General features: G+C 42.4%; 1 protein-coding gene across 4 annotated transcripts; it reads left to right on the forward strand.

The window, feature by feature from the left end:
- The first annotated feature begins 32,906 nt into the window (after nt 1–32,906).
- EXTL3 (exostosin like glycosyltransferase 3) lies at nt 32,907–121,182 on the forward strand. 4 transcript variants are annotated; one of them, XM_010995335.3, is made up of 6 exons: nt 32,907–33,019; nt 85,558–88,183; nt 98,649–98,776; nt 106,183–106,327; nt 111,323–111,451; nt 118,070–121,182. In XM_010995335.3, the coding sequence occupies exons 2-6, from the start codon at nt 86,036–86,038 to the stop codon at nt 118,277–118,279; spliced, it is 2,760 nt and encodes a 919-aa protein (XP_010993637.2). In that variant the 5' UTR covers nt 32,907–33,019; nt 85,558–86,035; the 3' UTR covers nt 118,280–121,182. The 4 variants fall into 4 exon arrangements, with proteins under 4 accessions (XP_010993637.2, XP_031298011.1, XP_031298009.1 ...); XM_031442151.2 differs by lacking the exon at nt 32,907–33,019 and adding an exon at nt 73,943–74,095; XM_031442149.2 differs by lacking the exon at nt 32,907–33,019 and adding an exon at nt 73,945–74,173.
- The last annotated feature ends 6,053 nt before the right edge of the window (nt 121,183–127,235 follow it).

The following is a 127,235-nucleotide window of genomic DNA, read 5'->3' on the forward strand; positions in this document are numbered from 1 at the left end:
TGTTATATCCTCAGTACATACCACCACCAGGCACATAAGAGGCACTCAACAAATATCTGTAATTGGAAAAAGTGAATATGGTAAAGTATCTGTATCAGTTTCCCAATACGAAATCCTATCCACGTAAACAAATCAGTTGATTTTTTTTTTCACACACAGGAGGGCAGATCAGGATTTAAACTACTGTTAGAGGTTTTGTTTTTTTTTTTTTGCCTGGGCCATACAGTCTTTAGTAGGAAGAGACCTTAGAAATCATAAGGTCTAACTTCCAACCCAGTACATAAACCCTTCAAAACCATTTTTTATAAGCCTCTGCTTGAATGATTTCAGTAACAGGAAGCTTACTACTCTATAAGGTTTTCCATTCTATTTTGAAACAGCTCTACTTATTATAAAAGAATTTATATATATTGAATCGAAAATGTATTTCTTTGTTACCTTCACACACTGGTGCTTGTCTACAGATAAATAATAATTCTTTCACAGGACTATTTTCTAGATATTTGAAAAAAGGTATGCTGTTTCCTCCAGATCTTCTATAGCACACGTGTCCTTCTGTCCAGTTCTCCCACTCATGTTCTGTTCTTCAATTCCCCTGTGACTTCTATCAGACCCTAGGTGTTCCCCTCCAGAAGATTACATTTGTGAGTATTCCTCTTAAATTTTTCACGGAACTGAACACATATCTTCAAGTCCTATAAATTGAGTGGAGAGTCCAGAGTATGGTACATTCTGTACACTAAAGTTTAACACAGAAGAATGGGGCACTTTTTAAATAACCATCTCCCTTCTATATTTAAAAGGACATGAAGACAAATATATATCTGTGTGTGTGTTTATCCATTGTTCAAACTCTAATTTTGCTAACTGAAGTCAAATATTTCTCTGAAGCACTGATTACTATGTGCCAGGCAGTGAACTAAATAAAGTTCATGATCTCCTGACCACTTATTTCTAAGGTAAACCAAATATTTGAGATGAAAAAATATCCTAAATTATCGTTTCATGGTTGTTAAAGTTAGAGTGTTGATGTTTGAAGGGAAGGGAGGGTTTTTTTGAGTGTTTTATGTTGCTTATTAGCTAACTTTGTAGATAATTGTTGGTCATTTAGCAGACTGAGTACTAATCATGTACGTACCAGAGCACCAGCATAGTTTCTTCCTCTGTAAGATAAAAGCTTCTAGCTAAGGGATCCTTTTGCCAAATAAAATGTGTATGTAGTCTGAGTACATAAAACAGATCAAAGCAGACTGTTTTGTTTAAAGAGAAAGTATCTGAAATCCCATTTAACTTGGCCTAGACCTTCTGTCTCCAGCATCCCTGGAAGCACCTAGATGGAACTCTGAGAGCTCAAAGAACCTACTTTAAAAATTGCTAAAACCATTCTTTGACTTGACTGGTGGTGATCACACAAATCTACACATGTGATAAAATTGCATAGAACTGTACATGACACACAAAAAAATGAGTGCATGTAAAACTGGTGAAATCTGAATAGAATAGATGGATCGTATCTATGCCAATTTCTTGGTTTTGATATCGTACTATAGTTAACAAAAAGTGTTATAATTGGAGGAAACTGGGTATGGGATTAATTATAAAAACTATGCTTTAATTAAAACAAGAAGTCTGCACAGGCAACTATAATATCTTGTAGTAACTTCTATGAAAAAGAATATGAAAAGAAATATATGTATGTATATATGTGACTGAAACATGCTGTCCACCAGAAATTGACACATTGTAAACTGACTGTACTTCAACTGCAAATAAATAAATAAATAACTCTGAAATTTAAAAAAAAAAGAGTTCTAAGAAGAAAACCACATTGAGAAGTCTGCTTTCATCTGTTTTATGTACTCAAGAATACGTACACATTTTAAAATCTTATTTACTTTTTATTTATTTATTTAGGGAGGGGAGGTAATGAGGTTTACTTATTTATTTACTTGTTTTTTAGAGGAGGTACTGGGAATTGAACCCAGGACCTCATGCATGCTAAGGGAGGAACTACACCCTCCCTCACGTGTACATTTTATTTGATGAAAGGATCCCATAGCAAAAAACTTACTTTACAGATGAAGAAACTGTATGCTCATGCTCCAGCACATACAAAACAATTAGTACTCAATCTGAGAATGACCAATATGCATCTATAAGGTTAGCTAATGATCAACATTAAACACTCAAAAAATATAATTATCTCAAAAAGTTTAATGAAATTTTAAAAATTGTAAATTAAGATAATCTCTAGATTCCTTCTATAATTCTATATTAATGCCCCATTTGTTTTCTAGCTGTCTTTTTCCTTCTGCTAATTTTAAAGGACCTATTAGAATTTTTCCCAGCTGAGGTCAGAGAGAGGCTGTGACAATGGATGGAGAGTGAGAGATGCAACACGTGAAGGACCTAACCTGCTGCTGCGGGCTTTAAAGATGGAGGAAGGAGGCCGTAAACTAAGGGATGGCTCAGAACTGGGAATGGCTTTCAGCTGACAGTGATCAAGAAAACATGGATCTCTGTCCTACAACTGCCGGGAACTGAAGTCGGCCAACAACCAGAATGAGCAAGGAGATAACACGACCCTAAAGTGTGCAGAAGGGAACTGCTGAATGACATCTTCATTTCAGCCCCATGAGACCCATGTCAGACTTCTGACCCACAGAAGGTAGTAAATTTGTGTTGCTTAAGCCCCTAAATTTAGGGTACTTTGTTGGAGCAGCAACAGAAAACTAATAGACTCGGCCTCACACACATCTGCAAAGTGTAGGCAATGAACAAATGAGTAATGGAAAACGGTCCAAGGAGTCCATTATCAACCAGAAACTTTTCAGAGAGCTGGCCAGTTGCCATAAAAGAGACTGTTGTGGTGGGTGGAACAGGTTGGAGGTACTGAGATTAGTAAGAGCAGTCAGTCCCTGGTGCCCTTCTTCCAATTTTATTCTTTTTTTTTCACCGTTATTTTTCAGTTTTCTTTTTATTTCCATCTCCCCTTTTATCCTCTCTTCCATCCTACTTTGCTCCTCTTTTAAACACCCCTCTTTATTTCTCTCCGCTAATCAAATGTGTGTTTTTATCAAGCCCACACTCCCACCAGCATACCCACCCACTTGCCAGAAGGAGATAAGGAGCAGAACATGACATAAGGAGCCTTGGGGAAAATGTTGAGATTTTCCAGTGTGCGAAGAATTAAAAAGGTAAGGAACAAAGCTTTACCACCTGGTCTCTGGGTACTCCACAACAACACACACACTCACGAAAGAGGGTTATATACAAATCCATTTATTTAAAAAACAAAAATAAAAAAGCAGAACTCAAAAGTATTCTGAAAATAACAATAACAAAACGTTTTGCTAACAAGTCATTCTATTCTGCTTCGGAAGAATTATCTCTGTAGACAGCTCAAAACTAAAGGCCCTAAGGGGCTAGTGGAAAGTCTCTGTCAACTTCAAATAATATTAGATGAGCTACTGTACAGTCATAAGTGCAACAGAAGCGTTGAAACGCTTCACATGGAGTGCATCAGCAAAACGTGTGTTTTTAATTTAAGAGTTTTTTGGCATCAGATTTGCTAGAAAAGTGTTTGCTGATTATGGGGAATTAAGCCATGCACTGAGATCTGTATGCAAGCGTCTGATTTCCCACATGTCCTAGCGGCTGCAGAGGCAGCAGAAGGGACATTGTTCTCTGGCAATAGATTGGGCTTGGGCTGAGCCAGTCTAAAGGAGCTGTTGGTAATAATCCCGAGGGCAGAGGTAACACCTCTGTCCTCAGCCATCGATATAGTAGATTCCAAATGAACCTTCACCATAAAGACAAGGAGAGAAGCCCCTTGCCTTCCCAGTGCAATGATAAGCATTTCTGAAAATTCCAAGGATTGAGTGGGCCCTGTGGCTGCCAGAAGTTGGCTTGTTTCTGGAGCCGTTGCTACAGAGCTACAATTGGTTGGCAAATCCAGAGAACAAATGAAATCTTCATCTAAAAATCCTTTTTTCCTCTCTTTTTGTCCTATCCATTGTTAGGAGTTTTTTTTGTAGGAATATGGCATATTTAGTTCACTGTAAGCTTGTTTTAGCTGTTAGTTTTAGTTGTTTTTCCAGAGCCAAAGTTGTATTTAGATTGTTTTTCTTGTCTGTTGATGAAAGTAATTTTAGAAAATGATTTTTCAGCTCTCTGGTACCATTCATTAGCGTGAATTAATTCAGTAAACACTCATCTGTTTACCTTCTCCTCACCAGGTAGTGAGTAAGACCCTAGGAATTCAAAGAAGAAAATGTTGTGATTTATACTCTTGCAAAATTCACACTAGTGAGAAGACAAGCTTTTAAACACCTGAGTACCATAATCCTGCTGTGTTCAAAGTGTTATTCGAGCACAAATGTGGAATAAGTTATTTCTGCCATGAAGACTGAGCATTCAGAGAACTTTATAGAATATGAAAGATTCGATCGATAGGTTTTTATTAATCCCTACCTAAGGTTATGGTAGGAAACAAAACAGGCAGCTGTTCTGTAATCAGAATTTTGAGTCTAGAGGGAAAAAGCAGACAATAAATAAGTGAAGACATTAACAGGTTAATTTCAGATAGAAGTAAAATGTGATAAGACTATCCTGTACGGAAAGGCTTAAAGGTCTTGGTAAAGAATATGGAGTTTGTGCAAAGTGCAAAAGGGCGCCATTGAAGTATTTTAATTAAGAGATTGACATGACCTAATTTTCCTTTTTAAAAAAAATTATTCTGGTAGCTCTATGAAAATGGATTATGAGGACTGAGAACACACACAGGGAAACCAATAAAAAGCAACTTCACTAGTACAGGTTAGAGATAATAATGGCTCGGATTCAGATGGTAGTTATAGAGATGGACAAAAAAGGGAAGATTCAGGATGTCTTTTGAGGGTAGAGTCAATAAGGCTGATATACTGGATGTGATAGATGAGGGAAAGGGATGAATAAAAGATGACTCTTACTCAAAAGGCACAAACTTTTGTTATAAAACAAGCCATGGGGGTGTAATGTACAGAATGGTGGCTATAGTTAATACTGTATTGTACATTCAAAAGTTGTTAAGAGTAGATCTTAAAAGTTCTCATCACAAGAAAAAAATTCTGTGGTTGCATATGGTGATGGACGTAGGCTAGATGTGTTGTGATGATCATCTTGCAACATGTACAAATCATTATGTTGTACACCTGAAACTAACAATGTTGTATGTCAATTATACCTCAATTAAACCCCCCTGCCCCAAAAAAAAGATGACTCTTACTTCCTTGGCTAGGGCAGCAAGGTGAATTAGGTTGCCACTTACTGAAGTGGGGACTGGAGGAAGTACCTGATGTTACAGGGGAAAATCAAGTGTTACGTTTGGACAGGTTAGGTTTAATGAATGATTAGTTATCAGTGAAGATGCCAAGTAAGCAGTTGGATATGAATCTAGAACTCAGGTTAGGGGTTTGGCCTGAGATAGAAATGCGAGAATCATCAAGATGTAGGTAGGATTTAAAGCCATCAGGTTATGTGACACCACCTTGGAGAAGACTGGATGGAGAGGAAAAGTTGTGTAGAAGACAGATGGTCAAGAAGGAGAGGCCAGTGAGATAAGAATACCCAGGGAATGTGTCAGAGAAGCCAGGAGAGAAAAGTGTCTTATAAAGGAGGGAATGGTCAATCCAGTCAAATGGTGCCTAACGATCAAACAAGATGATGACTGAGGAAGACCGCTGGACTTGGCAACGTGGAGGTTACGGAAAAGAACAACTTCAGTGGAGTGGGAGGGGAGCCAGCCTGGAGTGGATTGGAGAGTGACTGGGGAACTTGCATTTCCAGCAGCTGGAAAATTAGATACTTTCAATGACCCTCCCAACATAAGCAGTCAAAATACTGGATTATAAAAATCATCTTTGTAATTGTATTGCTGAACTGGCGTGATTTTACCAACAAAGATCAAAAACAAAGAGAAAGTAAGAAGTATTGGCGATAAAGAAGCACCAACACCAGCTTCTGCTCTTAGAGTTTTTTGCTGAACCCTGAAGACAGCACAGTATTTGGGGCACAAGAGATTAAGCTAAGGTCAACATCAATTGGAGAATGTATTAGATCTCTACATAAAGCTGGGACTTCAATGTAAAGGAGAAGGAAGAAAAAGTCACACAGAACAGAACATCAAAGAAACTTGAATCTAAGTTTAGCCTTAGTTGGCAGGAGTATGGTGGGATTTCCCATGAGAATGTGTAATGGCCCTCATGCACATTTTTGGTCTAAATATACACCATCTATGTGTGATCTGATCTTAAGCGAAGAATATTAACTCAAAGGGTTCTGGATTGCTCATTACTTCAGGCAGTTGTCAGAAGCAAATGCACATCTTCTTTGTAAGGAAGTAATTTTATTTAATTCAGGTGCCAAGGAATTTCCACAGAGAAATTTCCAGTCAAAAGGATCCAATCATAGTCAAAACTAGCAAAACACACAACAAAAGAACAAGCTGTCACGAGTGAGAGCCTACTCTCCACGGATTTAAGATTACAGAGTCAACACACAGCATAAAATAACTAACATCTTTAAAGAAGTTAAGGTATTAGATGTATAACTAAGGAACACGATACTTTGAAAAATGAGTAGGCAGGTTTTGAAGAAAAAAGATCCAATTGAATTTCCAGGTATGAACAATTTAAGAACTGAAACTGAAAACAACAGTTTGAACACAGCTGTGAGAGACTACTGACCGGAAACATACGTGATTTTTAAATCTCCAGAATTTGATCTTCGCTTCCAGAGGTGGAGCTTAATTCTCCTTTCCTTAAGTATAGATCCAACTTAGTGATTTGTTTCTATCAAATAGAATAAAGCAGAAGTGAAGATGTGTGATTTGGGGGACTGGCTCATAAAAGACACTGTGTGTGCCTTCATGTTGCTGCTTTCGCTCTCTCCGACCCCTGGCTTGGGGAAGCCAGCTGCTCCGTCGTGAGGACACTCGGGCAGCCCTGTGGGGAGGAACTGAGCCCTCCTGACTGAGCTGCCCTGGAAGCAGCTCTGCAGCCCTGGTCTTGCCCTTATCTGACTACAGCCCCCGGGGGCAGCCTGACTGCCACCTTGTGAAGGACACTGAGCCAAAACCACTCAGCTAAGTCACTCCTGGATTCCTGACCCTCAGAAACTGTGTGAAGTAATAAATGTTTCTTGCTTTAAGCTGCTAAGTTTTTTTGGGGGGGGTAACTTGTTATGCAGTAAATGACTAATACAAGATTAATTTGAAGAAATTACCCTAAATGCAGCACAGAGAGAAAAAGAGATAGAAAACAAGAAATGAGATTAAATCAGCATTCCAGAAGGAATAATGGGAACAGAAATATTTGAAATGTTAATTAGTAGGAAATTTCCAGAACTGTCGAAAGACAATAGTCATTAGGTCTTTGGAGCCTAGTGAATCCTAAGATGAATAATTTATTTTACAGCACTTAGACATCTTATAGGAAAACTGATGAATACCAGCGGGGAGAAAAATCTTAAAGCAGCCAGAGAGGAGACAGATCAATCTCAAAGGAATGGCAATTACACTGAAAGCTGACTTCTCCATAGCAATAATGGAAGTCAGAAGACAGGGATAGATCTTAATTTACTGAAAGGAAAATAACTGTAAATCAAGAATTATAAACCAAAAAAAAAAAAAAACCCCAACTGTCTCCTGGGTTGGTGAACAGTGAACACATTGAGATCTGGGGAGAGTGATGTGCTTGGAGGGCCATGGAAGCTCCGTGCTGTCTCCTCATGCTTTGCCCCGTGCATCTCTTCCATCTGGCTGCTCCTGAGTTATATCCTTTTGTAATAAACCAGTAATCCAGAAGCCACATGTGAAGATGGTGGCATCAAATAATGCTTGGAGGAGAGCTGCAGAGAGAGTCATCCAACCTGCATCAGACTATAGCATGAACAATAAATAAGCCTTAATTGTTTTAAGCTTCTAGGGGTCAGGGGGAAGAAACAGGTTAAAATAAACATCTGGGTAACTAAGGTGACTGTGGCCACCCACCCCAAATCTTTCCACATGTACCTCTTCTTACTATTCAAGAGGAGGAATTAAATGATACAAATCACACACCTTCAACATAACAAGAAGAGAGAAATATTACAAACTTCCAAATGCCTAAAGCAGAAAAATACATGCTATAATACAGCAGTGACTTCTTTGTGCTCCCAAAGCAAAACTTGGCAGAGAGCCAGAGGGTCCAGAAAAACTGCAGAAGAGAGAAAAGGAGATTGAGTGAAAATCAAAGTCCACTCCTAAGTGAAAAATACTGGAAAAGGATCCTGTCGAGATTAGAGGTTAAAGGGGCTTAAAATGCGTGCAAGATTTAAGGAGGCAGTTTTCTTCTGGGACTGAAGAGAATAAAAAACATGAGAAAGGAGAGACAAGTGCCTTTGGAAACTGAGTAGCAGAGGAGAAAAAAAAAATCAAGAAGGGGATTTTGGCAATCTGCAAGATGAAAGAAAACCAAAAAGTCAAAGGACACACGACCCCTCCTCTTACTCCTTCCCAAAAGCACCCAAAGAAGAAATGCAGTTCACTACGGGATCAGAGGAGGGTCCTCCTGAACTAATCCCCTACAACTACGGAAGGCATAGACGTAGGTCATCTTCATTTATATAAACCTGCTGCAAGAAGAAAACAGGAAATGAGAATCAAAACATTTCAGCTGGTAACACTTCCACCCCCTCTCCCCCAAAATAACCACAAAACTGAGACAAGCTGCAACAGAACACTATCCGGAAATAACAGAAGATTGAGCCTACAGACTGAAAGACATTAAGAAAACTGATCAGGAGTGACCAACTGAGACCTGTCCTAGGAGGAAAACTGACGGTGGCTGCACGTCCTGGTGCTCACACCCCGTGTAACACCCTCCCACAGTGGCTCTGGGTTCGGCCATGTGCGTTGCTTTGGCCAAAAGGACATTAGTAAGCATGATGCGAGCAGATGCTTGATAACTGTGTATTAGGGGTTGTCCTCTTGGAATGCTCCTACTTGGAGCCGTAGCCCTTATGTAAGGAGGTCCAGCTGTCCTGTGGAGAGAGAGCTAGCCACCACCACCCACCTCCGCCTCCGCTGTCTTAGCCACCCTAGCTAAGGCGATAAACATCTAAGTGTCCCCACAGAGACCGTGTGTAGCAGAAGAACTGCTACCGAATCCAAACTCGTTCTGCTTGCTGGCAGGACAGGCCGATAAATAGGGAGACGAGGCGTTGGGGCAAGGGGTTAACAACTTTATTCAGAAAGCCAGTAGACCGAGAAGATGGCAGACTAATGTCCTGGGGAACTGTCTTACCCAAGTCAGAGTTCAGGCTCCCTTTATACTGAAAAGGGGGAGGGGGTGTGGTTAGTTTTCTCAGATTTCCTGGTATTGGAATCCTGTTCTTGTAGCTGTCCACACGCAGGTCATGTCATGATGTTCCTGTAAACCTCAATAAGACAAATGTTATTCTCTGTTCTGCAGCTTTTTATCTCTATACGAATGGAAAAGTGTTAACACCGTTAAAGGTCAGAGCCTTGACAATGGGCTGTCCTATATATTTCACGCTCTAGGCAACATTCTTTCACAAAAGGTGCAGAACCAACATGACTAAGCAGAGGAAACAGAGCACAGGGTTAGAACTAAAGGAACAGATCAATATGGAGTCAGATTTGTTCTTCCCTGTTACAGAACTGCCCTGGTAAGCCCTTCTCAAATTGCAGAATCATAAGAAATAAGTTGTTGTTTTAAGCCACTAAGTTTTGGCATGGTTGGTTAAATGAAGGACCTGGTAAAACTATTAACTTTTTTTTCAACTATATAGAGGTGTAACTGACAATTCAAATTGTAAGATGTTTAAAGTGCAACATGATGATTCAATATACATATATATTGTGAAAGGATTCCCCTTGTCAAGTTAATGGACACATTCATTACTTCACTTATTTACCTTTTTATTTTTCAGTGAGAACATTTGTGCCCTGCTCTCAGCAAATTTCAGTTATCCAGCATTGTTATCAACTACAGTCATCATGCTGTACATTAGATCCTCAGACCTTATTCATCTTATAACTGAAACTGCATACCTTTTTACCAACCTCTCCCTATTATAGACTTTAAAGATACAGAAAAAATCCCCAAAGACTTGAGAATAAGAAAAAAGTTCAAATAACTTAAAAAGGCAAGGAAATCAGCCTAGCATTAAACTTTCAAAAGCAACATACAAAGCAAGGCAAACATAGAGCATCATTTTTAAGAAACTCAAGAAGAGAAAGGATTTTATATCCAGCCAAGATGATCTTCAAGTATCAAGACTATTTAAAAAAAAAAAAAAAGCTTTAAACATGCAAGAACTAAAGGAATATTGTCCTCAAGAGACCTTATTGATACGTCTATGAAGTTAAGCTTTATTCAGCCAAGAAATGACCGAAGAAACTTTGGCAAAAAGGCTATTGGTAAACATTTAATAGATTTAATTTAGGTCTAAGATTAAAACAAAAATGGGTATCAAGAATAATCTATAAATGTTATATGTCCTCATGGATTAGAAATAATGCAGTTTTAAAATAGGAAGGGATTACTGATCATTACAAAAGTGTAATTCAAAGCCACAATGAGATACCACCTCATACCCATTAGGATGGCTACTATCAAGGAAACAGAAAATAATGTAATTGAAGAGAACAGATCTCCCCGATTACAATTCCATGTGATGATCATGGTGCACTGGCTACGTTTCTTAGGGAAGACATACAGGAAGCCTAAAGTGAAGACTTGAGTTTGCAGGAACAAAGCCAGAGATCTTTGTTCTTGTCACCAAGATGACCTTTTATCATGGACGGTGACAGGGGAAATACTGAATGGTAGGCTTTGCATGGGACCTCTCAGTCTAAGGCTTTGCACCCTGGCTCATTACCCAAGGGGACTGGCAGCTTCACTCAGGGACCAAATGCTACCAGGACCTTCCCAGTGGCCTCAAGAACCACATGTGAGCCATTGTGACCAGAATTGCTCAACAGCCGCCCAGCCTCCGCTCAGGCCCCAAGCTTCCTGCAGTCTCCCTGCAGTATTACCATTGCTGCCCAGGACCCCCAGCCTGAGAGAAGAAACTCTGATAAACTCACCTGCACTGAGAGGGAGAAGTTAGCCCCAAATGCCTCAGGGTTCATAGGGTTTCGTTGTTATGAATTTTGTTTATTTTTTAAACAAATAGGTTTTATAGGTTATTTTTCATAGCATTCAACTCCCACTTCTCTTGTTTAATACAAATATATAATTATATAATAGAGGGGTTTTTTGAAACCAAGAGTTGACTAGCTAATTCATTCAGCAAATATTGTTTGCTTACCTACTATGAAAAGCACACTGATAATACAGTGATAAATCAGTGAAATTATGTGTGGCGTTCTTTTTTTTTTCCCCTTTTAATATTTTGATATTTTGACCCCCTTCATTCCTTTGGCCCACACCAATCCCCACCCCTGCAACCACCAATCTCTTCTCTAACTATGAACTTGGGTATACATAGACATATATATACACACATCATTTTAGATTCCACTTACTATGTATTAAAAATAAATAGATGGAAATTCTGGGGACATAATGTACAGCCTGGTGACTATAGTTAATAATACTGTGTTGTAGAGGGGGAGGGTAAAGCTCAGTGGTAGAGCATGAGCTTAGCATGCATGAGGTCCTATGTTCAACCCCCAGTAACTCCATTAAAAAACTAAATAAACTAATTACCTCCCCCCTCCAAAAAACAAAAAATAATAATACTGTATTGCATATTTAAAAGTTACTAAGAGAGTATATCTATATATCTATCTATATATATATGTATCTATCTATATATACATATACATATACATATACATATATATATACACATACACCACCAATTCTAATCCAACACCATACAGTTCATTCTAGACCCTACCCTCCCAATAGTTATCATTCCTTTTTTCTGACAGTGAGAAACTGGCTCCTCTTAGCCTCAATCTCTTTACTCATCTACTCATTCCTCTGTATGTAATTGATCTCCCAAATTGTCGGTCACCTCCTTGCTTCTGACTGTGCCCTCAGCCACAGCACTGGAGGCCCTGCCAACTTCACCTGCTTCGTTAGGTCCAGCTAACTTACCTTTTCACTGGCCCACTCTGGATGCTGTTATGAGAACAGACCACAGCAGAGACAAGGCAAAAGCAAGGAGACCAATTAGAACTGCACTGACATCATCCAGGCAGGAGGTGATGGTACTGGGGATGGTGAGAAGTGATCTAATTTCAGATACATTTTGAAGGTAGCAACTGAAAGAATTTGCTGACAGATTGGATGTGGAGTGTGAAGAAAAAGGATTCTAGGATGCTCAACATTTTGGGCCTGGAAAACTAGAAGAGTGGAATTGCCCTTAACTGAGATGGAGAAGATTTCAGGGAAAGCTGGTTTTAGGGAGAATATCAGGAGATCAGTTTGGGGATGTGCTGAGGATGAGATGCCTGTCATAGGTCTAAGCGGAGATCTTAGGAAGACAGTTGGATGTGGGTCTGAAGTTCAGGGGAGAGGACTGAGCTAGAGATAGCCATTTGGAACACAATTGCATATAGATATTTAAATCCACGAGACTGGATGAGACCACCTGGAGAGTGAGTACAGGTAAATAAGAGGTCCAGGGACCTGGATACTCCACATTTAGAAGTCAGGAAGATGAGAGGAAACCAGCAAGAAGGATGGAGGAATGGCCGCTGTCCTGGGAGGCACGGGAAGAAAGTTTTCCAAGGGGGACTATATGGTGAGTGAACTCTCCCTGTGGTCAACCGCAGCAAAGCCCAACAAGAGGAGGACTGAGAAATGGCCATTGACTTAGCATCTGGAGTCGATGTCAAACAAACACTTTTGGTGGAGGGGTGAGGCAGAAGACCTGCCTAGGTGGGACTGAGATAGAGTGGAGATAGGAAGTCCAGGGTATGTGTAGGGGAGTAGAGTATCTGAGTGCCTGCGATGGGTACTGGAGATGAGATAACTGAGCTGTTAATAGGTTAGAGGAACAATTAGATAACCGAGAGATGCAGTTAAAATGTCCTTTTTCCACCTGAGAGTGGGCTTATTTCCTTAAGTTCCTTAGCTTATCAGAGTCGGTTCATTTGTAGATTAACATCTTTATTTCTGAGTGAGAGAAAGATAGGAAATGTTGTAAGGCAGAAGGACATATATCGGTTTAGCCTGGGGAGGTAGGCTCTGAATGAGGGTAGGCACCAAAACCAAGTTCACCTACTTCACAGTTTTAAACCAGAACACCTTCCTCCAGTTTAAAACGAACTCTTAGCAAGGAACCCTGCCTTCTCTGGAACTCCCCTTTTCTTTTTCTGTGATACTAATTGCCTAGTTCTCAGTCTTGAAGGCTATCTTCTACCTCTTCCATCTCTGGCTTCCCTCACTTTTCATAGCAACATCTAAAATAAAAGAAATTGTTGACACAGAAAAGACATACATGTGTCTATGAAGGGGTAATTAATCCTCTTAAAGACTCTCAGGATTGGAAAAATCCTTAGAAATCATCTAAACCAGGGGCAGGCAAACTTTTTTCTGTAAAGGGCCAGACTACTTTAGGTTCTCTGAATGCAAAGACCTCCATCACAACTACTCAGCTCAACCGTGGTAGCAGCCAGAGACAACACATAAACAAATGGGTGGGGCGAGAATTTACAAAAAACCAGATTCTTAGGTCCCCTCCTCAGAGACTGAAATTCAGTAGGTCTGAGGTGGGACCAGGAGTCTGAATCTGGAAGCACACAATTCTGATTCTGACGCCTCTTGGGCCGAGGACCGCACTTTGAAAAACACTCCCCCACGTCGTGGATTCTTAGATCCTTTAGGCGACAATTAAATCCTGTGTATCATAAAAGGACAAATAAGCAGTGGATGATGAGTTGTTTTGAATACTTGAGAGATTTTTTCCCTTCCCCTTTGCCCCAGCTTGCCTGAGCTGTGGGGTGGGTGTGTGGGAAGCACGCGGACACCTGCCAGCCAGCCTAGTGGGCACAGTGCAGCTCCAGGGAGTGACAGGGCAGTTCTGAGTCAGCTTTCCTAATGAGCATCACTTGTTGACTGACTCAGGGGTGGAGCTCATTATTCCCATCTGGCCCACAGCCTTCTCCCCTAGGACTGCAAATGAATGGAGGCGGTACGGCTTCCACCACATTCACCTCTGTGGAAAAAAGTGGAAAGATCATCAAAGCAACAATTTAGTTCACCCTTCTCATTGAAAAGGGTCAGATGAGCCGGCAGGAAGCTTGTGAGGCTGTTTGGCACAGAATTTTCACACTTGATCTATTCCTTTCTTCCTCCATCCATTACTCCTGCCTAGCCCACCTTGATGCCTTGAATAGGGACATTGTCTGCTCCAAGTCACCCAAAACAAAGCCTCTGTTTTTTTTGAGCAATTCCTGCCCCCGGACCCCAGATGCTTTGGAAACATAACCCCTAAGAAAGCAACATGAGATTAAGAATGTTATATCGGTATCCCTATTCCTGTAAAGGGCTGGCCTAATCCAGAAACTTCATTTCTTACATTACCCCTCCTTCAAACCCCCAAACTAGTTCTTTCTCTTGTAGCCTTTTATGTCTTGGTAAGAACTCGGGAATAAAAACTTTAGAGCCAAACCTATCTATTTGGAATTAAAAATTAAGTTGGAAGATAAGGTGAAGTTTGTGGAGCTCGACTCCAAAGAGCTTTCCTGGGCCATCCCCACTGCCACTCCAAGGAAAGCGGAGAAGCCTCGGGCAGAGGTCAAAGGTAGACACTTCAGGTTGGTGGTTTCAATATAGATAGCCACCTTCCTTAGTCTGGAGACCACCCTATGCAGAAGTGCAACAAGGAGGTTTCTCCCTCCCCAGAAGAGAGAGGTTCCCTCCACCCCTGCCCCCACTTCTGTAGCCCGGGTGCTGGGAGAGAGGGATCCTTGGCTGGTCTTCCTGCAGCCTTTGCTTCCTCTGAGCCCTGGACAGCTTCTGAGCTGACATTGTATTGATTCAAGAATGTCTGTTTTCACTTGTGTGAGTCTTTTCATTGTACAAATGAGACACGGGCCTTGAGAGGTGAATAGTTTGCTAAGATAACACGACTCAGGAGGGTGACTCTCCTTTGATGCTACTCTAGAATGGCTCCTGTCAATCATTTCTAAGGCCATGGTGCTCCCTTTTAATGTGGGTAAGAGAGAAGATGGGACGGGGAGGGGATGCCCATCTTCCCAGTAGAGCCCAGGGTGAGTCTAGACGTGTGAGAGGAGGTAGCCCTTCTCTCTGCTGCTTCCTTTCTTCCCTTGGGGCTCTTTCTATCCATCTCTCCATCTTTCTGCCTTTCTGCATCTTTCTCTTTGCTTTTGCTTCTCTATAGCCCCATTTAAGCCAGGAGTTCTTAACCTGTGGTTCATGATCCCTTGAATATATAAGAATATGTCTATTGCATGGGGAAAGGCCCAGAGTTTCTCATATTCTCAAAGTGGACTGTGATGAGAAAAAAGTTAAGAATGATTATTCTAGCCCTCTCCTTTTTCCTTTTTCTGACCCTCTCCCTGCCCGCTTAGGTTTCTGACTATGGTACTGTTAACACCCTTCCTCTCTGCACGATGTCTCTCCCGTCTCTCCTCTCATGCCTCCTCACTTTCTCCTTCTATCTTTGGTTTATTCCCCTGTGACATCTGTCTGCTTTCATTCTGAAAACTGACTGTAAGACAAAACTGAATACTAATATTTGTCATGGGTTTGAACAATGTTCAGTAAATAAAGGTTTCATTTTCCTACTGATGTTCCTAACTAGGGTTAGATGTTTTATATTTTTTGCTGAAAAAATTCCACGAGGGGTAGTTGTTGTCTACTTTTAAACTTACCTGTGACAATTCATTTTACCCCCATGAGCCCTCAGCGGTGAATGAAAACATAGCTTCCTGACCTTGGTCTAGTCAGACGTCAGGAGCACCATGGCTCCCTCTAGTGTCCCGTTTTTAGATTGCATGCTGCGTTAGAGGAGGAAGGTTTTAAGTCAAAAGGCAAGAAACCTATTGGAATTTGCATTTCTTTTCTTTTCTTTTTTAATTGAAGTACCATCACTTACAATTGTCAACTGGAATTTGAATCCACGAATGGGAGTCGTTTTCACCAGCTTGCTGGTCTATTCCAACAGGTGGCTCAGAAAAAGAGGCAGAGAAAACAAGGAAGGGACCAACACTTAGTCATCTGAGCAATATGAACTTCCCTTGATTTACCTCCGTCATTAGGTAGAACAGATCTTCGGCCTTCAAGAGTACAAACTGCAATCCCACCTTCTAGTATTTCAACTTTTTGATATATTAATATTCCAGTATTTTGTTGGCATATGCTGCCATCATGGTAATTTAAAAATCTGAAACACTTACATCTTGAGATGTATTTAGACAGTTAGATACTGATTAGTTTTCAGATGAGGTTCTTTTATGCCTTTATATAATTCAAGAAGGGAAAAAAAAAAGAATCTCCTGTAAGAATGAGTCTTAATTTTCAAAGAATTTAGAAACTTCATTTCTTATATTATCCCTGCTTCAGACCCCCTACAATAGCTCTTTCTCTTAGTGGCCCTTTATCTCTTGGTAAGAACTCCAGAATAAAAACCTTAGAGCCAAGCCTATCTATTTGGAGTTAAAAATTAAGTTGGAAGATAAGGTGGAATTTGTGGAGCTCAACTCCAAACAGCTTTCCTGGGCCATCCCCACTGCAACTTCATGGAAAGGGGAGAAGCCTCAGGCGAAGGTCAGATGTAGACACTTTAGGTTGGTGGTTCCAATACAGCCACCTTCCTTAGTCTGGAGACCACCCTATGCAGAAGTGCAACGGGGAGGTTCCTCCCTCCCCAGAAGAGAGAGGTTCCCTCCACCTCTACCCCCACTTCTGTAGCCCAGGTGCTGGGAGGGAGGGATCCTTGGCTAGTCTTCCAGCCGCCTTTGCTCCTACTGAGCCCTGGACAGCTTCTGAGCTGACATTGTATTGATTCAAGAATGTCCGTTTTCACCTGTGTGTCTTTTCATTGTACAAATAAGACACAGGGGCCTTGAGAGGTGAATGGTTTCCTAAGGTTACACGGCTCAGGAGGGTGGCTCCCTTTTGAGATTGGTCTCTTGTAAAGCATTTTCTCTATTTTACCGGTAGCGACTGGCAGCATGCTGCCTTGACATTCAGAGACTGAGCGAGAGCCCAGGTGGGGGCGCCTCTTGTGTGTTTGCCTGAGAACCATCTTTCTGGGTAGATAGGTCTTCCCGGTGTTATCACACGTTTTCTCCTTCAATTCTTTGGCCCAAACACTCTCCCTTCCAGCCTCCTTAGGTTTCTCTGAACTTTCCCATCGCCCCTACCTCGCTCCAGCTGTTTGACTTAGGTGCTTTGTGACATAATTGTTTCATTCAGCAGTGTACAAAAGTGAAATTATTGTTGCTTGCTTGGCTTTTCGTTGTAAGCAATGTGCAAAATTGACATTCACAGGGGGGTGGGAGATGGAAGCTGTCAATGGGGGGCTCAGGGATGAGGGGGAGAATGGCTCTTTCTCACATTATTTGGTCATGTTTCTGAAGGTTAAAAACAATGATGGCATTTTAGGCCATATCAAAATGCTTATACGCCAAAGCAGCTGCACCAAACTGTCAGAAACCTAGTAAAATTCGCAGTTACTGAGAGACTGGGAGGCTGGAACCAAGTTGGCCCTGCCCACATGGGGACAGTTTATCTTGACTGCAGGCCAAGTAGTCAGAGGCAATGAACTTACCAGCTCATCTTTTTCATGGGACATGGGGTGGGATGAAGTGGGACCCAACATTTACTGAGCACCTACTGTATGCCGGGCACTGCATCTCATTTAACCCTCAAAACAGGTCTGGCTGGTAGGTATTATCAGCCCTAATTCTTAAGATTTGGGAACTGAGAATCAGGTTAAATGGCATGGTTTTTCCATGTTCCTACTGTGGATTCTTTTAAGGGTCAGACAATCCCTCCCTGCAGAGCTGACTCAAAGGTGAGGCCAGTTGTAGCTGCCCTGACATCAGTCTCTAAAGAGCGCCCATACCTTGCTGGAAACGTAGGGAGTTGGAGAATGTTTTATTTCCAGCATTTTTCCTTGGGGAGAGTAGAGTAAAAAGCTGTAAGAATAGAGAGGCTGCTGGAGGTCGGGTAGAGTGATCATGTATGGTTCCTAGCCAGCCTTCTGGAGTGCGAGGAAGGGTCTGGTTAATTCAGGGTTCTGGTGGCCGAGTTGGTGCGCAAGGTTGGAGAGCCTAGTGCTGTGGGACAGCAGAGGAAAGGCAGAACGGCTGCCACCAGAGGGCGCCCTTCCCCCTCCCCGCAGCCCTCCACCGTGCAGCTCCAGCCTCCCTTTCCAACACTGAACAGGCAGTTAAAACCCTCCTGCTGGAAGGCGAGTCTAATGGGTCCAGCCCTGACTCCATCTGTCCCTCGTCTGCATCCCATTCATTTCTCTAGTCTTTTCCTGTCTCCCCGCCCCCGTCTCCCTAAGGGAGCTTCCCGCCTTCCTCTGCTCGCACCCCTCCTCTCCTCTCAGTGGGCAATAAAATATCAATGAAACAAATCTCCCAGAACTGCTTTTCCACTGCTAGGCACTTTGTCAGTTATTGTGTCTATAAATGGAGGTCATTTAGAAATTTTACGTGACTTTCACTTTAAGTCTTTTAAGCCCTTAATCACAATATGGCTGGATATTGTTTTCCTGAGGGGAAAACAGCTAAGCCCACCTACTATGATTCCAACAGGCTTTGTTTGTTTAACTTTTAGAGTGACGGCTAGTTCAAAAATCAAATTTCCATGTGATCATGTACACGTGAGTCTAAATTAACCGGGAGGATGTTTCATTAAACAAAATCTAGCCTCCTCCAAATTCCTTTTTTAAATGAAATAATCTGGAATGCTGGAGAAAATAGTTCAGATCTTTCTTCTACGTTGTAGAGGAAAGACGTGAGTGGGAAGATTGGGAAGAGACGGAATCACAGAGGGATGGGGTTAGAAAAAAAGCAGGAAGATAACGAAGGTATCGCGGGAGGAGGGCGCGGAGAGCGATGTGAGGAAAAGAGGATGGAACAGGTGATGAAGAGGGAAAGGGAGAGAGGCGTGATGGGCACTGTACCACGTGCCCAGAGTGAATTCAATCGGTGGAAATTAAAGCGTGGCCGAGGGTGGCGGAGGGTATAGCTCAAGTGCTAGAGCGCATGCTTAGCATGCACTAGGTCCTGGGTTCAGTTCCAAGCATCTCCTCTAAAAATAAGTAAATGAATAAACCTAATTACCTCCCCCACTCAAAAAAAAAAAAAAAAAAGCGTGGGTATTGGCACTTTCTCTTGACTTTGAGGTAGAGCGTGCGGCGGAAATCCAGGGAAAAGCAAGAGGGAAACAGTCTTCGAGAAACGGCGAATTCCACCATCTTTCTCAGGCATACGCTCATCTTCTCCACCCACAGCTGAGGAAACTGCAGAAAGTCCAGATCGGTTCCCCCACAAGGTGAGATGCTTCCATCTGCCAGGCGGTCTGCTTGCTTCGCGTGTCTCCCCCACATCATATGCTGACAGCACCCCTCCGCCGCCGCCCTGGCACAGACGCAAAAGGAGGCAGCTAAATTAGAATGTGGGGGCCAGGGAGTTCTGGAATTTGTAGTAATTCGCGGGCTACTTTATTATTTTTTAATTTTTAATATATTGTCTTGCTTTTAAATTGAGATATAACTTACGTGGTGTAAATTGCATTCATCGGGACAACTTTTTACATGTATATTAGGATCATGTAACCTCAAGCCAGATTAAGATATAGGATGTTTCTAGACTCCAGTAGGATTCCCTGTGCCCCCTCCCAGTTAGTATCCCCTCAAAGGAGAGCAATTATCCAGTCTCTACCACTATGTTAGTTTTGCCTGTTTGATTTGTACCTATGGAGAGATAGGTATTTGTATATTTGGCATCTTTTTTCATCATTGTCTTTGAGATTTATCCAGGTATATTATTGTATATAGCGATGATTCATTCTTTTTCTTTGCTGTGTATCATTCCACTGTGTGAATATGTCACAATTTATCCATTTTGTTGTTGATGAGCATTTGGTTATTTCTGGCTTTTGGTAGGTGTGAAGAAAGCTGCTGTGGATATCCTTGTACACGTCTTTGGTGGACACAGACGCCCATTTCTCTACTGTTAAGTACCCAGGGGTGGGGTTACTGAGTCAGAGGGATACCATACCATGCCATTTAGTAAAGCATCTAGTTTTAGTAGGTACCAATCTTGGTTATGTTGGTCAAAGTGCTTGAAAAGAGAAGAATTCTCCATGGAGATTTCTTTCTGTGGTTTTTAGAAGACTCAGTAAATTGCCAGAGGATGGGAAGCAGTGAGGGACATAAGGAGTAAACTGACAGAAGATTGTAAAAGAAAAGAAACAGAGAAGGGAAGAAAACAGAAGGAGATGGGGCTCCAGCAGGTGAAATGAACTTGATCATGGGATGCTGAGGTCAAGGCAAGTGAAGGTGGCAGAGAGGACACTAGCTGTTTTTGAATGGCTCTTCAGCATCAAATATTCTCTTGTTGATCACAAAAGAGAAAAAAATGGAGAAGATGAAGTTTTTATAAGAGGTTGAAATTATTTAGAATGATGTCATTTGCCTGTAAAGATGGACTGAATGCATCTTCCTGAAGACAAAAACAAGAAAAAATACCCCTAGAATCCCACGGTGCGGTCGTCCCACGGTGGTGGCACAGACCGAGTTGTCCATGTCTTTAAAATGTACATTATTTAACTTTAAAATGTACATTATTAAGCAAAAAATGGGCAGAAGACCTAAACAAACATTTCTCCAGTGAAGACATGTAAATGGCCATATCATAAGGAATCTTAAAAAAAAAAAAAAAAGACACAAATGAACTTATTTACAAAACAGAAACACACTCACAGACATAGAAAACAGACCTATGGTTACCAAAGAGGGGAAGCAGGGGAGAAGGGATAAACTGGGAGTTTAGGATTTGCAGATACTAACTACTACATATAAAACAGATAAATAACAAGGTCCTACTGTATAACACAGGGAACTATATTCAATACCTTGTACTAGCCTATAATGAAAAAAATATGAAGAGGAATATATATACATATATATCTGTATAACTGAATCACTATGCTGTACACCAGAAATTAACACAACATTGTAAACCAACTATACTTTAATAAAAAAAAATATAATTTACGTATAGTTCATACAAAAATGTATGTTTATAGAAACAGTTTTATTTTAGAGATTGCATCCTGGAATAACTTTCTGAGCATATACTCAAGTAAAATCAGACATTTTCTTCATTAACCTAAATTTTTCATCTATTAACTCACTCCTAGCTTAGTAGTTAACTTTTTAAATTTATTTTTTATATTATAGTTGATTTGCAATGTTTCAAGAGTACAGCAGAGTGACTCAGTTTTATTTATATGTTCTTTTTCAGATTCTTTTCCATTATAGGTTATTACAGGATATTGTGTTCTATGTAGGTCTTTGTTTATCTACTTTATATATAGTAGTATATATTTATTAATTCCAAATTCACAATTTATTCCTCCTCCCACTTTCCCCTTTGGTAACCATAAGTTTGTTTCCTATGTCTGAGTCTATTCCTGTTTTGTAAATAACTATATATATATATGTCACATCTTCTTTATCCATTCATCTGTTGATAGACTTTTAGGTTGCTTCTGTATCTTAGCTATTTAAATAGTGCTGCTATGAACATTGGGGTGCATGTGTCTTTTCAAGACAGAGTTTCCTCTGGGTACATGCCCAGGAGTGGGATCGCTGGATCATGTGGTAAGTCTATTTTTAGTTTTTTAAGGAACATCCATACTGTTCTCCATAGTGACCGCACCAATTTACATTCCCACTAGCAGTGTAGGAGGGTTCCTTTTTCTCTACACCCAATTCCAGCATGTTATTTGTAGACTTTTTGATAATGGCCATTCTGACCAGCATGAGGTGGTACCTCACTGTAGTTTTGGTTTGCATTTCTCTAATAATTAGAGGTGTTGAACATCTTTTCATATGCCTGTTGGCCATCTGCATGTCTTCTTTGGAGAGAGGTCTGTTTAGGTTTAGTAGTTAATCTTCACCTGTCAGGATGACTGGACATCACATACATTGGGGTGCCTGTTCGGGAAGGTCTTTTCCTCTTGTCTGGGTCAAGAGCAAATCTCAGCAAGGCTTAGGCTTGTCTTTTCAGTCCCCCTGTGCTGGGAGGAGAAAAGGCAGCTGTGAATATATATAAATGCTGTCAGAAGTTTAAGATCCCCACCCCCCTCTGCTTTTCTCAGCCATAAATTGTGTTTAACCACCGAGGTAGGAGTAACACTGCCTTCTCCTATTCCTTTATTCATTTCACTCCTTTTTTGAGTACCGCCTTTGTATAAATAACTGTGATTATCGCTCAGAGGAGATTTAAAAAATGAGTGACATGATTTTTCCTTCAAGGAACTTGTAATCTTACAGGGTAATTCTAGGTGTATAAAAGTAGTTATAAAGTAAGGTGAAATAAAATAAGTATTATAATGGATTTATATGCAAAAGGGTAATGGAATCTGGGAAAGCACTAGCTGATCTCAACTGGAGGAGATCACAGAGTTTCTGAGAGGCTCTGGTGCTGTTGCTTGTGCCTTAAAGATGAAGAAATAGGATTTCAGTAGTTGGCGCATAGGGGTGGGTGGGAAAGAGCCCAAGTAAAGACAAAAGGTATGAAAGTGCATGGCCTGTGGTGAAAATTAGGAAATTCCACATTTGCTTGGGGAACTGGTCCTCCTTAACATCGGCCCAGCTCTGGCTTGACATAGCCGCTCCCACTCCAAATTGTCCCTGATGACAGAGGCCTTAGCACTTACGCTGCAGAGCACTTGTAACACAGTTCATCTGTGACACGGATATTTGAGCTGATCTCATAAGAGAAACACATAGAGAACTGCATTTCCAAAGGTCTGCTGGTAGAGAGAACTTTGGGTGTCCAGCCAATTGGAATCCTTTAGAAAAGGATTCAGGATTTTGTGCTGAACTCACTCCCTTCTCTTCTCATTCCCGTACAGCTGCCTGGTTGACCTGGTGAGTTCCTGAAGGTCAGAAGATTTTTGTGACAATCTTAGGATTCAGTTAAAATGAATGTGCTCCCAAGATAAGGCTCTTTAGTTCACTTTTGGTGGTTTGGAGTTCATTCCTTTTTCTACTCAGACAACAAGTACTTGTTGCATCCTACTGTGTGCCAGAATGGGAAGTGGGTAGATTGAAAGATCCCTGCTGTCCCATAGAGCTCCCTTCTCATAGAGTGAGACTAAAGAATTAGATAAGGAAGCTATTGACAAGTGATGAGAGCTACACAGAGAATGAAAATACGGTGACACAATCATAGTGAATGGGTGGCTTCTGACAAGGATCATCTGAGATGGTGGCATTAGGGTGAGTTCCAGAGGAGCCCATCCTGCAAAAATGCGAGGGAAACACATTCCAGGCAGAATTATGGCTGGTGTGAAGGCCCTAAGGTAGGACCAAGCTTGGCACATATGAGGAGCAGAAACAAGGCCAACTTGTCCTGAGCACAGTGAGTGAACAGAGAGAGTGAGCATGAAATGAAAGACAGTGAGGGTGGGAGGGCTACAGGTTGTCAAGGATTTTGTGACTCCCAGGAAGGAATTTGGAATTTTTTCTAAGTGCAATGGGAAATCACTGGAAAGCTTTACGCTTAGGGATGATTTGATCTGGTGTGTTCTTAAAAGGTCACTCTGGCGGGTTTGTGAAGAGGGGACAACTCTGGGATCAGGGAGATCAGCTGGGTGGGTACTGCAATGGTAAAACAAAAGCTGGTGGTGGCCCGGACTTGGTGGTGGAGTCATAGCGATAGAGGTGGAGAGAGGAGAATGGGTGTGGGTGCATTGCGGACATGGAGTCTAAGGTGATGAGGACGATGAAAGCAAGAGATCCAGGAAAACCCCTAGATTTTTAGTTTAAGCAACAGAGTGGCTCTCATTGCCTTTTTATGAGTCAAGGATGCCTGAAAGAGGAGCCTGTTTGGATGTGGGAGGGTATAATCAAGAGTTCTTTTCTGAGGAAGTTCATTTGACATGCCTGTGAAACCATTCAAGTGTTAGTCTAGAGTTATGGGCAGAAGTCAAGGCTGAAAATATGAATTTGGGGAGCTATGGGGCTGTAGGAAGAACCCCCTAATGCTCTTTGTTAAATTGTTATTGGCTTTGTCTTCCTCTGCCAGTATTCTCTTCTCTTTCTAAATCCCTAGAGCCTCACTCTCCCAAGGTCATGCAGCCACCTTCTCTCTCTTTGCACTTTGAGGACCTGAGCTGACCAAAGTCCTTATGACCCCTATCATGTTTCTATTTAGAATAGGACTACCTTCCCATCCATTCCCACCACCCTCCAGCCTCCACAGTCACATACATAAATATACACCCATACATAAGCATACACACGCACACACACACACCAGCACACACATATATACACACACATACACATTTCTGGTTCTTGCAGCAAATATAGGTGTATATACAGACTATGAAAAGCTCATTGAATTTAGCAGTTGGGAAGGCTTCCAAAATACCAGATAATATCTATTTTTTAAATTGAAGTATAGTCAGTTTACAGTGTGTCAATTTCTGGTGTACAGCATAATGTTTCAGTCATACATATACATACATATATTGGTTTTCATATACTTTCAGATAATATCCATTTTTAATGACCTTTGCCCTATTTCTCAGGTGGAAAAATTGAACTGTAGGTGGATCTGGGTTTTCGGGCACTGCTTATCAGTGGCAGAGGAAGAAAAAAGTCCAGTTCAGTATCTCCTTTGCTGGATGGCAGAACCACAGAGCCACTGGAACACACTCAGGGATCCATTTCACCTCAAACTTGACCTGATAGCTACAAATACACTACCCGTTGCTGTCATTTGGATCAGAGGAAAGAGGGATAAACTGGGATTCCAGAGCCCAGGCACTGAGTTCTGGCTGTGATACTGGGAATGAAAAGAAAGGAGAGAATTATTGAGCACTTTGATGTGGCAAAAACTATGCCAGCTGCTTTGCAGGTTTCTCTCTCAATTTCCACATCAGTTCTGTGAAATGATTCTTATTATCCCCATTTTACAGATGCAGAAACCGAGGCTCAGATTGGTGCAATGACTCCTTCATATTTAGGAATCAAGCCCAGCTCTATTGGAGGCTATTATCCTATATTGCCTCCCCTTACCAGGCATCTTTGGGCCAGTCTTTTAACCTCCCCTGGGCTGGGGTTTCTTCATGTATTAAATGGGACATGAAATTTTCATTTTTACTGTCTCATCCAGCTCTAATATTCTGGATTCTAAATGCATTTAAATGTTTAATTTTTCAGTTTTCCAAGCAAGAGTTTGAATCATCCTGTAACTGAAATGCTTCTGCCAGAGTATGATTTCCATCCTTTCTTTGCAAGAGAGGATAATTGACCTCGCGTTTGGAGTGGATTTGTTACTCTGACACCCAGAAGTGAAAGGACACTTAGAAATATAAAGGATACTGACATAGCGTCTTTGTTTCCCTTGTTTACAGCTCTTGATTTCTTTTCTTTCTCTATCTCTGGGAAATACTTCTCATTTCCTAAATCCTTGTGCTTTGAAGACCAAGTTTGTCATAGAAATGCCAAAGGAGACACGGAGTTAAATACAGAACTGATTCTGTTCACTTCTAGATGCCAGAGCCTGACACCGTCACCCCAGACCTCGTCATTGTGCCTTCATGGTGAGAGCAGAAGCTTGGGATTCTGAGATCATCACTTCCTTTAGACTTTGCCAACAGCAAAGGGCAAAGGGCTCTTTCTTAATTGACTTTTGCCTGTCTGGGTCCAGAAGAACATTCTGATGGCAGGAAGGAAAGGCAGCCCCAGTCCAGCGGCATGACGTCTTGCTCAAAACCTATCTCCTTTGCAAACACTATCTTGGCATTTTAATCTCATATTTAATCTCTTTTGATGGTTGTCCATTTATAATATGTTTTAAAAGTCTAGAAAGGCAAGCCTTCTCTCTCTTGGTATTCTTGACAATTGTTTATTCAGGTAAAATTTATTGTTATCGTCTTCATCTTGTAGAAAAGATATTATCATGAATGGGTGTTGGATTTTGTCAAGGACTTTGGGTGCATCTATGATATGATCATAGAGATTTTCTTCTTTAGCTGGATTGCATGGATTGATTTTTGAATGTTGGACTAGCCTTGCATACCCAGGATAAACCCCACTTGGTCAAGGTGTAAAATTCTTTTTTTTTTTTTAGTGATGGATTCAATTTGCTAATAATTTGTTAAGGATTTTTGCGTCTATGTTCATGAGTAATATTAGTTTGTAGCTTTCTTTTCTTCTAATGTCTTTGTCTGGTTTTTGTATTAGGAAAATACCAAAAAAAAAAAAAAAAAAAAAAAAGCCTGAAAAAAAAAGCACAACGTGAGAGTTGTGAGATAATTTTTGTTTGAGGCAAAAAGACTATAGCCCGGGAGACAGCATTTCAGATAGCTCTGAGTAACTGCTCCAAAGAAGTTTTGGGGAATGGCAGTATTATCTGTGATTTTACTGAGGTGGGGTACATGTGATCAAGCACACATTTAGGTAAAGTCTTTCTGCTAGTCACCCTTAATGATTTCAGTGCTTTTCTAGATATGAGAAGATGCCAGAATCTGGGCCTCATAAAATCTTCTCCTGAAAATATCTATCTGGAGGCCTGTTCTGCCAGTTTTTTCCAGAGCACAGAGAGCGTCATTCCTGATCTCCGCCCTGACCTCCTTTCAATGTGTGTTGGAGGTCAGCGGCTGCAGTGGCTCACAATTTAATCCTTGTTAGAGGTAGACAGCAAGTGCCAATGTGATTCAGTCCTTGTAGAGGCAGGTGGCAAGTGCCAATTTTTAGTTGGCAGGATAATGCTGTCTTCATAGAATGCATTAGGAAGTATTCCCTGTGCTTCTATTTTCTGGAAGAGATGGTTGTGAATCGATGTAATTTCTTCTTTAAATGTTTGTTAAAATTCATCAGTGAAACCATCTGGACCTGGTGCTTTCAGTTTTAGAAGGTTATTAATTATTGATTCACTTTCTTTAATAGAGAAAAGCCTGTTCAGATTGTATATTTCTCTTTGTGTGAGTTTTGGTAGAAAAGAGTTTGGAAAAAACCCTGCATCTTCCAGGAATTGACCCCATTTCCTCTAGTTGTCAAATTTGTGGATGTAGATTTGTTCATAATACTCCTTTATCATCCTTTTAATGCCCGTGGGATCAGTAGTGATGGCCTCTCCTTTCTGATATTAGTAATTTGTATTTTTTCTCTTTTTTTCTTGATTAGAGGTTTAGCCCTTTTATTGGTCTTTTCAAAGAATCAGCTTTTGGTGTTGCTGATTTTCTCTATTGATTTCTTGTTTTCAATTTCATTGATTTCCACTCTAATTTTTTTTTCTGCTTACTTTGGATTTAATTTAATCTTTCTGAGTTTCCTACAGTACAAGCTTAGATGACTGGTTTTAGATCATCTTTTCTAATAAATGCATTCAATGCTATAAATCAAAGAATGTGTATTCTGTTGTTGTTAAATGAAGCCAATAGACGTCATTTGTATCAGTTGATTGGTGCTATTGTTGAGATCAACTATATATCCTTACTGATTTTCTGCCTGTTGTATTTTCCATTTCTGATAGTGTCTAACAATAATAGTAGATTCACTTATTTCTCCTTGCAGTTCTGTCAGTTTGGGCCTTATGTATGTTGATGCTCTGTTGTTAGGCACTTCATGTTAAGCATTATTATGTCTTCTTGGAGAATTGACCCCTTTATCACTAGGTAATGCCCCTCTTCATCCCTGACAACTTTCCTTGCTCTGAAACCCACTTTGTCTGAAATTAATATAGCTACTCTGGCGTTCTTTGGCTTAGTGTTAGCATGGTATATCTTTCTCCATTTCTTGGATTTAAAAAAAAATGTTGTATCAAATGTATCATTGATGAAATTATGACTTTGAAAAATGTAACTACTCTTGCAAAAGGCAGTATAGTAAGCTATTTTCAGTCATTCATACCTTAGTATGAATTAGTATATAAGATCATTCCAGTAAACAAGTAAAGATAATTTTATGTGGAAGGAAATGGGGAAGTTGTAAGAGATGAACAGTCAGTATTGGAGACAGGGAGATGGAATACCCACAGAGAGAGGTAGTCATATGTAAAAGGCAAATCTTGTGCTCTTTAAGAGTTTTGCACAAAGCTGATATTGCCTGAATACTTAAGAGCTTCCCTTTGTAAGTGAATTTCATTAGTAGTTGTACTGAGTGTGGACTTGGAGATGGAGTGGGAGCTAGGAATGCACAAGGGCTCCCAGGAACAACCCAGTGACCACAATACCTAGTGGCTCCTCATAGTCTGTTTTAGAACTTGCTGTGGTTTCTCATGACAGGGTTAGGAAATTGGAGAGAAAACAAAATTGATTTACAGGCTTATCCCCATGGTTCCTTTTTGCTTCCTTCTTTTAGGCACTTCCTCTTTTATCACCTCAGATCCGTTTTACTCAGACTACATCAAGGTAGCCCCATATGCCCAGTTATGCTCAACTCCAGGAAATGGGACATTCTTTCAAAGCCCACTTCCTGTCAGAGTGTCTCCATCTTGAGAGGATCTGTCCAGACAGAACTGGCCTCTCAGCCAAACCGAGTGTGTGATGTGTCCTGATGGTGTGATTTGAGGAGTGCCAGCAGGGTTGCCACATCCAAAAAATTTCTTTCCCACTTATGCCGAGAATTCCACCCTTAATGATTCATACCTGTTGCTAACACCTGGCGCCTGGAAGGGAAAGACACAAAAAGAAGATGCTGACTGTTTGCTTCCTAATTTTGCCTGGCAATGGCCCATGATTAAAGTCTTAAAGGGACTTCTGGCTGTACAAATTGGAATGTCTTGCAACTTCTCATAAATGCTGACAAAATTCAGCACAGGGCCTCAAGGCTTTGGGGCAGGGAGAAATAATCAGAGGCTTTCAGTGACAATTTCTTAGAGGGCAGGTTAACAGCAGTGGGCTGGTTTTGAGCAGATTTAGGCTAGATCATGGCATTCAGTATATGCTCAACTACATCACCTTGTTTGTATTCAGTTCATGTAAAAGCATGTGACATAAAGTTGCATGCTGGAATCCCACTATTTTGTCTTTATATATTTTTATTTCTTTATTACAATAGAAAAAAATTCTATTTTGTCTTTATGAGCCAAATTTGTTATTATGGTAGGGATTTGGTAGCTTGACTAAAGTTTTGCTGATGGAAGCTGAGAGTAATAGCTCAGTGGTAGAGCACATGCTTAGCATGCACACGGTCCTGGGTTCAATCCCTGGTACTGCCATGAGAAAAAATAAAAATAAAGTTCTGCTGAGTCTTCATTTATTCTAATCTCCCTTCTTCTCTTTTATCTACTTTTCTTTTATTCCTTTCCACTATTTTGTTATCAACCAATTCATCTATACATATCCACAGCGATCTCCACACTGTGTTACTTTCTGAGAATGGCTGCATGTGGAAATTTATGAGTATCAAACGTGGATCCATTTTTACCACCCCTGGGCCAAGCCCTATCTCTAACTCCAGGTTGACTGGAGCCTCCTGACTAGCCTCCTCAGACTCTGCTACCTTTAGTCCCCCCACGTTCATTATGATGGTCTGTCTGGGAAAGCCTGTAATTCAGGGGGACAAAGTGGAAACATCCCTGGATGCTGTCAGGAGGTTTGAGTTTGGGTTTCTGTTCCACCATTTTCTACTTATAAAGGGTTCTGAAAGATAAGCAGAAGTTAGCTAGATCTGTAATAGAAATAAGATCTTATCATGTGGAGGGGAAAACTTGTGAAGTGTATGCCAATGTTCAGAGCCGAATTATTCACAATAAGGTGGGAACACAATAGGGTTCCCAAAGATGGAAGCAATGCAAATGTCTATCAGCAGATGAATGGATAAATGAAATGTGGAATAGCCATACAATGGAATATTACTCAGCCATGAAAAGGAATGGAATTCTGACGCATGCCACAGCGTGGTTGAACCTTGAAAATGTGCTAAGTGGAAGAAGTTAGATACAAAAGGAAAAATATTATATGATTCCATTTATGGAAAATACCTAGAACAGTTCAATTCATAGAGACATAAAGTAGATTAGACATTAGTGGAGGTTGGATGAAGGAGGAAGTGGGGACTTATTGCTTACTGGGTACATAGTTTCTGCTTAGGGTTATGAAAAATTGTAGAAATAGTGGTGATGGTTGTACACTATTGTGAATGTAATGAGTGCCACTAAGTTCTACACCTAAAAATAGTTCAAATGGCAAAGTTTATGTTACATATTTTTTCCACAATAAAAGATAGCAGAAACCCAAACCCTAGGGGTTTAATAATAAAACTATAAATGTGACTCGAGATTCCTGGCATATGAAGAGACCCATAGAGCTAAGAAGGAGTAAAAACTCAGAGGAAAAACAAATATGAAGGCCTAGAAGCAAGCAAACAGCTCGTTTGGGGATGGCAACCTAGCTAACGGAGCAGGGCAGCAGATAAAGCTGATGAGAGACGTTTGATCAAGAAGAGCCTGTGTCCTGTGCAAGAGTGAACATGACCCCGGAAAAGGTTTTAAGCAGAAGGGAACATGTGTCTGATCAGCTTTGCCCGTGAAAAATGTCGCTCCAGCAAGGATTGGGGATATATTACACCAGAACAGAACTGAAAGCAGAGTGAACTGCTGGGCTGGGCAGTAGCCCAGAGGCACTGCTATTCTGCACCATGTGCAGGCCCTTGAGATCCAGTTTAAGTGACAGGAGACCTAGCCATTTCTCTTGGTTTTGTTACCTGCCTTCGCAGAAGCTTTCCCGGCTCTAATAGGAGCCCACGTGTGTCCTCAGCCTGATAGCAAGTCCCCAGAGGGGGAGAAAACCTAAGTGGGATTTAGCGCTGTGACAAGACATCTGTGTGAGTCCTGGAAGCTCTAGCCTAAATGTCTCTCTTCCTGGCAAGGTCATCTCAGGGAGAAAGCTCCAATAAGGGAAATGAAGGCGAAGTGTTTGCCTCCAGCCTGAGAACATTCTGATTCCTTCACTTGTGCCCTGAAGCTGCCTGACCTACTTCTCTTACCCAGACTGGCTGAGCCTTGAAAGAACGCACTTCTTTCTGCCACGTTTGCTCTCCCAGCCCGTTCCCCATCCCTACTGCCACATCTCACAGCCGCCCCACTGCCCGCTGCTGCGCGGCTGCAGGCTCTGCTCTAACCCCGCAAGGGCTGCCCTCTGTCGGCTCCTCCCTCTGTCAGCTCCTCACTGGGGTGCTCCCAGCCACGGCTCCCTGGCAGCCTCCCTGCTTGGAGACTGTGAAGCCACTTCCCGGGGCCCGGTGGTGTGTGATGAAGCTCCCACTCTGCTCGCAGTGACCTCACGCTGGTAGCCTGAAATCAGCCACAGCGGAGGTATTTACACCAGAGAAATGTGCAAACGCCACGAATCAGAGCACCATGTGAATGTGAGGACAGCTGTCTACAAACCAAGAGGTGGCCCGAATGTCCATCCCTCACAGCCCTCAGAAGGAACCAATCCTGCCAACACCTTGACCCCAGGCTTTTCGCCTCCGGGACTCTGAGATAGTAAATTTCTATTGCTCACGCCCCCAAGTCCGTGGTAGTTTGCAGCTCTAGCAAACGAATACACTCCCCAATAAATTTACTTTTCTTTTGGGCCCCACTGGGATTTTGCAGATAAGCAAAACTGTCATGGTTCAGGAAAACCTCAGAATTTTTTTCCTTTTAGATAACTTTTTTTTTTTTATCATTTAGAATAGAGGGAAACTGAACTATTGCAATGCCATCCAAAATTAGAACTAGTTCTCACAAGTTAGAAATGTTGAAAAAGTTATTTAATAAAAATAAAAGAAACTTAAGACACATTAAACCCAAACCCTAAGCTATTTACATTGCTCCAAAGTTTCTTTTTACACTTGTCAATACATATATTTTCACACAGTTACAATCACTGGCCATGTGCTTTCTTGGGTTCTGTGGTTTTCATTTAACATTATTTGATAGAAGTATTTCTACGTAATGATAATGTTCATATTCTTATTTAAATACCTACATATTATTTTTGTGCCTTTTGTGTATTATTCGTTTGTTATTTTCTAAGTTTTCACTGTGAATATTTTTGTATACTTTATTTTTACTCCATTTGAACTATTTCCTTGAGGCATATACTCAGAAAAGTCCTGGATTACACAATTTCATAGTTCCAGTTACATATTGCTACCGATAGATGGAGCTGATCTAAGGTTTCACAGAACTAAAAGCTAAGTGTGCAGGTTCTTCCATAATCTTGATGTCACTTAGTTTTATAATTTTAAAATTACTTTTCCTAGCTTAAAAAGCTTTGCCTAGACTTAAAGTTGCTTCGTTTTTTACTTATGTCACTGCCAGGGAGGTGGCCCCAGGCACTTTTAAAGCATCTGTTCATTTTTATGTTTGACTGAGATGTGAGCACTCTGCAGCCCGCACCAGCTCGCTGCGGTCCCTGTCCCGCAAGCGCGGGGCCTGCCTCCTCTCTCGGCGGGTTCCCGCAGGCGCGCCCCGCGAGCCGGGGCTCCTTTCGGAGCGCGCCCACCAGGGGTCATCGCAGGCTCAGCGGCGGGCTGCCTCTTCCCACAATGCACCGGGCGCTCGGGTCCGCACGTCGGGAGGCGTCCGAGCTACGGCTGCGGCGGCGGAGCCCCGAGGGTTTGCGGGCGTCCGAGGGGCGGGGCGTCTTGGGGGCGGGGCGTCCGAGGGGCGGGGCCAGAGGCGCAGCGCTGGCCGGGGACGTCTGCAGCCTGCGCCCCTCCTGCGGGCAGCAGCCCCGGCTCCGGTCGCGCCCTCCACGGCCTCGGAGACCTGTCCACCTGGCGCTGTAGCAAGGTAGGGGGGCTCTTCCGCACCACCCCTTTTCGGGGTGTATGTGTGTGTGAAGTCTTTTCTTACTTGTGCCGGAGAAGTCTTAACGTTGCTAAAATTTAGAGATGGGGCAACCAGGTTTGTTCGGAGGGGGTCTATTTTAAAACTCTTTTGTTTCCATCCCACTTTCGCCGTCCCCCCAGACTCTGCTGGGCTTTGGAAAGCCTGAACTGGGGAGTCCGTGCCGCTCTTGGTTCACCGTTCATGCCTTGGGGAGGGATGCAAACTCCGGGGTGGGGTTAGAATGTGTGGGAACTTGTATGGGCGTGGGCTGGCTTTCTTCAGTTGCGCGCCTGTGTGAGAACTGAGAAATTACATGACCGTAGTGTCTAATTCTCGGTGTGGGCGGGGGTCCTGAGCCCCCGCTGTTTCAGGTACTTAGTGAGTGGCGCCTGTCCCGGGCCCGCCTCCGCCGCCCTATCAGGAGGTGGCTGTCCTGTGGTGTGCCCTCAAGTTCTACACCCCACCCCCCACTCCTCTCCCTGCCGCCACACCGCAGAGCGCCTCAGCACAGCTGACCCTCGTTTAGGGAGCTAGTTTAGTTTGAGCTTTTCAAAAAATAAAGTTTGGCAGATAGAAAGCACTGGAATATGGGGCACCTGGGATGGCTTAAGCTTGTTGGGGTCTGTCCTTCTCAGCCTATTTCTGGGTCACACCGCGTGGCTCCATCCAGCCCCTCTCACTTACTGTAACCCCATGGACTCCCCTTGGTAATAATGCTAATCTGAAATACCCCAGTCTGAAACCTGCAATTCTAGGGTGACGCCACCTCTGCCCAGTTTTAAAGGCTCAGGAAAGCACTTTAGTCCTCTGATCCCTATTTCCAGTAAAATAAATTATGTTTTTAAAGATTTATTTTTGTTTAAAACCCTCACCCTGTATTATTCCCATAAATATCAATTGATTGATTGTACTTGTGAAATCCAAGCAGTTTCATTTGTTGGTGATAAAGGTGATAACTAGGAAAAACCAGCTAAAAGATATACTCTTCAGGTTACCATGATCCTAATTAACAAATTAGCTGATAGTGAAGGCAGAAGATAGGAAGTCAGACAAGCTTGGTTCTAAAGCACTTCTGTCTCTGAGAAGTTCAGACAGTTAAAATCATCTTTATCTTCCCTTACAAATGTAAAATGCTGTGAATGAGCACACATTCCTTTTTTGCTAGACACACCTCTTGATTTTTTGATAATCAAAAATAAGAAAATTCTTTCAAAGTGTTATCACCTCACCCATGCCCAAGGAAAGAAGTCTAGGAGTTGTTAGGAATCTATATCTTTGTAAGGCAGAAATTCTTAAATGATCCTTAACCCTGTCTCTGGGTACTTTCCTCCAGAAGTGTTTCTCCATCATATATGAAATTGTGAATTTCTCATTATGTATATTATTTTCTATTTGGAAAAAATTTGTATTTTCCAAATCTGACATTAATGTTCACTTAAAAGCATTGTGTGTTTGTAAGATGATACAGATCTTAAAATGATTAAAAGCAAGAAAAAAATTGTTTCAGCTAGGGTATATCAGTGATTCCCACTGTGAGGTCCTTGGTTACTGGCAATAAACTGAAAAGATAAAATCAAAATCTAGAAAGTCATTAATCACCAACACCCATGAAAACTAGAGGGCATCGTTTAAAGCTTAAAAGGAGCTGTTTAAGGACATGTTAAAGATAACTTTGCACAGTAGACTGCAGTCTTGCACTTACTAAGTTTCATCAGGACGACCCATGTATGGGTCAGGCTATTTCTCAGATACTGAGGAAGTAAAGCATCTCTCAGGAGAACCGTGAGGACTCAAGGAGCTCAATTTAAAAACAGCCCACTTATTTTGGAGGGAGAAAGTTACCTTGAGAATATTTACCCTTTGACTTCCATCCTTTGTGGTGCCAATTAAATAGAAAAAACTCTTCATTATGTAATGATTCTAATTATTCTAATAATAGAGTCATGTAATATGAGACTATAGAAGCAGTTATTCTGATTAACTCAAGAGTTACTCATGTGTGAACTATTCCAACTTTCTAATAATAAAAATACCACACATATCTGTACATTTGTTCAGTAGACATCCTAGCACTGTATTAAGACTGGAATGCAGAGATGAATCCTCTAACCCTTGATTTTAAGAAGCTGAGCTAGTTGAGGAAATCAGCCCACAGATAGTTAAAATGAAGTGTGTGCTTGGGATGGTGATGGATTTCGGCTCCCGCTGCTGTGGGCTGCTAGTATAGTCTGGTGGCGTCAGCAAAGGCCTCCTGGAAACGTCGGAAGTTCGTGATTCAAGGATGTCTTTAAAAAAAAAAAAGGATGTCTTTTATATATACATATTTTTTTAATTTTTATTTTTAATGAAGTATAGTTGACTTACAGTATATTCATTTCTGGTGTACAGCATAGTGATTCAGTTTTATATATATATATATATATATGTATACATTCTTTTTCATTTTAGGTTATTATAAGGCTGTTGAATATAGTTCCTTGTGCTATGCAGTAGGACCTTGTTGTTTATCTATTTTATACATAGTAGTTTGTATCTGCTAATCCCAAACTCCTAATTTATCCTTCCCCCACCTTCCTCCTTTGGTAACCATAAGTTTGTTTTCTGTGTCTGTGAGTCTGTTTCTGTTTTGTAAATAAGTTCATTTGCATCATTTTTTTTTTTAGATTCCACTTAGAAGTGATCATATGGTATTTTTCTTTCTCTTTCTTCACTCAGAATGATGATCTTTAGCACCATCTATGTTGCTGCAAATGGCATTATTTCATTCTTTTTTACGGCTGAGTAGTATTTCACTGTGTGTGTACATGTATGTGTACACAGATGATGTCTTGTAGCCAGGACTGGTGGAAGAGTGCTCTGGGTGGAGAGGACAAGCATTAACAAAGTCGTGGAGGGGACAAGCGTTAACAAAGTCATGGAGGGAAAGTGGCAAGATCTGAGAAATAGACTGAAGAGAGGAAGGCCTGGCAATTGTCAGGGGAGCCGCTGTGGACCTTCACAGAAGGTGACAGGGTCATATCCGTTTTAGGTAGTTCACTCTGAAGCCGGAGTAAGGGGTAGACTTGAGAGACCAGGAGGCAGGAAGAACTGTCAGGAGGCTGTGGCGGTGATTAGGGAAGAAATGATGTAAGCATGGCAGCTGTAGAACGCATTATCATTTTCAGCTTTCTCACCCATTATTTTGTTTGGTTTTCATAGCCACCCTTTGCAGTCCGTAGGGTAAGATTCACACCTTCATTTTGTAAGTGCTTATCCCAGGGCTTTGTGTACCTCATCCCTGACCCTTATAAAAACCCCAAAGTGAGTATCATTGACCCACTTTACAGAAGTTGACGCTGAGGCAGCGTCAGGCTAAGACTCAGGGCCAGTGTCTAAAGCAGGACTTATTCTCAACAGCAAGTGGGTCCTGCTCCTCTAGAGAATGAGGCAAGACAGGCCTTCTGGGCAAGTCCTCATCCTGGAAGCATCTCTCCGGAGCCAGCATGGCCATACGGCGGCAGTGCCCAGCTCCCTAAGCGGCTCTGTCTCTGCATTTGAAAGTCCCATTGAACAGAACAGTGTGGTGGTTCCTCAAACTAGTAAACATGGAATTACTGTGTGATCCATCAGTTCCACCTCTGGGTGTATGCCCAGCCAAGTCGACGCAGGGACTCAGACAGACGCTTGTACACTTGTCCAGAGCAGCACTACTCACCAGAGTCGAAAGGTGGAGACAACTCAAGTGTCCACTGACAGAAGAATGGATAAACAAAATGTGATACGTACGGACAACGAGATATTATTCAGTTTTAAAAAGGAAAAACATTCTGACGTGGATAAGCTTTTTTTTTTTTTAACATTTTTTTATTGAGTTATAGTCATTTTACAATGTGTCAAATTCCAGCGTAGAGCACAATTTTTCAGTTATAACTGAACATATATATATTCATTGTCACTTTTTTTTTTTGCTGTGAGTTACCATAAGATCTTGTATATATTTCCCTGTGCTATACAGTATAATGTTGTTTATCTATTCTACATTTTGAAATCCCAGTCTGTCCCTTCCCACCCCCCGTGGATGAGCTTTGAGGATGTTGTGTAATGTAATAAGCCGGTCATAAAAGGGGCAAATACTGTATAGCTCCACTTAGAGCTATACGATTCTTAGAGACAAAGTAGGATTGCGGGAGTGGGGTGTTGCCAGGGTTGGGTGGAGAGGGGAATGGGAAGTTGCTGTGTAATAGGTAGAGAGTTCTGTTTGGAAAGATGAGAAGAGTTCTGAGGTGGGTGGTGGTGATGGTTGCAGAGCAACGTGAATGTACTTAACACCATCTGAACTGTACATTTTTAAATGGCCACAGTGGTCAACTTTATGTTATGCGTATTTTGCCATTAAAAAAAGTCCCATTGAGCAAGTGATTTGCCCAGGGTCACTGAACAGGTTCAGGCAAAGGGAGAATTCAGAGCAAAAATGTGGCCTCTGCTAGTTGCACCCGGTACAGGCAAGGAGGCTCTTTGGGCTGACAGACATGTGCTCTGGCTTTCTTTTTAAGCACAAAGAGAAACCAGAATTTCCATTGTTCTCAGCTGTGGTGCAGCAGATTCAAAGAACCACAATCACTGAAGAAGTTTGGGTGCTTAGAATTTGGTCTGGTTGTTGGCTCTGTCTAGGTGACAAAGTGGGAGAGTGGTAATAAGTTTGAGTTCGTTCGTTCATTCATTCATTCTAAAATATTTGAGGGCCTGCATTGTGCCAAATATCCTCTCCAGTTTCCAACTTTTCTGTCTAGTAACATCCGTCTGCCAGCTTTATTCTAGCTGCTCTGCCGGTTTCCCTTGGACATAAACTAAGTTACATAAACCTTCACGATTCCTGGAAAGGTCAACAGGGGAACAGGGAGAGTTGGAGGGGAGGTGATATGAGGTGAAGTGGGAGGTGCCAAATGCCCAGGGGAGTTGCTATTCCAAGGAAGAAGCCATCCAGCGCTCAAGGAGTCTCATCAGGAGGTGTGTCCAGGGGTTGCAGGTGCAGACAGATTGGAGTCCAGCTCATGGAACTCGCTCCTGGCACAGCCCAAGTGTGCGCACTGCCTGGAGCTCCTAACACCTGCATGGGGGAATCAGGGTGATACCCACAGCGGAAACCCCGAGAGAGAGAAAAGAGTGGTAGATGGAGACAAGCAGAGGTACAAAGAGAGAGAGCGATGTGGAAAATTCAGTGCAATCTGGAAAAAGCCTGACTTTCATCAAATGACACCCTCGTCTTGTGCCTCTAAGGATAAATAAAGCCTGGTTGGCTCTTCACAAGTATGTGCATAAGTGTGGGTTAAAAAATGCACAGTATGTAGACCTGCCTGCTTCCAGGAGATCTGAGGCATAGGATGCAAGGGAAAGCAAGCTTTAAAAATACGGCACTGAAATAGTTTAGTAAAGCAGGGTTTGAAACGATGTAAGGCGGAAAGGCACACTGGGAGAGGCACGGTGCCGGGTGTATAGACACTCAATCTATTCTAGCGGTTTTTCAAGACATAAAACATAAAAATGGTCATGGGAGTGAGGCGGGAGGAAATCCTCCTGGGCACCTGAGATGAGACCTTTTGGCATGGAATTTGGTTTTACGTTTCTTGGAAGCTGTGATATAAAAGGAAATAGGTTGGGTTGCATCGTTTTCTTATTCTGGCAAGACCAAGTACACAGATTCAACTCTAGAGGAGACAGTTCTTTTCTTGGAATTAAACTCTGGGGAGGATTTACCCCATGGGCTGCTTTGAATACAGTGTTGAAGCTGCGGACAGTATCTTTGATAACATTTTACGGACAGCTCTGAAGATGTCATGCAGATAAATGGATGTGATGCAACAACACCCTTCTTGTCTTCGGTGGGAACTATCTGGAGTCGTCACTGGATGTGGACGGTATTTTTCTGTTAGAATGCTGTAGCGGTAGGTTTCTGAGAGGGTCGCTCTCGGGAAGTTACCTGAGGGTGAGTCATCAGAAGAACCTGGAGAAGTGGGCTGAATTGGACACTCAGTCGGGAAAGGGTCTCGTTGTCCTTTGAGCTTGGTCATTTTTACTGTTCTCGTGGAGCAGAGGATCCGTTGGCAGGAAACCAGAGCTCAGTGGTCCAACAGGCGTTTAAGCTTTGAAGCAAGAACGGAATGAGTCTGGTGCTAATCTTGACACAAGATGTCAGGCTCCAGGGACAGTAATGCCTGTGCTGATTCACAGCCAAGGCTGTGGTTTTACTTCAGCTAAACTAAACGGGAGGTTGTGATGTGTTGAAAAGGGCCTGGTCTTTGAAGTCAGATAAATCTGGTTCAAACCGAGCTCTGCTACTTACTAGCTATGTGATTTCACAAATTATTTAATCTTTCTGATCTTTGATGGGATAGTAATAGCTACCTTGTCTGTGTCATTTTACAGTGTAAAAGCATTAATAATAGAGGCTAACCATTCTTGTCAGTTATTGTTTTTTACTCAAGATATCGGACATTATGTTTATTCCAACTTAAATCGCTAATATTCAGATTTTTCCAATTTATTAAAACCATGCTGCCACTTCCCCAGACTTTGACAGAGGCGGCAGCTGACAGCTACCTTGCTTACCGCAGATCAGGCATGAAGCCAAGTGCTCCACAGGCATTATTTCATTTGTTCTTCAAAGCAGCTCTCGGTGGTGCATACCACGTGGCACCTAGTAAGTGCTCAACAAATGTTATGTATTAGTATTACGGGTATCAGTTGTAAGAATATAGTGATTATGTAAAAGAGAAGAGGCCATCTTTGCCCTGGGAATTAGTGCCTGGAAAGAGTTTGTCAAACTATAATCCACAGGGCCAATCTGGCCCATCATCTGGTTTTGTACAGTCAGTGAGCTAAGAGTGGTGTTCACGTCCTTAAATGGTTGAAAGAAAATCCAAATAAGAATATGCTATATTAGGGAGGAGGGTATAGCTTAGTGGTAGACACGTGCTTAGTGTGCACGAGGTCCTGGGTTCAATCCCCAGTACCTCCATTAAAACAAATAAATGAATCCCCCCAAAATTAAAAAAAAAAGAATATTTTACAATAAATTAAAATGATGTAACAGTCAAATCTCGTAAGTCAGAGAAAGATAAAAACTGTATGATATTGCTTCTATGTGGAATCTAAAAAATACAACAAACTAGTGAATATCATAAAAGAAATGGACTCACAGATACAGAGGACAAACTGGTGGTTACCAGTAGTGGAGGGTAGCAATTTAAGGATGGGAGAGTGGAAGGCACAAACTATTGGGTGTAAGACAAGCTCAAAGATGTATGTACAACACGGGGAATAGAGCCAACATTCTGTAATAACTCTAAATGGAAAGTAACCTTAAAAAATTATATTAAACAAGTTAAACAAAAACCATTTCACATTCAACAACCTCTTACTAAAGGAGTGTCTGGGTGATGTTCTTCAGGAAAAAAAAAAGAATTCCAGAAGGAAGATTAAAGAAGCAGAAAGAATACCAAATAAAGAGCAGTGTGGACTTGTGGGTAAAACTAAGCAGGTATTGACTATAAAACATATTGACAATATAATTCAATTTGTGGTATTAAAAAAAGTAAACATAAAATTTAATATTGAACAACAATGAAAAAGCCCAATTTCAATGTACGTAAATAAAGTTTTATTTTGTTTACACATTGTCTGTGGCTGCTCTCCTGATGCAGTGGCAGAGTTGAGTAGTTATGACAAATACATACAGGCCCCCAAAGCCTAAAATATGTACTCCAATATGATCCTTTGTAGAAAGCGCTTGCTGACTCCTGGTCCAGAACAAGACCTCCAGGGGCAGCTACAGAGGAGGAACTCAGCCAACCTCAGTGCAAGCCAGACTGTCCAGGGGTGACTATTAAGAAGTGGGGTGTAAAGGAGCAAAAAAAAAAATCCCACTGGCCTCATGTCTGGGCCGGTGGACAAAGGAAGGGTAGGCTGCCCCAGTGCCAACGTGGACGACTTGAGGAGAGAAAGAGGGCTTGGGCTGAACTGTCTTTGTACAAGTTCTGATCTGGGGCTAGCACTTAGTGAAGCAGCTAGAAATCTGGGATCTGTGAGCTGTTCATCTCAATGTTTTTTTAATGTTTGCTTTTTGCCTTGTTTGCTTTTCCCTTTGTGCTTTAGCAAAAAGTCTCTTTCAACAATTTTAATCTTAGCTAAGCCGAGGGAAAAACATGATTGATTCACACCTGGGCCAGGAGGAAGTTCAAACTGCTTAACTGCTCTTAAGCCAGGCAGTGTCTGGTCTGGTCCGTCCTCACCTGTCTAGACCCATCTCCGAACTCTCCCGACAGCCTGTGCTCTGCCCGTGCTGTGCAACCTACAACCCCCGGAAGTAAGCCTGTTCCCTCATCTCATGCTTTTTTATACTCTTCTTTTCCCTCTGCCTCCCACTCTTCTGTACGTTCCCTGCCCGGAGAAATCCCCATCCTTCAAGGCTCTGCTGAAATGTCACCTCCTCCGGGAGGCCTTCCTGACTCTGCCAATCCTGGAAGAGATGATCACGTCCGCCTTTTCACCCGTTCTACCTCCTGTCACAGCACCTGTCACTGTATTGGCATCATTTACCAAATCCATGAATCCTTCGAGGTTAGGGATGATGCTAGTCTTAGCACATCTCCCTGCTCCTGGCACGTGGTAACCTAGATATGTGAGGGCTGAGAAAGAGAACCAGAGTACTCTGAAGGGCCAGGAGCAATGAACTTTCCAGCTCAAGAACCTGGAAATGATAAGTAAGAAATGGGGCAGATAAATGAAAACCCAGGCAAAGAAGACCTATGATAGCAAAGTTCTTGTCTGCGTTTTTTTGTTTTGTTTTTGCTTTATGAAGAATATTGAATAATTCAGAGGAAATACTTTCCAGAGACAAAGGATGCTATTCAGAGTGTTTGCATCATACCTCTCTGAAGATGGATCTCTGTAATGAGCCTACATCAATATTCAGAGATGTTTCAGGAGGGGCTGAGACAATATGGTCCAAAACCTTTGTTGAAGATGAAACTAAATATAAGGATAGAAGCTGAAAATATAGTTGGCTGATGTGGCCAGTAGAAGACGTCTTCAAATACAGTTATCTCTCATTCACTCTCATCACTCTCAACAGAAACTTCAGTCATGACACTGGAAAGGACCTTATCTAGTGGCCTCTTGGTATTTGTTGAATGGAAGGGTTGTGTCTGCTCATAAGAGCCTTGTTCTGGTACCTTTGATCTCTTAGTTGAGTGGCCACTGAGATCTCAAGACCTTTATTTTACAAGCACAGTTTGAGTTTTATTTTGCGTTCAAAACTCAGGTTCATGACCATGTATATTCTAGCCTGCTGAATCTCATTGGCCACTTTGGCCTCTGTCACACCATTTCGTGAGCTCTTCCTGTGGGTTATCTCCATCAGGTTGGCGGTTTACTATGCAGAAAAGCCGAGCGACCTATCAGCAAACTTAAAATCTCCTCTTTCAGTCAGTAATGAAAAATATACCTATACACACTAATTTTTTTTTTAATTTATAAAGGAGACAATTTATAAATTGGTTCTCTCACCATAATCAAACATTTACTTTCAGATTCTATCCTTTACCACATTTTGGTGAAACTATGGGATGGTCTCTGTCATCCAATGGGCCCTCATAGCTTCTGGTCAATTCTTCTGTAGTCTCCTAGTCTCTCTCCTATTCTCCACAGCAACATTTGAGGTGGTCTCCATTCTCCTTAAACCTCCCACCCCCCAGATTCTCCTCACTCTCAGCAGAGGACACTGCCTGCTACTTTATGGGAAAGACAGAGGCTGTCAGACAGTCAAGCCATATGTAGAATCTAAAAAGAAGACAAATGAACTTATTTACAAACCAGAAACAGACTCACAGACATAGAAAACAAACTTACGGTTACCAGCGGGGGAAGGGGTAGGAAGGGATAAATTGGGAGTTAGAGATCTGCAGATACTAACTACTATATATAAAATAGATAAACAGCAAGTTTCTACTGTATAGCACAGGGAAGTATATACAGTAACTTGTAACCTATAATGAAAAAGAATATGAAAACGAATATACATACGTATATGTAAGACTGAACTATTATGCTGTACACCAGAAATTGACACATTGTAAACTGACTATACTTCAATAAAAATATATATATATATTACTTACAAGCCACCCGCCTGCCCCCCACCAAGAAAAAGAGAAACCAACTATGGCAAAAACAAACAAACAGCCTTTGTTTTTCCTTTGTGTTGGTGCCATTCTCAGGAAGCCTCTTTCTAAATGATGGCAAAATGCCTGCCAGCAACTTTAGGCTTATATCCAACTCTTACCAAACACAATGGAAAATTTTCTACCCAATTTCATAAGCTGGAAGTCTAGGAATCATTTTTGACTCCTGTTCCCCGACATCTTAATCACCAAGTCCTGTCCCGTCTTCTAAATCTCTCTGCATTCCTGTTGCCACTGTTGTAGTTCAGGTCATCAGCTTTTGTCTGATTCCTGCAGCAGCCTCCCAGTGAGTTTCCGCTTCTGGTCTCGCTGCCCTCCAACCTATTATCACGTCCCAGTCAGGGTCATCTTTTGAGAATGTTCATCTGATTCTGTCACTTGCCTGCAGAAGGCTGTGATGACCCTGCAGTGGTAGGAAGCTGAAGACAGAGCTCCTTGTTATGCTCTGTAAGCCCTTGCATGATACACCCCTGCCTGCTTCTCCTCTCACTTTTCACGTGTTGTTCAAGGCAATTCAGCCACAGACTCCAGACTAGCCAACGCCCTCCCAGCTCTGCCCTTTTCATACAGTGCTCCCTCCCCCTGGGCTATTTCCCTCCCTAATGAACCTCTTTTTGTCTCACATTAGATGTAACTGCAGATTTGACAAAATCCCTCCATACTGCGTTACTATACACTCTTCCTGCAAGAACATTCTACTTTTTCTGTCTTAGCAGTGATCACACTTTATGATCATTGCTTGTTAAATCATCTGTGTCCCTCAGCAGACCACAAGGTCCATGAAGGCAGATCTTTCCCTTGTTTTGTGAAATATTCCCAGCGTCACAGAGTAGATGCTCAATAAATACTGGTTAAATTGTAAAATAAAGTGAGATGTAATTGTACTAGGTGACTTTAGAATCTAGATTGATTCAGTAAGCTGCTGGAAAATCTATAGTCTACTGCTTTTCTTTTTTATATGCTTGTTGGTCCTCTTTAAAAAATAATTCACTTCATTTGACAGGTTAGGAGTCGGCAGCTCAGAGGGACCCAGTAACTTGCACAAACCACAGGGTGCTATTTATAGCAGCCTGATTGGACTAGAACTTGGAGCTCAGGTCTCTCAGTGCAGGGCGGGCTCCTCTCACCATGACACCAGCACTTTTAGCAGACTAATGCAGTATGGTTTTTATATTAATTCAAAGGAGCCTTATTGCTTCATATGTTTTACTTCTTAAGATGTACTTGCCGACCCTGTACATCTCAGCCGATTCTGACAGTTTTTCAGGATGAAAAACTCCCTGGTCCATAGATGCTTAAGTCTTGTCCAGAGTCCGTCCTCACAGGTAGGGCTGGCTCACGAAGAACCAGAAGTTACACATTGGATTCCCTTGTGCCGCTGTTTCTCCTCAGAAGGGTAATTCCTGAGTAGATGACATCTGGATTTGATCTCAGGAACACTCATGTTGTGTAAAAGAAGTAACAGACTTCTGTTTAACTCTTTGTATGAACTACCCTACTCCAACTGCGAGGCTGACTGACTGATATCCAGTATGAAATAGGAGCTTGAGCAGAGAATTGCTTCTATAAAAACAAGCTGAAGTTTGGAAAAGACTGAGTAAGAGCAACTTCCTAGAAAGAATTGTAATAGAACGGGGATGAGTGAGAAAACATATTGGAGAAAAATTTTAGTTAATTAAAAATAAGTTTTAAACATTTTAATTTATTAAAAAAATTTTTTTTAAATCAAGGAAACCATAATTGGTACCTGTTGACCAAAGCATTATGAATCTTCAATTAATTGACCTATTCTGTACATGAATGTCTTCAAGTGTTCATTTAAAAGAAAATATTCAGTGTGTCTTTTTATTATGGTTTCTGCTTTAAGTGATTATTTCAATTAACCGAATTACCTACCCTTCTGCCCTTTGTAGGTAGACGTGTTATATGTAGCTCGAACTTTCATGTGGTTACAATTTCGCTTTTGAACTGAAGTTTAAGCTTTTCAAGGGCTAGGACTGGACTTATGTATTTCATTTCCTGTAAATCTTACCACAGGGCCGAGTGCAATTCTCTACATCTGCCTCTGATGATGGAAGTTTATTTCTCTAGCTATTAGCGGGCCAACTCGTCTTTCTCACTCTGGGTCAGCATTATTAGTTTGTTTCCATCTCTACTCCTTCCTTCTTCCTAACTCACGGACATCGTTCCTCCTGAAAAGGAGAGAAAGGGAATGTGTAAGGAGATGGTCAATCTCGTGTGGGTCTTAACAAGCATTTGTCATAGTTCTTGATACTAAAAAGGAAGTGAAAGACAAGTTTCAAATATATTTAAAACAGATGTTTGTGCTTAAATTTGAAAATTCCAAATGCCACCCTTTGACCCAGAAAGTCTGCTTCTGGGAACCTATTCTATGGAAATAATTAAATGCAGGCAAAAAGATTTAGCTCTGCCATGGTCATCTCAGCCTTGTTTATAATGGGGAAGAATTAGGAACAACTTCAGTGTTCAACCTTCAGTTTTCAAAGACTTGACATATAAATATAATGGAGTTCCATTATTATGTGTTTACTGAAAAAGTAAAGATAGGTACAGTTTGTTAATTGGAAAGCGACCTATAAAATGTGTATAGTTTCTCATTTTTGTAAGACATGCAAAAATGATGAGGAAGATAGACATAAAGATTATATGATGGTAATGAAATTAATTTTTTTCTCATCTGTGTTTTAAACTTTACTACAATAAACTTCTATAAAGTTATTTTTAAATTAAAAGCTAGTTCAAACAAAATATTTCCATTTTTAAAATTTTTAAATTGAAGTATAGTTGGTTTACAGCGTTGTGTTAATTTCTAGTGTACAGCATAATGTTTCAGTTATACATATATATTTATTTTCATAGTCTTTTTCACCATAACATCCTCTGTGTTCTGAGAACAGCTGCTTTTCTGCTTCAAGGAGATTCATCATGTGACTCAGCATAAATTCATCACATGACTCAGCAGGAGCTGCCCTGTTCTTACCGCCGGTTGGACCATGGTGGACACCAGACCTTCACTGGCCAGAGACTCTTCTCAAGGTTTTTAAACTTACAACCAGAAAAAGCTTGAGGAATTCCTTGCCAGTGGTGGTTCTTGACCTCTCAGTGGTCACTTTTCCTGCCATGTGGGGAAGACAGTGAAATTGGCTTGCAGTGAGAAGCATGAAGGAGAAATGGGTGGAGTCTTGGGGGTGTCTGTGTCCTTGGGTCTTGATTTCAGGGAAGTTTACTATACCTCTGGCTTTTCCTAGATTCGGTTGTCTGATCGTTCCTTGAATTCTGTCCTCTGGCCTTCCCTTTCTGTCGTTCGGGTTTCTATCATTTACAGTCGAGAGAGTCCTGCCTAATAAAGGAGGAAGAGTTGTGCGCTGTTCCCAAGTTTGGGACTCAGGTTTTAGGATAGATTCCTCGTAAATATTGAGGTCTACTGTATTTTTTCCTAAACATTGAGGGATCCGTTTTCCCATCTAACTTTACTGACTTTCCTTTACATAAAACTATTAAGTGGTGAGAAGCTTAGCCTAAAACTACTCAAGTAATTTGAATGTTACCTTACTTTTCTCACGATTACTAAGGAGCTGAGAAAAAAATGGCCATGTTTCAAAATGTATTTAAGTTTCTGAGATGAATAGGGCTGTCATCTGCATCTGGGTTTAGAGAGTTGGGGGAGGAATGTGGTTTGATGGTCTAGATATCGAGTTTCAAACCCAGGGAGGGGAAGACTGGGAAGGTGCTGGCTCTGGGCTGGAGAGCCTACAACCAGTGCAGGCGTCCCTTTGATGGCCGGAACCGTGGACAGTTCCACACTGCCTGGCCTGCCTAGGGAGGTCACACTGGCCTGTAGTCAGGTGACATCTTCAGCATTATAGGAAATTAAAAAAAATTACACTCTTCTGATTTTTATTGTTTTACAGCTGTAAAAGTCTGCTCCTGCCCATTTGAAATTCTTTTATCTTCCAGAGTTTTGGGACAACATAAGAATAGTGGTTTAGTTTGGTTTTTAATATACACATCTTTTGCATTGTATGCAGTAGTTTTTGTCTTTTAAGAGTCATCTCTACTCATTTAAAAAAAAAATTGGAAAGCACATCAAAGCATAAAGACCAGGGGGAAAAAAATCACCCATGATTATACAACTTGAAGCCGGCAGCATTCACATTTGGGCAGATTTCTCCATGGTATCTTGGGGGAGTATTTTCCAAGCTTGACTTGGCAGCCAACCAGGATCTGTCCCAGACTCTATGACCTCCTGCGCTTCACTCCTCCCTTAAAAGTTTACTTAATCGACCCTGCCCGCCCCCTTCTGCCCTCCTTTAGTAGAAATTAAAGCCAGCTGCTGGAGGATTTGGTAACCGCTGAGGATGGCTGGTGAAGAGCGCTCTGGCCGCGGGGGGAGGCAAGGCGGGGGGGGGGAGCTCTGGGCTGCGGTGAAGAAGAGGCACCTGGCAGGGAGGCACCCCAGCTGGGCGGCGGCTCAGAAGCCTGGGGACATGGTGGCACAGACAGAAAGGCCCAGGGCTGCCAGTGCAGAAGCGCTGTGCTCCCCGAGTCAGTTCCCTGCTGTTCGCAGAGCTGCCCAAAGCTTGAGTCCAAGCTCCACCCAGAGCAAGGACTCCTGCAGAAACTGGCGTCCTCCTCACTTGGCCTTGCCTCTTTGGGGGCTGTCTTTTCCTTATACTCTTCGTAATTGTTCTGAACCACTTTCGTGTGGTTCAGAATGTATCTGTGCATTTTATATGGCGAAAGTCTTCCTCCTGCCCTGACACCCCCCAGACTCTTCTTACCCTCCCACAGCTCACTGCGGGTAATCGACTTTTAGCTTTTTGTTCTGTTTTTGTTTTTTGCGTGTTCATCCAGAGTTTACTCGCGAATGTTAAAGCAAATACAAATACATTCTGTATTCTCATTTTTCTCCCTCTTGTAAACAAAAGGATGCGTTGTTTGCACAGTTTCTGCACTTTGCTGGGCTTTTCCCCCCTACTTAATATATCTGGGAGACTTTAAAAAAATATCTGTGCTTTGAAAGCTCCCTTGTGTGTTTTTATACTTTTCAAAATCTTCCATTGTGTATATGTAGCATAATTTATTTAACCAGTCCTTTGCGACCTTTTGTTATTTTAAATAATGCTGCAATGAGTAACTTGTGTGTGCGTTACTTCTTACGTGTGGCCGAAGGGTAAAATTCCCAGATCTTAAATTACTGGGTCAAAGGAGATAAATTCAGTTGTAATTTTGATCTCTATGCCCAAATTTCCTCCCACAGGGGCTCATACCAATTTATATTTCCGCTGGGAAAGTGTGAGAGTACTGTTTCTCTTGAGGTATTCTTACGTACTGCCCCCGTGTTCCTCTGGATTGTTCTGCAGTTGTTTTAATTTTGATGTTGTCCTCCCAATCAGGTGGCAAGTTTATTGAGAGCAAGGGTCAAACATTTTATTGCTTTTGAATTATCTGCATTTAGGAACAGCATGATATGGGGCCTTTGGAGCACACTAAGTTTGTTTCCAGTGTACTTTGGGAGAATAAGCCAGTTAAACCTTAATGATAAAAAGATTTCTATAGTTTGTTAGAATTCAGCTGAATGGGTTTTCTTACCCCTCCAAAGTAGAGTTATCATGAGGTCTTGTTTTAAGTAGTTGCAGGATGAGTCCTGAAAGGAGGCGTTGTGACCTGGGCTTATAGCAAGTTAATTTGCTTATGTGTGGGCTTCTCTCCTGGATCTCACTGTCTTTTTACCAGACTCAAGCTGGAGATGCCCCAGCATCAGCCAGTCACTTCTTTTCCTGTGCAGGTGCCAGGGCCTGCCCTACAGTGAGCAGGAGAACAAAGAGCTGCTTTTAAACTTTTTTATCTCTCCCGAGTATGTAAACATGACGTTGTAATTTAGCCTCCTTACATCCTAGTAGCAAAAATGTGCTAATTGCTCCTTTGTTCTCGCGGTTTCTACTGTGTTGAATTCGCCCGCATGTATTGTTCTGAGCTGGTGTCCAGTGGTCTTCAGACTCTTTGGCTTGCATATTCCCCAGAGGAATTTTGTAAAATTCCATGCCCTCTCCCACATTTAGAGTCTATATCTAAAGTTTTATTCTAAGTTTAAGTAGTTTGTAGAGGAAGTATTTTACAGTATATTGTCCACATTAACTTTTTAACATGTTGAACGTACGTGTATACATACGTATGTGTGTACATATAGGTGTGGATTCTCAAAGCTGATACTCAGTAAAAGTAATTTTTTTAGCATCTGTATTCTTGTTTAAGCCGTGGATATTTTCAGGAAGGTGAGTTTGACATGTATGCGTTATACATATGCACCTAAAACTGATACAATGTTATATGTCAATTATATCTCAATTAAAAAAATAAAATTATGATAGATGTTCTGATGAGTGGTAGAAAAATAGTTCACCATGAGGCTAAAAAAAAGTTCAGTGAAATTTGGTGGAAATGTAGTTGCTGGGGGAAAAAACAAGAAGAAAAGAGTCAATTGCCTAACCTGGCTATAAATTTATGAGTATAGGTTTTTCAGGGATGCGTGCAAAAGAGGCAGAAGCTAAACAAGTAAGCTGATGGGCTTTAATACTAAAATATGAATGTTTACTTTGTAGAAAGAGCTATCCAGTTTCAGGTCAGATATTCAACACCTCCTTCACCTGTAACAGACCTGGACCAGTGGTAAAGAGGCATTTGATGAACAACTGATCAGAGAACAAGCAAAAAGAAGTGAAGCAGGATTTGGCTGAGTGTCTGAGTCTTTTCAGGCTGCTGTAACAGAATGCTGTAGACCGTGACTTATAAACACCAGACGTTTATTTCTCATATTTCTGAAGGCTGGGGGGGGGGTCCACGATCAAGGCAGCGTGGTGGGTTTAGTGTCTGGTGAGAGCTCAGTTCCTCCCTGATGCTGCAACCTCACAGCAGGAGGGGGCGAGGGCTCTTTCTGAGGCCTTTTATGTAAGGGCACTAATCCCATTCATGGGGGCTTCACCCTCATGACCAAATCACCTCCCAAAGACCCCACCTCCTAATATTTTCACACTGGGGATTATGTTTCAACATACGGCTTTTCTTTAGAGGGGTGGGGGGGGGGCGACACGAACAGTGAGTATAGCAGCCTGCTTAGGTGAGTCAAACAACAGAGATTTATTTTCTCACAGTCTGGAGGCTGGAAGTTGGAGACCAGAATGCCAGTGTGGTTAGGTTCTGGTGAGAGCACTTTACCTGCCTTGCAGGCAGCCGTCTTCTCGTGAGCTCATATGGCCTTCCCTCCGTGAGCGGATGTGGACAGAGAGATGTGAATTTCTTGTTTTCTTCTTATAAGGCACCAACCCCACTAGATTAGGACCCTACTTTTATGACCACATTTAACCTAAGTCACCTCCTAGAAGCCCCATCTCCAAATATAGTCACATTGTGGATTATAGTTTCAACATATGAATTTGGTGAGGGGACACCATTCAGTCCATAGCACCAGGAGTCAGAATATGAGGTTCTAACTCAGACTCTGCCACTCAGTGGCTGTGATCCTGGTGGACATGTCCATTGTTTTTCTGGGTTTCAGGGCAAACATTTGTGATGATGGGGCATGGTGACCCCTTCCATGGTGATACATGATCTTGCATTGAGGAACAGTTGGGATTTTGTTCACTGTATTGTTTTCTCTGGCAAAAGAGGGGACCAATATATTCAAAACCATTTGAAAAATAATAAACCCTGAAAGAGGGTCAGGGATTTTAAGGCATTAACAAGAAAAGTTCAATTTCCAGAGAGCCCTCTGGATAACTAGGGTTCTGTGGTACACCAGCACCAAAGTATGACCAGAAAAATCTATGTGGGGCTGCAATGATTAAAGAAATGGATAAGCCCAAAGTCTGAGTTCAACATTGGTGGCTGGTCTGACAGCCAGCACCAGGGCAAAAAGAAAGGGCAAATGCTCAACAGAGGAACACTGAGCACCTCATTCCTGAGATCGCCTGTCATGATTTTGTGTAACCAGGCACTCTCAGATTTTTTTTTTCATTTTGTGTGAGCAAACACCTGAAGTATTTTTTCAGCTAAGACGAATGTTGTAAACTGTTTGAATTTTTATAGGTCTGAATATTGTAGATTGACTCCTTATAGAACTCAGAGTTCAAAGTATTCTTTCCCTCAGGAGCTTCAAGACGTTACTCCATTTTCTTCTAGCACCCACTATTGTTGGTGAGGTCTGATGTCAGTTTCACTCTGTTTCCACCTCCCTGGAAACTTTCAAAATTTCTGGAAGTCTGAAATTTCACAGGAATGTAACTGACTTGGGGGTCTTTGTTCGTTCACTCTGCGCAACAGTCAGTTAATCTGAAGACTTGGGTCTCTTTTCAACTCAGGGACATTTTCTCTAAGCTCTGTGACAGTCTCCACCCTTTCCTTTTCTCCTTTTGGAACTCCTACTGAAGGAGTATTGGACTACCTGCAGCCATCATCCCTGAGCCTTACCTTTTCTCTCATATTTCCATATTTTTGTCTGTTTGCTCTTTTTTTAGTTTTTTTTTTTTTTTGGCGGGGGGGGGCGTTATTATGTTTCTTTCTTTCTTTCTTTTTCTTTTAAGTGGAGGTACTGAGGATTGAACCCAGGACCTCGTGCATCCCAAGCATGCATTTTTACCACTTGAGCTATACCCTCCCCGTGTCTGCTCTTTATATTGAAAGTTCTCCTTTATTTCCAGATCACAGTCTTTGCCTGTGTACATTTAAAAAAATTCAATCCATCTGTTGGATTCCTCTCATCTCCCTGACCCCGTAATCATACCTTCATTACCAAGCCCTTTCTTTTGTTCTTTTCTAGATCAGATTTCTATGTTTAGCTGGAGGGTGGAAACTGAAGATGCTAAGGGAGAATGCTGGAGGTCCTGACCTCCCCAGCTGCTTGGAATGGTGATCTGCAGTGCCCCTCTCTGCACTTTCTGTCTTTGCCACTCAGTTTGAAGCTTCCATGAAACTTCTTTTCAAGACCTATGTTTCCCTGACAGGTTTGAGCTGTGGTTTCCATAGCTTCTTCTTTGTCAATGTCACTCTCATGCTTTCTGCCCTCTGCGAGGTCTCAAGATTTCTGGTCTACTGATGGCCACCTTGCTCATTTTTGTTCCTTTGTTGTGGTCTTGTTCTTTCTCAAAATGTCTTTTTCAGCTTTTGAGTGAGTCCTTGGATGGGAGAAGAGAAGGATCTTGTACTCAGCTCACCAGTTGAAACTGGAAGGTTCTTTCCTTTCTGAAAACTGTAGGCAGGTCCTCTCCTTCCTGCCTCCCGTTCTCTGGCTTGTCTCCTTAGCTTGCAGAAAGGTTTCTGCAGTCGTGCGTTCTGAACCCTTCTCCCAGCAGGCTGGGCTTGAAGACTGGGGAACTCCCTGGCTTGCAGACTCCTCACAAGGTACCCCGGGACTGCGGGGTTGAGAGAGCTCCTCCGGTGTTTACATAGTCCCCGCCAAAGGCAAACTGCATCAAACAAGTTGGGTGGGCAAAGAAGACTTTATTCAAGACTAATGTGATGGGGTCAAGATCGTATCAACAGGGGTGAGAGGTTGAACTCAACTGTGAATACAGCGGGGGTTGCTGGGGAATTGTAGCCACTGGGCAGGGTTGAGGGCATCAGGGTATGGAAAAGTCACAGAGGAGCTTGGTTAGATGCCAAGGGTTAGGGGATTCTTGCTAAACTTGGTAGGATTCTTGCTGAACTAGGCTTAAGCAGGCTGAGGATGGAAGGTCCAGGATACGGCCTCATCAGGAGGAGAGCTTGAGGAGACGGACCAAAGTTTGGTCAAAGAAGGGTCCTTGCCAGCTTTTTCCTCATTCTACATGTGAGGTACTATGACTGTTTCTGTTCAGTAGTGGAACTGTTGGCCGCGTGTCTCCCATCCTGATTAGACTTCTAGCCTAGGCCTGCTGTGGTATCTCTACCCAGCTATCTGTTTATTTTTTATTTGATTGGTGATCTTGCCTTAAAGATTAGTCATTCCTATCACTTTGGAAGGCAGCAGTGAATTGTGGCTAAGAGCACATGCTTTGAAATCAGAAGCACTTGGGGTCAGATCCCAGCTCTGCTAGTTATTAGCTGTGTGATTTGAGGCAGTTCACTTAACGATATCTTCTTCCTGGAGTTGTTAACTGTGAATGTAATTACCATTGCTCATTCAATGGAAGCTACCATTATTAGTTGTAGTGTTTTGACCCCGATTCCTACCATCTGGATCTCCAGCCAGCCGCAGCAGCATTCCCTCTTCCCTGAGTAACATACAGATTTACCTGGGCCTGGCAGACTGGCAGGTGTCTCCTGGGGACCGGCAACCTACTCAGAACCCTGCTTGCTCCAGTAGAAGCAAAATCCCCAAGGTCCTCTCTGGTAGCTGTCTTACTCTGAATGGTAGCCTGCGGTTCCTTCACCTTGCACTGCGCTAACTCTAAAGAGAGCGTCTTAACTTTGTTCCAATTGCATTGCACATCAAGGCCATTGGGGCCTTCTTTTTTGTGGCATGGTTATCAAAGTAGTTACCTCCATCAGCACTTAGAATGGAGTGTTAACGCTACAGAGCTCGTCTGCTCATCCGTGCTTGTCAAGTGCTTCTCTTCAAGTTACCCCCATTAGATCAGTATGTTCTCTGTCACCTCTTTGCTTTCAAAAGTGCATCTTGCGGGGAGGGTATATCTCAGTGGTAGAGCGTCCTGGGGTTCAATCTCTGGTACCTCCATTAAAAATAAATTAATAAACTTAATTACGCCCCCAAAACAAACCCCAAACAAACCAAACAGAAGAGATTGAGAGCACACTGGCATTACAGAAAAAATAAAATTAGCCCTTAATTAAAAACAAATGCATCTGAAACTTTCAGAAGGTGGAGGAGTTGTACAAAACTAGGGGGCGATGGGGAGGAGACGGCCATGTCGTTTCTGTAGCAGAGCATGTGGGAGATTCAAGATGACAGACAGAAATGGAACAGGATCCTTGCACATCGTGGAGACTACAAGTGTTGTTTCTGCTTCTGGTATCACCTCTAACGCCTCTGCTCTCAGATAAGAGCAGAGACGATTCCACATTGCAGTGGGTGATGAATGAGCTGGTGTTTCCCTTCCAGCAGGTCTCAACCCTGACATCATTTCCAGCGCTGACAGCACAGCGGGGCTGAAATCACCCGTGAATCACTGAATCTGAATCACCCCTAATGAAATGTCAGACATCCTTTAAAGGGACTTCGGTGGAAGTTGCTAGAAATAGTGCTGATTTTTAATGAAGTATAAATTAAAGAAGGAAAGAGGTGAGTTAGAAATTTTTGCCTAGTACTGTATTAGGATTCTCCAGAGAACCAGAACCAATGGAGTGTGTGTGTGTGTGCATGTTTATATGTATATGAAGATATTTAGTCTAAGGAATTGGCTCATGCAGTTATAGAGGCCGAGAGGTCCCAAGATCTGAGCAAACCAGAGACCCAGGAGAGCTGATGGTTTGAATCCAGTCTGAGTCCCAAGGCCCGAGAACCAGGAGAACGGATAGTGTGAATTCTAGTCTAAAGGCTGGCAGGCTTGAGACCCCCTAAAAGTCTACCTTGAACGTTTTAGTTCAAGTCTGAAGGTAGAAAAAAGACTGATATCCTAGCGAAAGCGTTCAGGCTGAAAGAGTTCTGTCACTCGGCCTTTTTGTCCTGCTGAGGCCTTCCGCTGAGGCTCACCCCCGTTGGGGAGGGCAATTCTGCTTTCCTCAGTCTGATTCAGATGTTAACCTCATTCAAAGAGACCCTCACAGACATACCCAGAGTCATGTTTGACCAAGTGTCTGGGCTGTGTCCCCCCTCAACCCCGGCCTAGTCAAGCTGACACACAAAATTAACCATCACAAGCGCCTCATCCTCTGTATTATTTCGGTCTCTTTTGCAAATGGAAAGTAGGAGAGTCTAGTACAAGGATATGTCCAAAATTCTTTTCCTGACAGCACTGCAGCTCCTGCTTTAAACATGGGTTGGATCCTTGACTCAAACTCACCTGATGTTAACGCATCAGTCACTGAACCAGGATAAAAGTTGTAGTTACCGAAATTCTTTCCACTGGCACCACTGTGAGAAGGAAGGGAGCCCCCAGGGGAAGGAGAGTTATGGGAGTGACTTCGTTATTGGACGTGTATTCTGCCTTTGCTGTGGTTACTCTTCAGACAATAGAATTGTGTGTGAGAACCAGTGTTCCTCCTGCTTTTTTAACACTTGGCTTTTACATACCCAGGAGCCTGGTCCCTTCAGTAGCGTGGAGGAGGTGGAGGTTGTTGAAGTGTGTGATTGTAACGATTATTTGCTTTCCTTACGATATGATTTTCTTAAAGCAGATCAGATGAGTCTCCGTTGGTGGTATCGATGGTCAGGTAGAGCCAGAATACTCTTGACTTTCCCGGTTCTCAAAGTGTGGTTCCTGGATCAGCAGCAACAGCACCACTTGGGAATTTGTTAGATTAGAAACATCTCAGTCCCACCCCAGACCCACTGAATCAGAAACCCTATGGGTGGGACCTAGGATCTGCATTCTGACAAGCCTTCCAGGTGACTCGGATGCACATTCACATTTGAGAAGGGTTTACCTAGTGTATTTGCAGTTAAGTTGCTTGGGAGTGATGAACACACCTTGAAATTGAGCAGAAAGCTAGAGAGGCAACAAATTGTGATCCCAGAGAATTCCAGCACTCAGCACAGATCACATTCTTCCTCTGAGCAGATATTTTCATCACTGTGTGGTGACGGTTAGCCCTGCTCGGTTGACTCAGATGTCCTTTTAGGCGTCTTTATCAGTTTGAAGAAGGCCCGCTCCCCCACAAAGGGCACACGTCGTACCTCAGTGTCCTTGAGTCGTGCGTTAAAGAAGACTGGAACTGACGTCCCTCTCTGAGAAGCACAGGGCAGGCGAACCTAGTCTGCTGAGTGGTGGGACCCAAGTTCTACTTCCTGTGGTCCAGATGGTGTGAAATGGATGGGGGGGGGGGGGACTTAAGCAGGTGAATTTCACATTGCAGTTGTGCCTTTTAGCATTTTCTTACCCCGGTAGTTTGACAGAGCTTCTGAAGATCAGGTTAAAGCAGCTCATTGAATGTGGACAGTGATTAAGCACACTTGTTAGTGTCAGCAACCAAACGACTTACTGCTTCCTCAGCTCTGTTTGAAAGAAAAGCCTTCCAGGGCTTCCTGCTTACCTGTGTCATATCTGCTGTGGAGAGAGTTAGTTCACTTTTTTTTTTTTCTTCTCAGAATTAAGTAGAGGCAGAGAGATTTACTCCAGAGGGACAGAAATGCCTGTTATTGGTAATGACAACATTTTGATATTGATATTCTTTAAAAATATATGTTAATAGTTTTTCCTGCCAATTCCAAAGACTCTGCATGTATTACCAAAGGCATAAGAAGGTTACCCCCAAACTGAATTAGATGTTTCTCCATGTAACTCTCTGAGCTTATCCATATCCTGGAATCAAGTACAGTGTTAAAGTGATCTGCCTACTTGTGAGCTGCCTTATTAGGGGATAAGTTCTTGGAGGGCAGAGGTTTCTCATTCTTGTTCATTGTAGCTACAATGCTCCTCGCATAATGTGTGTTCAGTCAATTTTTGTTGAGTGGATGAATTTTGTGACACCTCCTAGGTGTCAGGGTGTGTACTTGGTGCCGGCTACACAGAGGCAGATAAGGCTGGCTCCTGGCCATGAAGACATTACAGTCTTATAGGAGAGAGAGACACCAGTCAGTGCTCTGTAGGGTGAGGAAGACTTCACAGAGGAAGTGACATCTGAGCTTTCGAAGGGTGAACAGAAATTTGCCAAGGAGACAAGCTGAGGTGGGAAGTTACATAGAAGGCATTAGAATCAAGTGACAGGATGTGCCAAGAACTGGAGGTAATTCAGTGTTAGTGAATTTACGGAGTGGGGAATGGATGGGAGGTATGTTGTGGAGTGAGGCCAGGTTAAGGGGCTTAGAAATTGTCATCTGAACAATGGGGATTCATTAAAGAGATTTAACCAAGGAGTTCATGAGGTGGCCACTTGGAGGATGAACTGATTAGGAAAGATGAAAGCTGACAGGGCCTGCACTGGGGCAGTCGTGGACAAAACTGTCTGTGCTTGGAGACCGGAAGGAATGAGAGGAAGAATTGAAAGTGACTACGTGTGGGGCGGGGCTGCGCTGCAGCCCAGATTGTTAAAACAGATGCAGAGTGGGTGCAGGAGGAGATACTGGGTTCATCTTAGTTTGGTTAGCATCCTGAGTTTACAAAACTGTGCAACATTTTGGCAGAAGGGCCCAGAAGGCTACTGGACATTCTGGGGGCTCAGAGAAGAGGCCAAGGATGGGGTGATGCTCAAATTTATACACACCTGTGTTTAAACAAACAAATAACCAAATCAACCTCTGGGTGGCTGAGATCATGTAAAGAGAAAGGATGAAGCTCAAGGAAAAATGAGGCCAAGACAGAGCCTTGGGGAATCCAGCATGAGAGAGAAAGAGAAAGGCAAGCCACCATGGGGGAGGAAACAGGGAAGTGGAAGACAGGCTTCTCAAACTCGAATGTGCCTCAGAGTCACCGGCAGGGCAAGTTAAAGCACAAATCTTGGACCCACCACCCATGGACTCTGATTCAGTGGGTCTGGGGTGGGCCTGAGATGGGCATTTCAGATGTGCGCCCACGTGGTGCTGGTGGTGCTGGCTCATTCAGGGCACGCTTCCGGGGGCATTGGAATGGACTGTGAGAAGGCAAGGGGGTGGTCGTTGGTGGGTAGTTTGAGGTTTCTGGGTTCTGTAAGAACCCTGGGCATGTTTGCAGGTTGAGGCAAAGGACACGGCAGAGACAAAGAGAAGTTGGACATCCTGGAGAGAAGGGGGATGATTAAGGAAGGAAATTCGCTGATGAGATTAAGAAGGATGGTACCAAGAGGATGAGACATCAGAGATGGTCACAGTAATGAGATCAGTGGGCTGTGGTGTCCTCTTTCGAAAGCAAAGCCCCTCTGAGTGAGATGGTTTTCTTGTCACTTCCCCTTTTTCTATTTTGTTTTTTCGTCTCCTGCCTCGATCCGCTGTTCACTTTCACCTTTCTGACTCTTCCACTGCGCCTCAGAGCCTTTGTCTCGCTGCCAAAATCCTCCCAGTGCTGTCACTTCCGTGCTCAGATCCACAAAGAGACGACTTGCTACAGATGAATGATCAGTAATGAATAGACTTTCAGCAACACAAGGCATTTCAAGGATAAAGGAAAATTTCAAAGGATGTTTGATCATTCTTGCTAAAATTGTGTTTCTACCACCGTCTTGCTAGAACGCTGCCAAGCTGTTTGACAGCTCCCCTAGGATGTCGCTCCCTGGTACTGCAACCATAGCAAAGCACAAAGACACAGCTTTCTCTCCTCTGCTGACTAAAGCCTGCTTCCTTGTCGCCTCAGAGCCCTCAGCTGAACTAGAAAAGCTTCAAAAATCACTTTGTATGATTAAAAAAAACAGCCACCACCCCGATGAAAGCTGTGCACCTATGTGTGTCACACTGTCTGAGTTCAAGATGACAAAAATGTAGTGGAGGCTTGTCATAGAACAAGCGCTGAGGGAACCCTGAGAGCCAAAGAGGAGAAAAACACTGTTGGGATTCTGAGAGGGTCTTCATCTCCCTTTCTTTTCCGAGTCCTGAACCAGATGATAGAGGAAACAGGCTGGGATTAAAATATCACCTTCCTTGCTGCTAGAGCTAGTCTGGAGAAGGTAGCTTGGACCTGAGGCCAAAACAGGCTTCTCCTGGCTTCCTCCATGAACTTGAACTTCCCCCCAGACATGGGCGAGGTCACAGGAAACTGCTTGCCCTGCTCCTGCATGAGGAGAGAAGAAGGCATGTATGCCGCCTGTGGGGCGGGCGTCTTTGAAAGAGAAACGGAACTCCAGAGGAGCCTGGGCAGAGCGTGCGGTGACCCTGTGTCTAGGCTCATCAATCGTAGCAGCAGTTTTTCTTCCTCGAGGAGGAGTGAATGAGGGAGGCAGGCAGAGAGAAGAATAGAAGCTGTTTCCTCAATACCGTGGACAGAGAATGTCTCCTGTGTTCTTGATCAAAGCCGCCTGGGGAGATGGGAATAGCACGCTTTCTCCATTTGATCTCCTAACCTCCGGGTTTTATAATCAGACCTCCAGCCAATTGAGGATGGGCTGCCCTCCTGTGGTACGTGTGTTGGAAGTGACAAGGGTGGTATTCTGGGCATCACGGGCACTTTGGCTCCAACTTGCCTAAGACTTTTCCCTCTTACAGCACCTTTGTGTACCTGCCTGAGAACCAGCGACGTGCTTTCCAGCTGCACCTACAGAATGTTCCAGAAAAGGACAGAACAAGTACATTGATTCGATTAACTCTAGCACTGAGCTTTGCTCCGAACCAAAGATTTATTTTTTGTTCTAGTTCTCAAGAGTGTCCAGCCACGTTTTGCTGTGAGCCCAAATTGTAGCATCAGAGTATTCCAGTAATACCATGCCAGCAACATAAAATTGCCGTGAATTACAATACTCCTCCGTGATTAAATTCCAAAAGGCAATTTAACTTCCTGCCTCACAAAGCTCTCAGTCTAATAGAATAAGACAAATGCTTCAGCAAATCATTACAAGCATTTTAGGGTAAAAATAAAAACACAGCAGCTTAGAGGAGACAGCGAGCGTTAATTCTATCTAAGAGAACAGGAAGGGGTTTCACGTGATAGATTTTTTTTAAAATTTATTTTGAAAAAATTTCAAACTTACCAGAAAAGTTGCAAGAATGGTAAACATTAACTCAGATTCATCACTTGTTAACATTTTGCTATATTTGTTCTTTGTAAGTACACACACACACACACACACACACACATATACACATTATTATTGTTAGTATTAACTCTGCCGAAACATTTTAAAGGTGCAGTCATCCTCATCCTTTGCCCCTAAATATCGCAGGATGTATCTCTTAAGAACAAGGACTTTCTCTTACGTAACCACAGTGTAATTTTTTTTGATTCAGAAAATTTAATATTGCTGTAATGCTGTTATATAATAAAAAGTCCAATTTCTAATTTCACTACTTGTTGCAATAATGTATTTTATAGCAAATTTTTTCCAATCTAACATCCAACCCAGGGTTACACATTACATTCACTTGTCACATTTCTTTAGCCTCCTTTAATCTCGAACATTTCCTCAGCCCCGCCGCTCCCTCCTTCCTTTCCTTTTTTCATGATATTGACATTTTTAGAATATAGGCCAGGTGTTTGATAAAATGTTCCTCACCTTGGGTTTGTTTGATTGTTAGATGGTTAGATTGCCTCATGTGCTTTGTTTTTCTTTTGAAATAATTTCAAACTTACATATAGAGTTTTCCAACATTTTTGTAAGTTCCTAGTGATTCTTCCCCAGATTCACCAATGTTTAGCATTTTGTGACATTTATATTTGTTCTGTCATTTTCTCTTCCTGTCCCTTTATGTGTGTTTGTATGTGTACAGAGTAGTTTTTAAAAAATCTAAACCAGTTAAGATAGGTGTCACCCTTTAAGTGACAGCTTTTAATTTTTAAAACTTATTTAAAATAAGAATTGTATGTGTTTAAGGTGTACAACGTGATTTTGTATGCATATGCATAGTGAAATGATTGTGATGGTCAAGCTAATTAACATATCCATTTCCTTACCACCAGTTACCTTTAATTGTGGTGAAAGCACCTGAAATCTCACCTCTTGGCAAATTCCCAGCATTCAGTACGGTATTATTAACTACAGCCATCCTGCCGTGGAGTAATCTCCAGGCACAGCATCCTATAGGATGGCACCTTTGTACCCTTTGACTGATATCGTGTTTCCCCCACCTCCATTCTACTCTCTGCTATGTATTCAGCTTTTTTAGATTTTACGTATAAGTGAGATCATGCAGTTTTTTTTAATTTCCTTTAGCATAATATCCTCCGGGTTCATCCATGTTGTCACACATGGCAGGAGTTCCTTTTTTTCAAAAGGCTGAATAATACTCCATTGTGTGTTTCTTTATCCACTTATCCATCAGTGGATAATTAGGTTGTTTCCATGTCTTGGCTCTTGTGAACACTTCCACAAACATGGGGGTGCAGATAACTCTTTGAGGTACTGATTTCATTTCCTTTAGGTGTGTACCCAGAATAGGATAGTTCTGTTTTTAATTTTTTGAAGAACCTCCATACTGTGTTCCATACGGCTGTATGAATTTACATTCTTACCAGTAGTGCACAAAGGTTCCCTTTGCTCCACATCTTAGACAACACTTGTTATTACTTGTCTTTCTTGAAAAAAAATTTTTATTTATATTTTATTTTTGTAATTTTGTTGGGAGGGTAGGTAGTTGGGTTTATTTATTCACTTATTAATGGAGGTGCTGGGGACTGAACCCAGGACCTTGTGCATGCTAGGCATGTGCTCTACCACTGAGCTATGCCTTTCCCCCACTTGTCTTTCTGATGGTAGCCGCCCTAACACATGTGAGGTGATATCTCACTGTGGTTTTGCTATGTATTTCCCTAATGATTAGTGATTTGGGGCATCTTTGTTGTACTTGTTGACCATTTGTATATTGTCTTTGGAAAAATGTCCCTTCAGGTTTTTTTCCCATTTTTAAATTTGGGTTATTTGTTTGTTTTGCCACTGAATGGTAAGAGTTCCTTATATATTGTTTATGTTAACTCTTATCAGATATATGGTTTGAAAATATTTTCTCCTAATCTGTAGGTTGCCTTTTCAATTTATTTATTTTCTTGGCTGTGCAGAAGCTTTTTAGCTTGTTTATTTATGCTTTTGTTGCCTGAATTTTTGTTGTCATGTAAATGACAGCTTTTGAAAGAATTCTCAAGGGGGTGAATCAGCTTGCCAGTTGGACTAAACTTGGACATGGGAAAGGAATTATAACCATAGTGATCAGCATGTGTGGGGTTGTAAGCAGGTATGTGTATGATGTAGCTGGTGAGGAGCCAGTGTTTGAGAGTAACTGGGATAGGGGACAAAGGACTAGGATGGCAGTTATGGAATTCATCATGTTAACGAATTTGGACTTTGTTCCACATGGAAAAAGAAATATTGAAGATATTTCAGGAAAGAGATGATAGCGTCTTATTTATTTTCCAGAAGATTTAACTGTAGGGCAATTTGGAGGAGAAAGGGCAAAAGAGACCAGCAGGGTGGACCTTGCCTTACAGCAGATGATGATAAAGACCTGAGGGAAGGGGATGCATGTTTGTTGACTTCCTACTATTTACTCATCATTTTGCATATGATAATTATGATATGCATATGCATTTTGCATCTGATAATTGCATATGATAATGATCATTTAATTATCACAAAAACCTGAGATCAGAGAGGTGCAGTAACTTGGCCAAGAATAGTCATAGTAAGTTTATGGCATATGTCATATTTGAACTCAGGCCCATGTGACTGAACTACCATGGGTTCATGTGGGATGGAGCAGGACTGAGAGGACCCATAGGATTCTGAATGTCAAGCTCTGATGCTAGTCAGATACAGTGGACAAGGCAGCTGATGTTAATGATGAAAAATGGTTACTAGGGAAGAGAAAGAGAAGGTAGGGAGAATGATGACTTTTGTTAGCACTTCCTATGAATTTGGTTTGGAAGCCTGGGCTGGGTTTGTGAAACACCTCGGAGAAGATGTCTAGTGGGCAGTTTGGCTTAAGAGCTCAGAAGAAAGTCAAGGTTAAAAGTAGGGATCTGGCTGCCAAAGTCTTGAACGTGTTCAGCTAGTGGGTGCTGAATGAGAACAGAAGATGGCTGAGGGCAGAATCCTGGGCACACAGACTTCAGGGGTGCTGGAGAAAGAAAGGCCAGTGAAAGAAAAGAGAAAGAGTGATGAGAGAACCAAGATTGGACCATCTCAAGAAGGCAGGTGACCAGGATTTACCATGTACTCTGCAGAAGAATTCAAAAAAGGGGGCCTGACTGTTGAGAAAAGGGAGACCTCCTACACTGCTGGTGGGAATGCAGTTTGGTGCAGCCACTGTGGAAAACAGTATGGAGATTCCTCAAAAGCCTAGGAATAGGCTTACCATATGACCCAGGAATCCCGCTCCTGGGCATGTATCCAAAAGGAGCCCTACTTCAGTAAGACACCTGCACCCCAATGTTCATAGCAGCACTATTTACAATAGCCAGGACATGGAAACAGCCTAAAAGTCCATCAACAGATGACTGGATAAAGAAGATGTGGTATATTTATACAGTGGAATACTACTCAGCCATAAAAACTGACAACATAATGCCATTTGCAGCAACATGGATGTTCCTGGAGAATGTCACTCTAAGTGAAGTAAGCCAGAAAGAGAAAGAAAAATACCATATGAGATCGCTCATATGTGGAATCTAAAAAAAAAAAAAAAAAAAAAAAAAAGAACATAAATACAAAACAGAAGCAGACTCATAGACATAGAAGACAAACTTGTGGTTGCCAAGGGGGAGGAGGGTGGGAAGGGACAGACTGGGATTTCAAAATTTGAAATAGATACTGACAGGCATACGTAGAATAGATAAACAAGATTATACTGTATAGCACAGGGGAATATATACAAGATCTTATGGTAGCTCACAGTGAAAAAAATGTGACAATGAATATATGTATGTTCATGTATAACTGAAAAATTGTGCTCTACACTGGAATTTGACACAACATTGTAAAATGACTATAACCCAATAAAAAAATGTTTAAAAAAAGGCGGGGAGGCCTGAAAAGATTCACTGGGATTCCTGACTGATGCAGTCACTGGTTACCTTAATGAGAGCCATTTCAGTAGCTTGGCAGGAGCCAGCCTTCTCAGGATCAAAGAGAGGATGGTGGCAGAGGAAGTGGACACAGAGAAGAGCCTACTCTTTTAAGAATTTCGATGAATGGTGATGAGGACAGCAGTTCATATTATGAGGGTTTACTGTTTGCCCAGCACTGAGCTAAACAGTTTACACTCATTATCCAGGATAATCCTTACAATACTCCTGTGAGGTGGGTGCCATTATTTTCCTCATTTTCTGAGGAGGGAGTTATGGCTGAGAGTGTGTAGATAGGTTAAGCAATATGCCCAAGTTTACAGCACTAATACATAGAATAAGGATTCAAAATCTAAATCTTTCTGAGTTGAAAGTCTGTGTTGTAAGGTGTTGGTGGTTTAGGCCTGAGCCTGTATGTAAGTGGCAGGGGAAAAAGATCCCTGCAGTGAGGAGGATGCTGACTTTATGTAGCAAAGAGAGAAGAATCGATGGAGCAAAGTCTCAAGGAAGGATATTAGATCACATTAAAAAATAAAGTGCCTAGTTTTGGACATCTCTTTGTCAAAAGCCAGAATAGATGAAAGAAGAATCCATGAATGTGCACCCAGATGTCAGCCAAAGTAGCGTTCTTTTTTTGAGATTTAAGTAAAATTGGCTTAAGTTCCCATTGCACATCCATTTGGGAAGTTCAGTACCTGCTCCAAGATTTCTGATAATTCCTGGGAGTTGATCTCATGGTTTCTTTGGCTTTTGTGTTTCTGTTTCCGTTGAATTCTTCATCTCAGTTGTAACTCAGTTCACATGATCTTATTCCTCGGTTCCATGCAGACCCAGTTGTAGAACTCAGACCTGCCCTCAATCCTTTTTTCTTGATTTCCCCCCAAATCACTTACATAAGGCATTTGTACATGTGTCAGATATTACTGAAGGCTTAGGGGATTTTATATCCTTAGCAACACAAACAATATAAAGTCTAATAATAGATATTTCTATTTTAAACATACTTTTAGCTCCCCATCACTGGCACTCTCTCCCGAAGCTTTAACCTCCCACGTTGATATTTGAGCCCCATCTCTCCTTCCCCCCTCCCGTGTCCTCTCTTTTCTCTCTTTCAGTCCTCATATTTTTGGTCTTTTTTTTTTTAATGTAGATCTGTTTAGTTATCTCTACATTTCAGTTTTATTGTAAGTCTAGCTTTCTTCTTTCATACTTCATTCAGGTGTTCATATCAAGGTAGTTTCTTCGATAAGGCATTTTCTAATCCCTAAGAGGAGCTCTGGCATCAGCTGCTAAAATAGTAATTTTTCACCCCAATATTTATAAATAGGTTTAGAAGTGGGAAGGGGGAATTTAAAAGAGATCACATCTGTTAATTCTGTTTTCTCAATGAATATGGGACATGCTCCTCTGTTGAGCTAGGGATGGACTAGTAAAGATTTGACAGCTAAGGTGAGGGATTCTGTCAATAGAAATTTACAAGATTTCTAAAATATTATGAAATACCATATTTATATAGGGTGATTCCTTTAACCAACCCTACAGACTTGTAGAATTGATTCCCTTGCTAGAGATGGATTATTCAGTTTACTGAGTACTCTGGTCAATATGAGAAAAGTAGAAAAACCAACAGAGAAGGAGAAAGTTGGTGTAAGCAAACTAAAGCCAGGGTCATGGGGATCACAGTTCTGGCTAATCCTTTGTCCCTCTCACCGCTGACACGAATATACGTTAAACAGTTTTGGCATTGCACTGGGGCTAGAGAGCTGTTCATCTTGCAGCTGAAAAAGGATAAAGGAGTTGTGTTAGTTATTTATTGTCCCATAACAAATTACCTCAAACTTAGTCGTTTATTACGTCTTAATGCCTACAGGTCAGGAATTCAGCAGCAGCTTAGCTAGGTGGTTCTGGCTCAGGGTCATACCTGAGGCTGCAGTCATCCAAAGGCTGGACTGGGGCTGAAGGGTCTGCTCCCAGTCTCACTCACCTGGCTGTGGGCAGGAAGCCTTGTTCCTCATCACAAAGACCTCTCCATTGTATTGCTCCTGACACGGCAGTACTAGCTTCTTCCAGACCGGCAGTACTAGCTTCTTCCAGACCGAGTGATGGGAGGAAGAGAGAGCAACCATGTGAGAGCTGAATGCCTTGTATAACTTAATTGCAGAGTGACATGCCATCACTTTTCCCGTGATCTCTTGGTAGCATAGACCATCCCTGGTACAGTGTGGGAGGGGGCCACAAGGGAGCAGGGATCACTGGGGACATTTTGGAGACCTCCTATCGCTGGGGTCTTTCCACAAACATTTTTTTGAGTGTGTAGGTCTGTGTGGGCTCATATTTTAAAATTCCACAAAGGGGTATATTTAGGCAGACTGGTAGTTACCTGACTTTTACATTTAATGGACTAGTAAAATGAAAAATAATTGGTGGTGGTAGCAGTAGGGGGAAAAATAGGTATGTCTCAGTATTTTGTCACATAAGGAAGATAAACAAAAAGCTATTTACCATCACCAAAATTTCATAAAAATACATTTTAACACAAGCAAAGGGGAAGGACATAATCTCAAAATAAAGGACAGTCTTTTCAATTGACTAAATTTAGCTTTATTAAAACTCAACTAACTTGCCTTTGCTTTTCTTATATAATGGTGAACTGATGAAAAACTTCATCCTGTCTTGGTCTACAAGCTGTCATTCAGGAACCACCGAGGCAGACATGGAATGTTCTAGTACCTTTAGAGATGACTATGAGAACCATGCAGAAATGCATAATAGGCCATTAAAAGTGAGTGAAAACAGAACTGGAAATGGTTGACACATAAAGATAGCAATTTTACAAAATTATGCTCATGAGCTGGAAGGAAGCCACAGAGTTGGCAAATATTTATCAATTTTTGTGATTTTTTTGCTATTAACTTGTGTTCCAACTAATATTTACATGTTTATTGTTTAAACTAATTAAATATGAAATATAAGGAAATATTGAACATCATTGCAACATAGTAAAATGTACATAAAAGTGTATACAAATATATGTAGTATTGGAACTTTTAAAGGATTTTCATACTTAGCATATTTCACACATGGTTAAAATATTTTTGGATTATTTACATCACTTACGTCAGTCATCCTATTTCTAAATAATCACCTTTTCACTTTATAGATATGCTTTTCTTCATAACCTACGTGGTGTAATTATGTCTGGCCCTTTTTAAGAAGAGGATGATATATATGACACTATCCATTGAGTTGAGTTGAGAGTTGAGCTTTGGATTGTTAGTTTTGGCCCCCAGAATTGATATATTTGTAGAAATGTGGTCACACTTTCATTTGGTTCCATTTTTGACCTGTGTTGTAGTATTTGCAAGGCTTCTGAAGGCTTGGGCTAAGGAAGCGGTCAATGATGTTTTGCCCTGGTCCCACCACTTAGGTTGGGAATTAATATTTAGGAATATTTGGGAAAATAGTGAAAAACTTTCTCTAATAAAATCTTGTTGCAAACCTTCATGAATTGGCTTAAAATCTCCACAGTTTTCTTTTGAAAATCTGGTTGGCAGAGAGTACTGGGTTTTTGGGGGGTGGTTGTTTGTTTAACACATGAACTCCATATGTTATTAAAAAGTTATATATTTTAAAAGTTTAGCAAGATTACCCGTGGGAATTGCTCTTTCAATTTTGGTTTTACAGCCAAATTGGTTAAGACATTGATTGATGTTCTCTGAGTACTTCTGCGACACTTTGCTAATTTTCACTTGGAATGCCTTGTTTACAGGAAGCATTTTTAAGTGAAAGTAGTGAGCAATTGATTTTTTTTTTTGACTCTATGGGACACTTTTTGGTATTAGGACAATCCTGCAGTCATAGGGCTGCATACAAATTGTGCCATTGGAACTCAGCCGTCAATGCTCTGCCTAACTTTTCTTTTTTCTGGTTATAGCTCTCATTATGTTAAGTTCTTCAACTAGTCATTCATGCCATGTTGTGGCATGTTGTGCCTAGCTGGGCACATTTTTGTTACTCACTGGCCTAATTTAGGGCGAATGTTAGGTATCTGTATATTTGCCTTGGGGAACATTTGTATCATTATTTGGGACTCCCAGGAGCAAGCTTAGGACATTTTGATAGCATTTTGATCTCTCTTGATTGTCCAGTGTGACTGCCTCTACAAAAAGCACTGCTGACATGGTGAGCAGAGAATTAAAAACTCACGAGAGAGGGCTCTTGAGGGGAGAAGGGAACTTAGTGACAGATACCTTATGTTTTAGGGATAATAAGTAATTTTTAGACTATTAATCGGTCATTACAGATTACATGTCTTCTGGAGATAACAGGTTTGCCTCAGGCTAAGCTTCCCGATGTGAACCTAGTACAGAAGTTGTTTTTCATAGCCACATGCAAGGTAGTGAGTACTATGACATGACAGAGATGAGTTAAATCCTTTTTTGATGATGATACGTGCTTTGTCTTGGCGCCAGTATTAACTCAGTGGTCTCACTACAAATTATTTGCAAACCACTCAAACTGTTCCACCTTTTGCCAGATGAAAAACAGCTCTTTTAAAAGGTAACACGAAAGCAAGGACTCTCAGACTGAGCCATTTAGCAGGCTGAACAGTGCTGCCGGCAGAGCCTCAGAAGATGACCTTTTGTCTTTTTGGCATTGATGGACCAAAGAGAAGAGTAACCTTGGAACTCTAATCTAGAAATTGTCATGCATTGTTCTAAATATAAGCCATAAAATTGCTCGATCATTTATATATAGAAAAGATCTTGGATAGTGTTGTCAGCACTTTCTTTTAAAATCAAAGCATTATGGCTAGAACAAGTTCTTACCTGACTTAAACTCACTGATAATGCCTGAATCATACCTTTTGAAGGTTGCCAGGGGTCACCAGTGGCTGCGTTGTGATTGATCTAGAAGCCTTGCTGAATGGATTGTGGGTCTGGCTATCATCTTGGAAAGTGACCACTGGCGCCTCCCTATGACTTGAAGTAACTTTTATCATCAGTTTCTCCTTCCGTAGGACTAAACCCCTCTTCTCCTGGATATTCATATTTTAGGAAAACTAGGTGATCAGTGGGGGTCCCCTACCAGAGTGTTTTGCCAAAGTTTCTAAAATAAGCAATTTCCTGGCATAAGAACACAGTCTTGTTTAGTATACGTTGTCACACTATATGCATTTTATCTTTCTCAGACATCTACAACTCAAACTGTAATCCCCTTTGGAAAGAAAGAAGTGCTTACCAACTTCTTTAGACAGCCAGTTTTAAAATCTTTTCATCATTTCCGCATTTGAACTTATTTAACAGAATCAGATGCCTTCGTTAAACCCTTAATGCAACATGCAGTTCACATTGCTGTTTTCAGCATTTCCCTTGCACTGCAGTGTAGTTAAGATTTCGGCTCTGGGGTCAGACTGCTTGGGTCCATATCCTGGCACCACCACTTGCCAGGCATGTGATTTGGACAAGTCACTTAACCTCTTCCGGCTTTAGTCTTCTCATCTGAGAAATGAGAATCATAATGGCACTTACTGTGTAGGGTTGTTGTTGCGACTAAATGAGATAATATGTGACACAAACAGAAACCTATTCACATTTGCTTCAGTAAGTAAGGTTTTGTTTTTGGTAATAGTGAAGCTACATGAGCAACCTCATGGATACCTCTGAAGCATCTCTCTCCATCTCCCACGTGTTTCTTTGCTTCCTTCTGTGTGTTGGCTCTGTTTTCTGCAGACCAGCTTTCTTGGCTTATCACTATGCTGATGTCCAGAAATTCTTTACCCTGAATCTGGACAACTTATTAGATGAAGCACTCCCCATCACCTGACCCAGCTCCACAGTGCCCTCCGCCCAAGATTCCAGGTGAGAGCAAGTCCAGTCAGCTGAGGCTAGAGACGAGGAGGCCGTGCAGTGAGAATGGTGGCTCTTTCCAAAGGCTGATGGGGTTTAGGTCTTTAAGAAGGTGGTGGGGGTTGGGAGCAGCACTCGTTGGCATCTCTAGGATAATCATAGCAACAGTGTTCAAGGGATTAAAGGCTCCTTGCCTTGACCATTAATTATGTATTTTTCAAACCTTTTTAAATTTAATGTACATACAGAAAAGGTAACATATGGTAAGTGTACAGCTGGACGGATTTGGATAAACTGAACACACCTGTGTGACCACACACAGCTCAGGAAACAGAGCAGGACCATCGCCAACCTAGCCTGTTTTGCTCCCCTCCAGTAACTTTTCCTGAAGAGTACATTAGTTTTCCCTATTTTTATACTTTCTATAAGTGGAATCCTACCATATCTACTTTTTCATGTCTGGCTTCTTTTGCTTAATCTTATTTGAGGCATTCATCAATATTGCTGTGTATATTTGCAAAGCCTTTGCTCTCATTGCTGAAAGTATTCACTGTATGAACACACTATACTTTGTTTATCTAGTCTACCGCTGATGGCCATTTAGGTTGTTTTTTTTCTGTTTCTGTCTAGTTCTGATGGTGTTACTGTGAACTGGCTTGTTGAACATGTATATGTTACTACTGATTATTTTTACGACCAGAGGCTTATATAGGGTGTGGTGAATTCTATGCGTTACATAGAATTGGACTGATGGTCTCTTATGGGTGAATATTGCTATACTCTTTATCTTGTGGGTTCTTATCTTTTATGTTGTGATGTTCATGGTATGAGAGCAGCGTCATGTTTCAAACATTTCACGTGTATGAAAGAACCTCGCATATATTTTATAGGTGCTCAGCTTTTTATTGATGGAATGATGAACAAATGAATGAATGGTGTTTGCCTCCTTCTTTTCTGGGAACAAGCCCTATTTATAGAAGAGGCTCCAACTGCTGTATTTAGACAAGGATGACCTGCTTGCTTAGCCAAACCTGATTGATTGAGGGGTGGACATGGGACTCAAGCCAGGCCAATAATGTCTCTTTTCTGGGAATTTAAAATATAGAAAAGCCAGAAAGGGACTGGGCACTGCTGATTCCCTATGACTGTGCTCTAGAGAGAAATCTCCTAGGCTCCTGCTATTTGGTACCAAAGGCACCCTGGTTTTTGCTCTTCTCTGTCTCCTTGAAATGGATAAAGAGCTACATATATGATTGTTAAGTACCAATGCAAAAACTATTTTGATTAAGTTCCAAAATGCGAAAGTGGAGACCGTATGTTGTAAAAGGTCACAGTATGAGAGATGGATGAAGACAAGCTTCACGGTGTATCCTGTTGCCTTGGCTTGCTTTCTTGAGAAGAGCACCTGTGAATGTGATTGCATTTCCTGAGCCAGAAATTGCAATTTTAAGGCAACAGTCCAGGAGAGGAATCATGAGGACGTGTACCCTAGAAGTAGGTGTGGGACTGCAGGGTAGCAATCCCCCAGGTCAAGGCTTTTAGTCTTGGACACTGATTTAACTTAGGGGTAAAGAGAGAAGTTAAAGATGATGCTAGGTTTTGAGTTTCTGAGTTAGGAAAGATAATGGTCACACTGTTATAAATAAGGGCATTTGAGGAGAGCATAGGAGGAAGGGATAAGAATCAGTTCAGTGTTTAAGGTCCTGGTGAGACGACCTGATTGTTCTGGTGAATATTGGACTCTGGAGTTAGGAAGACTTGGAGTTCCATCTGTACTTGGCACCTCACTCTGTGATCTTGGGCACCTTATTTATTTAGCCTCTTTACATGTCAGTTCTGTAAGCTGATGCCTGCCTGTAAGGATTTAAATGAGACAGTGCCTATAAAGGGTTTAGCTTATTGCCTGACAATTAAGTATTCATAAAATACGTATTAATTGGATGATGACAGTGTGATGATGTCTGGAGTACAGTTGGAAAACAGGGATTGGGGTGAGGCACTGAGGGATCTGCTTCAAGGTAGAGGTGATGCTAGGAAGAGTGTGGAGAGGAAAAGAAAGTAGCCCAAGTGGTAGCTAGAGATATGACCTGTGAGAGGAAGAAGTGAGAGAGGAGGGGTTTACAAGATCCAAGGGAGGTGAGTGGTCAGCCACACAGGGATCGAGTGGTGTCAAGTTAGGCCAAATTTTGGTTGGGTATCTTTTTCTCCCTAAAGCTTGACTATTGTTGGTATCAAATAAGTCAATGTTAGGGGTAGTGATGTGTTAAATCACTCAGATGTCTGCGAAGACATTTAGGCTGAGTCCTCCAGGAAGTAGCTACCTACAGGTCCTCTCTTGTCCATGTCGAGATGAACCAACACCTGGTGATGAACCAGCCCTGGCTTCTGGGCTTCTCTTGTGTCTCCTCCCACACTGCTAGACTTGTGCCTGCTGCCACAGATCTCTGGAGAAGAGCCAAGAAGATGAACTGTTTAAAAAAAAAAAAAAAGACTGGCTAAAAACTTCAGGCTATCCATGATATTTGGGCAACAGTTTTCCCTATTTTCATTTCTTGGAATGCTTTTGATTTTTAAAGCATTTTGACTTCTGCTTCACCCTCTCTGACTTCCCTCAACAAAACTGGTGAAGGTTAAGGGTTGTTTTTGTGCATCTGTGCTAGTGGTAACACTTTTAAGTTTGTTCATAGTAATAAAGTGAAAAGAAGAGAAAAGAGTGTGGGGGTTGGGGGGGAGAGCAAGGAGATGTCATAGGAAAGAGAGAAGGAAGAGGGGGATCAGAAAAAGAAGGGGCTGATGGGTGTGGAGAAAGAGTGGGCTCTGGAAACCAGGTTGCTAGGGTTTTAAAAGTTTTGTTTTACAAATGGAATCCTTAGCCCAAACTATCCCCTGTGGGAAACTAATCAATCTTAAGTGTTTTGTCGGCCCCTGGGCTCCACCGGAAAGGGTGTGTGGATGAGACAGGGCAGCCGTGGAGCGTCTCACTGGGTTTAACGCACAGACCACCCAGGCACAGGGATAGGATCCAGCCCCTGCCTGGCCCTCCCCAGCTTCTCCCGGTCCTGGTGGGTTTACGTTCCCTGGCAGGGACCCTGGAGGAGAAGCCTTGCCCTTTGAAAATTAAAAACATGTTTTATAAAAAGTTGAAGCAAATTGGATCTTAGATTACGTAGCAGCTAGAGATTTATAAGAATGGTTTCAACCCATTCCTGAGTTAACAATCATGATCAGGTGTGTCTTTTAGGATTGGTGGAGTTCCTTCGCCCACCCCCGTCGTTTCAATTATCCAAAAAGGCTTGTCCTGACTTTGCAAGTGTGGAATTAGTCACAGGTCTTTTAGGACCGTAGACTGTGTGCACTTTTTGGTTCACAGCGGTTGGCTCTGAAGTATTTCAAACCATATCGTCTTTTCCTCCCAGTTTTGGTTGAACACGCCAAGGCGATTAGACTAAGCTATTGTTTTTTTGCAAAGGCCCGGGACTTTTTTTCCCTAAGCATCCACGCCGCCTGGCCTTTTCTTTGTGGTTAAATATTCAGTGTTCACAGCTCCCGACCATTGCCGGAGCCCTGTCGGCTCGCTGAAGGCGGCCTTTTCTGTTGGGATGGGTTTATTTTTAGTTCCCGGGGCCAGCTTCAAGCAGCTGAGGCTCTGGAGTCGGAGTCCGGAGCCGGCGGGAGCACTGCCTCCGCAGCCCCCAGAGAGGTTTTTTTGGAAACGTTGGGGGGCACTAGCAAGACGCGGGTCTGAGGACCCAGGGGGGCGGGCGGGTGCGCGCGCGCTTCCTCCCCTCGGGCGTGTCCCACAATCTCCGGCGCCGCTGCTCTGGGACCCCGGCGAGCCGGAGCCCGGGGCCTGGGCGGCCCTTCGGGCTCGGCCCGCAAAGTGGCAGACGCAGCCAAGCCCCGCCCCGCCCCGCCCGCCCCGCCCCGCCCCTTTCCCAACCCCGCCCCTCTCCCAACCCCGCCCCTCTCCCAACCCCGCCTCTACCCGCGAGGCCCGAGTTCGGCCATTTCCGGCGCTGCGCACTTCGGCAAGTTCCGCCGGCGCTGGTCGGAAATGGTTGCCCGCCAGTAGGGGGAGCGGAGGATCCGGCGCGGCCTGGAAGGCGGGCTGCAGGCGGTGAGAGCGGCTCTTGGGAACCCGCGTCTCGCGCAGGCGGCGGCGGCTCGTCCCTGAACTGGAAGCCGGTAGGACGCCTGGCGGCGGCGGGAACCCCGAGCAGCCGGAGCGGCGGCCCGGGAGCGGCGGCCCGGAAGCGGCTCGTGGTAGGGATCCCCGGGGCTGGCGGCGAGCGCCGGGCGCCGGGCGGGACCAGGTCCGGCGGCGCTGGGGCCGCGGGAGCCGGGGGGAGGCTGCTGCCCGGCTCGGCGGGGGCGTGCAGCCTCGGAGTAGGCCTTCCCAGACGACTCGGGGGCCTGAGAAGGACCTCCAGGGCCGTAGCCACCGGCGAGGAGGGGTAACGGCTCCCTGTGGGGCTCTAAACGCGGCCTCCCCACCCCCACACACCCCCTGTACCCCCAGTTACCTCGCACCCACCTCCGCCCCTTTTTTCTGAGGGCTCCACTTCAGCTGTGCAGCCTCTTCTGCTCCCTGAAGCCCTCCTCCCTTCCCTTGCCCCCCGTGTTTGTCCAGCTGCTTATGTAGAGCATCTTCTGTCGACGAGGGGGCAGCCGGGACTGCCCCCTCCCATTTTCTGCGTGCACTCACTCCCACATCTGCTTTGCGCTGCATTCAGACCCAGTCGACTGCAGCTGCTCCTCCTCTGGCTCTTTTCACAGGTTCACCTCCTTTCACGATGAGCCTACAGTCAGAATAGCCACTTCCGGCCCAAGGGTCCAGGTGCTGCTGTTCTGTGCATGTAGGGCTCCTGTGCCCAGGCTCTGTGGCCAGGCTCTGTGGCAATGGGCCTAGCCCTGCTTGGGCAGGAGAGGGGCCGCGGAGTGCTTGTCTACACTGCTGAAATCTTAGCCGAGTTGTCCGACCGCGCGGCAGGGTGCGGTGCGAATCCGGAGCCCTTTAGAGATAGAGCAGGGCTGCCAGACTGCAGATAGGGGTTTCTCTTCACGTTGAGCCAGTGGTTCAGGACCTTTTTAGGTAATTGTGGCTCTCCAAAGACTTGCATTTGGTGGTTCCCACCAGCCTTTTTCTTTTTTTTTTTCCCCCAAGAGTCTAAGGGGCTTCATCAAGTCCTCTTGGTTCTACTGCTTTGGAGGAGGCGGCCAGGCTGAACAGCATGTGTCCATTTTTTTTTTCTTTCCCATATGTGATACACTTAAGAAGTCTAGTATTTCTCCTCCTCACTTTCTTTCTCCAACTTAGCTTCATTTTTGAAGGCTTGGCTCCCCACGTTTTCTTTTCTTTTCTTTTTTAAATCTTTGTGTATAGTAGTCACGGAGACTGCATTTCCCCCCGTTTTGCTCAACACTTACTTGCGCTCTGATTCAGTTATTATAACTGTATCGAGTGCCTGGGATCCTAACCTGGGAGGTCCTGACAGTCTTGAGTGAAGCTCAGCATTCTCAACTTATTTAGCAGGGAGACTTGAATATTTCATAGTGAAAGACAACCTATCTTAAACTCTTACCTGGTGTGTTAAAAATACCTTATCCTGTGGGAATTTCCTGATCTTCTGCCTGTGGGGAGCCTGAGGAGTTGTAAGTACTCCTAAGTGTGAGGGAAACTAGCTTCAGTGCTTTCTGGAAGAGGGTTAGAGTCATGGATCTTCAGAATACTTGAAACATGATTTATTCAATACTTGAAGATGTGGCCGATGCGCTCAGATCTACTAAACAAACGATTGACATGCTGTGTCTTCATCCTCCCACCCCTACTTTACTAAGGGGGAAAAAACCTGGCATTAAATGTTTGGTATGTAGTTGGAATCTCTTTATGATTAGGCCCCAGAGTTTTAATCTATGATTAAAAAGACTTTCAGTGAACAGGGTAGAGAGAAATGAGTCAGAGGATAAAGTTAAGCCTGAGAAATAGACTTCTGGGATAGAAGGGGAGGTTCAAAGGATGGTTTGGAGCCATCAGAAGAATGTATGGGGATTAGATAAGGACCTGTCCATTCCCTCAAGGCTTTAGACTAGCTGTTGAACAAAAAGTCCTTGAAGGGCGGTGCTAGAATGAGGCTGTGGCACGCAGGTCCTGTGCTTGTGCAGGGTGGGGGTCCTTATCTAAGAGACTGGTAAATGGTTCCCTAGAGAAGGGTTGGAAATATTGCCTGATGCAGAAGTAGAGTCAGGTGTTAGAAAAAAAAAAAGATCTCTCCAAATCTGCCGTTGGTAGAGATTTGAATGTCTGCATACAGTTACTTCAGAGTGAGGCGAGGAATATGAACCTTTCATAAAGTCATCAAACTGTGCACTAATTTCTGCTGGATGTTAAGTTTAGCTCAGAACACTTCTAACATTTATCTCCATCTTGTTTTTGTTTCCTCTTAATTTTTGGTAGCTGTTTCTTTCGAAAACTCTGTAATGATAGGGTAACTAAGAAGAAAGAAAGGATTTTTCATGCCTTTGTAGCTTCCATGAAAATAGCGGAGCTCAGGCAGACGGAGGTTGAGAACTAAAGAGGGACAGGGAGAGGCTCACTGGTAAGTGTGATCCCCTGCCTGAACCAGTCCCACACTCCTTGTACACCTGGAGTTTTTCAGCTCTCTTTGGTGATATCACTTGGTGGAAGAGAAGCAGGATTAAAAATTTTATAATCTTTGGTATATAAGAGGACTGTGGCAGCCTCATTTAGTGATGTATTTACCTCCTCTGCACTTAGGCCATAGTGTGTAGTGTAAGATTTTGCTCACATACACCGAAATGACCCATAAAAATCCCAGGGATGGAGCTCTAAGTCTCAATATTCAGCCACTTCGACGATTTGTAACCCGAGAGTACTTTTAACAGAAAAGTGGGCAAACGTGGTAAGTATTCCAGGCCCTGCAGCATTCGGTCCTGCTGTTGTGGAGGAGAGCAGCGTGTGTATGTAGTACATGTACGTGGTATGTATGTAGGTAACACCTGCATACAGCCTGCATCCCAATGGGCCTGCTGTAATCCAGTGCGACTGTATTTACAGACCAGGCAGCTGGCTGTGGTCTGCCGGTGCCTGTCCTAGAGGATCACCCTGCACCCATGTATCATTGCTCTTGTGTTAGACTGATTGGTGATGTTAATGATTAATGTCCTGGGTGTTCACTTTGTTGACTGTTATCTTATCCTCTTGTATTGTCATCATTTAACCCTCTTCTCCAACTTCCTTTTAAACATTTTTTTCAACAAATGTTTGATACTTTGAGGGAGGAATAAAAAAATTCATTGGCTTTGGAATCTTCTATTAGCCTTTATAGTAAGAGAAATAAGATACGTAAGTACATTATGATGGTAGATTACAATAATGTTTTAAATTTCTGTAGTTCTTTGAGACCCTATAGTACCTTCAAATATTTTTTTCCTTATGTAGATTTTGATCTTTAGGGTAACTCTGAGATGTAGGAGGCTACATGTTACAATATTCCTCTTCTTGAGGGGAAAGAAAGGTAGGAAAGAAAACTGAGACTTGGAGGGGGAGATTTAGTTATTTGACCAGATATGGTAGGAGGCAGTTGGCTAGTAATGCTTGCTGACCTGCCCCTGCTTGAATACTTACAATGAGGTGACCCTCACTGGGCAGCCCATTCTAATTTGCAGACCAGTTTTTAGGACACTTCCTCATTGAGCTGCAGTTTGCCTCCCTGTTAGCGTCACCTTTTAGAGCTGTGTAGAACAGATCTGCTCCTTTTCCCTGTGACAGTTGTGCCAATGCTAGGGGGTGGCTGTCCTTTCCCCAGACATGGGGATCCCGCAGGGCCTGTGTACATACCATTTGGCCACCCAGCTTACACAAAGACTTGCATTGGGAGCCAACTTTTAGAAATGGGGAGATTTCACATAAAAAAATCGCTCATTTCTACCTTTTCTTGCGAAGAAATTAGAGGCTTGGGTGATACAGAGCCCTGATGGTAGTCATCTCCCTTAGCTGATGTGTGTACTCTCTGTTTTGCTAAAGTCTCTGCCACCAGCTTCCCTCGTTCACTTGACTCTCAGGGCCTCCGTAGTCGTGGGGATTCCCGCACGCTTCCTGGCCTTCTACTCCACGGACTCTTGATGGCAGTTTCCTTCAGGTGCTTCTTTGACAGTTTCAGGTCCCCTCACGGACTTCTCAGTCCTCTGCCCCCCATTTACTTTGTTAATGTCCCTCTAAAACTGTGGCGCTCAGCACAGCATACTCAGTTTACAGTGTCCCCTGTCAGTACCAAGTAGGGAGTAACTTTCACTCTTCTGTTTTTGACACTATACTTTATTTAAAAGATAACAACAGAAAAACAGGTGACAGTGTTTTTTTCCTAATCAATCACATTCTTGACTCACTGAAATTATAGTTAACTGAAATCACAATTCTGTGCGTGTGTGCACTGTTATTAAACTGAATCATTTCCACGTAGTTTTGGGCTCTTAAGTGCTTAACTCTGCCTTTTTTTCTTTAAAATGTTATCTGCTTAGATATTCCAGACTGAAAACATCTTTTTGTATTCTGGGTTTATTTTCCAACCTTGACTTTCTCTTCCCACCATGACTTCCTTTATTTCTGAAGCAGAGCTGTACAGTATAAATGCATTGTGGCTTATAATGGTGAGGATCCTAAACTATTATTAATGATTTCAGTGGAAAATTAAGGGGGGAGGTCTTGAAAGAAAACATTATGCTTGAAATTTTGGAGGTAAACAAAAGGAGGTCTTGGGAATAACCTTGCTACTTGAGTTGATATGTTGGTAATATTTTCCCCCCAGGAAAACCAGTATTTATGTGCTTTTTGTCTGCAAGGCAATTACAAGTCAGTGGGGGTCCTAGAGTCTAAAAGGATCTTTGAGGTCCTATAGTCTACCCCTTTCATTTAGGGATTCAAGAAGGCTGAGGAGCACATGAGTCAGGAAGGACAAAGAGTTGTGAAGTTAGGGGGTCTGATGAATCAGACAGCTGATAGCAGTAAAGGGACGACAGAGTTGGAGTCTCCGGTTCAATTCACCCATGAAAGTTGAAGTTGGATGCCTGAGTGATAAAGCTGATTTATGTATGGTTTAGCAAACTTCTACTTCAGTTTTGTCTGTTTTAGGGAGGCCTGGAGCGTTAATGATATCAATTATATGCCTCCGTAGCATCAAGTGAAAATCCTATTTTCTTGAGAAATGGAAGCCCCTAGAGAAATTAGTTTACGCTCCAGGCACTTGCACATCAAGCTGACTGTTCTGGAAAGGTTCTTTAGCAAAATCCACCCAAAGACCTTATTTTAACAAACCTGTTTTTACACCACCTCCTTTCATACAGTGGAATCTGTATTTTTCCACTTAACATCATATTGTGAACATTTTCCCATTTTATTTAAAATGATAGAAAAGCTTATTGATAACATGGTAATTATATCAATGACATGGGTTTTATCATACTTTCTATATAACCTTCCTCCTAATCTTGGCCATTTATTTATATTTATATGTGTATATGTATATATATCTCGCTATTATAAAGAATGCTGTGATGATTACATCTTTATAATACAAATCTTCACATAGAATGCATTCCTAGAAAGTGAACTTGCTGACTCGAAGGTCCGAATATTTTAAAGACTTTGTTACAGATGGCAAATTACTTTTCAGTTTACTTTCCTGCTAATACAACGTATGAAGACCTGTCACTGTAGCTGCCTGCAGGACAGAGATGTACTGTACTTTATTATAGTGAGTGGTATACTTTGTAATGGTTTAGGGTGGACATTCTTGAAATTAAACCTTTTTTCTCATTCATGATTCTTTCCTAAGAATAATTTCTGGAAGTGGAATTGTAGGGTCAGGGCCTCGGCACCGTTCCAGGGCTTTTATTACTCGAGGCCAGACTGTGCTCAGGGAGGGTTGTCTGTGCTCCCTCCCAGCGCCCGAGTGTGGGGATGCTGCCCTCGATCCGGGCTAGCACCAGGTGCTGTGGTTTTACAGTTCTTTGCTAATTTGTAGGTGGGAAGTGTCACTGTGTCTTGTTTAAAATCTACCTTTGATTTCTGGAGTGACTAAACATTTTTAAATGTTTAGCCCTTGGGCCCCTTCTTTTTGTGAAGTTTCCTGTTTATTTCCTTTGATCGCTGTTATCTTGCCTTTACTTCTACTACTAATGCTGTGTTGTTGATGCTTCCCCCAGTCTTTTCACTGAATCTCAGCTTTTTTTTCCTTATAAATATATAGAAGCCTGGGATTCTTATGTAGTCAAATTTGTTGAACTTTTCTTTTGTGGATTCTGCTTCTGCTTGGATTCCTATAAAAGTGGCTGTACTTATCTTGAAGTGAAATTACATTTATGTTTTCTTTTTGTTCTTTTTATGGTTTCATTTATTACAGCTACATCCTGAATCTGTCTGGGACTTATTTTGGGATTTGGTTTAGGAATTCAGCTTTATTTTTTTCCAAAAAGCTAATTGTCAGCATTATTTATGGAAAAATCTAGTGTGGTGTACTTTATTTTTTCCTTATTTTCCTTTGTTTAAAAGAAATTTTTTTAGTGTGGTGTACTTTGAAAGGAACTGCAAAAAGATAATATTTTTCTTTTTTCTTCTTTTTGTTGTCAATGTATTCGTTTCTTTTATATTAAGGAAGTGATAAAGAATAATAGAGAATCTATAGTTTAATTTTGCACAAAATGGTTCTCGCAAATATCTACTTTATACTTGCATTTCTACTGGCATTTATGAAGGAATTGTGTTGAGGTTTTGACTTTCTTTTTCTTTTTTTGTCTTTTTTTGTTTGTTTTTTTAACTTTTATTGATTTGTAATCATTTGATAGTATTTTTCTTAATCACAAAAGTAATACATACTTATTATAAAGAGAATGAAGACAAAATGAATCTTTGAAGTAAACAAATAGTAAACAGGTGGGTAGCAGGGTACAGGTCAGACACCTGGGTTTATGTCTGGGCTCCTCAGCTTCTTGCTGTGTGGCCTTAAACAAGTTACCTAACCTCAGGGATTCACACTTCTTTTTCTGCAAAGTAGAAATAACAAGCCTAGCCCCCAGATGGCTGATTTAAGGATGAGATGAGATGGTATGTGTGAAGTGTGTTCTCTATAGTACATTCTAAATATAAATATAGTTGTAACATGTGAAAGGTTCCCCTACCCCTCGCATCTTCCAAAAGTCTATGATGTAGACTTTCTACGTGAATAAGGCATATTGCTCTTTGACTTCCTTAGTTGTCTGTGATTCCCTTGATTGAGATGTCATCAATCTGAATGATACTTGTCACCAGTTCTTTGTTAAGCCAAGTTTTGAGTTAGAATTGTGTGCTCTGCTTGTATTTATTTTATTTTTTTTATGATGGGAGGTAGTTAGGTTTCGTCACTGACTTCCGCTTGGAGGAGGTGCTGGGGATTGAACCTGGGGCCTCTTGGGTGATGAGCATGCGCTCTACCACTTGAGCTGTACCTTTCCCCCCAGAATTATGTGCTCTGCATTTAAGTCACCTGGGACCTTTGTCAAACTGCAGGAGCTTGGGCCCCATTCTTGGGATTCTGATTTGGTTAATACTGAATGGGCCTCGGTTTATTGTGTGTAAACATTCTTAGGTATTTGTGCATCTGATTTGTAACCCTAGTTAAAAAATAAGACCATATTATTTTGGTTTGTGGGATATTATCAAACTGGTGGGAAGGGAAACAGATGTAGGAAACGGCATAATTTTCAGATTGAGAACTTACCCTGGGAGTTGGGACTTCTGGATTCAGGTGTATTGCTGACTAAACGCAGCAATATTGTGGCCTGAGTTAATCAAGACTCTTAGTTTAATACCTGTATATACGGTTGAGCTGTGGAAGGAATGCTATTACTTATGGGTGAGTTCCTTTTGTGTATATTGTGATTTGTCTGCTAGTGGCGTTTGTGGAACATCTTTGGACTTAGAAGTCTGTTCTGATGCTGTAATAATGGTGGCTCAGCTCTGTGGGTTCTCCCTGATTGTATCATAATCTTGACCCAGTATGTCAGTGCACAACCAGTATTTCTTACCTGATTTTGGTTTTTAATTGCTGACAACTTTCTATTTCCCTTATTTTACATCCGGGTTAAATTTATCCAGTAAATAAACTGTGGTGGTTGTATTGTGAAAAGCACATGGCCTTGCTCTCCTGTAACTTGTGAATTGCCTACATTCAGTTTTTACAAGTCATTCTTTATCTACAGTTAACTTCCCTAGAAAGTGCCTCTTGTTACTATGAACGTAGAAGAGAGAAGTCAGAGTCTTCACGGTGGTAGTAGTATTGGGAAATCTGTTTTTGTTAGTTTAATTTGTTTAGCTTAGTAACATACCTGCTGATTTTTGAACTGGGTACTGCCTTGATGACAGGCTGCTTGCCATGCCTGTGCTTAGCAGAGAATGAGGAAATTACGTTCTTTGGGGTCGTTACAGTGTTTAAAAGCAAAACAAAATCTCTGAAGTATTGCTTTCAACAACCTTCCTGAAATGATACTCTGCACAGAACTGTCGTTACCTAGTTTGAAGGTCTTGTGGCAGTGACAGTCACAGCAGCACTGCAGACGGTTCTGTGGAACCTGCACCTGGGCTGGGATAGAATTTTGCCTGCTTGGTGGGCCGATTTTGACTTAAAAGAAGAGGAAACACTACTCCACACACAGATGCACTGGTAGGTCATTTGCTCTGAGTATATTGTTTTCTTGTTTTATTTAGCAGATAAAGAAATATGAATATAGGGTTGACTTTAGGTTCTGGAGTAGTGTTACTATGTGTTTTAATTATAATTAATCATTATCCATGATTACAGTGCAGCAGTAGTAATATGGGTAATTTAAAAATAATTTGTGTAATTATGTACATGTGCCTTGTATTCCTTGAGTTAACATCACGGGCAGTTTACCATAATGGTTAAGACATCAAGAGAATGGGCCTTAGAGTTAGAGTAACTTTGATTTGAATCCAAGTTTTACTCGATATGGATGACCTTGGGCAAATTACGTAACCTCTGTGCTTTGGTTTCTCACGTACAAAATGGGAATAATAGTAGTACCTACTTCATAGGATTGTTGTGAAGATTAAGTATGTTAAGGGATATAAGAGGCACACAGTAAATATTTAACAAATGTTAGCTGTCATCATAATTGTTTAAAATGTTGGGGGGAGGGTAGAGCTCAGTGGTACAGAGCATGCTTGCCGTGCATGAGGTCCTGGGTTCAATCCCCAGTACCTCCTCTGAAAAAAATAAACCAAATTCTCCCCCCTCCCCCCTCCCCCAGTCATGTTGAAAAGTCAGTTGAAGGTTTATTTTGGGAGCATCTGGAAAGTGTCTAGCTTCTATGCGTCTTGCCGATTTCCCTTCATACCTTTTGAATGTAACGCAGAACAGCAGCCCAAGTAGAACCAGCTATTTATTCCCTTGTTTCCTCCCTTCTGTTTTCTTTCTCTCTTCCATTGAGTGTTTTACTTTAGTTCCGTTTAGTTTTTTTTTTTTTATGAAGAAAATTATACAACCTTTTTGAAAGGCATTGACCTTATTAAAAGGCATTGAACAAGATCTGAATAAACAGAGAAATACACCAAATCCATGATGGGAAGTTTCAATATCAGACTGTTTTAGTTTTAAAAGAAGAAAAGTCGAGTCAGTAGGATGGTTGTTGTATCAACAAACTTGAAAGTAAGGTCCTGATCACAGGTGATGTTGCTACTGATGATGAAAGGGTTTGCCATTGTGAGGAATGTTCAAGAGGAGGCAAAGAAGAGGCGCTTATAGAGGGTGTGGGTACGTTGGGGTGTGTGTTAGGAGGGAGAAGGTGAAGTGGGAAGCACGAGTATGTACAGAATTCTGAATTGGAACTCTGAGCCCCAAGTAACTTCTCAGCTTATCTCCTGGATTTTTGACTTGAGTCATTTACCATTACAGCTTTCCAGGAACATAGCTGGTTTCAAGCCCTCAGATGAGTTTGGTTAGCAGATCAAGAATTCTGTCAGGAAAGCAAGCCCCGGAGTTCACTATTTCAAGAAATTATATACTGGAGTCTAATGTTACATGAGTCAGAGAAAGGAAGGACCCTGAACCATATGGTAAGGAGGGAATGAGTCAGCTGAGTTGCCTGGATTCTGCCTTCTTTTTTCCTCCACTCCATTCTTTCTTTGTTATGATTTGATTGTAAGTCCACAGAACGTTTTTTGAAAACAAAAAAATTTTAACATTTGAATTCAGAGGATCATGCTTTAGAAGTGCTGACCTGCCTTCTGTGGGATATTTGTTCACCTGTTAATTATCCAAATTTAGGTCATTCAGATTTAGGCTTTTTCATGGTGGGTGTTTTTTGGTTTTTGTTGTCCTTATCTTGTGATATTCTTAATCAAGCCTTACAGTAACATCGTCATCCCTTTTTATTTAAAGGGAGAGGAGACTGTCACTCATTTAATAGTAGAGCATCCATGGAGCACTGCTCACTGCGCTGCCTCGTAGTCGTGCCCTCGCGGTTTGTTTGTATCTTTCTGGGCTAAAGGAAGTTCCATGATGTCAAGGATTATCTTACTTTCTGGATTCTCCCACAGTTGCACTTAGCATATCTTAGACATGTTAAGAGTATGGTAAGTGCTTTTTCGAGGAAACCAATGAAGGAAGTTGGGAGTGTTCTTTGGTGCAGAGTGTCATGAACTCACGTCTCAGACGTGTTGCCTTTAAGGGGAAGGCAGCTGGAAAGCTGTGACCTGTGATAGTCAAGTGTGGCAGGAGAGCAGGGCTGGGAACGTTGTGTCAAGATTTATTAGCCTGAAGTACCCTCACATCCTCTAGCCTTTATCATCATAGCCACACAGTACATTGCTGCTGTCTCTATCTGCTCATCTCTGTTTCGGGAGACTAGAAAACTGGGGCCCAAGGGCTGATAGCAAATCTCTCCAAAGGATAAGAAATAACGCCCCTCATTTCTAAATATAGTGCTCTTTCTGAAAGACCAAGTTACTATTTATATTTTAAGAAGGAGCACATGATGTCTGCTAACAGAAGATAAAGGAGAAGCAAACTGGGAAATACATCTCATCTCTGGATTACCGACCCCACCACTGGGTAAAGATCAAAAAGAGTTCTCTTCAGCTCTTTTCAACTCTGAATGTAACAAATGGAGCTTCTCAGGAGTGTTTTTTGCTTTTTTTTTTTTTTAATAGTTCTAAAGAAAACTTATATGTTAGCAGTGAACATAGCTACTAAGGGTGGGTTGGAGGGTGTTTCTCTTCATTTAATGATGATGCCTAAGTCTAGAATAACAAATTGTCATGAACATTTTGCCCTCTGTTGAGTGTGGTTGACCATCATTTTATACGGCTCTAATACTGCTCTGTATCCACTCAGTTAGGAAGGTGTGTGTGTTCTAAACACTGAAGCTGTTTTTGGACACTTACCTTATCCATTTCTTCCTAACCACAAGTAAAATATCCATACCAAACAAAACCTACATTGGACTTAAAATGTTCTGCAAGATACACACCAATGATCCAGCCATTGTTCCATCTTACAAGATGAAAGTTACTGAGGGAGGGCAGGGTTGTAGAACATAACCTCTTCAAGGCTGACTTGGTTCTCTTTCTTTTGCAGGCCTGATTGTTGGCAGTGACATCGATGAGAGATTGGCATTTATTTCTGTTCTGACCAACTACTTTATAGCTGTGAATGAGAACTATGCATATGTGTTGGTCAGCAAAACCAAGGAACCAGAGCTATGGCAGTTGACAGAGTCTGTCTGATTCCAGGATATTTTTCCTGGGTTCCAGCATCAGGGACCTCCTGCCTTCCATCTCATCCACTATGTGGTCCCTTTTACCGTTTGTTAAAGATTAAGGACATGTTCTTTGGTCAACAGCCAGAACTTAAAATCTGCTGGAATAGGGTCAGAGACCATTTCAATCACAGCTGAGGAAGATGAAATTTCCGTTTTATCTGGTGCCTTGTCCAGGGAGCACACTAACTGTGGGAAACGTGGGAGTGAGAAGAGATTGAGTTTTGTTTGATAGAAACTCATGGTTATGGCGAGTGACCCAACGTGACCAGAGGGGCCAGAGCCACAGAGGAACTCATGACGGGCTATACCATGTTGCGGAATGGGGGCGTGGGCAACGGAGGTCAGACGTGCATGTTGCGGTGGTCCAACCGGATCCGGCTCACGTGGCTCAGCTTCACTCTCTTCATCATCCTGGTGTTCTTCCCCCTCATTGCTCACTATTACCTCACCACCCTGGATGAGGCTGATGAGGCCGGCAAGCGGATTTTCGGCCCGCGTGCCGGTAACGAGCTGTGCGAGGTGAAGCACGTGCTGGATCTCTGCCGAATCCGCGAGTCTGTAAGTGAAGAGCTCTTGCAGCTGGAGGCCAAGAGGCAAGAGCTCAACAGTGAGATCGCCAAGCTCAATCTGAAGATCGAAGCCTGTAAGAAGAGCATTGAGAATGCCAAGCAGGACCTGCTGCAGCTCAAGAATGTCATCAGCCAGACCGAGCACTCTTACAAAGAGCTGATGGCCCAGAATCAGCCCAAACTTTCTCTGCCCATCCGGCTGCTCCCGGAGAAGGATGATGCCGGCCTTCCTCCCCCCAAGGTCCTGCGGGGCTGCCGGCTGCACAACTGTTTCGATTATTCTCGTTGCCCTCTCACCTCTGGCTTCCCAGTCTATGTTTATGACAGCGACCAGTTTGCCTTTGGCAGCTACCTGGACCCCTTGGTCAAGCAGGCTTTTCAGGCTACAGCACGAGCTAACGTTTATGTTACAGACAACGCGGACATTGCCTGCCTTTATGTGATCTTAGTAGGAGAGATGCAGGAGCCGGTCGTGCTGCGGCCTGCTGACCTTGAGAAGCAGCTGTCCTCTCTGCCGCACTGGCGGACAGATGGACACAACCACGTCATCATCAATCTGTCCCGGAAGTCAGACACACAGAATTTGCTGTACAATGTCAGTACGGGCCGTGCCATGGTGGCCCAGTCCACTTTCTATGCTGCGCAGTACAGACCCGGCTTTGACTTGGTGGTGTCACCGCTAGTCCATGCCATGTCAGAGCCCAACTTCATGGAAATCCCGCCACAGGTGCCTGTGAAGCGGAGATATCTCTTCACCTTCCAGGGTGAGAAGATTGAGTCTCTGAGATCCAGCCTGCAGGAGGCCCGCTCCTTTGAGGAGGAGATGGAGGGTGACCCTCCAGCTGACTACGATGATCGGATCATTGCCACCCTCAAGGCTGTGCAGGATAGCAAACTGGATCAGGTCCTGGTAGAATTTACCTGCAAAAACCAGCCCAAACCCAGTCTGCCTACTGAGTGGGCTCTGTGTGGGGAGCGAGAAGACCGCTTAGAATTGCTGAAGCTTTCCACCTTTGCCCTCATCATCACTCCTGGGGACCCTCACTTGGTTATTTCCTCTGGGTGTGCCACCCGGCTCTTTGAAGCCTTGGAAGTTGGGGCCGTCCCAGTTGTGCTGGGGGAGCAGGTACAGCTTCCCTACCAGGACATGCTGCAGTGGAGTGAAGCAGCCCTGGTGGTGCCCAAGCCACGAGTGACCGAGGTCCACTTCCTGTTACGGAGCCTCTCGGACAGTGACCTGCTGGCTATGAGGCGGCAAGGCCGCTTCCTCTGGGAGACTTACTTCTCGACTGCTGACAGTATTTTCAACACCGTGCTGGCCATGATTAGGACTCGCATACAGATCCCAGCTGCTCCCATCCGGGAGGAGGCAGCAGCTGAGATCCCCCATCGCTCAGGCAAGGCAGCTGGGACGGACCCCAACATGGCGGACAACGGGGACCTGGACCTGGGGCCAGTGGAAACTGAGCCGCCCTACGCCTCCCCCAGATACCTCCGCAACTTCACCTTGACCGTCACTGACTTCTACCGCAGCTGGAACTCTGCGCCAGGGCCTTTCCATCTCTTCCCCCACACACCGTTTGACCCTGTGTTGCCCTCAGAGGCCAAATTCTTGGGCTCAGGGACTGGATTTCGGCCTATTGGTGGTGGAGCTGGGGGTTCTGGCAAGGAGTTTCAGGCGGCGCTTGGAGGCAATGTTCCCCGAGAGCAGTTCACGGTGGTGATGTTGACTTATGAGCGCGAGGAAGTGCTCATGAACTCTTTAGAGAGGCTGAATGGCCTCCCTTACCTGAACAAGGTGGTGGTGGTGTGGAATTCTCCCAAGCTGCCGTCAGAGGACCTCCTGTGGCCTGACATTGGCGTCCCCATCATGGTAATAGAAAAATGAGTAGTTTTTTTTACTGCATGAGAGAGTATTTCACTCTGAATCTCTTTTCCATATATATATATATATATATATATATATATATATATATATATATATATATATATATATATTTGTTTTGTTTTGTTTTTTAAGCTATACAGATTCTTTCCCCATGAAATTTCTGCTTGCTTCTTTTTCAGTCCTTTCAGGCCTTGCCAGTTCTCTCTCTGCTGCTCACTTCTGAAATCTCCTCTAAGATGCTCCAGTACTGAAATTGGTATTGGCCCCATGAAGGTTTACAAAACCCCTCCAGTGACCTCACACACTTCTGTGTCATCACAAAGATGTTGATGACGAGAATGATGACGCAGAGCTAACATTTAAGAAGCACTCATGATCTCTGCACTTACAGTTTAACGTTTATAGAATTTACGTGACTGACTAGAATGATTTCTTTGTTTTATGTCTGTGGAAACAGGCTTAGAGAGGTTAGTTATTTAGCCCAAGGTCGTGATTAGCAATCATGGAGGAGCTTTAGTGTGTCTGATTCCAGAAGGTGCAGTTTTAATCACCTGCCAGTGGATTTAGGAAGAAGACCTGTTTCATTTAACAGGATCATATGCATGTCCTTTGGGAGACGGGAGTCAGGGTTTGGTATTTTGGGAGTTGAAGATCCTGATCCTTTTCTGTAGTCTCTTGCAGGTTCCTTCTCATTCTTTACTCCATCTGTTATGGCTAGGATGCTGTATTTTACAGGAAAAAATAATAGCCAAATAGGCAGGATAGAGCTTCAGGTCTGAGTACTTTGATTATCCACCTTCTGATGTAATTTGTCAATCCAGAGGGAGATTACCCATTTCTATTAAGTGTGAAGTCTTAGAGCAAGTCTTCAGCAACCTGGCAACTACTTACCCTGCAGCATAGGTACTTCCCAGAAAAAGGTAGCAAAGAAAGGCAGAGGTCTGATGGGCTGTGCATTACTAGAAGGTTGCTTAAGAAAATAAAATTAGTGTAGTTTTTTAAATGTTTATTTCATTGAGGAATTAATTCATGTGAAATATTTTCTAAGCAACATCCTGATATAATGGAAAAGTGTGAATTTTGGAGTGATGCAGACCTGGGATCAAATACTCATTTTGTGATCTTTGGTAAGTTAATTAATTTCTTTGACTTCAGGATTAAAAAGGAATCTAAGATAATACAAGTAAAGACTCTAGAAAGATGCCCAATAATTATTTGATTCCTACTCATCCCTTCATGTCAAAGCAGATGGAGGGCTGCATGGTTATTCTGCTTGTTTATGGACGGCTTGAACTCCCTTCACTGACGAAGCCCCTTGTATCCGCTGCATCATTTCCCTTGTGTCACAGCTGTTCCTACCTTCTTTCTCGTGTGCGATTCTTTGTTTTCATGTTCTATCTTACTAATGCTGCTACTCTCACACTGCTGCTAATCTTTGCTTGTGTTTAATTTATTATCTGAGGCTATTCAAAGACTATAGAGTTCTAAAAACTTTTCATCCCAGAATTTATCTTGTGTATTGAGAAAAGTGTTGTAAATGTGGAGATTTCTTTATAGACTTCTTCTCAAATAAATTTCATGTTTTTCTTTCTCAGTTACAACTTTTTGAATGTCATCGAAATTAAAAAAAAAATAGCATTTGTTCTGTGAAAGGTAGATGCTGCTCAAATAGAATAACCAAGTAGGCTTTGTTTTCCCTTTTCCTGAGTTTCCTTCGAATTTGATAGCGATGTAGAGAAGCCGATGCCACTGCAGTTAACAGGGGCTGAAATTCGTCAGAGAACTTACCAGAACTAATCCTTCCTTTTCACTCTGGTGGGAAATAAGTCGTCCTCTGTGATTACTGGGCAGCTCATTGCAGCAATACAATGCCTAGTCACAAAATGCCAGAAACTTTCCAGATGGAAGGGTGTTCTGAATAGCTTGCTCATATCAGCAATACACCCTTTTTTTCTAGTTCTTCTGAAAAAGAAGAAACTTTCAAGCTGGAGAATTTCACTCCATTCTCTAAATATATGGGCTGCTTTCTATTTAAGAGAGGCAGGTTTTTGGGGGGAGCAGTTGAATTGCTGACCTCTTAGGCCCAGAGCCGACATTACTGCCCAGGTTTCAGGGCTCAGAGGGACGACCTGGCGGCTCTCCCCGTGGGAACTACCGGGGGCATCTTGGAGTGGTTTTCCAGGAAGGATGCAGACGTGCCCTCTCCATTATGTTACGGTTACAGGTCTTTATAAAATTAGCAGGAGGGTGGTTCCCAGTCCTTCAGAGAAGATGATTGGAAATCAGCATTTTGGCCAAAAGAATCAGCCCCGGCGCCTGCCTGCCATTTCAGAGAGCGCTGGGCAGTTTGTGCTTCTCTCCTGCTCAGGTTGTCTTCACAGCAGTGTGCATGCAGGCTGGGCGTTTGTGGGCTGTGAAATCTGTTGAGCCCTAGGTGTTAAGTATTTTGAGAGGGATTGTGTTAGGGGTACCTACTGCGATTTATATGTTAAAGTTCCCCATTCTTTTCCGTTGTTTACATAACAAAGAAATCACATCAGATCTGGCTTAGAGTAAATGTAATCTTCTCTGCCCCCATGCTTGGACCCCCCCTGTCCCAAATGCTTTATGTAAAGAGAATTTCAGTTCAGGTGGGCTAGGGCCTGGGCACGGTGACTGGCCTGCCCCCCGGGGGGTGGGAGACGTCCACTTGTGGTGGCTCTCTCGCCTGAATGGTGCGGGGTTAAAGGCTTTCCACTGTTTCCAGGCCTCCATTGTTTCTGATGATAAGTCTGTGATTTCTCAAGTTTTTCTTCCCCTGTATGTAATGTGTTATTTTTCTCTGCCTGCTTTCAAGACTTTCTTTACATTTGATTTTCAGCAGTTTGACTGTATATGCCTCAGCGTGGTTTTCTTTGATCTGTATTCTGATTGAGATTTCACTAAACTTCTTGAATCCAGTAATTTATGTTTTTTTAATCATATTTTGGGAAATTTGTATTCAGTATTTATTCATTTTCCTGCCCCATTCTTTCCCTCCTCTCCCTGGGGACTCCATTCTATGTGTATTAGGCATTTTGATATTTTCCCTCAGTTTTCAGCAGCTCTGTTCATGTTTTAAAAAATCTTTTTTATCTTTGATAATTTCTGTTGATCTGTCATCAAGTTTACTGACTTTTGTGTCTACACTACTGTTAAGCTCATTTAGCCAGATAGATTTATTTAATTAATTAATTAATTAATTAATTAATTTATTTATTTTTCATTTAGCCAGTTTTAAATTTCAGATACTGTATTTCCCAGCTTGAGAATTTCCATGTTTTTAAAAATAATAGTTTCTGTTTCTCTGCTGAGATCTCCTGTTTTGTTTTTGTTTTGTTCCCTTTCTGAGTATACCTGACTTCACTGAGCATAGTTATGATAGCTACTTTAACATCTTACTCTGCTGATTCCAACATACAGCTCATTGGAGTATTTGTTGTAACTGAGTTTCTTTTTTTCCTGAGGACTGGGTAATGTTTTTCTGGTTCTTTGTACATCAGACAGTTTTGTATTAAACATGAATGTTATGTTGTAAAGGCTGTGAATTTTGTTTTGTTTCTCTACAGACTGTTGAGATTTCTGTTTTAGCAGGCAATTAATTTGCCTGAACTCAGACTGCAAGCTCTTTCTTGAGTGGCAACTCAGATGTCCAGTCCTTTTATCCTTAGCTGGTCTGCTTGCAAACAGCACCAAGCTTGCATGGTTCAGGGGGTACCAGAGACTGGGCAGTTTATGCACAGAACTTGGAGCTCCCTCTGTCTGGCTCTCTCCATTCTGGAATCTTTAGTCCAGGGCCTGTGATTGCCCCAGCCTCTTTCCTCGTATTCTTCAGGCCAGAAAGACTTGGGTGTTGTGTGTGAGTGTAAGCTGTCCTGCATGGTCCTGACTCGACTCTGGCCTGCTCTCTGTCTAAAAGCAACAGTGATGCGGGTAATTCCTTCCTAAATTTCAGCTCCCCTTCATAAGTTGTCGCCTTCTGCTCACTGTCTGGTGCCTTCAGGAAATTGTTTTTTTTGGTATTTTTGTCCAGAGTTTATGTTACCATCTGCAGGAGGCCAGGTTTGGGTGGGACTTACTCAGCTATCCAGGAAGCAGGAACCTCCAACTGGTCTCTCTTTGGATACATAGTCATAGTCTTACTCAAAATTTTGGTTCGAGTTACTACTTTTTCTGGCCAGTTAACACATCTTACTTACTCTGCTTTATATTCGGGAAAGTAGTAACGAATAGAATGGCCTTGTTGGAGCATCCCGTAGAAATGAGAACGTCCAAATCTGTCCTTTTGGAGTTTCAAAATGTGAGCTGTTACAAAGGGGACGTTGTTATTCAGTGTCGTCTTGCTCACTCAAAGCGATGCCCATCTCTGCACTGCACACTCACGCACTTCACAGTTGTTTGACAGCCAGTCCCTTGATTCTTAATTTTTAGTTCTCTTCTCTGAAAAAGGTACAGCTGTTTACACAAGGCTCCTGGGAGGGCCTTTCTGAAGAGGTGACATCTGAGCAGAAGCCTGAGCGAAGTGAGGGGATGGACCATGTAAGTTCTGGAGGAATATACAGAGAGCGGCACGCGCAGGAGGCTTGTCATGTTCAGGACGTGGCAGGAATGCCCATTGTGTCCGGGGTGCAGTGATGGAGGGGAGAGTTTGGAAGGAGGTTGGAGGAGACAGAGGCCAGCGTGTACAGACATGGTAAGGATTCCAGGTTTTATTCTGAGTGTGTGAGGTGCCACTGGAGGGCTCTGAGCTGGGAGTAACGAGATCTGTGTGGGACTGTGGGGAAGAGGGCGGAAACAGGTCAAAGGCGACTGCAGTAGCCCAGGTGCGGGGTGCCTGTGGCTTGGACCCGGGCAGCAGTGGTGGGGATGGTGATTGAGAGATAAGCGTGTCACGCCACCTTAGTCAACTCAGGTCTGTGCGGAGGAGAGCCAGAACGCGCCATTTCTTCCAAGTGAAAACTGAGATTCGAGATGATTTTTGAGCCCTTTTTCCTCTCTCCCAGCCCTTGATATTAGAGCTGAACAAGGAGAGTTCTGTTTTGGGAACGTGATGTCACGCCAGGGTGGTTATTTTAGCAGTGGGGCCCCAGTAGTCTACTAAGGGGAGAAGAAGGGAGACTGGGAGAGGAACCAGCCCTGCTGTCCGCGCGCATCGTTAATAGGCCTGGGCCTCCGCCCGGCAGACAGTTAAAGGCTTTATTTCTGGCTGGACTTCAGGCAAGAGTAGAGATGATTCTCAAACTTTGTTCTTTGGAAAGTTGATACACTTTATTTTTTTGTCTGTGACCACTGTACTTTTAAAAATATTACTTGACTGTATCAGATAATAAGTTTCTGAATTTGTCATTTCTAAGCCAAGCTAATGGGAAAAGAAAGCCTTGTCCAGTTTCTCTAGGTCCAAGATTGTACCCAATCTGGTAGACTTCACCAGTGAATGGCATATCTGGGTTTCCTGGTTTTTATTTTACAGTATTTTACTTAGTAACTGGGTGTTTACAGTTACGGCTCTCTTTCTGTTTGAGAATGGGCTGCATGGCTGTGAAGGAGCATTATGTAAAACCAAGTTACCAGAAATGAGAAATTAATAGCTAGAGTTACAGGTGTATGGTATGTATAGATGTGTCCTGCCTTTTCGTGTTCTCTGTTCTTGGTCTACCCTCTGACTTAGGTTAGTTCACTTAATCTCTTCATGACCTGTTTTTCTTTCCTGCCAACTTTAAACACCTGCCTATGGCTAGTCATGAGCTGCTTTCATAAAAGATTCCATGTTTAGGTAGTTCTTCCATTTGAATCCAAATTCATTATTCTGCTTCACTTGAACTGTTACTAAGTTGCTGAAATGTTCCATTGTTCCTTATTAATTGTAATAACGCCTTACATTTTTATCTCTTAGATATTAAAAGATATTTGCCATTAATTGGGAATCAAACTTATTATGGTAGCTATTTAAATATTTATGATGTGAATTGATGCTTGGCTAATTAACGTGGATGTGTTGATTCTGCCTGGATTTAGAAACCAGATGTCTTGGTAACACACTAGGGAAAGGGCCCTTTAGAGTAGTAGTTTTTTATTGTTCATCTGCTCCAGAATTCCTCAGGAACCAGGCTGAATGCTAACTGAAGATACTGATAATTTCTGGATCGTGCATTCACTGGATACATTTGCACATGGCGGGGTTCTGGGCCATGCTTGTCCACTGTTCATGGTGCTGAGAAGGAGGGCACACTGAGAGGGTCCAGGCTTTCATGAGTGATGGTGAGCGGAGAACTAGGGAGTTGTCATCAGGGAGGACTGAACGTGAGACCAGAAAAAGGAGTGCGAGTGAGCATTGCTCCTTGCAATGTTGTTGTAGGTCGATGGATTTTTTTGCGATGGAAGACTGGATTAGGTACTAAGAGGTGTCAGTTTTTCCAGTGTCTGTAGTTTTGATATAGAAACTTCTCAAGTTTTTATTCCATATTCTGAAAATAGGATGGACAGGGCCAAGTTAGGTCTTGTTTCCTGTTTGTTTATTCATTCATTTATAAAACATTAGTTGAACATCTGCTGTGTGCCAGGTACTGTGCTTTATATGTTCTGGTCAGTGTCATACCAGTATTTAAGTCAATAATTTGAAGGTCAGTCTTTATATTCACACATTATTAAGGTGTAGGTCATAAAGCATGCAAAAAAATAGCCAGTGTTGAAGGAGGGGGGAGCATTATTTTAATTTGAAACAAAACAAAACAAAACAACATCAACAAAAATGAGAATATTCCCTAAACATGACCCGTTACTTCTGGTGGACTCATTTCTTTCACGTTTGATCTGCCGTTTCTCAGCTCCTTAGAGGCCAGTGCTGATCCGCATGTCTGCCTTACAAATATTTGAATCTTTTTGTCCTTCTGATTTTTGGTGCCAGAATGGATAACGGTTGGATTGCTGAGCTTTTGTCTAGCCATTAAGCGCTACAGCTTTGAAGCAGAACTGTTAGAAGGAAGCTTTTACTCTCCCCACCTTACCCCCTCCTTTAATTTTAGTTTGTATTTACGGAATTTGTAAGGGCAGAAGTCTCTTTTTGGTTATCAGGAACAGGTGATTGTGCTTAAAGAACGAGTTACGTTTATTCAGAGTTTACTGTCTCCTGATGGTTGACTGTAAGTCAGGATGTCTCAACAGTGGCAAAGTGACACTTGGGCTGGACAGTCCTCTGTTGTGGGGGGTCAGCCCTGTGCATCGAAAGAGTTAGCAGCACCCCTGGCCTTGGCCTATTAGGTGTAAGTAGCTCACCTGCCCACCCAGTTGTGACAACCAAAAATGTCCACAGACATCAGATGCCCCTAAGAGGGTCAAAATCACTACTATCTGAGAACCACCGCTCTGAGTTCTGAAAGCAGACCTATTGACCACAGTTGTCTGTGAGCCAAGCACAAATCAGTTGTGGTAGCACTTGATGTTGTGTTTCTGTGAATCCTTAAAAGCTTCTCTTTTATTGTGATGGCTGTTGCTTCACTTCCCTAATCTTGAAAGTCTTGCTGTCATCCAGCCCGGAGGAGTTGTGCCAGGTTGAGCCAGAGAAGGTACGTGTGCTGTATTCCTGGAATCCAGAGTACTTGTTCTTAATGGACTTGCCTCTTAATGGACTTCAGTAAACTTGCTCAAAACCCTAGATGTGAAGTCTTGGCCACAACACACTTGATATTAGATCTTCAGCTCTTCTAAGTCTTCCAAAGGCCAACCAGGTCTTTTTGATTTGATTTACTTTGTAATTAGACAACAAGTTTGGACATGTTCTAGGTATCAATTCATGATCATTTTAGTTTGTCTTGTTTCTTATTTTTAGATTAAGAGGTTGTTGGTAGGGTTGTCAAATTTGGCTGACAAGCAGCTTCCATTTTTGCGCACAACGTAGTGCAGTGTTGATTTAGCAGAGAGTTGCTTACCTGTTACGTTCACACATCTAGTAAGTGGCTGAACTGGAATTTGGACTCAGGTTTTTCTGATTGACTTTAAAGCCATACTCTTCCCTCTGTACCAGCACCTCTCAAAATTTAAAGTGTGTGGGACTCACTTGGAGACCTTGTTAAAATGCAGGTTCTGACCTGGTAGGTTTGGGGCAGGCCTGCAGTCCTGCATTTCCAGCAGCATCTGGGGTGATGGCTGTGTTGCTGGCCTTTGGCTCGCACTTTTGGTACTAAAGCTCTGTGCTGTGTCCCCGGATTACTAATTTTGCTATAGGTAACCCTCTTGGTGATTAACCTACAAAATTGGTAATCGACAATTGAGTATTCAAGAATTGGAGGTTTCAGTGATTCTTTTTTCTCCATTTTAAGCTACATATATTCCTCACTAGATTTTAAGCTGTGCATGTTCAGTGGTAGAGCTGAGGAAGAGCTTGTTCACCAGAACTAGTAGCATTGCAGTTCTGTCTTAAGTGGACGCCGGGTATGATGAGGAAGTAAGGTGTCAGATGCGAGGGTCGTTTGTGGGGACGAGCATTTGAGTGAACACCTGCCATGGTTCATTGATTATTTTACATTTCATCATCTCCAAAATTGGGTATGTCTTAAGATAGATGGCATTTTACTGTCACTGAGGTGGGCATTGGCTTCTGCTACTTCTGGCCGCCCTCCCACTCCCTGGGGGTGGAGCCTGGCAGCTGTCACCGTGAGTACGTGGCCATCTCCCCTCCTCGCTCTTTTTTTCCCCCCAGGCCTCCCTGCCTTTGTCCTGTCACTGCTGAATCTGAGATTGGGAGGTGTAGGCTACAAGCTTGGAGATTTTTATATTGGTCAGAAATGCTGCAGGGCAACATGGTTTCTCTGCTGATTGCTTGGCTCTGACATCTGCTCTCTGTAGAAGCAAATGTGTTACAGATTTTTCCTTGTCCTGACTTGGTAGGATCTCCTCTGGGACTGAGACGAAGTCTTAAAAGGCTCTTTATTAAAGTAAACATTCTAAATGATAAACTATTTCACATCTTATTTGGCAGTATTTTTGTTTCTTGTTGGTACACGAATTAGTAATGTATTTTCCATGGGGCTTTATTGATGAGATTGAGAAATTTAACCTAAGTTTAGCAGAAAAAGACTGACTGCCTTGGCGGTAGGAAGTGTGAAGTAGGTCTAGCTCTGCTGCTTGCCAGTTGTCCATGTGTACAGTGGAAGTTGAGTATGTGATCTCCAAGTCCCTTCTAGCTCTGAACTAGTTGGATTCTAAGTGTGCTGTAATGACCTAATTGAACTATGAGGGCTCTGCTTTAAAAATGTAGAAGTGATTAATTTTGACAAGGGTGGGGAGTGACAGGCATCTGAGCTGAATCTCCAGGGAGAGAACAGTTTCGGTAGAGGAACAGGAGGAAGAGTATTTTAAATTGAAGAGACAGTACTCGTGAGGTCATGGGAGTGCCTTTGAAACTGTTCATAAACTTTTAGACCCTGGATGAAATTATGTTCATCATGCTATGTGGAGGTTAGCCTCGGTATAAGTAAAGTGTTCTAGTGAAAGTAAAATGACCCCTCCTGGCTTTCTAAGAAGGTGATTGCTCAAGAAGTTCTTTTTGTTTTTGTTTTTTGAGAATAAAATGATGATTCTTCATTAGTTGAATTAATTAGATATAGAAACCGAAAAAATAAAACAAACCATCAAAGGACTGAGTATGTTCACCCTCGTTTGAGTATCAGGCAAAGTGAATAATGAGACTACTAGCTGTGTTATAGTATTATGTATTTTTTATATATATATATAGTATTATATATATATTATATGTATTATATAGTTCTACCATCTGGGCACTAATCTTTGGTTTACGAAGGGACTTCTTCTTTGCATATATGGATCTCTTTGCATAGAGATTCTTTGGGGATTTTCTGTGGACATAGAAGCTCTTAGTTTTGCTGAGTTAGATACACCTTGAAAGAAAAAGCTTTTTTGTAAGTGCAGTCAGTGCTGCAGGTAGGAATTGGCAAAGGTGAAGTAATTAACCTCAACTGGATAGGCTCTTTTGGTTTTTGATACCCAAAACAAGGCCTTAAATTTGGGGGGTCAGAAATTACATGGACTCAGGGGATTTCTGAATTTGATATTAAAGTTTATAAACGGGATTCCAGAGCTGGGAATCATAATCCCAGGTCTGCTCTGCCACCTTGTGTTCTCTCAGAAAAGTTATTTTTAATTCCCCTGGACTGTGTTTATTGCATACGGAAAATAAGCCTCAGCTTTAACTTCTTTCACAAGAAAATTAGTTAGCACAAGAATAAAGCTTAAAATGTGAAATCCTTATATATTTGCTGAGTTACAAGGTGGTTTTTTTCTTGAAAGGTGTATGCTCAATTTTATAAGTGGTGGGTAAGCAGTGTATTCAGCCAGTCCCCTTTGACTTAAAGGCAGTTTTGCGTGTGCATTGTACAGTGTGGCACTGATCGTTAGTGTTTCTCCTTCCTCCTCCCAGGTGGTTCGTACTGAGAAGAACAGTTTGAACAATCGATTCCTGCCCTGGAATGAGATCGAGACAGAGGCCATCCTGTCTATTGACGATGACGCTCACCTCCGCCATGATGAGATCATGTTTGGGTTTCGGTGAGGAGAGATTTTCATCAAGAAACACTTTTGTTTGCAAACAATAGAGAGCTAACTCAAAAGCTGGATTAGGTAGCCAAGTGAATTTCCTAGCTGATAGTAACCGAGACATTCGCAGAGGCGGTGGTCGGGGCTATCGTAAGACATAGCTGGATCCATTTCTCTTCATTTCTGGGTTCTGCTTTCCCCTGGGTTACCTTTGTTCTCCCGTAGGCTCTTCCTCTGGGGCTAGGGAGATGGAATTCTGTGGTTGGCTGGCCCTGGGTCACCTGCCTGCCCCTGGAGCTGCGAGTAGATCCTCCTCCACCTGCAAACCACGTGGACTGAGAGTGGAGGCAAAGGGTAGTTCCCTAAAGGGAATGGAGGCTCTTGTGTTGGGAGGAGTGGGGAGTAACTCCCAGGCAGGCAGAAGCAACGTGTTGCTCGTCACTGTGGGAGCCCCGGGGAGCTCCCTCTCCAGCTCCCACAGCCCCCTCAGCCCTTTTGCATGGTCCCCTCTCATCCCTGCCCCACTCAGCCTGCTTGTTGGCACCGCACATCAGCAGTGGCAGCAGTGCTCAGTGTCCAAAGTGGGGATGTGTAGCATTGGGGCAGTGGAGCAGTGCCAAGATCCCAGGGCCTGGAAGATTTGATAAAGACGGGGTTGGGAGCAAAGACCCAAGAGGAAAGAGAGGAGGAGGAATAGGAGGTTATGGTGGTGATAATGCATGACATGTGTCGAACCTATACTGTGTGCCAGCGTCTAGCGGGGCACATTGACTGGTTTATCTCATTAGTCCTCCTAAAATTTGATGATTTAAGTTGTAGTTGCCTCCATTTACTTAGGAGTAAATTGATATCCAAGAGAGCAGAACCACAAAGCCTGAAAATAACTGGCCAAGCTGGAATTCGAATGCAGGTTTGTCTGATTCCAGAACTTCCACTCAGCCACTAAACTATTCTGTTTTTTGGAATTTAGTAGTTCTTATTGGGCTTAAATATCCCACTTTGAGGGAATAGTACAGATAAGAGAATGTAGTAGGTCAGGGCTAATCAAAGGGTGTCCTGGACTGGTATGCTGGCCCCTGGACAGTTTATTACCTGTCCACAGTAAGGAGGGAACAAAAATTGAGGGTAGGCACTTAGAAACTTTTAAAACAATTTGACCTTTACCATGACATCCGAGTGTGAACATTTTTCTTGTAATTCATTTTTGGGTAACATTGATTAAATATAATCCATACAACATTCAGTTCACTCATTTAAGTGTACCATTCAGTGGTTTACAGAGTTGTGCAACTATCTCCATAATCTATTTTAGAAGTCTTCATAACCACCAAAAGAAATCCTGTGCCCATTAGCAGTCCTTCCCCATTTTCCTGCACCCCTGTAAGCCCTTGGCAACCATTAATGTACTTTGTTTCTCTGTAAATTTGCCTATTACGGACATTCCATATAAATGGTACCATTTAATCTGTGCTTTTTTATAACTGGCTTCTTTCACTTAACATGGTGTTTTCAAAGTTAATCCATCTTGTAGCATCTGTTAGTACTTCTGTCATTTTGTATGGAAGCACACATTTTGTTGATCCATTTATCTGCTGATGGACATTTGGGTCATTTCTGCTTCATGGCTATTATGAATAATGCTGCTATGAACATTCATGTACACGTTTTTGTATGAACATTTCCTTTCTCTTAGATATAGCCCTTGGAGTGGAGTTGCTGGATCGTATGGTAACTCTTTGTTTAACATGTTGAAGAACTACTAGAATGTTCTCCAAATAGGCTGCACCGTTTTGTCTTGCACCAGCAGTGTGTAAGAGTTCCAATTTCTCCGCATCCTTGTCAACACTTGTTACTTTCCATTTTTTATTTATAGTCATCCTGCTGGGCATGAAGTTGTGTTTCAGTATAGTGGTCATTCAATATAATGCAAATTTGATTTGCATTTCCCTAATGACTAATGATACTGGCTATCTTCATGTGCTTAGTAACAATTTATATATCTTCTTTGAAGAAATGTCTGTTCAGATCCTTTGCCCATTGTCACTTGGGTTGTCTTTTGTTATTGAGCTGTAAGAGTTCTTTATATTTTCTAGACGCAAGTTCCTTACTGGAGGTAGGATTTGTGGTTTTTTCCTCCCATTCTGTGGGTTGTCTTTTCACTTTATTGATGGTGTCCTTCAAAACATAAAAACTTTTCATTTTAATGAAGTCCAATTTGTCTCTTTTTTTTGGTTACTTGTGCTTTTGGTGTCATATTTCAGAAACCATGAAATTCATTTTTACTGTATTTTATAAAAGTATGAATCCACAGTAAGCCATGGGAAAAATTACTTCTTCACCACAGATAGTTTGAGGAGCACTGGACTAGGTTTCCTTGGAGATCTTGTTCAAATTAAGTATAGATCCAGGCTGGAGAACTGTTCTCTGTGCTTCTGTTTTGGTCACGGAAAGCCTGACCTGACTGACCCCTGGCTCGCAGGCTTCCTTTGGTTTAAGCGGGTAAGTGCAGGTGCTCAGTTGAAAGGAGTGGCAGCTCTAGTGCTGTATTTGTCTTAGATCCGTCTATAAAGAATTATGGGACCCATTTCTGACAACTTAAGAACATCCGTTCTTCCTCTCCCTCACCCAGCCTCTCATTTCCTTTGACCTCCTCCACCTACTATATTTTGAGGCAAGAGTCTGTTGTTAGCTGTGATAAAAATCCCACTGGAATATGCTCCTTTGTACCGTGATAATAAGTAGCCAGCTCTCTCTACTGGTTTTGATGAAAAGGGAAAAAGCCATGCGATGATTCCAGAAGTGGTCTTTGGCCGTCGCAGTTGTGGCTGTTGACGGTGGCGGGGAAAGGAGGGGGAGGTGGTGCAGTGCAGAGTGGGCTAAAGGACTGGGGGCTGTGAACAGTCATGGGATGTTGACAGGAGAATTGCCAGTCATCTCTAGATCCAAGAATGATTAGATAAGGGGCCCTGCTTTGATGAGTTTGAGGCTTATTAAGATAACTGGCATTTGCTATCTTCTGTGGCTCTTGATTTAGGAAGACTTTTGATCTTTTCCATTTGTCAACAGATTCCCAAGTGGTGAAAGAATAATGGGATGCCTGTGACAGTGATATTGAGCATCTTTTCATGTGCTTAGTGACCATTTGCATCTTCAGAGAAATGTCTGTTCAGATCCTTTGTCTTTTTATTATTGAGTTGTGAGAGTTTCTTAATCATTGGAAATTTGATTAGCCTCTGGTAATATCACTGGCAAATTATCTCTGGCTCTACTTCCAAACTCTGATTTTTTTCTAATTTGTTTGGGTATCCATTGACCTAAAATCTTTCTTTCTCCTCCCCAATTTGCTTATTTCACCTGAATGGGAGCGAAACAGACCGAGGTTCAAGAGGAAAGGGCAGGTATAACAAGAAATCCTGCCTCTGGCAAAAGATAATATGGATCTTGGCTGACTTCAGCTTCTGTAGCAAAGAAAGAGACAAATATGTTCTTAAGGGACTGATGAAACAAAGGAGACCTAAGAGAACTGAAAATGTTAACATCTGTACAAAAGCAGTGCATGAATGTTCATAGTAGCATTATTCTTAAGAATCAATGAGTATGAACAACACAAAAGGATAAATATTACGGATTCTACTTATATGAGACATCCAAAGTAGTCAAATTAATAGAGACAGAAAGCAGAATGGTGGTTGCCAGGGCCTGGAGGAAGGCAAGAATGCAGAGTTAATGTTTAATGGGTTAGAGTTTCAGGTTGGGAAGATGAAATTCTGGAGGTAAATGGTCGTGATGGTCATACAACAGTGTGGATATACTTAATGCTGTTGAACTGTACACTTGAAAATGATCAAAATGGTAAGTCTTATGTTGTGTGCATTTTGCTACACACCAAAAAAAATCAGTTGTCAGAAAAAACAATAACAAGAGACATTTAAACAACCCAAAAATCCATCAGGTGATGAGTGGATAAGCAAAATGTAATATATCCATACAATGGAATATTACTTGGCAACAAAAAGGAGTGAAATACTGATACCTGCTACAACACGGGTGAACCTTGAAAACAGGCTAAGTGAAACAAGCCAGTCACTGAAGGTGTCATATAATATATGATTCCATTTGTACGAAATGTCCACAACAAGCAAATCCACGGAGACAGAAAGTAGATTAGTGATTGCCATGGGCTAAGGATGGGGGATGTGGGGAGTGACTGCTAATGGTTATGGGGTTTCTTTTTGGGGTGATGAAAATATTCTGAAATTAGATAGTGGTGATGGTTGCATAGCTCTGTGAATATACTAAAACCCAATGAGTTTTTTAATGTTTTTAAGTGAGTGAGTTTTATGGTTTGTGATTTATATCTCAGTAAACTTCATTTTAAAAAAAAAAGGGCGATAGTGTCAGCTTTATGAGAAAGGATGGGATTGTGGAGAGGAAGGTGGATTTCTCTTCCTGGATCCTAGTGTCTCTTATCGTGGACCCAGAACTTCTGAATTCCACCACTGGCTCTATTGTTCATCTTTTTCTGTATACTTCATGGCTCTGCTTTGTGAGCTTTCTTTTCCAAAGGGAGCTACAAAAGCCTTTTCCTTTACCACAGTTTGGTACAGGTTCCTGAAATACTTTATTTTGGAGAGGAGGAAAAGGCTTACATATCATCATAATACAAGAAGCATGGGATTTGGAAAAGAAACTGCTGTTTTAGATAGCCGGGAAGCAAAATCTCATCTTATTTTTTAAATACATTTTTTTAATGATTTGATTTTACACTTTTTCTTACTGCATTTCAAATCTTTTGGTTGTTAATGAACCAGAGGGAGAATCATGGAAATATAACCAACAGGGATAAGAATGTCTCTGTGTGACAAAGTCCATGTTACTTTAATGTAATGAATATTTTAAATATTCTGATCTTTATTCAAAACCATTTGCCTAAGTTTTAAAGATCAGAAAATCAGTTTTACATTAAACATTAATAATAACATGATTTTTTGCTTCATTCAGGTAACTCATTAAAAAATTATTTTGAGTCTCATGAGACTTGGACAAAAATACATCATCTTTGTTTAAAATATGTAGTATTTGGGTTGCCAATTTTTTTTTTTAACTTAACTGATTGTACTAATATGGAAGTGATGTGGTAAATGATGTGCCAAAGTTCATACCATGAGAAGGCTGAGTTGATGCATTTATTTCAAAGGTGCTTTAAATTTGAAATGTTAACAGAAGAATATTACTTGTGATTCATATTCTTCAGTGGAATAGTATTTTGATTTCATTATTTAAACATTTCTCTTTTGTTGTTTGGTGAAGTTGGATTTATCCAGTGAATTTTCTTCAAATTTGAGCTATAAAATTAACTTCGAAACTTTTTTCCTAACACAGTGTGTAGGTAATTAGGACATTAACACATTTAAAAAATAATTTATTAAAGCTAAGGTATACCAAAATCTATGCTGTGGCACGTAGGTTAAAAATATTTAGTGCACCATAAGTTTGAATATAATGCTAAGGAACTGCTTATGTGTAGCACTTTTATATGTAAATTTATATTGATACGTCTAAATGCCTAACTTTTCAGATACCCGCTGGGACCTCACTATCTAAAACTCTTGGTGCATCATCCCAGGGATTTATTTAAGCCTTTACTTGCATTTATCTGGTACTTCAGCTTCCTCATTGATTTTTTTCCTTATTATTTAATAGATAATTAACACCTAGTTGGCTATCAACAGCTTTTACAAATCAGATATGTCACCTTTTGATATCATGTAGCAAATGAGATTCTGCCTTATTAAAAACTGTCTACATTATGCTAGTTTAAATCAGCCAGATCTGATGATTGAAATACTCACTTTCCCATTCTTTCTTGCTGATACTTCAGGACTAGTAGGATCAACAGGCAGATCAGTATTTTTAGGAGTACTGATACAACATTTGGTTATATCCGTGGGCATTTATTAGCAATCATTAAATTCTATAAATATCAAGATGTATTATGAAAGCATTTTACAGATTTTTAGATTGGTAATTGGGAGTCAGTCTTAGGAGAAAAATCAGGATAGATGTAGGAATTTGGGCAGGATGTGGCTAAAAGCCCATCTAGAAAGCTGCTATGTTTGTGATAGAAATTTCTTACCTATTGGACTAGGTCAGCCACTTTCAAACTTAATAGAAGAGGAACTCTTTTGAAATGAAATCTTAGGTGTCTTAGGAATTAGTTCCTACAAGTTCCATGTAGATAATGAGGGAGTTTCTCAGGTAGTTTAAATCTCTGTTGGGGGGTGGGGTGGAGTGGGGAGGTGATGGTTCACTGCTGACGGGACTGCCAAAGCGCTCTGCTGGGCTGTAGGATGCTGGGGCACACAAGTGCGTTCAGCTCTACTGTTTTAGCCTGTGAAACTGGGTTGCTGATTTTATTTGTTCTACCTTACCTTACCTATAAATTTGAGGATGTTATAAAATTTTATCCTGGAATCATTGAATTCTCTGTTTCTTGCATTTATAAATCTTTCATTTGTACAGTTCTGTAGACCACTTCTTTTTATGTGCAGGTGTCTACCTCAGGAATTAAGACTGTTGCACCTTACTCTAGGCAGCAGTCTCCTGTGGTTAGACTGGTGGTCTTTTTTTTGGTGTACCCTCCGTAAAAGTGAAATTAAGTATGCAGTGTACATAAAGTACATAACATAAAGTACTAACATAAAGTTAAGTATGCAGTCAACCTTTTTTTGTAGCAACTGGCTTCCACGGCATACATGTTATTATTGGGTCTACCTTCCTAATTGTTTGCTTCTTAAGACAATTAAAATTTCATTTCACATCTAACCACCACTGTGGATTTGAAGCTGCTGTCTGATACTGGCACTTCATCAATGTTGTATGAGTATTCCTTTATGTTTCTATCTATCGATTCATATTAATTAGTACAATTGACTTCGAATCAAATCTACTGTTGCTAATATGTCATACTCATTAAAAATAAACCTGTTTTTTTTTTTAAAGAAATAAGAATAACAATAAATATATATTAAAATTACCTCCTTCCTGCTTCTTAGCAGATTACCTCTACTTACCCCATTCTGGAGACTCTTTTAATGCCTTAGATCCTTTAATCTTTAGATCCTTAAATTCTTTCCATGTTATTCCAGCTTATTCTTTTTGTAAGGGCTGGAAAGATGCTGGCTGCCAGAAGTTAGAGGATCAATTAGCAGGTGCTTATTAAGGAAGCTATGGGTAACACTGTTTGTTTGTTTTTATCCTGTTTGGCTTGTGATTGATTTGGTATGTAAAAATTGTTTAAAAAGGAAAAAAGTAACAGCCCAAAGGGCCAGACCTGCCAGATAGAGGTGGTAATTTTAAACGTTTCTGATAACCTTAGAGCTCTCTACTCAGGTGTGTGCATATACTTGTTTTTTGAGGGTGTGGAGGGAAGCACGGGACCGCATTGTGGGTTTCCCTGGCCGTTACCATGCGTGGGACATCCCTCATCAGTCCTGGCTCTACAACTCCAACTACTCCTGTGAGCTGTCCATGGTGCTGACAGGTGCTGCCTTCTTTCACAAGGTAAGAAAAAGCTTGGTAAGATTGGCATGAGCTTGGTGGAGGTGAGCCTTTGTGTGGTCGTGAAATGCTGCTTTAAAGATAGCTCTCCTAATATGTCCCTTCTATGCTGGAATTAAGTTATTTCTATTTTTAAAGACAGTGATCAAGATGATTAGAGCAACTTTGGAATAAAAAGTCAGGATGAGAAGGCTGCCTGTGTAATGGCACATACGCCAATTAGGAAAATCAGTTCATCCTTCTAGTCATTGGCTCTCCCTTTGTAAAACTGAGAGCATTGGGCCAAAACATTGTCCACATTTACACTGTCATTCAGACATGGCCTGGCCAACAGAAGGCTGAACCTAGCCCTCTTCTGACTCAGGCTAATCACTGTTACCCGAGGCCCTACCACAGCCTCTGTCTGTTGGGGCTTTGCAAGTTCTGTTTGATTCCTTAGAGCTTTTAACTTTCACCTTGCCTCACATCCTGATTTTCATTGAGTATCCAGAATGCAAATCCTTCCAGTCATTACTCCTCTCCTGTATTGTGGTTGCTGAACTCTTCTGTTTTTTCACTCCTGACTCATCTTCCCTCTACCTCTCATCTCTTCTGTAAAGCAGCCACTGGCCACACGTGGCTACTGAACACTTGAAATGTGACTGGTCGGTTTTGAGATGTACTGTAAGTGTAGAGTATATACCAGACTTTGAAATCTTAGTGTGAAGGAAAGCGTAAACTATCTTATTAGTAATTTTTTATATTGATTGTATGTTAAAATGCAGTTATTTTGGACACACTGGGTTAAATAAAATATATTACTAATTAGTTGTACTATTTATTTTTATTTCTTAAACATGTGGCTACTAGAAAATTTAAAATGAGGAAGGGAGGTTATAGCTCAGTGGTAGAGTGCGTGCCTAGCATGCACAAAGTCCTGGGTTCAATCCCTAGTACCTCCATTAAAAAAATTAATAAACCTAATCCCCCCCACTAAAAAAATTCAAAAAAAAAAAAAAAAAAAAAAGAAAGGAAAAAAATGTGTATGTTAAAAGAAAGAAAAAACTGAAAGGAAAACCCAAAAAGTAGAAAAGGGAGGAAACAGTTAAAAGAAAAAAAACAAAAGTTAGAAATGACACAGGTGACTCACATTATATTTCTGTTGGATAGTGCTGCTCTGTACCTTCCCTCCCAGGTCATCCCCTCTGGGCTCTGAAGAACCCCTATTCTGAGAGAGCCACGTTGCCTACACCCCCCTACTTCGCAGGATAGCTCCTTTGTCTCCTTGATCTGATTGAAACCTGACCTTTCTCTGAGAACAGTGCTTCCCCTTTAGCTGGCTCCTGTATTCCTTCCAGGGACAGTGATTGAAGATGCTCATTTCCCCAGATTTCTACTTCGGAGCAAGGTGTAGAGAATTTTCCCTGCTCATCAGTGACACTTCTAGACAATTACTTCTCAGCTGTCATGTAAAATCTCATTCGAGGCTCCTGGCATCTGTCTTGTTGCTCCATCTTCCAGCCTCCTAATCATCCCTTCACAGTCATCAGAGACGTTGGCACCTGGCCTGTTGTCCTGATCACCACTCCATGCCCTCTGTCATTCTGGGCGACGTCATTGCCCTCACGGAGGACCCGTCTAGCATGCTGTCTCCCCATAATTGTTGAAGTATCCCAGGGCCCCAGCTTCTGACTAGTGCTCTTCTTTGTGTTTTCCTTAGGTGTTCCCTTGTACTCTCAAGATCTTGTGGCTTTTCTTAGCATCTATCAGCTGGTGATTTCCATCCTTATATTCCAGCCTTGGCCTTTCCCTGAGATCTGTGCTCATATATGTAATTGTTTTCAGGACATCCTCTGTATGTCCCTTTGGTACTTCAAACTGAAAATTTCCCCCAAAAGCTCATCATTCCTCTCCACCTCCCTCAGATCTTATGTCCCTCATATAATTCCCATTCCAGATGGCGACATCTTGCAAGTCTCCTCAGAACCTTAAACATTGTCTTACCAGGGACATTTTGAACCAGCCTAAGAGGTCATTATACTCTTGCTTTTTTTCTTTTTAAAACTTAATGTGTGAAGCTGATAAGCTCATCCTGTTCTTGAACGGTGCCCTCGTGCTTATTTTCCAAACTTGGGGAGGGGCTTTGGCTGGGCGAGGAGCTGCCAGTAGGATTGGAGAACATCTGGCTGAGAACTCACCCCTGTCTGGGAGGCGCTTATTCTCACCCTGGTCATTTGAGAAGGAGCCACTGGTTTAGCAGTGCCCACTCACACCCTGAGAATTCACTTGCTCTGAAATGTCTACCTTGTCAAGTCTCTAACTGCTTTTTAAAAATTACAGTAGTCATATAATGGAAAAGAATCTGAAAATAAATACATACATATATATACCTATATATGTATGTATATGTTTAACTGAATCGCTTTGCTGTGCACCTGAAACTAACATTGTAAATCAACTACACTTTGATAAAAGTTTTTTAAAAATTACAATAGTCAGACCCCTTTACTTTCAGGTAATAAATAATTTATTAATAAAGCTTAGGTTTGTTTGGTTTTTTCTCTTTGAAAATCTAGAGCAGAATTTACAAACCAGCAGCCCTGAGGCCTTCTGTGGCTACAGAAATGTTTATTTAGCTCCCTGGTGCTATTCCATACACCACCAGGTTTTGAAAATCAGGATCTCACAGAAGGACCTGGACCTCAGTGAAAGTGCAGGTCAGGTGTCCTGGAGCAGGGCTCCTCTTGACGCCAGCTGGAGCTGCATAGCCCATCCCCTGCAGGTGGATGCATCTGTGCTTACTGTCCGGTAACACTCTTTCTTACATCCATTTCTTTAAAATGTCACTTATTTTTCAGCCTTACTTGTTTGGCCCTTGAAAGCAGTTACGTTGGTCGTTCCTGATCTGGAGCAGTCAAGTGTTTTTTTTTTTTTTTTTTTTTTCATTCCAGGATAAGTGCCTATCAATAAAAAATTTTGGTCCCTCACAAATACTTACTTGTATTTTTATTGATAAATTATAATATGTATACTGCTAGACTTGTAGAAATAGTTATAAGGTTGAGATAAATATGAAGTTTCAAAAGGGTAATATTCTCACTAAATTCTTAAATTTTAGTGAAAAATATGATTGACTGTGGTTTATTATTTTTGAAAATCTTGATTTTTGACACTGTATGTTATGGTAAGTCAGAGGTTTATTTTAAATTAAACGTATTTGTGATACTTGGTTTTAATCACTGTCCCTGGAAGAAATACCTGATTGCCATGCCTCCTAGGTTGTGATACTTATATACCAGTTCGGTAACTTTTTGTTGAAACTGGACTAGAATTTCCATTTCTGTGATGCCTTTTTTTTTTTTTTTAGCAAACTAATAAGATGTTATATTTTTATATTTTATAGTAGGTTCTAAAGATTTTTTAAACAGGTTACAAAAGTTTTTTTTTCCTGTTTTAAAAAATGATTTTTGGCATTTAAAAAGTCATATAACAGTGGAAATACTTCTAAACATTCATTTTCATAATGCTTTCTCCATTATTTTTAAGGTAATTCTCTTTTCTTATAACGTCACCTTTCCCTTGATGAAGATATGGATTGTATTTGGTTAATCCATATTCTCATTAGCATACTGATGACAACCACTGGCCACTGAACGGGGCAACAGATTTTAATCACATGCCTTTTTGTAAAAGAAAAATACATAATTCATATTTTAAGTTCACCATCTCTTAAGTACTTTGCCACAAGAGAACCAGTAAACCACCATACAAAAATTTTATTATTATTTTACAATATATATTCTGCTATTTAAGGTCATAAAATATATAAATCAATTTTATTGGGCACCTCATCTATTCATTCATCATCAGAATACTGCGACATATCACAATTAACAATTGCCCTGTTTTATGGCATTTGCCCGTTTCTGTGGTGTAAATATTCTTACCATGACTAAATTCAAGTCATCAACATGAGTCACTGAACATGGAGTTGGGAAGACATGGGCAGTTGCTTACTGTTGTATAGTATTTTCACCATTCGGATATGATAGATTTAAATAACCTCAGGATGACAGTAAAACGTAATAAGTAATTGTAAAATGAATGAATTAACTAGTTAGTTGAGGAGTGATAAGCTTCAGGTACTTATTGGTGTTTAATATAACTTAATTTTATGTAATTATATTTTTAATAATGGCTATTTTTTTTTTATAACAAGCTCACAAAATTCCTAAATAGTCTCACAAAACCCTTGAAAATTTAGCAGTCATCACTGATTGCCAAGTCTGAGCTGGCGCACCACTCTGGGTCTTGCAGGGCATTGAAGAACTTAGGCTTTTACTCTGAGGTGAGAGGAGAAGCCATAGAGGGGTTTGGAGTAAAGGAGGGACGTGATCAGTTGCACTTGTGTTTTAACACAATCACTGTGCTGTCCTGAGAACGGACTGTCGGGAAGAAAATATGGCAGCAGGGAGACAATTTAGGGGAGATTATGAATAATCCAGGGAAGAGACAATGGTGGCTTGGAGCAGGGAGTGGGTGGTGCCAGGAGAGAGGTGACGAGACTCTGGAGTCTCATTGAGGCACTGAGGGATTGGATGTTTCTCAGCTCAATGGCTTACTGAGGTCTGAGACGACAACCAGGCCTTCCCCCTCACTTATCCCTCATTGCCTTTGTCAGAGGTAGAATGTTCAACTGAACTAGTATCTGACCTAATTTGATAAGTCTTTATATTGTCACAGAATCACTGTGGTGCCAAGGAGCTTCCATGAAATTTTGATTCTCAATGAGGGTGATCATGGGAACTTGGATGGGATAATTCCTCACTGCAGATCTGCCTTGCAGGGTGTTGAGCATCCCTGGACCCAACTCCCTAAATGCCAGTCGTGCTTCCCGGTGATTGCCACACCCAGCCTCCCCCCACAGCACACTTCCTGTCTGCCCCCTGCATCTTTTTGCTGAAAGCCAAAGAACTGTGGCCTCTAACAAAGTATGTGATTCTTTTCTGCCTCTGACAGTATTATGCCTACCTGTATTCTTACGTGATGCCCCAGGCCATCCGAGATATGGTGGATGAATACATCAACTGTGAGGACATTGCCATGAACTTCCTTGTCTCCCACATCACTCGGAAACCCCCCATCAAGGTGAGGGTCCCCTTGCCTGCGGGGGCGGGGGTGCGTGCGTACCTGATTCACTTTGTAGTCGTGTAGATGTAACTCACCATACCTCAGAGTCCTCGTCCGTAAGATGGGGATGGTGACACCACCAACCAAGTAGGGTCATCTTAGGGTTTATTGAGTTGTTAATACAGGGGCTCTTCACTCCTCAGTGTAAATGGACAGAATTCAGAGGGTTCAGAACATGAATGGGAAGAATGTTACATCTTTAATTTTCACTAATCTCGAATTGGAATTTAGCATTGTACTCAATAGATTAGTCAATTATATAGAAAAGCAGTTCAGTGAAGCGGAAACCCAGATGACTAATAAACATGTGGGAAGATGCTCAGCGCTCTCAGCGGGGGCGGGGATACAGCTCAGGGGTAGAGTGTGTGCTTAGCATGCACGAGGTCCTGGGTTCAATCCAGCAGCTCCATATTAAAAAAAATAATAAAAAAAAGATGCTCAGCTTCTGTAATAATCAGGGAAAATGTAAGGTGAAACAATGGGATATAGTTTATGCCCATCCAATGGGCAAAAATGAAAGTGTGATAGTACCAGACGTTCGTAAGGATGTGCAGAAATTGCAGGTGTTACCCTGGCTGGTGGGTGTGTACAGTGGTACATCTATTTTGAAGAGAGTTTGGTTTTATCAGGTACAACTGAAGGTCATGTTCCCCATGACCTAGCAGGAGAGGGACAGAACGGGGCGGGTGACACAAGGATAAACTCCATTTGCAATGTCTTGTTTCTTAAAAAAAAAAAGAAGAAAAAAATATGTAATCTGAAACAAATAGGGCAAAATGTCAGTTTTGACAAACTGGTGCTTGTTTATGTTCTTCCCGCTTTTTAAGCATATTTCATTCACGTATTTTAAATCAGTAGTAGCAAGTGTTTTCTAGTAGCAAGTGTTTTCACTTGCTAGGTAAGGACCTTATTTATGTATGTATAGCCATATATAACTCTTTGAATATACTCCTTCTTTAAACAAACACCTGTACAGTGAAAATGACGCTCAACATAAGAAGTTTCACATTTTCAGTCCCCACCTGGTGTATGTGTACGTCCATAATTCCATCTTACTTCTTCCCTCCATAGATAATTGCTATCCCGAACTTTGTTTTTTAAATTCCCTTCCCCTCCCCCCTTTAAAAATTGTTTTCCCGCATATGTATTCATCCCTAAATGATTGGCTTTTTTTTTAACTTTGTGTAAATGAAATCAAACTATAAGCATTCCTCTGCATTTAGTTTTTTTTTAAAAACACTCAATTTGAGCTTAGTCAGTGTTGATGCTTGTAACTATGATTTATTAATGTCCATTGCCCCAAAGTCTTAAAGATGCTCTCCCCCATACTCTTCTGAAAGTTTTAGGTTTTGCCCTGTTGTATTTAAATCATGAACCCTTCTGGAAGTGATTTTTGTGTGTGCTGTGAGATAGGGTCCCAATTTCAGTTTTGTCTCATAAGCAGTTTTCATTGCACACTTAGTTTATCCATATCCAGTGATCTGCAGTGCTGGCCTGTCACTGATCAGGTGACTCTGTGTACTTGGGTCTCTTTAAGGATTCTTTATTCTGGTCTGTTGATCCAATTTGTTCAGGCACCAAAACCACAGTAATTGTCGTATCTTTAGAATTATTTTTTATATCTGCTAAGACAAGTCCTGTCTGTTAATCTTGTACTTTGAATGTCTTGTCTATTCTTGGCCCTTTTTTCTCCCACATAAATTTTGTAATCATCAGCTTGTTAAGACGGACACGTACACACAGAGTTGGAATTTTGATAGGAATTGAATCTGTAGGTGAAATGGGGAAAATGGATATCTTTAAAAATATGGCGTATTATAAGATCGCCAAGCTATAAAGTTCCATGATAATTTTCCAGTAGAGGTCTTTGAACATCTTTTTAGGTTTATTTCTAGGTACTCTATGTATTTTGTTGCTATTATAAATATTTTCCAAAAGTTACGTTTTCTTTCGTTGTTATAGAACTATTTATTTTTGTTTCTTATATCTAGAAAACTTGCTAAAACTCCATTTAAAATTTCTTGTTGATTGATACCCGTTTTCTGTGTTGACAGTCATACATCCCTCGTGCAAGGCACTGTATTGTTTCTTCCTTTCTAATCCTCATAAGCCATTTTATTTTATTTTTTCTTACGATAGTCGCCCGGACACCCAGTACAGCATTAATAGAAATGGTGACAGTGGGCATCTTGGTTTTATTTAAAGGAATGCTTTAAATAGTATGCTGTTAGCTGTGATGTTTGCTTTACATTTTAGCTTATTGACTTTTCTTTCTATTCCTAGTTTGCTAGAATCTTAATTGTGAATGATTTTTTAAATTTTATTGAGTGACCTTATTATCCGTTGATACAGTCCTCTGTTTTATCTGTAATCTCTGGTGTTGACATTCATGTTTTCTTTGGATAAACACATTTGGTCACAATTCTTTTTATAAGTAAATTTCTGTATTTAGTTTTCTAGTATTTTATTTAGAATACTTGGATCAGTGTTCATGGGTAAGTGGGCCCATAATTTCCCTTTTTAGTATTTATTTCTGGTTTTGGTATGAAAATTGTATCTAGTCTCATATGAGTTGGGGCATGTTCCCCTCTTTTTTTCTTTATTATGGAAGAGTTTGTGCACAATTGGAACTGTCTTTTCTAGAAGGCTTGGTAGAACTCACCTCTGATACCTTTTGGGGCTTTGCATGTCCTTTGTGTGAAGGTACGAAACTGGAGATTCTGTTTCTTTAATGATTTTCAGGTTGCTTGTTTCTTCATTTTCTTTATTTTTTTCAAACTTTTAAATTGTAAAATATATAATGCTCATATAGAAAAAGGCATAAAATTTAAGTGCATAGCTTAATTATTATAAAACAACCTATTAAACGTGGGGTGTCAGGACCCTGGAAGCTCCTGCCACTCCCAGTCACAGCCTCCTTCCTCACCCCCAGTTTTAGCCACTGTTGTGGGTTCAATTGTATCCCCCCCAAAAGATACGTTTGAGCCTGAACCCCAGTACCTATGGATGTAATCATAATTGTAAATAGGGTCTTTGCGAACGTAATCAAGTTGAAATGAAGTCAGACTGGAGTTGGATGAGTCCTTAATCAAGCATGACTGGTGTCTTGTCGCAAGAACTGGAGAAGAGACCCAGAGACAGACACACAGGGAGAACACCAGTGACCGTGGAGGCAGAGGTCCGAGTGACGTGCACGTGAGCCTGGCTGGGATCTCCAAAGAGAAGGGCATGGAACCAGTTCTGCCGGAGCCTTCAGGGAGCACATGATTTCTGACGTCCAGCTTCCAGAGCTCAAACACTGCAAGCTTGACCGAAGGGACAGAGGATGAAATGAAGGGAGGATGTGGAACTTCTGGGATCCTACCAGCAGCAAGTGGGCTGGTGGAGCTACTTGGCTGAGAATGTGTTACTTACTTCGAGTGATGGGAAGAACAGCTCAGAATCCGGGGGCTGCTGCTGGCCAGGGCCTGTGGGTGTGGGCCCAGCGCCAGAACCCCCGTCTCCTTGGTTCCAGAGAGTGGCGCCACCTTCACAGGGCGGCTTCCCTCGCAGTCCAGGAGGACAGGGAGGATTGCTCTCAGGTCTTGAAATCTAATGGGATTCGCCCTGCTGGGTTTTGGACTTTTGGGGACCCTGGACCTCTTTTTCCTGCCTGTTTCTGTCTCTTGAAATGGAATGTCTCTCATATGCCTGTCTCACATTGTGTGTCTGAAGCGGATAACTTGTTCTCCAGGAGTCACGTGTCCACAGATACAGAGGGATTTTATCCTAGGATGGACCATATTGAGTCTTAACCGTATCCAGTGTAGGTGATTTAAAAGAGATTTGGGACTTTCTGAGTTGATTATATTTAGATGAGATTTTTGGACTTAGTGTTGATCCTGGAATGGATTAAGACTTTTAAGAGATGCTGGGATGAATGTATTTTGCATGGGGGAAGGTCATAAAATTTTGGAAGCCAGAGGGCAGGCTGTTTATTATGACTACGCCCCCCCCCCCAAAAGTATGTTCACATCCTAACCCTTGCACTTGTGAATGTGACCTTATTTGGCAGTAGGGTCTTTGTAGATGGAATCAAGTTAAGATGAGGTCACAGTGGAGTAGAGTGGGCCCTCAGTCCAGTGTGACTGGTGCCCTTGTAAGAAGAGACACAGAGACACACACACTCAAGGGGAGACGGTCACACAGTGACGGAGGCAGAGGGTGGAGCGTGTACCAGCCAAGGAGTGCGGGGACTGCCGGCAACGCTGGGACCCGAGAGAAAGGCCTGGAACAGATGGTCTCCTGGAGCCTGCGGAGAGGGGATGGGCCTGTAGACACCTTGGTTTCAGACTTAAAGCCTCAGGGCTGTGACAGAACAAATTTCTGTTTTTTTGGGTCACTGAGTTTGTGGTAATTTGCTACAGCCGTCCTGGGAAATGATTGCTTTTATCACCTAAGCATGCATCCCTGAACACTGGGATGGTGTAGCTTCAAAATAAACTTCCTATATTATGATGGACTGACTTACAGGGAAGTTACTGAGGTAGTACATTCTCATCTGCCCCCATACAGTTTTCTGGTATTAACATCTTACTTTAGTTCAGTTGTCCCAATTGATGAATCATTATTGATAGATTTTATATTACCAAAGTCTGTCTTTTATTCAGATTTCCTTAATTTTTGCTCAGTCTTTTTTTTTTTTTCCTTTTAAACTAGAATGGTCAGGGAGAAGATAATACAGAACACAGCAAAGAGCCACATGTGAGAAAACTGCCTGCAAGCCTAGGGGCGGGAACTCTTGGTTCCTGGATTGGAACATATTCCGTGGTTCTCTGGGACAGAAAGGCTGCTGGGAGCCCCAGGGTCCCCCTGCTCACTCCGCATAACTAGTCCACGCCCAGGGCACGGGCCAGACACGCGGAATGAGGCCTGACAAGTTACACCTGTTCCCCGACGAGCCCTTAAGAGAGGATCGCTCTCTACAAAGGCCCCCTGGCAGGGACCACGGGGCCACGAGACCACGAGACCACGGAGAGCTTAGAGGTAGTTCCTCTGCAGCCAGACACGTAACAAACCCAGACTGATCTATGCCCGGCAACTCCCTCCTCCGGATGCTCACTAACTGGGGATGTGGGAGCGAACGAGATGCCTCCAAGCCAACATTAGGTCTTTGGTAAACAAGGATAAATATAAAACACGTTCCACAAGTGAGCTTGAGCAGAACGGAGCACAGCAGGTGAAAGGTTCCAAAGCCCCATTTAGTGCCCAGCACAGGAGGAGACAGAGGGGAGGGTGGGGGGAGATGTGTGTGTTCTTTTTTGTGTCCATTAGGACTTTTGTGGTCCCTCGTTTCTTCCATCAAACTTTGAAAGCTCACTGTACATATGATACACATTTATTGTTATAGTCAGTGTCTGATAATCCTATTCTGCAGTGTTTGGGGGTCTTGCTTCTGTTGTTTGTTTCTGCAGCTTCTCCCTCACGTGACTCGCCCCTTTTGTGACTTTGGGTTGTGAGGTCATACTCTTTGCAGTTTTGCTGAGGGCTCTTCTTTGAGTCCTGAATTGACACCCGGGAGGGCCTGCACTTGCCTCTCCGTGTGCCTGGGCTCACTGCCCGCCTGGGACCTGTGTAAGCTCAATGAGCATACTGGGGTTTTTCAGGACACAGAGGTAACAGAAATTCTAGCCTCAGATGTGTGAGGGCCAGCTGTGGTTGTAAGTTCTCAGAGGCCGAGTTTCCTCTCCACATAGAACTCAGACTGAGAAGGAAACGGTGCGTCACCATCTCTCTTCGCGGGGCTGCCTCCTGCCCACGCAGCCATCCACTGGGTCCCAGGGCTGCAAAAAGTCTTCAACCTGATTTCATGACCATTGCCTCCCCAACCTCATAAAAACCACAGCTCCTGGCTGTCTCACTGGAGTCAGGCCTTTTCATTACTTAGGCCTCTGAGGATTTCATTTCTTTCATTACAGGCTCAACTATACTATTAAAGAGATGGTTTATATATATTTATGCTGCATTTTCAGGGTTCTGTCCTGAGGAGTTTTTACCTTATTTGGCCTGCCGTGTTGTTGATAGTGAAACTTACAATATTTTTCATACTTGTCTAATCACTTGAAATTTCACCATAATAATAATTGCTAAACAACGATATGACCACTTTCCCACGTCTTTAAATATAGCTTTCTTAGACTTAAAAAAAATAGATGGGCAGTATTTAGTAAGTATTTAAGCAGTCCCCTTTTGGTGGGGAGTTTTCCAGTATTTTGCTAGTGAAAACATTGATGAAATGAGCAATTTCATACCCACTTCTTGCCTCCAAGATAAGTAGCAGGAGTGGAGTTACTGGTTTTTGGTGTCTGTGAAGTGCGGGCCGTTTGCGCAGCACATCCTTACCAGTGATGTAGATACGCGTGGGGCAGAAGAGCCCCGGGCTCGGGCTCCCGACTTGCTCTGCAGGTGAAAGTAGCCCTCGGGGTCGGGGTCGTCCCCACGGAAATGGTTGGAAATGGTTGGTTAAGCTGCCGGCTCTCTGTCAGCATTAGCCCCCGGGAGTCTCACCTCTGCTCTTTCTTCCCTGCTCCCTCCCAGGTGACCTCACGGTGGACCTTCCGATGCCCGGGATGCCCTCAGGCTCTGTCCCACGATGATTCCCACTTTCACGAGCGGCACAAGTGTATCAACTTCTTTGTCAAGGTGTATGGCTACATGCCCCTGCTGTACACGCAGTTCAGGGTGGACTCTGTGCTCTTCAAGACCCGCCTGCCCCACGACAAGACCAAGTGCTTCAAGTTCATCTAGGGGCACTGCGCTTGTGGGGAGGCTGAGCAGAGTGAGGGAGGTGGCTCCCCAGGTCCCGAGACGCTGAAGGACCTCAGGGACGCCCACCAGGTAGGTGGCTCCGACCCTCTGCTGGGAGAGGCGGCAGGGAGAGTGGGAGGGCGAGGCCGCCTTTCCCCTGAGGTCGGCCACACTGGGCCCGGAAGTCGGTCCGAGCTTCCCCCGGGCTCCCTGCGCAGGCACTGATGATAGCTCACACTGAGGACCATGGGGACTGCAGGGTCACTCTCACGGTTCAGAAGCCCAGGACAGCTGGTTTGTGGTTTTTAAATTCACTAACAACTATTATTATTTAAAAAGTTTCAGATTTTGCCATTCAAGGCTTATTTATATGTGTGTGTTTATATACATATATGTGTATACACACGTGTGTACATATGTGTGTGTGTATATATGCACACACACTCACATACATATACATATATATATATATTTGAAGGGGAGTTTGACATTTCTGCCCATCTCGCAAAGTGAGGGACCCACTGAGGTGGTCTGTGTGTTGGTGGAAATGGATCCTGGCCTTACGGTATCTGGCTCATCTGTAAAGTGTCATCTCCGTCCTCGCCAGGGGCGTGTGTGTGCAGAAAGAGAAGGGCTGAGCATGGCTCTTCCAGGGCCTCCCAGGAGATCAGGCCTGTTGCTTTGTTCCTTCCCCATTGCCAGCGGCGCTCTGTAGCTCGAGTTGTCTGCTCAGCCGAGTCCTCGGTGTGGGGGACCTGCACCTAGGGGGCAGCCGGGCTCCCCTCTGCGGGACTTGGTAGGTTTGAGGCTCACTGCTGGGCTGTTCTGTCCTGGTCCCTGCGCTGCTCTCTCCCCTCCCGTGTTTGAGAGAAGACTGAGGAAGGACTGAGACCTGCAGACAGACCCCCAAATGGCTTTTTGTTTGACCCTCCTTTTTGTTGTGCTTTGGCTGCAGACTTTCCTGAAGGTTCTCTCATGTAGAGAACAGAAACCTGGGGGCTGCACTCCATGTGTGGTCTGAGTGGTTGCGGGTCAGCCTACTCTCTCTGGTGCAGGACAAGTGAGCATCCTTTGCAATCCCACCCGGCTGGCCGGGAAATCCACAGCAAGGCACCTGCCTTGGGATAAATCCTTGGTGAAATTCACCTCCTCTTCCTCCCATGTCTGGACCTCCGTCCTATAGTTATTGGATCCCTAATGCTGGGTTGGTTCCAGGACCCCCTGAGGTGTGGTATGTGCCAGGATCATGGGAGGATTAAGCTCAAATCCAGCCTGAAGTGTAACAGGCACTCACCTCCCATAAAGCTGGTTTAAATTTCTGTTCCCTGGGCTAAAACAGAAATAAGCTATATGTATTTTTTTCTTTTTTTGGTAATGGCAGCAGTGGGGGAACTGAAGAGGGTGTTGGTGGTGTTTAGCAGGGGTTTAGCCTGTGACCTCTACCGTATTTCTGGGCCCCACTCCTCCAGTGATGTTGAGTCTAGGAGGTTTCCCACGACGGATCGATCGGAAGCTCAGGTCTGCCCTGGGCACGCACATGCCTTAAGCCAGCTCTGTCTTCCCCAGACCTCGATGTCCTGTGCTTCTGTTTCAGGGGAACATATCTTCCTCTGACCTGCCTGCACCAGGTGGGTTCTCTTCAAGTTTCATTTTGAAGGCAGGCTCTGTCCTGTAGGTAACACCCACCTGTAGGGCCTCTTGACCTGGGGCTCTCCCCGTCAGCAGACAGGACGGGGACCCTGTCCTCTAGACGCTCCCACTGGCATCTTCTGCCCAGTTCCCCTGCTGAGACAGCCACCTAGGAGACGGCTCTGCTGCTCTGCAACCCAGCGGAGGGGTCCAGACTCCTCGCCCTAACTTTCTGATGACCCCTTCTTTGACTTTGGACTTGATTCTTTGTAGCAGTAGCCTTCTTCCCTTTGGGAAGCCAAAGAGTGTGGTGTTTTGAGCTATATATGTGGCTGCTATTTTTATCTTGTCTGTTGTAATGTGAGGAGCTCCTCTGGGTGGGCCTGGTGAGGAAGGAGCCGGCTGTGTGAGGAGCCAGAGCGTGGGGTCCCTGAGCGCTGTGGGCAGATCCAGGAGCAGCTGAGTGGCCTAGGATTACGGATGACCCCAGAGTGCACTGCAGGGAGGGCAGTGATGTCAGAGCACAGACGAGGACAGCACTCTTTGGATCTGAACGGGACACTGACTTGAAGGACTCCGGACAGCAGGCTGTGATGGACACTGGCCATGTTCTTAAAGGATACTTCTCACGGCAAGAGGCAGGGTGGTCAGAGCTTTTGGGGGCTTGGTTAGGTCTCCCAGAGGAGGGCTGTTGCTTTTTGCAAGTTGGATTAGGGAGAGGCCCAGGTCCAGGCTTAGAATGCCATCGATGCTGATCGGTCACCTCGGGAAGCCAGATGTCACCTGCACCACCTGACTCCCTGGAACACGGAACCGCCCTGCAGACACGCGTGGGCCTCCTGGGCTGTCCTGCTAACACCTGTCGCCGAGTCGTTGCTCCCGGGGCCCAGCACGTTCTTGACCTCCAGCTGGCCAGTTCGCTCTTCACCAAGAGGGGGTGCCCACCGAAGGGGGAGCCTCCTCAAGGTGTTGATCAGGCCATTCTGAGCTTTTGCACCTGTGCAGTGGCCCTCCGTCTGTGTGGACTGCAGCTCGAGCCAGGGCCTGTGCACTGAGGCAGTGGGGTCCTTTCTTGGCGCGTAGGGGTGGGTGCTGCAGGGGCTGCCGGCCTGGGTGTGCACTCGGGGAGCTCCTGTTTGCAGTGATGGCGTTTGGAAGGGGTTAGCTCTCTGATACCCATGCCATGTCCATCCACCCCACCCCTTTTCCAGTCATGAGCACAATGGTCTTACATTGGATTTTTGTAAAAAAAATAAAATAAAATGAGACTCTAACTCTAGCAGCTTGGAGCTCTTTTGTGATTTTCCTCGGCAGCAATAGAAGAGTGACGAGAGAAGGAGCCTATTCCAGGAGCCACCCAGGCGTGGCCTGCAGGGACCCTCCCAGCATGATGTGCGCTGTGCGATTTGGTCCTGGAGCAGCCTGCGTGCCCGAACCCAGGTGATGCTGTCAGTGTGGGTGGACAGGCAGCCTGGCCTGCATCTGTTTCTGGGATTAGTTATTTGATTACGCAGAGAGGCACGTAGGTATCGCCGAACTGATTTGAGGGAGTTGTGGGAGCACGTGGCACAGGTGTGCCGCCTTGACGTTCATAGTAAATTTAAAACGTGTGTGCGTGTTCCCAGTCCAGACAAGAGGGCTGGCTTAGGATGGCTCGGTTGGTCTAGAGGTTACTCTGCTGACTTGGAAGGAGTCACTACAAGCCCTGCATCAGGTTGTGTTTAACTGTCAAGAGACCCGTCCTTTTGATGTCTGTGGTCCTTGGCTTCTGCTCAGCTATGGGATCAGAGCCATCCTCGGAGGGGAGAGCACCGAGCCACGGGCTTGGAGATGGTTGGAGTGGGAGAGGAGGATGTGGAAGCAGAGAAAAGCTGCGTCGGGGTTGCCCCGCTCCCGGGCTCTGCAGTTGCGAGTTTGGTTTGTACTGACAATCTTAAGAATGAGTGGGACCTGAAATTCAGTGCTACTCCAAAGGTCGGGCTGACAACTGATCAGGTAGGTTTTGCAGTGGGTGAGGGAGGTAGACGTCATATTGGGTGGGGATGCCTCCTTGGGTCTGGAGTTTTGGCTGTCAAGCTGCTATTATTCCAACCATCCATCGTCTTGTTACAACTTGTCCCAGGATCAGAGAGACTTGAGGAAGTTGGACGAGGCTGTAGAAATGAGCGCCTTGCTGTACACAGAGGTAACTTGTCCAACTTAGGTTCTGTGCCTGTTAGTTCTGGCCTGGGCGTGAGGTAAGCCAGAGTGGTCAAGTGGTAGTGGTTGATGTTGTCATTGAAATCGAAGGTTCCACAATATTTGCAAAAATGTGGTTAAGGAGGATAATGTTGTGGTTAAGGATGTGGACTCTGGAGTAGACTGCATGGGTTCAAGTCCTGGCTCGCCCATTAAACTGTGGAGGGGAGCAAGTTATGTTCTAAACCTCTCGTCTGTACAGAAAATGGCAAGAACTGTGCCCACGTCTTAAAGACTTGGTGAAAGTTCACGTCGTAAGTGTGATGAGTCCACTGTTCGGCACACACCAGAAATGAACTGTTAATGGGGTAACACACTGTGAACTTCTTAGTGGCTCTTTCTACATTCTACTCATTCTGACGTCAACTCCTTCAAGACTCAGCTGCAGCACTGCTTCGAGAAACCCTCCCTTCTCAGAAGTCGCTGCTTCTCCCTCCCCAGTCTCCTGTTACAGCAGCCTGACCTGTCTGTCTGCACTGTGCACGGTGGTGTCTTACAGGTCTGCTTCCCACACCAGATTCAAAACCCCTTGAGAATAAAGCACTTACACGCTAAACAGTTTTTTGATGAATGAAATGACTTGAGAACAAAATTAAGGAGGGTCACGTAGAAATCGTAGCTGAACAGTAATCAGAACCTTAGCACTTCTGGAATACAGCTAAGTGGTATTTATTGCCAGAGCATTAAATGAAGCTGGCACACAACGGCTAAGAAGTCGTATAAAATTCACGATTTTTATTATTTAAATATTCATTGACAAAGGGGAATAAGAACTAAAGACCCAGAATGGATCCCAGAAGAGGTCACTGAAGCCATGCCCTCAGGCCAGGCTTGGTTTGCTGTTTAACTTCACTGTTCCTTGACTTGTTTTAATTGGGCAAATTGTTTCATATTGCTTCATTTGTCTTCTTATTTGTGAAAGAGTGCAGTCCTGCTCATACTGTAGGGTTGTCATGTTAGAATTTGAGCTATGTAGATCCTATTTATTTAACCGATCAGTATTAGTATTTCATTATGAAAAAAATTTCAAGAAAGTACAGAAAAGTTCAAATAATTTTTATAGTGTACACCTGTATACCGAGCAACTGTTCTACTACAGTTGTTTATAAAGCTCCCTATATACTCATCCCTCTGTCCATTTTTTTCATCCCTTTATCTGTCCCTCTATCCTTTTATCCATCCTATTTTTGGTGCATTTCTAAGTAAATTACTGACATTAATACCCTTCCTTCTAAAGAACATAAGAACACATATTAACTGGGGTCGGTATTAGTTTCTATGTGTTTAATGTAAACTTTACATATTAAATTTACACACTGAAATGCACAAATCCTAAGTGTATTCTCTGACTTGTGACAAATGCATACCTGTGTAACCAACCCAGTTAAGATATAGAACATTTTTCTCAAACCCAGAACATTCCCTTGTGTTCTTTCCTAGCCAGTCTCCACCTCCACCCCACAGAGAAAACCAATGTCCTATTTTTTTTCCACCTTGGGTTAGTTTCCCCTGTTCCTCGAATTTCATATAAATGGTGCCATACAATTTTTACTCTTTTGTGCAAGTCTTCTAGACACTCAGAGTCACGTGTCTGAGATTCCTCCAGTGTTGCAGGGATTAGCAGTTTGTTCCTTTTATTGAGAGGTACCCCTTGCACGGCATCTGCTGATAGGCACTGGGGCTGCTGCCAGCTTGACTGTTAGAAACGAAAGGGTGAACATTTCTGTGCAGTCTTTTTGTGGACTTGTGTTTCCAGGTGAATACCTAGGGGTGGAATTGTTGACGAGGCAGGGTTATATACGTTTAGTTTTATAAGAAACTGCCAGAGCTTTCCCCAGAGTGATTATACCACTGGTTCTCCCACCAGTGATTCTGAGTGTCGCAGTGGTTCCACACCCTCACCCGTCTGTGCTGCTGTCAGGCTTTTTGTCATTTTAGCCATTCTGGTCGGTGAGTGATGGTGTCCTGTAGTTTGAACTTGCATTTCTCTGATGGCTGATGATGTTGAGTACTTTTTCATGTGCTTATGCCATTTATATGTTATTTTCTTTGAAGGGTCTGCACGAATATTTTGCCTGTTAAAAATCTGTTAAAATTTTTTTTGTCTTTTTTTGTATTGCTTTTAAAAAAAAGACATATTTTTAATAGACTTTATTTTTTTGAGCTGTTTTAGGTTTACAGGAAAATTGAGTGAAAAGTACGGTTCCTCCGCCTCCTTTCCCGCCTTGCATTAGTGTGGAGTATTTATTACAGCTGATGAGCGAGTACTGATGGGTTAACTGAAGTCATAGCTTACAGTAAGGTCCATTCTTTGTGCAGTGTCTTCTTTGGGTTTTGACAAAAGTATCATGAGACGTGTCCACTACTACAGTATTGTATAGAACAGTTTCACCTTCTGAAAAACCCTGTGCTCCAGGCGGTCTGCTCTCCCTCCGACCACTGGCAGCTGCTGCTGTTTTACTGCCTCCATAGTTTTGCCCTTTCCAGACTGTTGTGTCACGTGTCAGTTAGATTCAGCCTTTTCAGATTGGCTTCCTTCACTTAGCAATATGCATTTAAGGCTCCTCCATCTTTTTGTGGTTTGATAGTTAATTTTTCTTTTTCTTGCTGAATAATATTCCCCTCTGCATGTATTGTTTCTTTTTTTGTTCAGTTACAAGAATTCTTTATCTTGGATACCAGTCTGTTGTCAGGTGTATGTTTTATAAATATTTTCTCCAATTTGTGGCTTGCCTATCCATTTACTTTATGGTATCTTCTGATGAGCAGAAACTTAATTTTGATGAGATCTTATTTATAACTTTTTTCTTTTTTGTCATTGCTTTCTGTGATTCAGGGAACCTGTGCCTTCATGATCCCAAGTCATGAAGATAGTCTTACGTTTTCCACTAAAAGCTGTGTGGTCTAGGACCCCTCCCGAGCGGACATTTGTGTGTGGTGTGTGGTGGCGGTCAGGGTTCTAATTCTTTCTCTTTTTGTATGTGAATATCTAGTTGTTCCAGCACCACTCGTTAAAAAGCATTTCCTTTCTCTGCTGCATTGGCTGGGGCCTTGGTTGACGACAGAACGGCTGTGTGAGTGTGGCTGGGTGTGTCAGAGCTCTCCTTCCTGTTGTGCTGATTTGTCTGTCCCTGCTGCTAGTCCCGGACCGCCTGGATTAACGTAGCTTTCTCGTTCACCTGGACGTGAAGAAGTTTAAGTTCTCCAACTTGCTCTGCTCATTCTTCTCAAAATTGCCTTGGGTACTATGGTTACTTTGTATTTCTATGTATAAATTTTAGAATTAGTTTGTTTATTTCTTTTTTTTCCCCTTAAAAAAAGGTTTTCTAACCTGCTGGAATTAAAGATTAAAAAATTCCTGTATAATATACAGAACTAAAAATGACCATTAGCCACTTTTAAACATACACTTCTTGTGGTGGCTCACAGAGAATGTGACAATGAATGTATGTATGTTCATGTACAACTGAAAAATTGTGCTCTACACTGGAATTTGACACAACATTGTAAAATAACTATAACTCAATAAAAAAAAGTTAAAAAAAAAACATAACACTTCAGTAGCACTGAGTACATTCACAACGTGTAACTGTCACCACAAGCTATTTCCAGAACTTTTGCGTCTTCCAAACAAAGTCTGTACCCGTTAAACCAGTAAGTCCCCAGCCCCTCTTCTCTTAAGCACCTGTTACGCTCTGTCTTTTCCTGTGGATTTGTCTGTCCTGGACGTTCATATGAGCGGAATCAGAGTATCAAGCCTTTCATGTCTGGCTTATTTTACTTAGCATGTTTTCAAGGTTCATCTATCTTGTGGCATGTGTCAGAATTTCATTCCTTTTTGTGCTGGACAATATTTCACTGTATATTGTGTGTGTATGTATGTATACACTGTGGCGTAAAATATGGCACATACATTTTTTTGTTCATCCATTCACCTGTTGATGGATACTTGGGTTACTTCCACATTTTGACCATCGTAAATACTGTTATGAACATAGTGTTCAAGTATGTGTTTGAGTCCCTGCTTTCAGTTCTTTTGGGTACATACCTATGAGTGGAACTGTTGGGTCATATGGCAACTCAGTGTTCAACTTTTGGGGGAACTGCCAAACCGTTTTCCACAGCAGCTGCACCATTTAATGTTCCCACCAGCAATGCACAAGGAAGGGTTCGGTGTCTCCACATCCTTGCCATCATCACTTGTTTTATAATGAATGAGTTTTAAATTACAGCCACCCTCGTAGGTGTAAAGCGATACCTCCCTGAGGGTGCGATTTACATTTCCCCAGTGACGAATCATGTTCAGTACATTTTCATGTGCTCGTTGGCCACCTGTATACATTATTCAGAAAAATGTCTATTCAAGTCCTTTGCCCATTTAAAAAAAAATTGGATTTTTGTTGTTGTTGTTGTTACCCACTGGGATTTTGATGGGATTGTATTGAGTCTAAAGATCAGAGGGTAAAACTGAAACATTCGTCATGTTGAGTGTTTTCACTTATTCTAGTATTTTCTATTGAGATATTACTGACATATAACGTATGTAGGTTTAAAGATTTGATACACACATTGAGAAATGATTACCACATAAGGTTAATTATCTCCATCCCATCACATAATTACCAGTTCTGTGGTAGTAACTTTTAAGATCTACTCTCTTAACAGCTTTCAAGTATAGAATGCAGTGTTGTTAATTGTAGTCACAGTGCTGGACACTGCATCCCTAGGACTTACTCATTTTAAAGCTGGAAGTTTATAATCCCCACTTCCCCCACCTCCTGGCCCTGGCAACCCCCATTCTACTCTCTTTCCTCTGAGTTCAGTTTTTTAGATTCTTCTTATGAGAGCATACAGTATTTGTCTTTCTCTGACTTACTTCATTTAGCATAATGCCCTTAAGGTCCATCCATGTTGTTGTAAAAAGCAGGATTTCCTTCTTTTTATGGCTGAATAATACTCTGTTGCATATGTGTATGTAGCCCACATTTTCTTTATCCATTCATCCATCAGTGGACACTTAGGTTGTTTCCATGTCTTGGTTACTGTGAATAATGCTACAATGAACACGAGGGTGCTGACATATCTTTCA

The sequence above is a fragment of the Camelus dromedarius genome, chromosome 36, assembly GCF_036321535.1.
Source record: "Camelus dromedarius isolate mCamDro1 chromosome 36, mCamDro1.pat, whole genome shotgun sequence".
Lineage (NCBI taxonomy): Eukaryota > Metazoa > Chordata > Mammalia > Artiodactyla > Camelidae > Camelus > Camelus dromedarius.

What these genes read in the sequence shown, in the direction of transcription:
- EXTL3 (XM_010995335.3), top strand. Translation starts at nt 86,036, where the DNA reads ATGACGGGCTATACCATGTTGCGGAATGGGGGCGTGGGCAACGGAGGT. An exon ending in GAGATCATGTTTGGGTTTCG is followed by an intron (nt 98,777 to 106,182) that starts GTGAGGAGAGAT and finishes TTGTTTTTTGAG; the next exon opens with GGTGTGGAGGGAAGCACGGG. An exon ending in GTGCTGCCTTCTTTCACAAG is followed by an intron (nt 106,328 to 111,322) that starts GTAAGAAAAAGC and finishes TGCCTCTGACAG; the next exon opens with TATTATGCCTACCTGTATTC.